Source organism: Trachypithecus francoisi, unplaced genomic scaffold (assembly GCF_009764315.1).
Source record: "Trachypithecus francoisi isolate TF-2019V2 unplaced genomic scaffold, Tfra_2.0 Lachesis_group17, whole genome shotgun sequence".
NCBI classification, from domain to species: domain Eukaryota; kingdom Metazoa; phylum Chordata; class Mammalia; order Primates; family Cercopithecidae; genus Trachypithecus; species Trachypithecus francoisi.
Window position 1 is genome coordinate 19,084,518 of NW_022681462.1, and position 144,179 is coordinate 19,228,696.

The following is a 144,179-nucleotide window of genomic DNA, read 5'->3' on the forward strand; positions in this document are numbered from 1 at the left end:
CCTCTTCTTCTCTTCTTCCAGTGTATTCCCTTCACAGCAATCAGGGTAATCTTTCGAACATACAAATTAGGTAATGCTACTCTCTGCTTAAATCCCCTTCTGGCTATACAATACATTTTAAATAAACTTCAAACTCCTATTTACCTAGGAAGCCCTAAATGATCTGACATTTGCCCATCCCTACAAATCCATCTCAACTTGTATTCCCTCTAGCCAACTGGAGTCTAGCATTGCTGGCCTTCTCTATTGGTCCATTTTCACACTGTTATAAGTGTGGGTAATTTATAAAGAAAAGAGGTTTAATTGACTTACAGTTCTGCATGGCAAGGGAGGCCTCAGGAAACTTACAATCATGGTGGAAGGCAAAGGAGAAGCAAGCACCTTCTTCACAAGGTGGCAGGAGAGAGAGAGAGAAGAAAACCACACACTTGTAAACTATCAGATATTGAGAAAACTCACTCACTGTCATGAGAACAGCAAGGGGGTAATCTGGCCCAATGATCCAATTGGCTCCCACCATATCCCTACCCTGACACATGGGGATTATAATTCGACATGAGATTTGGGTGGGGACACTGAGCCAAACCATATCCACCTTCTTCTCTCCTCCTAGAGCACATCAACTGATCTTCCAAGGACTCTGAGCATACCCTTCTCTTTGCCATTTTAACTAAGTCAGCTCCATTCCCACCCTCAGATCCACCTGTTGGACTCTTCCCCACAAAGTTTATAAGTGCATGACAGTGGGAGTTCATGCCCATGTTTTCTACCATTATATATCTAGTTTTAATACAATACCTGAAACCTAGAAGGTGTTCAATAAGGACCTCAAGGTCTTCATGTCAGTGTTTTCTGTTCTGAAGTACCCTTCTTCCACATCTTCACACCACTTGCTCCTTCATATCAGTTCCCTGGGCTCCTCTCCCCAGTCACCTCTTCCAAGAGACTTTCCCATCACACTCACCCATAGCTCTCTTTACCGTTAGGTAAGCCTTCATTATGTGAACTATTTTATATATTCCCCTAAGGAACTTGAGCTCCATGAAGGCAGTGGCTTTGTTCATTGCTTTATCTCCAATACTGAAAGTAGCACTTAGAACATAGTGATACTTCACAGACATTTGTTGAATGAATGAATGTAGAAAGCCAGGGAAGGTAACGCTAAAATCCAAAATGAAATTGCTGTGAAGAAGACTAGAAAATAAGTTTGCATTAATTGCCAATTAAGTCCTAAACATTTGGGGATTTAGCCTCTTTCCTTACCCTTACCTTCCTGTGCTATAGGAAGGGCAAAGGAAATGATCCATAGTGTCTCTCCTGAACTCCTTCTTAGTATCCAGTGTGTTTGTATTTTAACAGCTTTGTATGTTGCATCCTTTGCATTGCCTTTCTTAGCTGTTGTGAGTGAAATATGAAGTGAGTGCAAGAATGGGCATTCAAATGAGCAAATATAGAGCATCACCAGTGCATACTTGAGGGTATGTATCAGTTTTCACCTGGGAGATTCACAGATGACGTGCAAAGCATCGTTGACGTTATAAAGGAGAGTCTCCTACCTCTGGTGCATGGTGAACATTTATTATATCTGTGATAATTTATTTAGTGAGACAGTCTTTCTCTGTCACCCAGGCTGGAGTGCAGTGGTGTGATATTGGCTCATTGCAGCCTCTGCCTCCCTGGCTCAAGCAATTCTCCTGCCTCAGCCTCCCAATCAACTGGGACTACAGGTGTGTGCCACCATGCCTGGCTAATTTTTGTATTCCTTTTTTGTAGAGACAGAGTTTTGCCATATTGCTCAGGCTGGTTTCAAACTCATGGGCTCAAGAAATCCACCTGTCTCGGCCTCCCAAAGTGCTGGGATTACAGGTGTAAGCCACTGTACCCAGCAGTAAAAGTATTTTTTAAAAAGAGGCATGCTTCTGAAAATCCCAGAAAGCTTTACTTATATTTAGCTTAGGATTCTGTCTTCCACTTGCTTTTTTGTTTGTTTGTTTTGTTTTTAGATGGAGTCTTGCTCTGTCACCCAGTCTGGAGTGCAGTGGCGTGATCTCGGCTCACTGTGACCTCTGCCTTCCAGACTCAAGCTGTTTTTCTGCCTTAGCCTCCTGAGTAGGATCAGCTAATTTTTGTATTTTTAGTAGAGACAGGGTTTCACCATGTTAGCCAGGCTGGTGTTCAACTCCTGACCTCAAATGAGCTGATTGCCTCGGCCTCCCAAAGTGCTGGGATTACAGGCGTGAGCCACCACACCTAGCCTTCTTCCACTTAATGAAGCTAGATCATCTCAATATGTTGCCATTGGTATTTTTCAGATGGCTACTCACAGGGGATTAAATTTGTGTTTGTGCATTGTGTCATTAATTGAATCCTTACAGATATTTTGAATATTTACCAAAAATGAAACATTATTTTCAATAATCAAGGAACTTATCTTAAAAATGCTGATATGGTTTGGCGGTGGCCCCACCCAAATCTCCCATAATCCCCATGTGTCGTGAGAGGGACCCTGTGGGAGGTAATGAAATCATGGGGGCAGGGTTTCCCCATGCTGTTCTCCTAATAGTGAAAAAGTCTCATGAGATCTGATGGTTTTATAAAGGGCCATTCCCCTGCACATGCCCTCTTGCCTGTTGCCATGTAGGACATGTCTTTGCTCCTCTTTCACCTTCTGCCACGATTGTGAGGCCTCCCTAGCCATGTGGAACTGTGAGTCCATTAAACCTCTTTCCTGTTTAAATTACCCAGTCTCAGGTATGTCTTTATTAGTCTGTGAGAACAGACTAATACAAATGCAAATTCATTTTTCAAAAAACTCCCCTATTTAAAAATTATAGGCATATGTATAAATATATGTATATTGTCCATATGTAGACACAGACACATAGTAACAAATTATAACAAACCAGTGTAACACATCAGCATGGTTTTGTAGTGTGACAGTTGATTGTAAAACAGTATTAACATGCTTTGTAAAGAATGAAGGGTTGTAGGAAGGTATTATATTATGTGTTTATAATATTTTCCTAGATAGAAAAAAAAACATATAAATCTTTTGTTCCCTTGTCCTATGTGTGCTTTGACTGACCCATGACTAATTGGACAAATTTTGAACTGTTTCCCTTGGTAGGAAATAACTGAGACCATACATTTGTAAGGCATCTACCTGGCCAAGGTCATGGACATAGCCGGGAGCCTTGAAATCATTTTTCTTGGGGAGCTCTAACTAGGGTAAACAGAATTTTGGTGTAAATAATGCCCTGGCCAATGATAACCAACCTTTTAGTCTCTGAATCGACATGACAAAATCTCTTCTTTTGCCGGGGGTAGGTTTGATCCATAGGCCTCAGGACTATGGGCTCAGTGTGCTCTGTGTGTCACTCAGCACTGTGCCCTGGCTTCCCGGCCATTATGCACAATGAATGGTTGTGAACAGATTGGGAGTTGTTAGGACAGGTTGGGAGTTGTTGGGAAAGGCTAAGACCTGTCTGTCTTCCCAGTTGATGTGGACTGGACTTTCCTACCAGCTCACATTTGGCAAGAAGGTGGCCCTCAATGTGTACAAAGCTCAGATGTGATTTTGTCACTGGGTGGCTGGGTAGCTGGCTGCTCACCAGCTTCAGAAAGAATGTAGTGAAACTAGGAAAATCTTTAGGGACAAGAAATAAGAAAGCTCACGATGAAAAGGGTGCAAGGTCTTTGGAAATTTGGGTATATCGCTGAAAAATCTCTTGGAACTGCTGTTATTGGTTCCTGAAAATCTTTCAGGAGGATAGGAACCATGAAGTAAAGATAATATAATTAATAACATTTTTGTTGTTGTTCGCTCAAGGAAGCAAAGCTATAGGTGCCATTTGAATAGCCAAGTATATTGAGTCAGGTTGATCAACTGTTCTCCATTTCTTTCCCTACCAAGCTCGAATAAGTGATATAGGTTTAAACTATGGCAGTCAGAGTTTGCATTAAACATAACACATAGCTTCAGGACCAGAGTAAACATGCCTGGGTATCACCTCAGTCTTATTTCTTTGTGGGGTGGGCTGGAGAATCTGTGTTTGAATTTGGAATTGCCACGGGGAGGCCCCTCTTCCATTCTCATCTTTTGGATCACCAGGTTCCTTGAGAAGCTAAAACCTGTCTTCCTAGTTGATGTGGACCGGACTTTCCTACCAGCTCACATTTGGCTGGAAGCTGGCCCTCGATGTCTACAAAGTTCAGGACGGGATCCTGAGGGGACAGGTGGTTTTCTGAAAGGCCAGCAGAGGGAGCTAAGAAACAAGAGTTTTTTTCCTCTTGTCAGCTATTCCCAGTGGTTACCCGATGCGGAAAAACAGACTTTTCTCTACCAGATTATGATCTGGAACATATTAAACCAAGATCCAAACACCTCGTAATTTGGCAAGTGAGTGTGCCTTGTGTCTCAGTCCCACTGTGCCTCCCCGAGCCAGCCATGTGGTCTTTGTCTCTGAGTGCTAAGAGGACAAATGCAACACAGGCCAGCCCATGTGGACATCTGCACTGCTTTATGATCCTCCTGGGGTGCAGCCAAAAAGGGCAGAACCCAATCGTATTTTGGGTTTTGAGACTATTTTGGCAATACATTTCTCCTCAGTTTTTTTGTTCTAATAAAGAATGGCTTTCTTGAAGGTAATCGTGTTAACCCTTCAGAGAGATGCTTTATAGAAGAGTCTTATGACAAGCACTTCATAAAGGAAGCAGCCAATTACCCGGGGCAGATAGCATAAGGCTGATTTTATGTTAGGTCAGCAAATGGACCAGTTAGGTAATTTACAAATTTTTAAAAAATGGCCATAGAAAGGAAGGAAAAAAATGATACTTCAACCCAGAATTGCAATTGTAAAGAGAAAAAGAAATGCTTTTTAAAAAGAACATAAATTTGAATTGTCGAAGAAATTCGTCAATGAACAGAATCCATTAAATCTCCAAGCAAATGGACTAATAACAATAATTTTGCACTAATGGAAGACCTTCAGATTATTTCCTGGGCATTAGTGGGGAATGATAACTAGAACCAAATGGAACATAAGTATTATTTGAATCAGTCTTTATTCTTCAGATGTGAATGAAATAATGATTATGGACTGAATCAAGCTAAAAATGACTATAGAGCTTTTATCTATTTACTTACAGAGTCTCCTGCAATGATTCAGACTTGGCTTTTCTGACTTCTTCCATAGGTAAGCACTAGCCTAGGAGCTCTCAAAGTTGTTCCAGCTGAAGGACACACTCAGCTTTTGGTCTACAGTGACTTCCAGCCTAAGTGGCTCTGGACACTGCTGGAACCCCCCCACTCCATCTCCCTCCATAATATGTCTCTGCAGCAGATGAGTGACAGCCCCTTCTCAGAAGGTCAGAGTCCTCAGTCATCTGGTGATTTCACAGGGCTCAAATATTTGATCCCTGACATAAACTTGGTGGCTTTTTCTAGTTCCTATATAACTGGGAGTCAGCTAGTGGGCTGCCTGCCGCTTGAGATGGAGGCAAAATTGGCTTCAACTCTCTAATAAGTGGGCCTATGGAAAGTGAAAACCAAGATTTCTGCTACCTCTCTCTAGTGTGGACTCACCTTACATGGTTCTCAGAGTCTTTTCTGCCTCCTTGGATTTCCACTTCCTCCCTGGTTGTCTAGGTCATCCTATGTCAAACTTGAACTTGGCCTTTTAGTTTCCACCACAGCAAAATCATTCCTACAGAATGCAGCCCCATCCCTCTCAATGGCACCCATTTAACTTGCCTTCTTTTCTCTGCTGGATTTGCTGAGGAAATCCAACGTCTTCTCCTTTTATTTGTAGTACATTCAGCTCCTTTCTCTTCAGCCTCGGTACTGACCTTCATGAACATCCATGGTGCTGGTTGTGGTGGATGGGGGAGGAACGTAGGTGAACTTTTCCCCTAAGTCCTTCTCAAAATGTTTCCAAAGGGGAAGAGTGACTTTGCTAAGATAAATTTTGGTGCAAGCCACAGGTTGATATTTTGCCAACCTCATTATGATGATTTTAATTCAATTATTAGTATTTTGGTATTTACTTTTATTTTGAGATGGAGTCTCACTCTGTCACCCAGGCTGGAGTGCAATGGCATGAATTATTAGTATTCTTGAAAGAATAGCTATTCCCACCTCCATTAAGCTTCATTCACAACCTCCATCTTTTTTTTTTTTTTTTTAATACTTTAATTTCTGGGATACATGTGCAGAACGTGCAGGTTTGTTACATAGGTTTACATGCGCCATGGTGGTTTGCTGCACCCACCAACCTGTCATTTACATTAGGTATTTCTCCTAATGCTATCCCTCCCCTAGCCCTCCACCCCCCGACAAACCCCTGTGTGTGATGTTCCCCTCCCTGTGTCCATGTGTTCTCATTGTTCAACTCCCATTTATGAGCGAGAACATGCAGTGTTTGGTTTTCTGTTACTGTGTTAGTTTGCTGAGAATGATGGTTTCCAGCTTCATCCATGTCTCTTCAAAGGATATGAACTCATCCTTTTTTATGGATGAATAGTATTCCATGTTATATATGTGCCACATTTCTTTATCCAGTCTATCATTGTGCATTTGGGTTGGTTCCAAGTCTTTGGTATTGTGAATAGTGCTGCAGTAAACATATGTGTGCATGTGTCTTTACAGTAGAATGATTTATAACCCTTTGGGTATATACCTAGTAATGGGATTGCTGGGTTAAATGGTATTTCTGGTTCTAGATCCTTGAGGAATTTCCACACTGTCTTCCACAATGATTGAACAAATTTACACTTCCACCAACAGTGTAAAAGCATTCCTATTTCTCCACATCCTCTCCAGCACCTGTTGTTTCCTGACTTTTTAATGATCACCACTCTAACTGGCATGAGATGTGGTTTTGATTTGCATTTATCTAATGGCCAGTGATGATGAGCTTCTTTTCATATGTTTGTTGGCCGCATAAATGCCTTCTTTGGAGAAATGTCTGTTCATATTCTTCATCCACTTTTTGACGGGTTTCTTTCCTTATAAATTTGTTAAATTCCTCATAGGTTTTGGATATTATCCCTTTGTCAGATGGATAGATTGCAAAAATTTTCTCCCATTTTGTAGGTTGCCTAATCACTCTGATGATAGTTTATTTCTCTGTACAGAAGCTCTTTAGTTTAATTAGATCCCATCTGTCTATTTTGGCTTTTGTTGCCATTGCTTTTGGTATTTTAGTCATGAAGTCTTTGCCCACGCCTATGTCCTGAATGGTATTGCCTAGGTTTTCTACTAGGGTTTTTATGGTTTTAGGTCTTATGTTTAAGTTTTTAACCCATCTTGAGTTATTTTTGTATAAAGTGTAAGGAAGGTGTCCAGTTTCAGTTTTCTGCATATGGCTAGCCAGTTTTCCCAACACCATTTATTAAATAGGGAATCCTTTCCCCATTTCTTGTTTTTGTCAGGTTTGTCAAAGATCAGATGGTTGTAGATGTGTAGCCTTATTCCTGAGGCCTCTGTTCTGTTGCATTGGTCTATATACCTGTTTTGGTACCGGTACCATGCTGTTTTGGTTACTGTAGCCTTGTAGTATAATTTAAAGCTAGGTAGTGCGATGCCTTCAGCTTTGTTCTTTTTGCTTAGGATTGTCTGGGCTATACAGGCTCTTTTTTGGTTCCATATGAAATTTAAAGTAGTTTTTTCTAATTCTGTAAAGAAAGGCAATGGTAGCTTGATGGGGATGGCACTGAATCTACAAATTACTTTGGACAGTATGGCCATTTTCACGATATTGATTCTTCCTATCCATGAGCACAGAATGTTTTTCCATTTGTTTGTGTCCTCTTTTATTTCCTTGAGCAGTGGTTTGTAGTTTTCCTTGAAGAAGGCCTTCATGTCCCTTGTAAGTTGTATTCCCAGGTTCCTAGGTATTTTATTCTCTTTGTAGCAATTGTGAATGGGAGTTCACTCATGATTTGGTCCTCTGTCTGTCATTGGTGTATAGGAATGCTTGTGATTTTTGCACATGGATTTTATATCCTGAGACTTTGCTGAAGTTGCTTATCAGCTTAAGGAGATTTGGGGCTGAGATGATGGAGTTTTCTAAATATACAATTATGTCATTTGCAAACAGAGACAATTTGACTTCCTCTCTTCCTATTTGAATACACTTTATTTTTTTCTCTTGCCTGATTGCCCTGGCCAGAACTTCCAATACTACGTTGAGTCGGAGTGGTGAGAGAGGACATCCTTGTTTTGTGCTGGTTTTCAAAGGGAATGCTTCTGGCTTTTGCCCATTCAGTATGATATTGGCTGTGGATTTGTCATAAATAGTTCTTATTATTTTGAGATACATTCTATCAGTACCTAGTTTATTGAGAGTTTTTAGCATAAAGGGCTGTTGAATTTTATTGAAGGCCTTTTCTGCATCTATTGAGATAGTCATGTGGTTTTTGTCACTGGTTCTGTTTAAGTGATGGATTAAGTTTATTGATTTGTTTATGTTGAACCAGCCTTGCATCCCAGGGATGAAGCCAACTTGATCGTGGTGGATAAGTTTTTTGATGTGCTGCTGGATTCGGTTTGCCAGTATTTTACTGAGGATTTTTGCACTGATGTTCATCAGGGAAATTGGCCTGAAATTTTCTTTTTTTGTTGTGTTTCTGCCAGGTTTTGGTATCAGGATGATGCTGGCCTCATCAAATGAGTTAGGGAGGAGTCCCTCTTTTTGCATTGTTTGAAATAATTTCAGAAGGAATGGTACCAGCTCCTCTTCATACCTCTGATAGAATTCGGCTGTGAATCCGTCTGGTCCTTGGCTTTTTTTTTGTTAGGTAGGCTATTAATTACTGTCTCAATTTCAGAACTTATTGGTCTATTCAGGGATTTGACTTCTTCCTGGTTTAGTCTTGGGATGGTGTGTGTGTCCAGGAATTTATCCATTTCTTCTAAATTTTCTAGTTTATTTGCGTAGAGCTGTTTATAGTATTCTCTGATGGTAGTTTGTATTTCTGTGGGATCGGTGGTGATATCCCCTTCATCATTTTCTATTTCATCTATTTGATTCTTCTCTCTTTTATTCTTTATTTGTCTGGCTAGTGGTCTACCTATTTTGTTAATCTTTTAAAAAACCAGCTCCTGGATTCACTGATTTTTTGAAGGGTTTTTCATGTATCTATCTCTTTCTTCTGCTCTGATCTTAGTTATTTCTTGTCTTCTGCTAGCTTTTGAATTTGTTTGTTCTTGCTTCTCTAGTTCTTTTAATTGTGATGTTAAGGTGTCAATTTCAGATCTTTCCTGTTTTCTCCTGTGGGCATTTAGTGCTATAAATTTCCCTCTAAACACTACTTTATCCGTGTCCCAGAGATTCTGGTATGTTGTGTCTTTGTTCTCTTTGGTTTCAAAGAACTTATTTATTTCTGCCTTAATTTCGTTATTTACCCAGTAGTCATTCAGGAGCAGGCACAACCTTCATCTTGCTACACAGAAATGCCTGATTGGAGAAGGGCAAAAAGTTGAGAATATTCTTTAGTAGAAAAAAAATGTGCACTAAAAAGTATTTTTTATTAAAGTAGTGATACAGAAGAAGAGAAAAATATAATGGGTTCAGATGGGCATATGCCAATAATAAAATGTCTCACTTCCCTTCCTCCCCTTCTTCTCTCCCAGCACTCCCCTGAGGTTGCCACTTTTGGACATTTCTGCTTTTAGCTCTTCTGGTGGTTAGAGTCATGACTTCCCTGACTGAGAGGCATGACTAGCCCTGAGCATGAGGGTGGGGCTTGTGCGCTGGAAGGCTTATCTTGAACCTTGTGAGCAGGAAGTCAGGCTACAACCACTCCTAAAGTGCCTGGGGAGGATGGGCCTTTTCACTGTTGGTTGCTTCCTCAAATCCAGTGGTTCCCGAACTGGAACCCTCAGCACTGCCTGAAAAGTTGGTAGAAATGCAAATTCTTGGGCCCTACCCAGGACTTATGGAATCAGAACCTTTGGAAGTGGCGCCCAGCAACCCATGTGCTATTTTAACAAATTCTCCAGGCGATTTTGGTGCCTGCTCAAGTTTGAGAAGCCCCATTCTAAGACAGCCAATCAAACAACCAAACACCATCACCACCACCAACAAAGAGACAAAACTCATTTCTTCTTCCAGTGGTTGGTTTGGGGTGGGCACGTGACCCCGCTCTGGGTAACCTAGTGCAATGCGAGGCTTGTTTAGGGGCTTCTGGGAGGAGGTCATGCTCTTGAAAAAGATGCTTGGGAAGGGTAAGAAGCCTTGCACTGGGTGCTTTCCCGTGTAGGAGAGAGGCATGGGGCTGCTACTGCCATCTTGTGGACACACTAAGGAGGTGAACCGAGGGAAGACCCTGGATGCCTAATGAATGAATGCCAGAGCCCCAAGAGTAACCATCTTGGAGCCATCCTACTGTGGACTTCTTGTATGATATGCATTATTTTTTAAAGTTCAGAACATGTTGAATTTGGTTTAGCAGTCAGGCACCCGGAAACAGGTCCATTCTGGAACTGTACCTCCTCCCAGACATATAGATAAGTAGCTGTCAAGAACAGCTCTCTGGGTAGGCTGGGCCATAAAAGCCACTATTACATGAACAGGTGAGCAGGGACGGGAGCAGAAATGAACCTACCACACTCTTTATTCCATAGGTATTTTCAGTAGTTTTCACACCTGCCATTTCTGAGTCCGAAGCCCTTCCGGCGCCCTGCCTTCACTCTTCTCTGGGCCATTTTCTGAGCTGTTGTTCCTTCTGCTAATGTTACTTCCTGAGTGTAATTCCACCAGTGACAGGCTTCCAGAAGTTAATGAAAACTCTTGGCCTGCCCATCCTTTCCTGTGCCCACCATTCCTCCTATCTTCCTTACTGCCATGTAGGTGGGATTTGGGGAGAGCAGAGAGATAAAGGAGTGTTTGGCTTGTCAACTTGAATTTGAAGGCCCAGATTGTTTCATTGTTTGCTTTTACTGAGACTTGGTTATCATTGTCCCTTTTCAAAAGAAGAAAGAAAGAAATGAAATAGTGGAGGAGGAGAGCTGCCCAGCAAGATTACCTCTGGGACATCCATGTAACCCTCTTGGAACATATGCTAATGCTATGGAAATGATTCTTAACTCTTCATTTTGTGACTCCTTCCAAAATGCAGACCATTCAAGGTAGATGAGGACACTGCAGTGAGTCCACTTGATGGGGAGGGGCTCTCAGAGCTCCTGAGTTTGCCCTAGATTACGTCTATCCTTCACTGGAGCTTGGGTGGACATCTTTCCCTCTAAGAGGATGAAGAATATGGGTCCCTTTGCTTTCATAAGTCTGTGAAACTGAAATTTCAGTTGTCCAGCACGAGTAGATTGAGAATCTATATACATAGTTTTATTCAAACCTTCAACCACATGATGTTACCTTGAGGTAGCACTTACACTGGTGAGAAACCACCGTGGGATCTTAGGGTCATCTCAGATAGGCCTCCTTATTCTACCGTGTAAGTTTTCTCAACCAAACTTCCTTCATTGTGACGTGGTTTTGTCACAGCTGGTCTTTCTCTTTGCTCTTTGATCCTGGTTGAACGATTCATGTAGATTCTATCTCTTTAAATGTCAGAATGTGACATTCAATATTTTTGGCAGTATTTGTTTTATGTGTATTCTTTAATGTTTCTGTTTTAGTTAAATACAGTCACACATCATTTAACAATGGAGATATGATCTGAGAAATAGGTTGTTAGGTGATTTTGTTGTTGTGCAAACATCATAGAATATACTTACACAAAACTAGGTGGTACACACCTAGGCCATATGGTACAGGCTGTTGCTCCTAGACTACAAATCTGTATAGCATGTTACGGTACTGTAGGCAATTGTAACACAATGGTAAGTATTTGTGCATCTAAACATATCTAAACATAGGAAAGGTACAGTAAAATACAGTATTATAATCTTATGAAACCATTATTGTATATGGGATCTGTCATCAACAGAAATGTCATTATGTGGCACGTGACTGAATACATTAAACCTTAGGTTCATTGCTGTGTGAATCAGGAACCCCTATGTTAAAAGGCACAGTATGGCAGGAGCGTCGTGATCCGGCCCGGGGTCAGGATGTTGAGGCTTTTACTGGCTCTTAAACTGAGTCAATTCACTCTTTTCTTTTTAAGCTTTAGACACTTCCTCTGCAAAAGACGATACATTAATCACAGCCTCTGACAGGTTTGTGGAGTTGAGGCTTGACAAGAGTGTTAGGTAAAAACTGCAGTCTTGCATATGTGAAGCCAAAGGTCTGAGCTGCAAGCAAATCTATCATCACCGCTATTGAGTGACAGCAGTCACTCGGCCTTTCACATTCCATCTTAAAAAGCAGATGCATATTCCTATGGCTTTTCTTTGTATAAACACCATCCATAAAGCAGTGGCAGAAAAGTTCTGGTTTCTTTAAAGTGGGAGTGAAAGCTAAGACATATTTTAAGGTGTTCCAAGTGTAGAGGTTTTTATGAGTCCCCCTTCCACTTACCCACATATGAATTGACATATTTTATGCCAATATAAATTTATTCTTCCTTTCCAAAGCCATTAACTTAATATTCATACAGCTCTGTTTTTTCTTTTGTGCTCATATTTCATTGGTTTAAGTAACCCACTTTATCATATAATTAGAATAGTAAGTACAGTTCATATCACCTTGGAATGCATTAGCTGGGCAACAGATAATTCACTTGGTGGGAGCAGAAGTAAATGGTGTGCTACCAGCTGTGAACACTCAGCAGCTACTATGCACTCATCAAAGAGTGTTATGAAGGGTTTAGAGAATTGGGAACTTAGTTAAGGGCAGATTTGTTAAAAAAAGAAAATCTCCTCTTTGTGGACCTCAAAGTGGACCTCTAGAGCCTGGCTACTCAAAGTCGGATCCAGCGACCAGCAGTATCACATCACGTTTTCTTTTTCTGGAGTATCTAAGGGGAGAATCATTTTCTTACCTTTCCCAGCTCCTAGAGGCTTCCAGCATTCCTTGCCTCATGGCCCCTTTCTTGCACCTTTCTGACCTTTGTTTTGTACTCACATTTTCTACTTCTACAGTCAAATCTCTTCTTACCTCCATCTTATAAGGACACACTTGGATAATCCAACATGGCATCCCCGTCTCAATATCCTTAACTTAATCCCGTCTGCAAAGTACTTTTACCATGTTGTGAAATAATAAGAAATATATATATATGTCCGTGTGTGTGTGTGTATAGATAGATGCCTAGACAGATAGGTAGATATATAGATAGATAGATAGATAGATAGATAGATAGATAGATACATAGATACATAGATAGATACATAGATAGATAGAGATGTTTGTCTCTGACCCTGGTTCCTGACATAGAGCTCCTAAACTTTTGTGATTCCCTAAGAGGTACCGGTACTAGCAGCATCATTTGTTCTAACATTTGGTCTTTGAGTCCAGTTCCTGACACAGAGCTCCTAAATTTCTTGGTATTTTCTGGGTGATAAGAGTGTCTTTTATTCAAATGAAGTAACTCTTGATGAGGCCTTGGATAGCTTTAGGATGGGGGCCTATCATCAGAAAGACAAAGCCTTGATTAGAAGCTTAGCACTTTTAATTCCCAACCCTCATTCTCTGGGCAGGACCGAGGAGCTAGAGATTGAGTTAGTAATAGATCAAGCCTAAATGATGAAGCCTTCAAAAAAAAAAAAAATTCCCTAAAGTATGGGATTTGGAGAGCTCCGGGGTTGGTAAACACATCCATGTAGCAGAAGTGTAGCGCACCCCAGCTCCACAGGGATAGAAGCTCCTGCACTCGGAGCCCTTCCAGACCTCATCCTATGTACCTCTTTATGTCCTTAATTATAAAAGAAAATGCCAAACACAGTAAGTGTCTCCCTGAGTTTTTTAAACTATTCTAGAAAATTATCAACCCCAAGGAGAGGGTCATAGGAGCCCCAGTTTATGGCCAGTCTGTTAGAAGCACAAGTGAGAACCCTGGACTTCTGACTGGCGTCTGAAGTCAGGGCAGTCTTGAAAGACTGAGCCCTTTGCCTGTGGGACCTGACACTAACTCCAGGTAGATAGTGTCAGAAACAAATTGAATTGTAGGACACCCAGCTGGTGTCAGGGAATTGGTCAATATGGCAAAAAAAAAAAAAAAAAACCCAAACAAATAAACAAACAAAAAACCAACCATACACACACACACACAAAACAAATGAACAAACAAAAAAAACAAGAACAACGCCCCCAACCACCCCCATGCCCCCACCATTTTGGTGACCACCTGCAAAGTGTTGAAAATGTAGAGGAAAAAAATAGCTTTTTTTTTTTCCCTATATACATGTAAAGGAACCCATTCTCACGTTTTAGGGATTAGGATGTGGATATCCTCGGGGGCCGTTATTCAGCCCACCACAACTTTGTCATTAGATAGTTTTAAGGTAACTTAATGATTATTAACACTACTGTTTAACAAGTGCCTGCTATGACCCAGGCACTTTACATATACATGAAACCTACTTTTTATAAGAATACCTCACTGTAGATATTATCACCCTATCCATGTAGATGAGAAGTCTGGGGTTCAGAAATCACAGTGAGTAATGACAGAGCAGGGGTTGGCACCCAGAACCCCCTGGGTCCCAGCCTCTGACCTTCTCTTGGTACCTGGCTCATGCCATCATCATAATCACCTGCTTTATTCCCAAACTCAGAATAAGGTACGTCTATGTCCAGGTTTGTCCAGTGACCTGTCGTGTTCACTGATCTAAAGTCCATGTTTCTTTTGAAAAGGAATCTTTACTGTTATATAAAGACCAAACTGATGGTTTCGGTAAAAAGCCAGAGCAACTTCCTGTGCGCTATCAGCTGACTGATCAAGGTTCTTTTCTAGAAATCACACACCCAGTTAGGGAAGATCTCCATCTTTAAAATCACAGGAGTTAGACAGAAATGCTGTCCCTTGGCAGGAAGTGGCTTGAGAGATGCCACTCTAATGGGCTTCCATGACAAACTGTGCCTTAAGGGTCTAATGGAGCCAAGGGATGAAACTGGGAAAAAACAGGAATCGCAGATATAGAAACATTTCAGTCAGGGGAAAAAAAAAAAAAAAGCTCCTATATTTGCTCTGGAAACTTTACTCTGTATGAAGATTAACTTCCTCTTAATTATGGAGCCATTATGTAGCATAATCACTTTGTAGTTGGTATCGTCCAAAAGCACAAGTACTGGATGCATAATGGCCACCATCTGTGTTTTGCCTTTTCTTCACCTACCTGATTCCCAAAGTCCTACAGCAAGGTGGGCAAAAGTCTGTGTACTTTTAAAATGTGTAGGCTATTTTCCAATAGACTTTCTCTACCCTAGATGTTTTGGGACATTTGAAGGTGATCCCAGTAGATTCCTCTGCTTGACCAAAATTATCTTTCAAAAGTGAAATAGATTTTCATCCGGGTGTCAGGATTATAACTCTCCCCTTTCCTACCTACCCCTTCCCACAACACAACTTCCTTTCACCTGGTGTGTCTAAGCTGATCAAAGTGGGTGTGCCATTGTTTGCATAGGTACTGGGCCACTGGGCAGGCAAGAAGGGGCTCCTTAAGCCACACCAGACGTTTGTGGTCCGGAATTGGTCACCACTCTCAGGATGGTGCTTTGTGGACTGAAATCCATCTGTACTCACAGATGTGGCTGAATGCAGAAACACTCAAGGCACCCCCAGACTCCAAAGCCTTACTGTGGTATAATATCCTCATTGCTTTTTCCCTCCTTATGTACCTGGAGCTACACATGAAACTTCTTGGGGTAAGTTCAACTAATGCCAACTTGATTAACACTGGAAATAGTTATGTTTCAAATAAAAATGGTCACAAGTTTTAACTGCACTGGCTACTTCAAATTTTCTAAACAAGGCTTTTTTTGCATGAGAGATAAAGATTGGTGACGCCTTTTATGAAATTGGTCCAAACTCATCAGAACTAGCCATCAAAAATTGATTCCTTGTTTTATTTTGAATTTTATACTTTATTTTAACGATCATATTGTATATTTCTGACCTGGAAGGGTGGCTTCCTTTCTTCCAGGGAGAAAGGCTCAGTCCCTCCTGGAATGGGCCCCAAACTCTCCGCACTTCACACTGGGCCCCGAACTCTCCAGGTGTTAGGGAGCTAACATTTTCCTCCAACTCTCTAAACATCTGGTCCCTAAGCTTAGTCTACCTGACACCTAAATCTATAACGTTTATTTATCCTGAGCAAAACCTCTCTCATAGTAGCCCCTCCTGCAACGGCAGGCAGCTGCCTCACTGGGGAAGCTCTGCAGTGCATGACCTCTGTGGGATGCTAAGAGGATGGGGCCGTAGCCACCTGCTGACCCTCAGGCCATTACCAATTGCATTTACTGATGTTCTTCCTGAGCCACTCTGGGTGACAAAAAATATTTAAGTTCGAGGAAAGAAGTCTTTTGACATTATTTAACTACGCTCCGATGGACCTCTGCCCTAAACACCAGACTTAGATCCAGCTGCCTACTGGGTGGCAGTAGGATCTCCATTTGGAGATGTTTACTGGGCATCTTTGGCCTAATGTGGGCCAATCTCCAGCCTCTGTCCAGCCCGCTCCTTCCCTGTCTTTCCCATCTCAGTAAATGGGACCTTCTCCCTTCCATTTTCTCAGGCCATGCTCGACCTTGTCGTTTCCCTTGACTTCTCTCATTCTGTCATGTCCGTCATCCAACCCGTTGGGAGAGCAGACAGGATTGATCCAGGATATACATGAAATATCAGCCACTTTTCACCACCTCCCTGGCTACCAGCAGAGCCTTTGCTGGTCTATATTGTGTTTCTTTTGTAAAATTTAGAAAAACACCACCCCCATGACTAAATGGGTGGTAGAGCCTTTGAGTAGAGAATGATACTCCTTCCTTGGATGGCCAAAGCTCCACAGTTAGACTCTGGGCTGGTGCTCGGTGCCCTGACTAGACTCCAGCCCCACCTATCCAAGAGGCTGGTGCCTTGCTCACTGCATCACCTGCACAACCATGCACAGTGAGCTGAGCAGGCCACGCTGGTGCAGACCTGCTGTCTCACTCACCTTGAAACATTGCAGTCAGCTCTAAGGCCTCTGCTTTTGCCCTTGCCCTACCACCTCTCAGTCTATTCTCAATGCAGAGGGATCACAGTGATCTTTTATTAGTTCATAATTATTATTATTATTATTGAAACAGAATCTCTGTCTGCCACCCAGGCTGGAGTGCAGTGGTGCAATGTGGCTCACTGAAGGTTTAAACTCTTGGACTCACGCATCCCACCCATCTCAGCCTCCTGAGTAGCTGTGATTACAGGTGTGTGCCATCCTACCTGGACAATTTTTTTCTTTTCTTTTCTTTTAGAGATAGGGCCTCAACTATGTTGACAAAGCTGTTTAGAATTCCTGGGCTCAAGTGATCCTCCTGCCTCAGTCTCCTAAAGTGCTGGGATTACAGGCATAAGTCACCATGACCAGCCTGATTATTTAAAAGTATGCAGTAAATCAAGGCACTCCTCTGCTATAAATCTCACTCTAAGCAAAAGCCAAAGTCCCAGCAAGGTCCTATGAAGCCCCACACAGTTCGTTCCCTATTATCTTGTTGACCCGTCTCTTGTTATCTTCCCCTTCCTCCCTTTGCTATGAACACAGGACCTCCCTGCTGTCTCTTGAATTGCTAGGCTTGCTCTCACCTCTGGCAGAGCTTTTTCACTCACACCTCCCTCTGCTGGAAGGTTCTTCCACATAGGTTTACCTGGCTCGTTCTCAACCTGGCTCAGGTCTTTACTCAAATGTCACCTACTCTGTGAAATGTCACCTTCACTGTCCAACTATTTAAAACTGCAATCCCCCTCCCCTCTCCCCTCAACCTGACATTTCTTTCACCCCTTCCCATAGCACGTTTTCTTTTTCTCCACAGCACTTAACACATTACATTTATTTCACTTATTTATTTTCTTGTCTCTTTCTTCATTAGAACAAGCTCCGCAAAAACAGGCATTTTCATCTGTCTTGTTGTTGGCTGTGTTCTCTGCACCTAGAGCACTGCCTGATCCCTAAGAGGTGAGCGGTTCATTTTGTACTTGTTGAATGAATGAGTGGCAGGAGGCAGAGTGGGCCTATTATGTGGAAATACATGAAATTGTTCTTGCCAGTTAAAAGCTGTCAAATATTGGCAGCTTCACGTGGCTCAAACTAATGTAATGTAATCCAGGACAATGGCCAAAAGGAGGTGTTATGTGAGGGACATTTGCTCCTGATTTGCTCAGTGTGCTCCTTCCTATTGGAAAACATGAGGTTCTTTTTATAATCCCTTGGTAACTAATTTCCCGTTTAAATAGACATTTCCCTTCCTGACCTCCTGATTCACAGAGCAGTCTTCTTCCAGGTAGAGTCCCAGCAGCAATAATGCCAGTCTTGGCCTTCAGGCCTCCAGATATAAATTTTTTGGCTGTGGGACAATTTTTTTTGGCTATGGGACACTTAGAAAAAATAAAGATCAATAGACTATCAAACTGTGGCCAGACATCAGATCCAATGCCAGGGACCTTGGCAAAGGTGACATCAGTGATGAGAAGGGGTGCCTCCAACTCACTGCTCAGTGCTGGGAGGAACAAGGCTCTGTGGTCTGAGCCTAGGAGCCTGCACCATGTCGACTGGGCTCACACAGAGTGTTCAGAGCCCAGAAATCTCTTCCTCTGCCAAGTCTGCCTCTGCCGAGCTTGCAGCAAGGCATAGTCCTATTGTACAAATCTTTCTTTTTTTACTTTTTCTTTCTGTTTTTTTTTTTCCATATACCCAAGGAAATGGGAATGAGACCTTGATTTTGATTTTGTGCCTTGTAAATACAGCTTTTAAAAAGATACAGACTTTTAAAATCCAAATGAAAAAGATCTTTACATTTGGTGTCTCCAAATGCTACATGCCAGGATACACATGCTGAGGCATCTGTCAGTCAAGACCACAAGATGCAGCCATCCGGCCTATGCACTTAGTATTTGCTAAAAGCGTGGTTACTGGTTGAGTGCACCTGCAACACGGGGGCCCACATTCAAATGCCTGCACGAGTCAGGTGGGAAATACAAGCGAGTGAAACTGGCTGACTCACGGCCACAAAGAAATGTGTTTCCTCCCAATCTGCTTGACCTCAGGCCACCATTTTTTCTCCTGACTTCTGGATAAGATGTAGGTACAAAAAGTATTATGCTTTTCTTCTTAAATCTATTAGAAGGAAAATAACAATACAAGTGGGACTACAACAGCACCTAGCACAGTCCCCCAGGAATGTAAAGGTTTGTGCCAATTTAGGACACTTGATCTGCCTCAGAGGGTCTGTCTCTGCGGAGCTTCCATCTGCTGATTAACAGGGCATCGCCCTACTGCACAAAGAACTGTGTTCACAGAAACCTCCCCCAGCTTTGTGCCATGACCAGGGACCTCCTGACAAAGGTCGACCCTCACATTCTGACTCTCCTGGAGTCTGTTCTTCACTCTGACCCAAACTGTGTCAAGTTCAGAAAACTGATCCCTGTGTCTCCCTCCATCCATTTCTCCGATGCTCGTCAGCGAGGCAGCTGGAGTAAGATTGCTCCATCCCCTGCCCAGGCATCGTTTTAAATCCCTGCAGAAAACAACAGCTACAACCATCATGGTGATGAGGGATGACGGTGACAACCACAGCCTGGAGTGCTCAATGGAGAAGGAGAGGGAGAGATCTGGTGACAAGTGACTCTCTCCAGCAGATCTAATCACTCCCAGAAAGATGTGACTGCCTTTTCATGCACAGCATCACCTAAAAGTTCTAGAGAACTAGGCAAGGGGTAGGAGAAATGCAGCTGAAGTACATAGAAAAAAGTCTGCTGGAAATTTGAAATGATACTGAGTACAATGTACATCAGCAGGATTAAATGGAAATAAGATAAAAGTAGGAGAGTTTCAGTCAAAGTTGAAGGCTTGAGTTCTAGCTGGATATGGTCTTGAGGAAACGCAGGTTCGGTGGGACTACATCATTGGATGTTTCACGAAGCAGGAATTCTGCTTTGGAAAACCAAACCAGCCAATAAGCAAATGAAAAGACGCTTAACATCATTAGTCATCAGGAAAATGCAAGTCAAAACCCCAACGAGATAATAACATTTCATCCTAACCATCCACTAGAATGGCTAAAATAAAAAAGACTGATGATAACAAGTGTCGGGGAATACGTGGAAAAAACAAAACCCTCTTACATTTCTGGTGGAAATGTAAAATGGTGCAGCTACTTTGTAAAACATTTTGGCAGTTCCTCAAAAGTTTAAACATAAAGTCACCATATAACCCAGAAATTCCACTGCTGTGTCCATACCCAAGAGAGGTGATTTTTTAATAAAAAAATTATTTGCTTGTTCAATTGAAAATAATTTTTAATAAAAGCAATGATAATGCCATTTTGTCGGGAAAAGATAACAGTTTATAAAACAGTTTATAAAACTTGTGCACAAGGCCGGGCATGGTGGCTCACACCTGTAATTCCAGCACTTTGAGAGGCTGACGCAGGAGAATCGCTTGAGCCCAGAAGTTTGAGACCAACCTGGGCAACACAGTGAGACTCCCATCTTTATAAAAACAAGTAAATAAATAAATAAATAAATACACAAAATTTTAAAAACTTGTGCACAAATGTTCATAGCATCATTTTTCTTAATAGCCAAAAGGTGGAAACAATCCAAATGTCCATCAGCTAAATGAACAGATAAATAACATTTGATCTATCCACACAATGGAATATTATGTGGCCATGAAAAGAAATAAAGTTCTGATACATGCTGCATATGAATGAAACTTCAAAACATGCAAAGGGAAAGAAGCCCTTCGCAAAAGACCGCGTATTACAGTATATGATTTCCTTATGTGAAATGTCCAGAATAGACACCTTTGTCTATAGACAAATCTGTAGAGCCGTAAAGTGGTTGCCCAGCGCTGGGGAAAATGAGGAGGGTCTGTTAATGGGTATGGAGTTTCTTTTGTGGAAAATGAAAATGTTCTACAGTTGATTATGGCAATCGTTGCACAACTCTGTGAATATACTAAATCACTGAATTGTACACTTTGATGGATGAATTGCATAGTATGTGAATTATGTATCAAAAAAGCTAGTAAAAAACAAGCAGTCAAGTGAAGAACAAACATGAGAAACTGTCTTCAAATGAAGATGACAGTAACAGAGATGACAAATGAAAGACAAGGAAGTGACAAAGTGGAGAGCTAACATGCAGATAACTGACACTCCTGAAGAAGATCCTAGAGCCAGTGGGCTGAAAATCAGAAACAAAGATAGAAGAAACTCCCCCTGCACTGACTCCTTGCAAAATCACTCAGACACATCGACACCTAGACATATCCGACCCTTACAAATGACCAGTAAAGCACACTAAAAAATAACTTTAGTTTCACTATTTAATAAAAAAAAGATTTGCTTATTCAGCTGAAAATGATTTATAATAAAAGCAATGATAATACCAACTGTTAGTGAGGTGCTGAGGGAACTGGGCCCTACATATATTGTTAATGGAAACATGAATGGTAGAACTTTCTCGTGTTTGTTCTTCACCTGACTGCTTGTTTTTTAACGAGTTTTATTGATACATAATTCACATACCATGTAATTCACCCATCGAAGTGTACAAATCAGTGATTTAGCAATTTGAGAGCACATAGCAAACCTTAGTAGAGAGTCTTATTCACTTTCCCAGCATTTATATCTCTAAGAATTCCCCCTGAGGGGGGAAAAGGACTAGATTTATCCAGATATTTAACTATAAGAATATTATGAAATGTATACATATCTCCAATGCTCAATGACACAGGGATTTGTTAAATTAATTTTGCTCTCATCATATAATTAAAAATCATGAGGCCACTGATGGTGTTTTGGAAAAATGCTTAACGACAGATTCTTTTTCATGGCTTTTCTTTTGTCAAGGGAAGATAACAGTTTGTAAAACAGCATATGCACCATTTAAAATATTTACAATACATGCATACATACATTCCATGTACAGATGAGTAGAAAGTGAGAGAGAAGTAGGAAACCAGGAATGGGAAAAGTTCTTATCACACATTAAGTGGTAACAATTATTTTTATTTTCTTTTTGCTTTTAAAAAACTTGTATGGTGATTATGCACGGATTTCTGTAATGGTAAAAATAATAATGAAAGATGTTTCAAGAGTTCTCCAGGCCGGACACAGTGGATCATGTCTGTAATCTCAGCACTTTGGAGGCCAAGGTAGAAGGATCACTTGAACCCAGGAGTTTGAGACCAGCCTGGGCAACATAGTGAGACCCCCATCTCTACAAAATGAGTTTTAAAAAAATTAGCCAGGCATGGTAGTGAGCGCTTGTAGTCCCACCTGCTCCACAGGCCAAGGCGGGAGGATGGCTTAAGCCCAGGAGGTTGAGGCTGCAGTGAGCCATGATTGTGCCACTGCACTCCAGCCTGGTTGACAGAGTGAGACCCCGTCTTAAAAAAAAAAAATTCTCCTCAGGCTAGAGTCCAACCCTTCAGCAAGTGCATCAGACCCTGGCCCCAGCAGCCCCTGCAGCTTCTACTAGCAGGTATGGGGCTTCTTTGTGGGGCCATACATCATTTGTGATACTTCCCTAAATGGGGGCCATATTTGTGTTTTAACAATGATCTGCTGTTTCATTTGCCTGGAGTGTTCTCCTCTCACTCCCCCACCTGGCTTCCTAACTATTCTCTCATGGGTCACCTTTCCTGGGAAGCCGCCCCAGCAGAGCTAACCATCTCTTGCTCTCACTTTACCCTGTGTATACACTATTTTCGTATCTTGCACGGCATTCCTATTATGTTTACACTTCTCTCTCATGACTCATTTGAGGATAAGGCCAGGTTCTTAATCATCCTTCTTGTTCAATCAGCATCCAACACAGGCCCGCATAAATGTTTACGGAGTGAATGAGTGAATGAATGAATGAGTCTGTCTGAGCTCTAGGTTCACATGAGCCTTGAGTGCAGAAGACCTGCACTCAAGTGCCCCTTGGATCCCTAAATCAACATGCCCCAAACTAAGCCCAACATTTTCTCCCAGTTCCTCAGTACTAATCCTCACTGTTTTTGTGCGTGCCCCATCTCTGTGATTGGAACTACACCCTTCCAGTGACAAGCCAGGATCGTGGGTGGCTCTTTTCTCTGGCATAATAATTCTCCTGTGGCTATCAATTCTGCCATTGACATGACTCCTGTGTTGTTTTCCCTTTTTTCCATGCCCGTGCTGCCGACCTCTCTCCCTCACTCTCCCTCTCCCTTAGATATCTACCACAGCCTCCTCAATCCCTACCCTGCTGAAAACTCCCCAGTGATCTCTGTTTCCCCCAGGGTAAAGTCAGAACTCTGTCAAGGTTTACCTGCCCTGTGTGATCCAGCCCCGCTCAGCCCTGACTCTCTCTCCAGCTTCGCTTCTCCTCAACCCCACCCCTTTCATCCTTCTTAGGAGCAACCTGAAGAGCTTTCTTGTCTCCATGCCTCATTCATATTGTTCGTTTTGTCTGAAATCCTTTTTCCAACCCTCTTGCCTCCCTAACTCATTTGTCAAGCCTTACTTTAAAAGACACTTCTTCCAGGAAGCCTTCCTTCACTCCCCAAGTCCAGTTAGGCCCCTCCCATATGCACCCCCCTAGCTCACTACACTTTCCCCAGCATAGCTCTCTCACATTGTATTTAATTGTTCACTTAATTGTTCTTCTCTTCCAACAGACTGTAAGAGACAACAGCCGGTGGCAGGGTGGTGAGGTGGGGAAGCAGAAACCAGGTCTACTTGTTCATGAACATTCGTCCAATGTCCAGCAAAAATTTGGTCCTTAATAAAACCGCTCAGCATTCAACAAACCAATACAATAGATGGATGAATGTTTGCTTGCGCTACTGCAGATACTAATTCAAACTTTGGGACCAGGCAAGGCATCTGGCTCTTCTTTTTATGAAGATCAGAGAGAGGGAGCAACAGTACTTAGTCAACTGACCGAGGGAGAGCTCTGTGGTGAGGGAAGGCTGCTGTGCTGGGCCCTTGCAGGGAGTGAGCTTTTCATCTGATTGCCTTTCCGCATATGCACAGCTAACTTCCCCCATGGGTCACGAGTTTTTCCAAGACTGACAGGAACCTACCCTGAAAAGTAAAGGAAGTTCCCTGCGTGTTTCTTAATGCCACCTTCAAAATATTTTCAAAGTTCCTGAGTTTAAAGGTCCCAGGACTGAAATTTTAGATGGTGTTGAATTCCCCCATGGAGATGCTGCTGGGCCGGGTTGGACAGCTACCCCTCCCACACCCACTTCACGAAGTCGGGATACGAAAAAGAGCAGTGGTGTTTGGGTTAGGCAGGCAGTAGTGCAAAGTCTCCAAGTGGCTGAGTCAAGTTCAGTGGAATCCAGCTCCCCGGGGAGGCTGGAGGGTAGCTGGGTAGACTGGGTGGGTGTGGTGGGGGGAGTCTTGATCAGCAAACACTCTGGCCCTTCTCCCACCCCTCCGGCCCTTCTTCCACTCCTCCGGCCCTTCTCCCACCCCTCTGGCCCTTCTCCCCCCCTACTCCCGCTGAGGACTGGGTGTACTTCCGGCCTCACTGACTTTGAGCTTGGCCATATGACCTGTGTTGGTCAATGGAATGCCAGCAGACAGGATGTGCACAGAGGTGTTAAATGCACGTACAAGGTTCTTCTTTCTTACGATCCTTTCATGCTCCTTTCATTCTTGAAGAGAGGAGTATATCCCAGGTCACTACTGTTCCTTCAGCCTCGTTCTCTGGGTATGCAGTTTGGACACATTTAGTTTGAGATGGCTACTATAGATCTAAGTAGAGATCCATGTGATTCAGAGTTCAGGGGGTCTGAGCTGGAAATACACTTTGGAATCATCTGCAAATATGTGGCATTTAAAGCCTTGAGACAGATGAGCTCACTAAGGTGTGAGTGTGGATGGAAAAGGAGTCCAGTCGAGTGTTGGTTTCCTCCAATATTCAGAGGTCAGAGAGATGAGAAGGAATCAGCAAGAAAACAGACACAGAAAAGCCAGAAAGGCAGGCAGACAGCCAGGCCAACCGTGGGCCGTGGGAGCCCCAAGGACAGAGGGCTCAGAGTTGGAGAGAGCTATCAAATGTGTCCGACACGGCAGATGGGCCTGCGAGATGAATATGAAGCACTGACCTGTGAGTTTAGTGACAGGGAAGTCATAGGTATCCTTGATAAGAATATATTTTGTGGGGTCATAGGGGCAAAAACGTCAGTTAAGGGATTCAGGATAGAATAAGAGGAGAGATATTTGCAAGTTAGACAGTTCTTACTAAAGCTTGGTTCAGAAATGAAGGAGAGAAATAGGACTCTAGCCCAAGGGGGTGGTGGCATCCAGAGAGTTTTTATGTGGGATAAAAAATAATAAGTTTGAACGCTGACAAGAAGGATCCAAGAGAAAGGAGAAAGTGATGATGCAACAGGGATGGGAGAGCGGTAACAGCCAGTTCACCCATTGTACCAAGAATAAGGTTAGGGATACAGCTTGCATGCAGGTAGGTGAGCAGATAGAGTGAAGGAAGCTTGGGGACATTCTCTCGCAGTTACATCAATTTTCTCAATGAAACGGGAACCCAGGTCGTCAGCAAGAGTAAGCAAGTGGCAGGTGAAGAAGAAAGTATAACAGAGTCATCTAGGAGAATGAATGGAGCAAGGTGTGCAGCTTAGATGCTGGCTAACAGTGACTATTCTGAGCACTTTGTGCTGGCTTTTCTACTAAAGCCTCACAACAGCCTGTGAAGTAAGCCCTATTATTTGCCCCATCTACAGATAAGAATTGAAGCACAAAGTGGTCAAGAAACTTGTCCATAGTCCCACAGCAAGAAAGCCAGGATTTGACTACCAGTGATCTGTTTCCAGGGCCCAAATGCTTAATCACCAGGTTAGGCTGACCCAGTTAAACATGAAAGCTTGTCACGTAACTGAACCAAATAGAAGAGAATAAAGGTTGAACTAATGTTTGTGGTGCAACCACTCTGTGTCAAGCTCTGCACTAGATTCCTTTGCAAAAACCCTTTGAGTCATGGTTATTATCAACCCCATTTTACTGATGAGGACATTAAGGTCTGGAAAGATTCAGTTGCTTGTTAAAAAGTTGAAGAGCTAACAAATGGAAGCCCACACCATGTATACAGCCCACACACCTGATTCTAAAGCCCACACCCTGTGTGCAATGCCAAAGAACCCTTATGATATGTGAGTGGGTCGACCTAGCTTCTGTTGATTCATTAAAGCCAAATACATCAAAACCCTCCCTACATCAGGCTGAGATCACTTGCAAACTTTATCCTGAGCAGCTGGAGAGCTTGCGACATGGTCCTTAGAGCAGGAAGAATTTAAAAGAAGATAACTTTGGGGGAATGCTAGTTGTTTTTCTGACCATTTTTGGATGCTTGATCCATTAGGTGAGGAAGAGGAGAGCTTAGAGTTGAAGTAGATGGTGGGAGTTTGGACATTTTCTTTTAATTAAAACTGTAGCCTTTTATAACAGAAGCAACCATTCTGGTTTTTCAAGCATTTCCAAAAACCATTTTCTCAAGAAAGAGTGCTCATAATGTATCATCTTTACTGAACGGCCACCCACTTCCTCAAATGCAAGGAAGCAGACAGTTAAACACACACACACACACACACACACACACACAAAACCGAGAGGCAGCAGTTGTTTATCACGACCTCAACTCAGTGAGGCCTGAGATTCTTTCGAAAAGGAGCTTTGCTTCCCATGACGCAGAGGGAAGTGTCAATTGGGATATTTCTGGTAAAACTGAAAGCAAGAAAAGCAGGGTGCCAGCCCCCGTGGGACTGAGGGTGGAGGCTGGGGGAGTTTGGGTGCCATCCTCCAGTGACGGATGGATGGACCTTTCATCTAAAAGAAAGGAGGAGACACGTTGGCAAATCAATCCCAACCCTAAGACTGCTTGTGAAGCAATCGTAAGGAGGAACAAAAACAGACACAAAACCAGAGGGAAAGAGCGAAAAGACAAGAAGGGTGCAAACTGGGACAGACTCACCGCTTCACTAACTACTCACTTAAACTGGAAGCAAAATGTCCCTAAAATTGCCAAGGAACTGGGATTTCAACCTGAAAGTGGAGGCTGTGAAAATAGGTATGGTTGGTGTCTTTTCTTTGTTGCTTCTGTGATTCTTACATATACTCGAGCACCATTTGCATGTTGGTCTGCAGGGAGCATAGTCTACTTAAAAATGGATCTCGCGGCAAATCTGAGTTTGAGGGACCATTTGCATTTAAGTTGGCATGCCAGGTCCAAGTTCTAAAATGCTGGGAGGGGGTTCTCTTTCATTTGGACAAAACAGTGGGATGGAACTCCTTGGTGTACGGGATCTGGGGTACTTCGGATGATTTAAGGCTACAGATTACACACAAAACTGTGAGTTTTTAGCATATTCCATTTCCTTCCTGTTTGGAAACTCATCCATATTTTGAATGGTTCTGAACAGGAGCACAAAGACTAGAGTCTTTTGAGGTGCTCAATCTGTAAGTAAATTCAATGGGTGTTCTGTTTTGTGAGCCCAGGAGTCAAGGTGTATTATTTGTAGCAAAAAGTAGACAACAAAAACAAGACAGGAACATAAAAAAGTACTAAAGTATAATAAAGACCTTACATAATAAAGATATAATTAAAGGAACAGAATGGGAGGGAATTCTTAGATGAGTTGGAAAACAGATGTATTTATTATTATTTTAAGGGAGACTGGCATATTTTCTGAGATAGTCTGTCCTTTAATCCTTACCCTGTCCTTCTAATGATGATAGTGATACATTAAGTTTAATCTATATATTCGTTATGAAGTTCTTTATATTGATTTCTTCTATTGCTAAATTGGTCACAGTAATTCATGGCAGAGCAATTGGGCTGAAAACTATTGCCTACATTTATGTATCTCGGCCATATATGAGATAACTTCCTTGATATTAGACATAGATAAGTATTAAGGTGTTTCTAACAGCTTGGAAGAATTCTGCTTGAGCAAGTTTTAGATTTGAACCTCTAAAGGGGTTAAGTGTGCTGCTAAAATAAGTGCTCCATTGAAAAGTCACAAGCGGAACATTAATGATGTAGGTCTGAGAAAGGATTTGAAAGAAAACAGTAATCAGAGAAGCCATTTATCTTGATAACCAGGGGAGATTAGCGTTCCCTAATCAAGCTATGAATGATTGTATGCTGAGGTCAGTTCAGAGAAAAGATAGTGTTCGTACCTCTTACATAAGCGAGAGATTTTCCTCCTATCATTGATACAAATGTACTTGGCTAATGCTCAATCTATGTCATACAAATTATACGGTTCTGTTTCTTTGAAAGTGTCCTGCTTCTACATAAATAAGGTCATTCTGCCCTCTCTCCACCTGTGTTTGAACACAGGTTATTAGGGTCTTACACTCCTTTGGTTTAAAAAATGAGAAAGTTGAGACAATTAATAGTTAAATGATTTTTTTTCACAGATATAGGAAATTACCACACTACAGCTCAAGACTGCATATACTCAGGTCTGGGATTTGATTGAGTGAATTTCATGATTTTTACCAATGTTTCTTAAAGCATGGTCCCATAGATAACCTATATCAGACTCACATCAAGTGCTGGCTAAAAATGCAGATTTCTTGGCACCATCCTTACAAAATCAGAATCTCCGGAGGAAGGCCCAGGATCCTGCATTTCAACAAGCACTCCCCACTTTCATCCTCACCCAAGGAAGACCTCCTGCTGTAGGTACTGTGGTCTGTGTTCACTAGCCCCAGCAGACAGTTATCAGCCATTTAGTACAGAGCACAGTGCTTGGACTTAACTGGACACACAATAAATATTTGTTGGCTGAATGAATGTTTCAGCCAACAAAAACAAGGAGATGATGTTATTTAGTATTACTTAATGAAAAAATAATAATAAAGACATAATGAAATAAAGAGGAGCCCTTGTCATTACCCATGCTATCTACAAGTTTGTTACCCTGAAGGACTGGGCTACAGTAGGATGCATTTATAAGTGTCACATGAACTAGCATTCAGATCATAAGCTGAGTCCTCTGATGGGGGAGAGCCCCCGACTCAGTCATCGGACTTCCAATCCCCTCTCCAGCATCCTGTGTCCAGGTGTAACTATAGGAACTGGCTTACCAATATATCAAAGAAACTTACCTCTATCGGGAAGACTTGTGGAACTGGGAGTTATTTCAGGAAAGCTGACAATTTGTGGTTTTAATGTTTTCTCAACCTAGATACGATTAACATTTTGGGTTGGATAGTTTTTTGTTGTGGGGCCTGTCCTGTGGATTATAGGATGTTTAGCAGAATCCTTGGCCTCTACCTACTAGGAGATGGTAACACCCCCCTACCACTACCAGTTGTGACAAATAAAACTGTCTTTACATATAGCCAAGTGTTCCTTGGGGATGGGGGTGAGGGTAATATCTTCTCTAATTGAGAACTCCTGGAGTAGATGATCACCAAAAGGGTGGAATATAAGGTCACTTGGGACTAGAACACAAATATTAACTCATGATTCACTCTGTAGCTCAATTTTTTGGAGGCTGTTATTGAGATCTGTCCTCAGGGAGCCAGGCCATAGCTTAGGAAGGACACTAGAATGGGCACTTGGTGAAATAGCAAGACACTGCCCCAGAATGTGACCCAGGAAAGGGGCCCTAGCTTTTTTTGATGAGCTATGCTTCCAGTTTCCTCAGAATCTTGTGAACTGGAGTGAAAGTGAAAGTCTCTGAGAGCGAGGGGAGGGACTCTTCACTGTACTTCCATCGCAGAGCTGAAGAGGGTCTTGCTGGATGGCAGACTCACCTGAGTCCACTACCATGAGTCTGACAGATTTTCATGCAGTGATGAAAAAAAGTCACAGACCTTCCTGCATCTGACCTATTGATCCTGGTGGGAATAGGGGTTGGAAGAAAAAGGGAAATGCAGAGCAAAACAGTCTTGACTTGAGGTGGAGCCAAGAGTACACACTTCTTCCTTTGATCCTTTATCATCTTCAGTTTTAGAATTATGAGTTTTTCACTGCCTTCACACAGTTACTCAAATATTTTGCTTGTTAACTTATGTGCCTTTTTAACTGAATTGTCATCACTGGAGGACAGGTCCAGACTTTCTGGACCTCCAGTCTCAGGTTACAGGGCTTTCTTGAAAGAGTTACATGGCTTCCCAATATGACCAGGCCAGTCTACTTGAGCACATTTTATGCCTTATTTGAACACTGAAATGCTGGTTCCCCAGGCTGGAGAATCCTGAAACTATATAGCATGTGGTGAATTGATTTGTGCTTGTTTGATGTCCAGCTTTCTGAACATCAGAAAGTGGTGAGAGCTTTCTTTACAATTCATTACCAAACTTACCATATGCTAACCAGACCAGCCTGGGTTATGGACTGAATGTGGTCTGTTTGCTGTGCCCAAAGTCTTTGCTTTCCATGAGTAGCCCCCAATCCCTGATTGATAAAGGTCCCCACACATGCAAGTAGAGTCACTGCTACAAATACAAACAATTAGCTGGGCGTGGTGGCAGGCACCTGTAATCCCAGCTACTTGGGAGGCTGAGGCAGGAGAATTGCTTGAACCCAGGAGGCAGAGGTTGTAGTGAGCCACAATCATGCCACTGCAATCCATCTTGGGTGACAGAGCAAGACTCTGTCTCAAGAAAAAAAAAAAAATATGAACACGGCCTTCATTAGACACTGAACAGTTACACAAGGGAGCGGTTCCTTCTGGGGCCCACTCTGTTTTTATGCAGAGGTTACATTGCTATTGGTTGTTTAAGTAAAAATGTCTGTCCATATGTTGCTGTTGACTTAACATTTAGGCATAAATTAAATTCTCTCCACGAAGTGCATGCTTCCTGCTGTCCAGGCCAACAGCCTTCTGCCCATTTGAAGAAAATGGACTGATGTCACCTCTGGGCCTTCTGCAGCAGCAGCAGAGTGGGGACCAACCTAAGTGGTGATGGGAAGATAGGGCCTGGTTTTATACCCACTCATGCACAAAATTCCCTCTGTACATGCCAGATGAGATCAACTTAGATTCTGTACTTTGTCTGAGACTGTGCACTTGGATTGGCAGAGACTAGCTCGGTGGTTCTTGGTGCCTATGTGTCTGAAACTAGGCCAGGGTTAAGATGCCCAATGGCCCTGGCATGGGTGTACATCACTATAAGTCACTTCATTAGTGGTAGTGCTGCCATGTCCCTGTCTCACACCTCACAGTTATGAAGCATCTTCATATAGCAACCAATGGGAGAACTCTATGGGGACTCCAGCAGTTGGAATGTGGTCTTTTTGAGTAAGGCCCACTGTGGAGGTGTTGGAAAGATGCTCGGACCAACTGAGAGAAATAAGTTGATGAAAATGGTCCTATCACACACAAGGCAGCTTGAGGAAAGAATCTTGCATGAAGGTGCACCCAGTTCAAGTGGTCTGAACTTGTGTTAAGATACAAGAGATGGGAGGGAGGAAAGAGTCGAAGCAAAGTCTCACTTGTGGCCACAGCAAATGAGACCAAATAGTACCTGGAAGAGCATGACGGAGAGCCACAGCGAGGCACAGGCAGATTGTGGGGATTCTGTCACAGAGGATGGCATGGAAATTTTGTAGAGTCCCCAGACAGGAACTGAGATACGAAAGTTACAAAGAGAGAAAATAATTGACATTTCTTGTGTTAGGCTTTACTCATCATCCTTTTTCTCTTTGAAAGCTTGTTTAAAAACCAAAAGTCACTTTGCAAAGAAAAAAAAAAAAGATACCCATAGGCCTGCCAGATCTAGAATATAACTTTGTCTTCTTTGAGGGACTGCAGTGCTTCCTCATTTCTAGTAAGACAGGAGTGCAAGTTACTGTGTTCTCTTTGTCTTGGCTGCCAGGAAGCTGAGCTAAATAGGAAATATAAGATAGTCCTGCAGGGCATACTGTTCAGTGGGGGCAGAGACAACTGCAAAACGGTGAGAGAGGTGCTGTGATGAGAACAACTATGGGAGCCCCAGATAGTGCCTAAGAGGAATTCTGACCCCACACCCCTGTTCCCATCACTACTATTCACCTTCCTTAAGATCTAGGTGCAGATGTTCTTGAGGGCGCCCCAGACTTGCCGTCTTTCTCACAGTGATTTTCCTGCACATTGTGCCTGCTTTTTTGGAGAAGCAGAAGACTTTATACTATGTACAGAACCTCTGCATGAAGGAATTAAATGGAGAGTCTTTATGATCTGGCCCTGCTTACCTGCCCATCTCTCTCTTGTCACCTTCCCTTCCCCTGCTGCATACCGGAGACTTCAGCCATGTCCTCCCTTCTGCAGCTTCCAGCTCTTTCTCATCTGCCTGGGGCCCTCTCTCCATCTGGGTCTCCCTTACCACCACCCAGTTCCTACCCATGCTTTGGTCGCAGTGTAAACATCTTGTCCACGGGGAGTCTCTAGTTCTTCTGATCACTGAAAAGAGAGCATAATAATCCTTTCCCAGGCCATTTAAACAGAGAAGTTTACAGCTGTCAATACTATGGACTTCCTTTGAGATAAGAGCCATGAACATTTCTGAACATGGAGATATGAGTCAACCCCACAACTAACTGATCCTTTGGCTTTTGAACAAAATGAATTGTTCTTAATAAGGTATGTAACACCAGCACTCTAGGCCCTCACTGGGGAGAATAACCTCAAATTGCCCAAAGAAAGGGGCTAAATTGTCCATTGACTCTTCCTGATAAAATTGTGAAAGAAAGGAGGACATATGATATAGGAAAGTGTGCATGAGCTTGGGACTCTGCTTTAAACAGCAGTGAATCTGGGGCAAGTTGCTTAGCTTCTACAAATGAGACTAGTAACACATATGCCGAGAGGAAGAAAATATTTCATGCATATGACATATGTTAGGTGCTCAGCAAATGTCTGTTTCCTTTCTTTATAGACAGTCTCATTTCCAACCTCAGATCAGACTAGAAGCTGCACTTGGATTACATTATCTTGCTACGCTTACAGAATAGGGTTCACTGAGTTGTCTTTTAATGTTAGATCCTCAGTTTATAGCTTTCCTGCAAGTAATGATTTCATGAAACCTGCTCCTAATTGTACTGGAAACATGAGAAGGAAGAATGGACAATGCCAGCGGCTTCTATGTTTAACTCTATGTGAGAAAGTTGCTTGGGAATTCAATGCTCAGAAAATAACTTTGTCTTCTTTGAGGGACTACAGTGCTTCCTCCTTTCTAGTAAGACAGGAGTGCAACTTGCTGTGTTCTCCTCTTTGTCTTGGCTGCCAGGAAACTCAGTCACAATTTCTAATGCCCATTTGATTAGCATACTTTTAGTCTTTGTCTTTGATCAGAGTTTATGTGTTCATTACAAATAATTTCCATACTTTAAAATTTTTTATTATTTAAAAATACAGATGGGGGAGTCTCACTATGTTGCCCAGGCTGGTCTCGAACTCCTGGGCCCAAGCAGTCCTCTTGCCTCAGCCTCCCAAAGTACTGGGATTACAGACATGAGCCACCACACTCAGCTTCAGATTTTATACTTTTTAGTAGTGACTGAGCATTGCAATTTATCTAAGAAGGGTTCAAGGAATATTAAAATGTTAAAAGTTATTTCTTTTAGTTCATAAAGTAAAACACAATCCCATAACCACTCATATTCTTTCCCTAGAGTTACATAAAATTATGGAATCTTCAGTACATTCAGACCAGTCATTTCATTTCGTTCACTCATTGATTTACTCATCATAAAACATGTATTTGCTCACCTGTATGTGATAGGTACTTAAGCAGCATTGCCCTGCTGTGCATCTCATGCTGTGAGCACCCCTTACCACCTCTCCACCTTTCTGAAAGTGATGCTTAACTTTGCTACCACCATCTATTCTCCTTAAGCTGTGACTAAGGTGACAGCTGCTGCACTGTCTCCTTTCCACACCATACTACCCATCCACCCCCAAAACATGCACACATGGATCTCAGCTCTGGATGGGGCTGGCCATACCCCACTGCTGGAATTTTGGCCTATGGTGTCTGAACCATTTGCTTCCTTGTTAGTTTGGAGTTTCAAAGTGAAAGAGGAAGCAGTACGATATAGAGTTCCTGAATCTGATGTGAATACTTTTTAATATTTTAAAATAATTTTATAAAGTTTACAAAAAGAATTTTCTGGCAAAGTGTAAACTAACCATAATGGAATGAGCCAGCTATCACACAGTGGTTAAAAAGCTGGCTTTGGGGCCAGATTGTCTGAATTTGAATCCCAGTATCATCAGTCAGTCACTGTGTGACGTTGGTCCTCAGGTTTTCCAACTGTAAAATGAGTGCAATCCTAGTGCTAACTCATGCAGTTGTTGTGAGGATAAGAGAAGATGATCTATGTCAAACTTTAGCATAAGAGCTGGTATCTAGTAAGTGCATTATAAACCCTAGTAATTACCATTTTATCATTATTGTAATGGACATCAGCTATAATGGAGATCTGATATCAACTCCTTTGAATCAAGTCATTGGTGAAAACCACAGCCAGCGGTGCCAGCGTTTTGTTTGTCTTGGTTAAGTTTAGTTCTTCATTCTTTTCTTTAGACATACGGTCTTTACAACGTCTGCAGATACCTCCTTTCCTGCCCAGTGTCTGTTCCTGGCTCACAGCACGCATGCTGATCTGCAGTTGACTGGTCATGTTCTGTTTCTTACTCTTTATGCTTCCAAATGCCGTATATTCACTTCCTTCTCAATTTGCATGACTTGTGTCAATTTTGTCTGCATGGCTATTCTTGTTTTCTTCCTATTTGCTTTGTTTTGTTTGTCTGTTTTTGCCAGTTCTTTTCCAAATCAGTAAAATGCCTGAGTTGTGACTTTCTAATAAAGATAATGATAGCTTCTGGTAAGTTTCCTGCAGAATGCCTGCTGTAGAAATGTCATTGTCTCTGTGCTATGACAGGAGCAGTTCCTCAAACTTCCCTTGCTTTGGGTAGGCAAAGTGACTCTAGGTTGTTTGCTGTGTGGAAGACCCTCCTCCATGACTTAATGCTTCCTCCTCCAGAGCTGTCGACCATCTCCTACTGTCATGTGTATCTCTGGCCACTGAAGTGAGGTTGGAAGTTGTTAGTTTGGGCTTCAGGGGCTCAGTGTTTAACTGCTTGTGATCACTTACATGTGGGTTACAGCAGTGGCAGAGCAGTTTTTCCTATTAGCTGTAAGAGGCCTGTACCTGTCCTACCAGTCTCTTTCAGATCATTATTTGTAGATATAATTGTGGGGGGAAGAGCAGGACCTTCAAAATGAGGCTCCCATCTTTCTTGTCCTCAATTCTGCTGATGCTGCCCAAGGATTCTCGTGCATGCATTCTTCCCCTTTGACTGTCGTTCTGCATTTGATTCCATGCACCTGGTCATTCAGAAGCCAGAAATCCACTTTACTAGTGGGTGAGGAATTTTCTTATGCAGACAACTCAGAGTAAAGATGATAGCAGATAGAGTGTTGTCACCTCCAGTCCATTCTCAGCCCAGCCCCTGTGCTCTGTCCTGAGACCAACCTGTTTGATCTTGATTTTGACACTGATCTTCTTCCTCTGAGCGGTCCGCATTCTCCTTCCCAGGTAGAGTGACAGCTGGCCTGATTTGGCTGGGACTCAGACTGTTCCTGGGACATGGAACTCAGTGTAAAAACCAGGAAAGTAATCCTAGAATCAGCTCTCTAGGCCCAGGGAAACAAAGCTGTAATTGTGATAGGTGCTCTGTATGTTTCTTGAATTGAATTTCCTGAGAAGCCACACAATTTATGGCAAAAATTGATTTAGGAGAAAATATCTTTAAACCTGGAGTCATTGTTCTTTCTTTTTAGTTCGCATGGTTAGAAGTCCTTCCAAATTCATTTTTCAGCCTCCTTGAAACTGTCATGCTAGCTTCCTCCATCTGTTTTTTTTTTTTTGAGACAGAGTGTGGCTCTGTCACCCAGGCTGGAGTGCAGTGCTGCGATCTCGGCTCACTGCAAGCTCCGCCTCCCGGGTTCACACCATTCTCCTGCTTCAGCCCGAGTAGCGGGGACTACAGGCACCCGCCACCTCGCCCGGCTACTTTTTTGTATTTTTAGTAGAGACGGGGTTTCATCATGTTAGCCAGGATGGTCTCGATCTCCTGACCTCGTGATCCGCCTGTCTCGGCCTCCCAAAGTGCTGGGATTACAGGCTTGAGCCACCGCACCCGACCTCCCTCCATCTGTTTTTATGAAATCTGTGAGTCTTGCTCACATTTTCTCCAGAAAGATCGAGAGCCACATCTGTCAGTGTACTGCAAGGTAATTCTTTCTAGAATCACACAAAAATTCCTACCCTTGTGGGTCCTATGTCGGGCCCCTAAGTTTGCTATTCTGCTTTCTGGATTTTGTTTTTTTCCAACTCTACCCCTCCCTCCCCATGACCATGGCCAGCACCCAGCTCCTCCTGGGAAGGCTTCCTGAATTACCCAGGTATAATCAGTCCCTCTCCCTGCTGTGAGACTGTACCTTTTGCTCATTTTTCTTCTATTCTGATTGACATATATTTATTGGACACTTACTATGTGCTGGACACTTTAATAGGTTCAGAATGTAAGAAGAAGGAAAAGATTAAGATTCTGACAGTCTCATTAGAGACACTCTGAGGAAGCGGGGCTGTCCCACTAAAGGGAATTAGACATATGCAGCGTGACTGTGACTGTGACATTTAAAAAACTGACACAGGGTTTGTTCTGTAACAAAAGCTTTTCTTGCCCCACTTGAGCCATAGCCTCTAGATATCTACAAGGGGCAAGCTATTACGTGTTCATTCAAGTCTATATGCTCCTTCCAAAAAGCCACAAATCAAGCTTCTAATCCCACTTTGTTATTCTGGTTTAGAGCCAGTAGAGGGTGCCCGCAGACAATGCAGTTGCATTTCCACCAATAAATGTGGTCTATTTTCATTATTTCTCCCCAGAAAACCCTCGATTTAACCAGTTTTCTGGCCAGCATGAAATTATCCCAGTCTCATTCTTTTGTGGCCTGAAATGCCCAGCATGGTAATGAAAGTGATTTATAATGTAGTCAACTTTGTGTCTTCACAGATAAAAAGTAAGATTCCAGATAAAAATCATTTCCTGAAAGAAAAACAAAAAAGGACACTTGACTTAACCACGAAGCCATACCTGAGTGTAGGAGGCAGTCTTTGAGAATGAGGCCTCCAAAGGCAGATGAGCCTGGGTTTGATTTCCAGCTCAGCCTTTTCTTACTTCTTTGACTGTGGGCAAGTCACTTCAATGTCTCCATGTCTCAGTTTTCTCATCTGAAAAATGGGGCCGGTAGTTCCACCTCCTTTGCAGAGTTGTTAGATAATACTTCCTCCAACCAGCTCAGCCACTCATAGTCATAAATAAACCACGTCACCCCTGTAATTGTACCACCTCTGAAATCTCACTTTCAGACTTCCCACTCTGTGCCCACCACATCCTATGTGCCCAGCTCACCCACTCCAGCAGTTCTCTGACATTACCTCAGTGAGCCACCATTCCACTGGTCCCATTTTTTCACTATCAGTCACCGCATTAGGTCCTCCTTACCACAGATTCATAACTAGCATTAAATCTACTACTGAACATGCAGCCTTAAATTATCTGGCCATTTCTCCTCATCATAACCCCTAACCCTATTTAAACCCAATAATCCACCTTCTCAGTGTCTGTACCTGGACAGCTGAACATCATGGGAGAAAATCACCCCTGAGCTGCCTGGATTCACTTTGAATTTATGACCAGTCATCTGAGGTGGGCACTCGACACAGCCAGACCAACTTACTACACCTACTGTCTTAGTCCACTAGTGCTGCTGTAACTAAATGCCTGAGACTGGATAATTTATACAGAACAGACATGTATTTATTACAGTTCTGGAGGCTGGCAAGTCCAAGATCAAGGTGCTTTCAAGAGCAGTGTCTGGTGAAGGCTCATTCCTTGTAGATGATGCTGTCTTGGTGGTCTCACATGGTAGAAAGGGATGGAAGGGCAAAAGGGAGGAGTGCTGTGACCTCACATGAGGGAAGGGCAGAAGAGGGTGAACGCACTCCCTCAAGCCCTTTTGTGAGGATCCTAATGTCATCCATCAGAGCAGAGCTGCCATGACCTAATCACCTCCCAAAGGCCACACCTATTACTACTGTTGCATTGGAGATGAAGTTTCATCATGAATTTTGGAAGAGACGCCATCATTTAAACTATAGCACATACCTAGTAAATTCACTTTCATTTTCCCCAAAACGTTTATGCCTACTTTTAAATTTTCCCCTCAAGGCCTTAACACTTCCTTCTGCCATCACTCTCACTGATAGCATTCATAGAGAAAAATATGTACAACTAAGTGAGAATTACTCAATTTTCCTACCACGAAAAGCTTTCATCTACCCACATCTTCATCTCCAGTATAGCCCATAGGCCTGGACAACAGGGGCCTCCATTGGAGACATGTATTTTAGAGGGTCCTGCTCTTTTCTTGCCCCATCTGTACTCCTTCCTCCCCACAGTGCAAGGAGTCTGGTTAAGGGGACATGCCCACCTAGACCCTGAGCCCTGCCTGTTTTCTAGACCCTCTGAGATTGTGAAATTCCCTATGCAGATGGCCAGGAGCTGCAAGAATGTTTTCCTAGGTCCTCCCACTGGTTTTTCTGCAGACGGATGATTGCAGCGAGGCCCAGAACAAAGGTCGGATGTCTGGGCTGGGGTGTCCACATCCATGTGTGTGAGGCCCCTGACTGTGAAAAATGGAGCTGGAGATGGAGGGAGAAGGGGCATAGGTTTAAAGACAGGGACCTCCCCAGGGCCAGACGTGGTGACGCACGCCTGTAATCCTAGCACTTTGGGAGGCCAAGGCAGGCAGATCACCTGAGGTTGGGAGTTCGAGACCAGACTGAGCAACACAGAGAAACCCCGTCTCTACTAAAAATACAAAAAATTACCTGGACATGGTGATGCAGGCCTGTAATCCCAGCTACTCAGGAGGCTGAGGCAGGAGAATTGCTTGAACCTGGGAGGCAGAGGTTATGGTGAGCTGAGATTGGGCCACTGTACTTCAGCCTGGGCAACAACAAAAAAACTCCATCTCAAAAAACAAAAAAGAGACAGGTACCCCCATGTAGACGTCTTCTTGACACAGGCTTTCAAATATAAGTGATAGATCTGATTCCTTCTTACTCAGCAGTCAGCCCAGTTAAGCACTGGTGCATGTTACTCCACTGGGAAGGTTCCAATTCAAAGTCCCTAATAATCCATACCTTGCTAAGCCAAGAGTGAATCCTCTGTCCTCCTCTTATTCAACTGTCCTGCAGCATTTGACAGTCAGGCATTTTCTCCTTGAAAAAAAATTTTTAGACTTCGTTGACACCATGCCCTCTGGCTTTTCCTTACCTCATTAGTTATTCTTTCTGAGTCTGCTTTCATGAAGTCTTCTTCTCTACCAGATCTCTTAACAATGAAGTGTCCCAAGCAGGACTGGCCACATCATTTGTGGAGCCTAGTACAAAATGAAAGCGTGGGATCCCTTGATCAAAAATTATTAAGAATTTCAAGATAGTGACAGCAAAGCATTAAACCATGTGCAGGGACCATCTAAGCATGGAGCCCTTTATGACTGTACAGGTTTTCTGTGAAACTGGCCCTGGTCCCAGGGCTCAGTCCACCTGTCCTCTTATCCAACCTTAAAACCTTTAAAGCTCTTTCCATGGCTTTAAATCCTACCCTAACTTTCATACATTAGCTCCAACTTCTTTTCTGGATTCTGGATGGCCCCACATCTCCACCTGAATATCTCACAGGCTTCAGTCCCCCAGTGTGTCCCACACAGAATTCTGAATCATCCCTCTCCACCCCTCCACACCCAGTTCACTTGCCCTTTGCAAAAGGCTCTACTATTCATGGAGTTGCTCAGGCTAAAAACCTAGAGTCATCTTCCATTCATGTTTTCCCCTTCCACTCCAGATTTAATCCACCAGAAAAGACTTTTGGATTCACCACGAATTTATGTCCTTAATCTGACTATTTCCATTATCTCCAATGCTGTAAACACCACCATTTCTTGCCTAGTCTAGGAAATAGTTAGCTGACTTGGCTTCCTGCCTCCACTCTTGTCCTGGACCATGTATTTTCTGCATGGTGGCCAGACTCGACATCTTTTAAAAGTGGAAATCAAATATGTCAGTTCCTCATTACAATTTTCAGTATACTTAGGATTAAATTCAAACTCATGATCCCTGCCCACGGGATCAGGCCCCTGCCTCTCTCTGTCCACCCACCTTTAGTCCTCTGCTCCTCCCACACTGTGTCCCAGCCACACTCTCCTTCTGTTAACCGTTTTCTGAACACCCAGTGCTCATAGACACCATCTCAAGGCCTGTCTGCTGTTCTCCCTGAAATGTGCTTCCCAGATCTTACCATGGCCTTTCCTCCACTCCATCCAGTTTTAGTTCAAACATTATCTCTTCAAAGACATCTTTCCTGACCCTGGCATCTAGTATAATTAGCTATAATTAGCCCCTGCAACTCCAATCTCTCTTTATCCCATTACCTTACATTTTTTCTTTATACTGTTATTTGTGCCTGAAACAATCTCATTCCTTTGCATGTTTGCACTAGATCATAAGCTTCTGAAGGCAAGGCTTTGCCTGTTCCATGCACTTTTAGGTAATCACTGCCAAGGACGGTTTCCAGCACATTACAGGTATCAAAGAGATTTTTGTGGAATAGCCTGTCTGTGGCCTGTTAACTTTTCTCCAGCCCAGTGAAATTAAGTAAGTTAAAATGAGTCCGAAGCATTTGTTTTTTCCTGTCCTTATTAGTGATTGAACAACAGTTTGGTCCAGAGAGATATTTCTGACTTTTTTATGGAGAGGGAAGTGGGGCTTTCGGTTTCTGAAGCTAATTTGGAACAGCATGTGGGGAACTGAGCATTTAGCTATCCCCGAGGGTGGTCAGGGCTTAAGTCATTAAGGCTTAGACTGCTGAACAGAGCTACAAGGGGTAAGTCTTGCTCCTATAATCAAAGTCTTCTTGATGACTGAAACTCAAGTGTGGGCAAAGAAATCCTTCAGACTCAGCGGCCCCAGGAAAAGCAGCCCTACTCAGGAATCCAAACACGAAAGTTAAACCTCAGTTTTGTAGTGTGGGCAGTTAGGTTAAGTGGGTAACTGTGATTAGAGGGGAGTATGGGCAAAGGAGAGGAAGAAAGAAAGAGAAGCTTAGAGAGAAAGGGAGAGACACCAGCATACAGGGGTGAGGGAGAGGCAGATGGAAGGAAGAAGGAGGAGGAACAAGCGGAAGATGGTGTGGGTGGAAAAGAGGACCAATTGCATTGGGCCCTATGCTTAGAAGGGCTCCATGCTGAATCTGATGTTTTGTTGTGACCATCCTAAAATTCTTAATGATTTTTGAATAAGGGGCTCTACATTTTCATTTTGCGCTGGGTTCTGCAAAGTACGTAGCTGACTGACATTCTGCCACCTTGTTTTCCAGGAACTAGGTCACCTTTGAGCCGTCCCGTGGCCTCATGACTTCCCCCTACCCCAACTGACCGCACCGTCAGTCCTGTCCATCTCCTACCTGGATTTCACATTCATCCACTTCTCTTATCTCCCTTTCAAGCCCAGATTCCACTGTAAGCCTCTTAACCATTTCCTATCTTGCAGTTTTCATGGCCTTTAATTTCTTCTCTGTGAGCACCCCAGTGCTTGCGAGTGTCAATAGTTTTTTTGATCAGAGCAGTCACCCGGGGGCTAAAGGGAATCATGCAAAGGCAGCCTGAGTGCTTCAGCTGAACATTCTCAACTCCTCCACTAAGTTAGTGGTTACCAAATGTGGCTGTCCTGGGGAGGTTTAAAAAACTTCTTCAGACCCAGGTTCCACTCCAGAGACACTGATTTAAGTAACAAGGGCTGTGGTCTAGGTATTTGAACTTTTCTAAGCTCCCAAGTGACTGGATATGCAGCAAAGTGTGTGATCTGCTGCCGTTAGTGTTGCTAAGACCCAGAGAAGCAGCACAATGGCAACACATTCACAAAATGTTTGCAGTTGTGTTACTTTATTGTAGTGGTTTTGAGTTTTGCAAAATTTTCTTTTCTAAAAATATACATTAAAACATTATTTAATATTCCAGAGTTCAGCTTTGATTAAAGTAACAGTCCACGAGGTAAAAGTAATGTGTTAGGGGGTTACTGAAACCAAAGGTGAAAGCTTTTTGCTTATAATGTGAGTAGTGGGGAGGAGGCGCTAGTAATAGTTATTAATGCTGCTTGTCAACAGGCCCATGGAAAATAGAACAATACATCCTTTCTCTCCCAGCAAGTCCAGCTGACATTTATTTCACCCGCTTTAAGCCTGAATTACCTATGGACTATCTTAGAAGGACTTGTTTTTGGAATGACATTGCAGACTCCAAAAATTGTGTACCGCTTCTGACTGTTTCAGTGTCTTTCACTTGCACACAGTGTCTCATTCCATCCTAAGAGGGGTTAAAGGATGCTCGTCCTCACGCTGAGCCAGGGAGGGTGCAAGACTTGCCCACTCATCCAGCCAATGGGGGGTGCTAGACTAATCCCAGGAAGTCTTCTCACTCCCAACCCAAACCTATTGTTGGTTCACCAGCAACTTTGGATGGAAACCAAAGGAGAATAGGAAGGGCCAGGAAAAACTCAGGCATGTGAAAAAGGAACCAATTTTAAGGGTGGAAAGCTAAGGTGGAGATACATGGCATGTATAAATACAACTAAAGAGCCATGGACATTTGCCACATTTTAGAGGACAGTAAGATTCTTACTATCCTCCATTTAGTAGTAGATTTCCTCCCTTTCTCACACCTGCCCTTGCCATTTTCCCTTTCTGTTCCAAACGACTTCAGAATGGCTTACAAGTACACCAAGCTAACATATGTATCAGGTTTATATTCAGTGTCTTTCCCTTTGTGTCCATGGATTGGCTTTAGTAAGCCCATAACCCTCTAGAAATTGTATGAAAAATTATATGCATATAGGCAGATTCTCAAAGAGGCCTGTAATCTCACAAAGATTAAAACCATTGTTTTATGTTTCCAAGTACAGAAAAGCTCCTTATTAAGTAATCCTGTAATAATTAGTCTTCCTGGTCTGGACCAATCCAAGAGCGACAACTAACCGGGAAATTCCTAGAATGGCCCGCTGAACGCTGGTCCTGGCCCGCCACAGGCCCGCATCCTGTTCATTGCGAGGTGTAAACTAACGCTGCGAGTGGCCACTAGATGGCGGCAAACTCAGCCAAGTTTGGGATGGGCGTCGGTTGGCGCTACCCACTGGCAAGCAGTGCAGATTCCTGGCAGCCATTTCATTAGCTTCAAAATGACGCGACCATGAATAGTTGATTGAATTTTAGACCCCACGTAAAATTCTTTTGGACCCCACTTATTGTGCTGGGGCAGGGATTTACTGTTCTTCGAATTCACTTGGTCTTTAAAGCGTAGAGGGCAGGCAGCAAAATTACCCTCCACGTCCTGAGGTCTCTAAGGGAATAAAGTTTGGGACTGCTATAAATAAAGAAAACTTGTTAAAGTTCATGAAATCAGCTATGGAGATTGTGAAACATAAGTCATGATTCCATTTGTTCTACAGAAGTGTAAAAAATGAAATCTGTTCTTCAAGATAGAAAAAAAAAAGAGAGAAATATGAATTCCATTTAAAGGAGACACCTGCCATTTCTGTTTCCAAGTTCCCCTGGGGACCACAGCCTTTTATGTGATAGTAGGTTTCCAGAGGAGCAGTGGCATTATTGGTACCTTACAGATAAATGTAATTGACCTCTTTAGGGCTGTTTTCCCAACTCCACCTCTCTAAGGGCTCCTGACCCAGTCTCCAAGGATGGCTACTGGCTTGAATTTTGGCTTGAACACTCCCCCTTGGACATAGCCAACTAGAGCAGAATGAACAGCTGCCTCAAGCTGTGTCTTTCTCATTTCCCCTCAGTCTGAGGTTCACAGAGAATGGGCATTTGTAAGTGAGTCCTGGAAATCAGAGGGTACTAAGAGGAAGTCCTTTGAACTCTGTTGAGAACTCAAAACCTGCAAAATCTGCCTTGATTTCTACTCTTCCTGCGCCATGATTTCCAACCCCCCAAATTTCCGTAGATTTTGTGAAATAATATACTATGCTTTAAAAATTACAGACACATAAATATTATATACATAGTATATATATAAAGAGATACATACATACATATATACATATATAGATATCAGGGTTTCCCAACCTCATCACTATTTTGATCCAGATAATTCTTTATTGTTGGGGGCCATCCTATGCATTGTAGGGTAGTCCCTGGACTTTACCCAATTGATGATAGTATCAATCCTCCCAGATATGAAAACCAAAAATACCTCCAGACATAGCCAAATGTCCACTTGGGGTGGATGGGTGGGTGATAAAACCACCGCCCAGTTGAGAACTATTGGCTATCTATCTTTCTATTTATCTGTATCTAGATTAAACCAACTTGACTTGGCATCTGTTTCTTGCAACCAAGATATTAACTAAGACAATGGGAAAATAAAGACCAAGAGAAATTATGTGAAATGCTCATATAGTAGCACAGCAAGTTACTGTATGGCAGAATCAAGACTAGATCCCAGAGCTCCTGAACATTAGTGGACTTTCTGCTACTTTGCACAAGAGAACTCCTGTGCAGGGTCTTTAACCACACCAACTTGCCCAGCATCTTGCTTTCCTTTATATCAAAACCCAGTACTACTTGAATTATGGAAGGAAAACACTACTGGCTACATTTTCTTATTTGTTCAGGACACCAAAATAAATAATGTGGGTGGGGATCATGGTAGGGCTTTCTTCACAGGAAGTTGAAGCAGTGTGGGCTTGTTGGCATCACATGGCTTTCCCTAGCACCTGCGAAAAGAGCAAGCTAAATGAAGGGGTGCTATCAGTCCACTCTGAAATGTTACTCCCTGATCGCTGGGGTAGATTTAGCTTGATGTTGCTCTTGAATGTAGTCTTTCCCACATTCCCATGTTTTTTCAGGTTACTTACCTCAACAAGTCACTATAGAATAGTAAACATCACTTTATTTTTTTCATTCAGAACTTGCATTATCTGTGGAAACATTTGAAGGTCAGGAGGAGGTGAGAATGTCAGCTCTGTATAACAAATGTGAAACAAATGTGAGCAAATGAAAACAATGTTTCTAAATTGTCATGCAGTAAAATGTATTCATTTTGATCTGCAATTAGATGGGTTTTGTTAAATACATACAGCCGCGTAACCACCACCACAATCAAGAGTTCCATCACTGTAAAAAATTTCCAGGTGGGCGGATCACAAGGTCAGGAGATCGAGACCATCCTGGCTAACACGGTGAAACCCCGTCTCTACTAAAAAATACAAAAAACTAGCCGGGCGAGGTGATGGGCGCCTGTAGTCCCAGCTACTCGGGAGGCTGAGGCAGGAGAATGGCGTAAACCCTGGAGGCGGAGCTTGCAGTGAGCGGAGATCTGGCCACTGCGCTCCAGCCTGGGCGACAGAGCGAGACTCCGTCTCAAAAAAAAAAAAAAAAAATTTCCTCCTCCCATCTATTTCTAATCAGCCCTCTCACCCAATCCAAACCTTGGACAGCCACTCATCTGTTACTTCTATGCTTTTGCTTTTTTCGAAATGTCATATCAATGAAACTATAATGTGTGCTTTTTGAAACCTGGTTGCTTTTAGTCAACATAATGCATTTGAGATTCATCCATAGTATTACTTGTATAGATAGTTTTGTCCTTTTTATTTTTGAGTGGTATTCTATTGTATGAATGTATCTATTCATCACTTGAAAGATATTGGGATTGTCTCTAATTTTTAGACATTATGAATAAACTGCTGCAAATATTTGCTTATAAGTGTGTGTGAGCATAATGTTGTATCTCTTTTGGGTAAATACTGAGGAGTGCTACTGCTGGATCATATGATAGGTATATATTTAACTTTATGAGAAGCTACCAAATTGTTTCCCAAAGGGGGTGTGTCATTTTATGTTCCTACTGGCCACTTTTAGAAATTTCAGCTGTTTCTAATTCTCACTGATCCTTGATATTGTTAGTTTTTAAAAATTTTATGTTAATTATTCTAATATATTTGTAGTAGTATCTCATTGTGATTTTAATTTACATTTTCTTAATGACTAAAGCTGTTTGGCATCATTTCACTTGGTAAAGTCTCAGATCAAATATTTTGCTCATTAAAAAATTTTCTTTTTTTCTTATTGTTGAGTTTTGTCCTTTTTCAGACACATGATCTGCAAATATTTTCTCCCAACCTGTGGCTTGCTTTTCACTCTCTTAGGGCTTGCTTTTCATTATCTTAGTTTTAATTTTGATGAAATCAAATATCACGTTTTTCTTTTACGGATTGTGCTTTTGGTGTCAAGAGTTGTTTTTGATAACCTCAATCCAGTATATTCTGTAAATATTGAATACATTTCATAAATATTATAGACTCTTTGAGTCTTTTGTTCAACTCCTGCCTGCAATGGTTTGCATGCATTTTCTTTTATTTTTTTCTCTCCAGCACTGCCCACAGGAACACACCCACACACTTAAGCATTATAAACACAGATTTCCTGTGTTACTCTGAACTCTCAACCCTCCTTTTCCAGGCCTCCTCCCAAAGATCATAAAAGCCACATTTTCCAAAATAGCTTTTATCACTCGGAGAAAAGTGCTGGAAGATTGTAATGACCAGTGCTATTTTTATGGCAGAACACTCCAAAATAAAAAAAAAAAAAATCATACTGGATTCTCTTTTTCAAAATTATGCAAGTTATTTCAAAATGACATTCTGAAAACTCACCCCCCGCCAATCCATCAATTCCAGGTATAACATAATAAATGCTATGTATTAGTTGAATTTAATGTTAAAGTCAATTAATCAGCTATATTTATCTATTTGTATTTTGAAACCTCTTTTCATATATTAAAAGGAACAGAAATTTTTGCATGCTTTTTATTCAGTCTGAGTACAACTTCCACCTACCTCTCTTGGGTCTGATTTTAAGTAAGCTTGTTTCACAGTTGATACAATAAGAAAATGCCAAGAAAGAGGAGTGGGGGTAATGGTTGAGTTAAAAAGTTGAAAGAGGAAAAATTGGATTCATTCTTGAGCACACAGAGCAACTCCCTTTCTTTAGTTTCTACAATTTTACATTAAGATATTTACTATTTCTTTTCTAAATGTGCCCTAAACCAGTTTATTATAAAATATGTTATTTTATGTTTGATGAATCTCTGTTTGGTATATGCATTAAATTTAATGAAATTACGTCCTTAAAACATAGCCCATAGAGAATGATGTGAAGATGGCCGAATCCGTCTTCCTACCTAGACAGCAATTACTCTTTCCAAGTCCGCCTCATGTATCTATTTTGGAACCCTGGTGGCTAATCAAAACTGGCAACTTCCAGAAGGAGGCTTGGACAGTGAGTTGTATTTAATTTCAGTGAGTTTCAGCTCTTAACACAATAGTGGCTACACATCCTCTACCCCTAGCCTAATGGCAGGCTTTCCAGATGTGCATACATTCCAGTAGCAGCTTGTGCTCAATGTGCAGGAGCCAGAATGGGAAAAATGAACCTTGTCCTACAAATAATAGGGATCTATGTTGTGATCACCGATTCCTGCCTCTGATAACAGAGGTACAGACAAAGAAATGGCAACACATGGTAACTTTCAGGGGATTTAAAAAGCATGTGCCTTTTCCCGTGTCTCCTTCATTTTTCTCCTTTTCCCTTTTTGGGAGCCAGACATTGAAGACTAAGACATTCAAAAGCAACCACATATATGGGGTAAGTTGGAAAGACATTGAATTTGCCCAGGGGAAGGTGCAGCCTCAGAAAAGACCTAAGAAGACTCCAAGTTTGCAGCTCAGGCTGATCCTTGGCAACCTACAACAATTATAACAAACAAACAAAATCCAGCAAATCCTTGAGGAAGGGAGACGATCTGATTTCCAGAGTTACCATATCATTAGATTCAGATATCCAGTTTTTAGCAAAAAAAATTATGAGGCGTAAAAAGAAACAAAAAAGGATAGCCCTCTCAAGGGGAAAACAAAGACCAACAGAAACTGTTCCTGACAAAGACCTGATGGCACATATACTAGACAAAGCCTTTTTTAAAAATCTTAAAGAAGCTTTAAAAACGGAAGGAAAATATGGAGAAAGTCAAGAAAATGATGTATACGTTAAATGAAAATATCAAAAAAGAGATAGAAAATATAAGAAAGAAACCAAAAAGAAATGCTGGAGCTAAAAAGCACAATAACTGGAATGAAAATTTTATTAGAGGGATTCAAAGGCAGATTTGAGCAGGCAGAAGAAAGAATCAACAAACTTGTAAATAGGACAGTGAAAATTATCAAGTATGAGAAATAGAAAGAAAAAAGATGTAAGAAAAGAGATCAGAGCCTAAGAGACATCTGGGGTACCATTAAGAGGACCAGCTTACTCATTTTGGTAGTCCTAAAAGGAAAAGAGAGAAGGGTACAGAGAGAATATTTGAAGAAATAATGATGGAAAACTTCCCAAATTTGATGGAAGACATGAATATAAACATCCAAGAAGTTCAATGACAGCTGATGAACTCAAAGAGACCCACATCGAGACACATTATAATCAAACTATCAAAAGTCAAAGACAAAGAGGGAATTTTGAAAGCAGTGAAGGAAAACTGATTTGTCTCATACAAGGGATTTTCAATAAGATTATGAGCAAATTTATCATCAGAAACTTTGAAGGCCAGAAGGTAGTGATCTGATATATTTAAAGTGCTATTTTTTTGGCTGTCAACTAGAAATTTTATACCCAGAAAAAATATTCTCCAAAAGCGAGGGAGAAATTAAGACATTTTCAGATAAACAGAAGCTAAAGGAGTTTTTTACCTGTCTTTGCAGTAAATGCTAAAGGGAGTCCTTCCTGCAGGTTGATACACAAGGACACTAGACAATAAATTGATGCCATATGAAGGAAAAAAAAATCTCAGCAAAGGTAAATACATCTACAATTATAAAAGTCAGAATTACTATAATGATGGTATGTAACTCCACCTTTGGTTTTCTGCATGATTTAAGGGTCAAATCATTTTAAAAACAATTATTAGTCTAGAAGCTAGCATTATTGTCAGTCTGGTTTGTAATTTCACATTTTGTTTACTACACAATTGTGGAGACATGAAAAATTATTAGTATATAAAGGTGTAATTTTGAGACATTTACAACTTAAAGGGGTGGGGTGCAGAGCTGTTAAAGGAGCAGAGTATTTGTATGTTATTAAAGTTAAGTTCATATAAATTTACATTAGAATATCATCACTTTAGGATATTAAATGTAATCCCAATTGTAACCAAAAGAAAATAGCTAAATAATATATATGTACACACACACGAAGGAAGAAAGTTAAACCTTTCACTACAAAAAAATCAACTAAGACAAAAGAAGATAATAATACATAGAATGGAGGACAAAAAAGCTGTAAGGTATATAGAAAATAGATAGCGAATTACAGAAGTAAGTTGCTCCTTGTCAGTAATTGCATTAAATGTAAATTAGACTAAGCTCACCATTAAAAAGACAAAGATTGGCAGAATGGATAAGAAAACAGCCCAACTATATGCTGTCTACAAGAGACTAACTTTAGACCCAAAGATACAAATAGATTGAAAGTGAAGATAGAAAAGGATATTTCATGCAAATAGTAACCAAAAGAGAATGAGTGACTATACTAATATCAAACAAAATGAACTTTAAATTTAAAAAATGCTACAAGAAACAAATAAAAACATTATACATTAATAGATTGCTCAGTATGGTGGGAAGATATAACAATAATAAACATTTACACATCTGATAACAGACCATAAAAATATATAAAGCAAGCATTGATAAATTTGAATGGAGAAACTGACAGTTCTATAATAATGTTGGAGACATCAATACTCCACTCCATTAATGAATAGAACAACCAGACAGAAGATAAGTGAAGCAATAGAGGACTTGAACAACACAATAAACCAACTAGATTTAAGAGACGTATACAGAACACTCCATCCAACAACAAAGTATACATTCTTGTCAAGTGCACGTGAATATTTTCTAGGATAGACCATATATTAGTACACAGTTTAAGTCTCAATAGATTTTAAAAGGTAGGTATCATACAGAGTATCTTCTCCAGCCACAATGGGATAAAGTTAGAAATTAATAAGAGAAGGAGAACTAGAAAATTCTCAAAATTGTGGAAGTTAAACAATACATTATTAAACAAACAATAGATCAAGGAAGAAATCACAAGGATGGTTAGAAAATACTTAGAGGTGAATAAAAAAACACTGCATGTCAAAACTATGGAAAACAGAGAAAGCAGGAGTAAGAGGGAAATTGATAGATTTAAATACTTACATTAAAAAGAAGAAAGATCCCAAATCAACACTGAACTTCATAATTTAAGAAACTAGAAAAAGAAAGGAAAAACTAAACCCAAAACTAGCAGAAGGAAGGAAATAATACAGATCAGAACATAGATAAATGAAATATAGAATATAAAAATAATAAAGTTAAAACCAAAACTTGGCTCTTCAAAAAGGTCAACAAAATTTACAAAGCTTTAGGTAGATAGATAATGAAAAAAAAAAGAAGTTTCAAATTACTAAATTCGGAAATGAAAATGAGTGTATTACCACCTATTCTACAGAAATAAAAAGAATTATAAAAGTACTATAAGCAATTGTACACCAAGTTTCATAACCTACATTCAATAGAAAAATTCTTAGAAACACAAAACCTATCAAGCCTAAAGTAAAAGAATAGTTTTAGTTTAGAAAAGAATAAAATCTGAATATACCTCTAACCATGGCAATTCAGTCAATAATAAAAAATCTCCTAATGAAGTAAAGACCTGATGTCTTCACTAGTGTGTTCTACCAAACATCTAAAGAAGAACTAATACCAGTCTCTTTGAAACTTCTCAAAAGAGTTGAAAAACACAGGAAACTTCCTAACTCATTCTATATTACCTTGATATTAAAGCCAGACAACAACATTTCTAAAGAAGAACTAATACCAGTCTCTTTGAAACTTTTCAAAATAATTGAAAAACAAGGGAAACTTCCTAACTCATCCTACATTACCTTGATACTTAAGTCAGACAACATTACAAGAAAACTGCAGACCAATATCCCTTATAACATTGATGCAAAAATCCTCAACAAAATGCTGCAACAGAAAACTGACTGCAACTGCACGTTTAAAGATTATACATCCAGACCAAATGGGATTTATTCTTGGAATGCAAGGGCAATCCAATACAGAAAAATCAATCAATTTCATTAACACATCTCATTAACAGAATGAAGGGGAAAAATATATGATCATCTCAAATGATAGTCATGTGTTTGACAAGATTCAACATTCTTTCATGATAAAAACAGTCAATAAACCAAGAATAGAAGGAATCTACCTCAATATAATAAAAGTCATACTTAAATAACCCACAGTGAACATCATACTCAACGTTGAAAGACTCGAAGCTTTTACTCTGAAATCAGGAACAGGGCAAGGATGCCCACTTTTGCAACTTCTATGCAATGTAATACTTGAAGCCCTAGACAGAGCAACTAGCTAAGGGAGAGAAATAAAAAGCATCCACATTAGAAATGAAAAAGTACACTTACCTCTGTTTAGAGATAATATAATCTTATATGCAGAAAATCCTAAGGATTCAACCAAAAACCTGTTAGAGCTAACAAACCCAGCAAAGTAGCAGGATACAAAGTCAAAGCTCAAAAATCAGTTGCACTTCCATACACTAACAGTGATCAATCTGAAAAGAAAATTAAGAGAACAGTTTCATTTACAATACCATCAAAAAGAATAAATTAATTACAAATTAACTTAACCAGGAGGTGAAATACTTGCACTACAAAACCGCAAAAACTGCAAAATATTTCTGAAAGAAATTAAAGAAGAATAGAATAATGGGAAGACATCCCAGGCTCCCTAGGTTGGAAGACTTAATACTATCGAAACCAACCTACAGATTTAATGCAATTCCTATCAAAACCCCAATGACTTTTTTTTTGTAGAAACAGAAAAACTCATCCTAAAGTTCATATGGAATCTCAAGGGATCCTGAATAGCAAAAAAAATTTTGAAAAAGAACATTGCTGGATAACTCACATTTCCTGATTTCAAAAATTATATGATTACTTACAAAACTTAGAGTAAACCAAAACAGTGTAGTAATGGCATAAAGACAGACACAGATGAATGGAATAGAATAGAGTGTCTAGAAATAAACCCTCACATATATGTGTATGGTCAAATGATTTTCAAGAAGGGTACCAAGATAATTTAATGGGGAAAATATTATCTTTTCAAAAATGGTGCTAGGAAAACTGGATATCCGCATGCAAAATAATAAAGTTAGGCCTTTAACTCATACCATATACAAAAGTTAACTCAAAGTGGAGCCATGAACTAAATTTAAGACCTAAAACTGTAAAACTCTTAGAAGAAGACGTAGGGCAAAAACTTCACAACATTGAATTTGGCAATGATTTCTTGGCTTTAACACCAAAGGCACAGGTGACAGAAGAAAAAATAGTCAAATTAGACTTTCGAAAATTTAAAAAATTATGTATCAAAATATACTACAAACAGAGTGAAAAATCAACAGAATAGGAGAAAATATTTGCAAATCATATATCTAACAAAGGATTAATATCCAGAATATATAAGGAGCTCCCAAACTCTACAAAAAAAAAAAAAAAAACCTCACAAAAAAACTCAGTTCAAGAATGGGCAAAGGACTTGAATACACATTTCTCCAAAGAAGATATGCAAATGGACAATAAATAAAAGAATGCTATCAATATTAGTAATCATTAGGGAAATGCAACCCAAACTACAGTGAGATAGCAACTCACACCCATTATGATGGCTGCTATTAAAAAACTGAAAGATAACAAATGTTGGTAAGGATGTGGAGATATTGAAACCCTTTTGCACTGTTGGTGGAAATGTTAAATGTTACAGCTACTATGGAAAACAGTATAGCAGTTTCTCAAAAACTGAAAAATAGAATTACTACCTGATCCCACAATTCCACATCTAAATATATACTCAAAGAATTGAAAACAGAGTCTTCAAGAGATATTTGTGCATCACATTCATAGCAGTATCATCTGTATTAACTAAAACATGGAGGCAACCTAGGTGTCCATTGACAAATGAATTGACAAACAAAATGTGGTATATACATTCAATAGAATATTATTCAGCCTTAAAAAGGAAGGACATTCTGCAATATGCTATAACATGGATGAATCTTGAGGACATTATGCTAAGTGAAATAAGCCGCTTCAAAAAAGACAAATACTGCATAATTCCACTTATATGAGGTGCTTAGAGTAGACAAATTCTTAGAGACAGAAAATAGAATGGTGGTTACCGGGGGATAGGGGAAAAAGGAAAAGGGAGTTAACTCTTTAATGGGTACAGAATTTCAGTTTTTCAAGATGAAAAGAGTTCTGAAAATGGATGGTGATGGTTGCACAATAATGTGAATCTACTTAATACTACTGAACTGTACACTCAAAAATAGTTAAGATAGTAAATTTTATGTGTGTTTTACTGCAATAACAATAATTGGGAAAAAATAAATCAAATCACACAAGTTATAATTGGAGAAAAGTAGCCCAAGTCAAATATTACAACTCATTTTTCACCTTCAAAAGATCTCGTATGCTATTAGATGTGCTAAGCCAGAGGGATTTGGAATTGGGACTGCATCCTTGGGTCCTGGTGTTAGCCTGTTGAGTCACCCCCTCATGGTTCTCCTTCTTTTACCTCCTGTTTGTGCATCTCTGGTCCCTGCTTCTTTAACCTCTGCACAAAAGCTTAGTTGATCCTTCAGTGACTATTGGCTAAAAACAAACAGAAAAAGCAAAAAGAAACAAAAGTGGTATTCTTCTAGTTCTTCCATAAGAACTGTGAAGGAGTGGCCAGCCAAAAAGAAATGTCAAGCAGAGGCTAGTGTGTGGGCCAGGAAAGCCCAGGTCAGACAGAAACACTACAGTTGCTCACAGATACATCCAAAATAAGTCCTGACATTTTTGTGAGGACCTTGGGTGATAAAAGGGAAACCCCCTAAAGCATTTTTCAGGCAGCTGATAATGTTTGACAGCTTTGAAGAGGAAACAGAACTGCCAGATGTCAGTGGCTGAATCACGGGGAAAATACTGCATTCTGCAAAGCCTTACTCAAGTACCATGAAGTGTAGCCCAAAGTTGATAGAAATGCTGGTAAATAATACAATTTTATGAAAAAGTAAAATCTCGATAGTTTTTCACAAGTCACCAGCTGTAACGAAGACAATGATGTTGGTTTTTTGTATTTGTTCATCTTTCATGAATTTTAGAGTGCTTTCTTTATCAAACTCTAAAAAATCTTTAACAAAATTGCAAAGTGTCACAGCAGTGAAAATTTTCATAAACTTCACAGCTCTTAATTATATGATGCAGTAGAAGCATCAGAAATTTTCTGCTGTGTCATTTTCTGTTTCTTTGAAGATTCTTCTCTGTACTTCATCATTTTTCCATATACAGTTAAAACACCAAGCAAATATTTGGCCTGAATCCTAAAAATGTTTAATTCTTCCAATTTTCTGTAGTTGAATTTTCAGCAATATAGAGCATTCCTTCAATTCTCCTCTCCCCTTTTTTTGGTTTGAAATACTCTTTAACACCTAAGAATGTGATCTTTTGTTCTTTATAGCTAACATTTAATATAAACTAATGTTGAATTTATCAAAAGCAAGTTCATAATCTTTGAAAACATACAAGTTTTTAAATTATTGATGGGCTGAACCATTTACTAGTTTTTTAAATATTGAGGAATTCTTGCATTCCCGGAATATTCTAGACATTTGAGTGGCAAAACAGGCAAAAATCTCTAACTGGCATGTTTCTGGCATGTTTCACTGCATAAAAGGTGTAGAAAATTATTCTCATTTTTTCTATGCAGAGACTGTTCTACTTGCCACTATTTCCATGGTGGTTTTTTTGTGTGTATGGCAGTTATATATATTATTTAGTTTCTAATCTTTCTTTTAAAAACTTTATTGAGGTATAATTTATATGTCATGAAATTCCTTCATTGTAAGTGTACAATTCAATGATTTTTAGTAAATTTATAAAGTTGTGGAATGATTATCACAATCCAGTTTTAGGACATTTTTATTACCCCAAAATGTTCTCTCCAGCTGTTTTGCAAACAATCCCTGCTCTCACCTTCAGTCCTGGCAACCACTGACTCTACAGAATTGCCCTTTCTGGATATTTCTTATGCATGGACTCATAATTTATTGTCTTTTGCATTTGAGTTCTTTCACTTAGCTGAATGTTTTTGAGGTTCATTGTGTGGCATGAATCAGTCCTTTGCTCCTTGGTGTTGCCGAGTAGTATTGCGTTATTTGGCTTTCCCACATTTTGTTTACCCAGTTACCTGTTGATGGCTTCTGGATTGTTTTCAGTTTTGACCATCATCTGTAATACTGCTAGAAACATTCACATACAAAAACTATTATGGACATGTGCCTTCACATCCCCTGAATAGATTCCCAGCAGTGGAATTGCTGGGTGCTATGGCAAGCTTATGTGTAACTTTTTAAGATGCATCCAGTTAAGGGGTTAAAACGGGAGGGTAGCTCCCCTCTCTGTTGAAGGAAAAGTTCGTTTTCTTCTTGTTTTTCTTTTTGTGTAGCTCCAGGTTAGTTGGAAAGGCACCCTCTGTTCTCACTGACATTGTGACCTGGTTGAGGAGCTAACAGGACAGAGCTGTTACTTTTTGTCTGGCCTGACTTTGGGCACCCAGGGTAAACTGGAAATAACATGCCCCAGCCAGGCCTCTGTGCACACTTGGAAGTAGCTCTCAGGTCTCCCTCTGTTCCCTGCTTCCATGCTGCTGCTGTTCCTCTCCAGGCGTTGTTAGTGCAGGTTTTTCTTGGGCCCTTTCCACTCCCTCTGGGGCAGGCTGTTCCATATGCATTGAGTTGTGGGACCAATGGCTGTCTTCAGTTTAGCCTTGCCTATCCTACATCTTGCAGAAATCCCTCTTCCCCTCAAATGACATGCAATCATAGCATCCTTCTTTACTTTTACTTTCATTTTAGATTTCCCTTATTATTACTGAACTAGTCCCTTTGTCATTTTAACGGAAATTTGGAAATGGAAGCTCTTGCCATGAGGTCACCCAGAATTCTAGGTTGTCATTCCTTCCTAAGTTCCCTTGCAGACCGCCCTCGGGCTCCCTCCAGTTTCTACTGCCCTTTCTCCCTCTCTGCCAGTAAGTGTTGGGGTAAAAGCTGACTTTACAGGAGATACTATCCATACTGGCAGCCTCAGTAAGTCCCTCGGTTCTTCCCATTCATCAGCTGATAAAGTGACAGTGCAGGGGGATGGAGGCGGATCTGTCTGGGAGGGAATGTGTACGTGAGTGGTGTAACATCTGTGCAGTGTCATTCTGCTGTGCTCTGAGGAGTAACAGGTCTGAAATGCAAACCTTGGAAAATGGACAAGTTGAAGTTTAGAACAATAGTTGGCATGTAAAAAAAACCCAACAAGCCTATTGAATTTATTTTTAAGCCTAATAGAATCTTGAAAAAAAAGCCATTTATTATATCAACATTCCAAACATCAACAGAGAAAATATAATGAACCCCCATGGAGAGCCACTACTGAAATGCAACACAAGATTTTGTCACATTGTTTTATCTATCCCTTTCTTTTTCTTTTATTCCCTTTTATGCTAAGATATATATATATATATATATATTTTTTTTTTTTTTTTTTTTTTTTGAGATGGAGTCTCGCTCTGTCGCCCAGGCTGGAGTGCAGTGGCTGGATCTCAGCTCACTGCAAGCTCCGCCTCCCGGGTTCACGCCATTCTCCTGCCTCAGCCTCCCGAGTAGCTGGGACTACAGGCGCCCGCCACCTCGCCCGGCTAGTTTTTTGTATTTTTTAGTAGAGACGGGGTTTCACCGTGTTAGCCAGGATGGTCTCGATCTCCTGACCTCGTGATCCGCCCGTCTCTGCCTCCCAAAGTGCTGGGATTACAGGCTTGAGCCACCGCGCCCGGCCTATGCTAAGATATTTTAAAGCAAATCCCAGACACATTTTCCCCATGCTTAAGTATGCGTCCTTAAAAAATATGGACATTTTCTTTTCTAACCACATTGTCCTGATCACGCCTAACAAAACTAATCAATAATTCGTTGGTATCATCTATCCTCTATCCATGACCAAATTGTCTCAGTTTTTAATGGAATCTTTTTATCAGGTTGTAGAATAGGAGAAACACATTATGGCTTATTTCCTGGGCCCACCCCACTGCTAGTATTGTTCATTGATCACCTTAACTCTCAGTAGAGTTAAAGTTTAAAATCACAGTTCCCTAAGAGCTGTAGAGGCCCCAGAAACTGACTGGAGTGATGCCTGTTAGGCTGTAAGGGCTTGTGGCCTCCTCAAAGGCCAGTGCTTGATGGTAGTTGCCAGTACTTGAGCATTGTCCTGGAAGGGTCCTTCCTGTGCATTAGTCAGGCCGTGTAATTCATCCATGCTTATGCAATACAAATATTTCAAGCATCCTAACGCACTTATTTATTTATGAATGCCAGTGACCAGTGAACCAAAACCTCTTACCTAAAATAAATGACTAGTTTTGACAATGGAGGGGTCCGTACTTCGATTGCTATTCCTAATTTAACACACCAGCAGGGTGCTGGACAGAGCTTACTGCACTAATTATCCTGCAGTCTTACCTGATGAGAATTGTTCTTCCTTTACACTCATGCCTGGGAAAGCAGGTAGCTTGCATATGCAGTTAAGCAGCTACAGTGTCACCCCAGAGAAATCTGCCCTCTGATTGCCAGATCTCCACTTTGCCTTGTGCTGAGGAAGAGGCAGCTCTGGGGCAGTGTTCAGTAGGAAACATTCATGATTCCGCAAGCTTCTTGTTATTACACGTGGCTTCCTGTTATGCAGAGATAGGCAGAGAGGGCCGGGTAAGGTGTTGCAACTGATGGAGACACGCAGACCCACAAGAGGCAACTGCACTCTAAATTCCTAAGAAACACGAAAGCCACAAAACATGAACACTGGAGGGGTGGCCCTGGAGAGGCATCCTAGGTCAAACAAATTTGCTGGAGTGCAGAAAAACCTTGCAACATTTGTTCCTGGCTCAGGTTTCCAGAGCTGCTGATGAGAAAGAAGAAACAGAAAGCCAGTACTCCTCTCTCTCTCCCTTTCTCTCACTCTCTGTCATTCTCTCTCCTCTCTCCCTCTCTCTTTCTTTCTCTCTTTCTCGTTCTCACTCTCTGTCATTCTCTCTCCCTCTCCCTTTCTCTCTCTCTTTCTCTCTCTCTCTCTCGTTCTCATTCTGTCATTCTCTCTTCCTCTCTCTTTCTCTCTCTCTCACACACACAGAGATAATGTCCCTCTCTCTGTCGCATATTGCTACCAAGACAGCATTTTTTACCTCTTCCTGCAGAAGACATAGCTATCGGTGCCAAGCCCCTTTCCAAAGCAGAATTTTTTCCTCTAGGTTGACATAGTCACTTGTCAAACAATAAAGGGCATTTCTAGAATCCATAGAACATGGGAAAATTAAATCTGCCCAATTCCAGAGTATTGAGGCAGGCATTTAGGGAATGACTTTTAGATATTTCTATGAATTAGGTTATACAAATTTGTCTCAAGGGTGAGTGTCCTGGGAATATCCGGGTAATTTAATTTCAGGGTACAGAGAAGCCTCCTTTGCTGTTATCAGTCTCACATTAAGATGCCTTTTGAAGGGGCAATGCTTTTCATACTAAAGTTAACAATGAAACTCAAAAGAATGATGGGCGCTTTTCGATGGGGGGCCGTTGGCTTTGAAGACAGAAAAGGGATACAGAAAATGAGCCTGAAGTTTCTGAAGTCAAATGTCCTAATTTCCTTCTGGGTGGAAACTGAGGGCCATCATCCCACAGTCTGACAACAGGATAGGTGGGGGGTCTGCATGTATGTGTGTGTGAATGTGGTAGGGGCGTTGCATGTGTGTATGTGTGCAGGGTGTGGGCAGCAATGTATGAATCTGTCTATCATTTTCAGGTGGTAGTGATGCCAGGTCTGCTGTTTCAGAGAGCTCCCCAGCAGGCTCCCTCCTCAGCTGTGGTGTGGGCCTGACTGCCGGCCCACAGTAGCTTAGCTCAGTCTCTCTCCCTCCCATGCTTCGGCCACACTGGGCCTTGCTCAGAATCCCTAGGTCTCTTCACATGAGCTTAGGTAGCAGCTAGTAGGATTACCTAAAATGTCCATTTTCCTGTTGGAGTGTCAGCACAGCCTCAGTGGTGGGCTTGAGGTTTCAGTACCATGTATCTGTCACTGTTTGTTCAAGGTCTGCTGAGCCTTGCAGAGCATACACTGGGGGAAATAGCACAAAATTGTTTGCACAATCTAGAGGCAACATGGGTGGGGCTGAGGCAGCTGCTTCACATGATAGGTTAGGAACAGTGGCTTTGTTCCCAGCTCAGTGAAGGGTGGCATGGTCTCTCCTGTCCACTTCACTTTGGGTTCTTTAACCCTGTGAATTACTAGACATGGATTCCATCTCCAATGTGGATGTCTCTCTTTACCACAAGAATACATGCTCCTTTCTGGGCTGTGGCTTAGGTATGGATCTCGGGCTTTGAAATCAGATTTCTGGTTGTTAACTGGAACGGGTCATTTCACCTCTGTGACCTTTGGTTCCTTGTCTGAAAAATGAGGGTGAAAATATGGTGCTTACCCTAAAGATCATGAGCATTAAATGACACAGCTGTATAAAGTGCTTGCACTGTGACTGGCTCATGGTAAGTACTCAATACATAAGTAACTATTGATATTCATTATTGTTAGATCAGGGATTATATCTTCCATCGGCCACTCTGCTCAAGTAGGTACAGTGAACACATCCAGAAATCCCGCCAATAGGTAAATTGGCCAATATTTCTTGCAAATACAAAATGCCTGCATGGTGGCTCACATTTCGTTTCAAAACATTTATTTTATTAACTCAGCAAATATTTATCAAGATGCTTCAATTGCCAGATGCTTTTCTAGGAGGTGTGGAGTTTTACTAAAAATCCTGAGAAAAACAGCATCCTTTTCTGTCTTGCATCTCAGTTTATCCCCATAGCCTCAAGTTAGAAATGCTTCCCTCTCTGCTGGTTTCCTCTATGCCATCTTTTCTTTGGTTTCTGAATATCTATGCAAATAACTTTTCTGGTCTGAGATTTTCATGTCACTCAAATCTCCTGGCTTTCACTTGCACCTCTTTTCTCCCCCTAATCTCTTTCTTAATTCATAAGCCTTACTTATCAAAACCAAAACTCTTGGGAAGCTTGAAGCTCTCATTCCCCGCTCACATTTTATCATGTCCAGATCTGGTCTCACTCGACTGTTCAAACTGACCTTGTTCTCTGATTTCCTTCCTTGCTTCCATGAATGGGTCTCCCAGATCCATCAGGGCCGTGTCTGATTGATCTCATATCCTCAGGACCCGAAATGGTTCTGGTGCATGTCAAGTCCTCAATCTTGAATGAATGAATGGGGAAAGCTGCCTTACCTGAGCCACTCAAACCCCAAACCTCACAAATATCTTTGTCTCCTGCTCCTCCTTGTTCAGCAGGTGGCTGAATCCTCTCGGTATTAACCTCTCATATTGTTTCCATCCTAATCCAGGCTTCTGACTTTGCACCTGGGATATTGTGCAATGTCCAGCTAATCTCCCTCTATTCAGTCTCTCTCCCTCTTTTCATCCCTCCCTTCCTTAATATTTTATTTCTTTTCTCTCATTTAGAATAAAATTGAGTCCATACCATAATAATAATGTTAATAATAATAGCTTTCATTTAATGTCCATGTTTTGAGAAGCAGGCACTGGCTGGGACCTGTCCACTTATCCTTACTAATCCCTATGGATTTATCACCTCACAAGATACATGTTATTATCACAGTTTAACAGAGGAGGAAACTGGCCCTCAGAGATAGAATATGGCTTACCCAAGGCTGTATATGTAGAAGCCTGTGCACTTCTGCTACTTTCTCCTTCCTTCTCTCTGTTAGGCACTGTGTTAAGTGCAGGATACAAGGATGAGCAAGGCCAAACATCAAGGCAGTACCCCTGTCTTCTTAGAGTGCAAGTGGAGAGGGAAGACAGGGAAAGAAAAAAGTACCAAGCAAGGTGATGAAGGCTACGATGCACATGTATCCCCAGTGACAAGGGTCCAGAGCCAGGGAGCAACTAAGTCTGGCAGGGCCGGGAAGGCTTCTCACAGCAAGTGGGACCTGAAGGGATGCTTGCAGGACAAGTAAGAGTTTTCCAAGAGGTCAAATTGGATGTAGGTGGGGGCGGGTGGGGAGGACATTCCAGCAGAGAGAATAGCATGCTGTCCTGGATAAAGTGCAGGATGGGTATGAAGAAAGAGCAGGAAACGCAGCAGAAAAAGTCACGAAGGACTCCAACTCCATGGTAGTTTAGCCTTCATCTTTTAGGAGGGAGGTGTTGGGGGTCATCAGAGGCTTTCAGGCAGGAAAGTAACATGATTAGAATTTTGTTTTAGAAGGCTCACGTCATAAGCAATGCTGTCTGTGCTGAATATAAGGAACAGGCAGCCTTCTGTGTTGATTGGTTGGCTGGGAGAATGTCACTCAAGTACATCAGAGAGATCAGTGGAGGTAAAGCAGGTTTGGGCGTGTGTGTCAGTGTTAGCAAGAGGAATAGTAGAGGTGAGAAGGGGAAAGGTAGTAAGTTTGATGAGGTGGTAAGCATGATGAATTTGACATTCTCACGGAGATGGGTTAGGAAGCTGGATGGATGGGTCTACAGATCAGAAGAGAGGGCTGGGGGAAGCCATGCAAATTCTACTCCCTTTTCAAATCCATTTAAACATGGTTTCCAAACTAATGCATGGCTCATATCAACATACTGAGAAAATACCTGAAATTGTTTCCCCAGCTCTGAAAGAACTATTCACACCTCGCCCACACATTTACAGCCATCCAAAGTAGAATCTAGACTGAGTCAGAATTGAAAGCAGATTATTTTGAGGGTTCAGTGGCAAAAGATGAAGAAAGGAAGTGATAACGTTTCTCAGCTGACTTCTCTGTTCATACTTCCTTCTTTAATTTTCCCTTGCCCCATCTTGGGGCAAAAAGCAGCTAACTTCTACAGCAGAAACAACATCCCTAGGCATATGGCACGTCTTCTATTTCTCTTCTTTCCTTTCCAGTACTGTCTCTCACCTGCAGACTAAAATTCAACACGAACAGTCCAGTCATATAACTATATTTTATCATGGGCGTCCCTCGCTCAGGAATATGAAATAGCTCCCTACCACCTCTCTAATCAAGGTTGAATGCCTCACTCTGTCACCTAAAGCACTTCTTCTCTGGGCCCTCCAGCTTGATTTCTCTATTTGATAAAATGCTGCCTCACTTTTATGGCCCATTTCCACCCCACGCTTTGTAATGATAGCACTCAGGTTCTGGCAAGTGCTGACCGGCAGAACTGTCTGTGATAATGGAAATATTCTCTATCTGTGTGTCCAGTACTGTAGCCAAAAAACACACAGGCTTACCAAGTACTTAAAACATGGTTAGTATGACAGAGAAACTCAATTTTAACTTAATGTAACCTATTTAATTCACTTAAAGGGACACAGCCACTCATGATTAGTGGCTACTGTACTAGACAGTGCAGTGGTAGGGGCTTTCTCGTCCTCTCTCTACTAGAGTAAGGTGATGTTTCTAACCTCATTGAGGCCCTCATTTCTCACTCGCCCCGGGCTGTTCAGTAAACACTGAACAACTGCCTTCCCACCTTCCCCCCTGCCGCCCTGGTCTGCCTGCAGCCCCCTCTCCAACCCTCAGCCTGCTTCAGACCTCCTTCCTGAAGGGTTGGGAACGTGCACTCGGGGTACAATGACTGGCTCACAAGTGAAGCTTATCATGGTTATTATTTTCATTATGAGAAACAGCTCCATTAATAGTAACAGATCTCTTTGTTTACTTTATCCGGAACAAGTCACACCCACGAAGAAGAGAGACTGTTCAAAGAACCTAACAAGGAAAGTTAATCAAAACCAAGACAAACTCAAGGCCCCCAGACTTTCTTCTCAGCTATATTTTAATCATCTCATGCTAGGCCTGGCTGGTGAGCAACACTGTGGGCTAAGGAGGGAGATGGCTCTGCACACGGGTTGGAAAGTGCCCCTGCTTAATCCCTAGCTCATCTGAGTCCCCAGCTGTCTCCCTACCCCCAGGGTTTGGGCCTAATTCCAGCAGTGCGGAAGTTTATACTGAGCTATCCCCACTCTCTAACTTGTAACAGGTGGCCCATTTCCCATAGTTACATCAAGTATGGTGGGATGTTAACAGGCACTAAAGAAACACTGGTTGGATGTAGAGTGAGTAGTATCATTTATGGATATAAAACATGACCAGGCAGAGCCTTGATCAGATGTAGGCAGACAAGGTGGTTGCCTTTCTGTCACAAGGGCATCAAAGGTTTTCTTGGCCAGGTCTGGGAACATAAGATCCCTGCACTTATTCCTGCCTTTGCCAGGTCATTCTTGCAATGCACACGTGCTCCTAGGAGGGTTTTTTGTTTGTTTGTTTTTTTATAGCTGTTTTTGCCACAACAAAGCATGAAGCATTTCACAAAACTATGAACAAAATATCAGCAACTAATTTCTTCTATGCTGAGTGAATTCTCTCCAATCTGTAGTATCTTTCTTTCTTCTCCTAACCCCTCCCCACTTCTTCAATGCTGTTGGAGACTTCCAGTTTCACCTAACCCCCACTGTGGTCCTAACGATGTCTGTGGGCCTCTGGGGGTGGCCCAAGGGGCCTGAGTCCTTCTAGCCACCATGTGGCACCTCCCTGTTTTCCCCCACTCCTGAGTTGGCTCCATTTGATAGCATCACCCCAGAAGCCAAGTAAAGGTTCCTCATATGCCACTGCTAGAAGGGGGTCCTCCCTCTCATATCTGATGTTGCTTCAGTTGGATGGTCACAAAAGCCACACTGGGATGGACTTCACTGAGACTACTGAGGTGGGGGAGAATGCCTCTGCATCTGCTGGAATAAATCACTCTTTGATTTTCTCCAAAAGTTTTGTGTGTAAACTACCTTTTTCATTTTTGCCTACTGTCTGCCCTCTTTCTAGGACAGATAAGAGTTCTTGCAAGGTACAGTCTCTGACTTACAGAGATACAGAGCTGTATACAGTCCATCAAATTTCCTCCTCTCCATTGTATTCTGCCAACATCTTTCTGTAGTTCCTTTGGGATCATTTCCACAGCCTTAGAGCAAGTGATTAATTACAGATAGAAGGCCTTGAAGATAGCAAGTAACTGAGGATCAAGATCTCAGATAAAGTTCTTAACTGGGCTGCTAAGACACCCTGATATAAAGCAAATCCTTTGTAAGCAAGCTACCAAATTGTCATCAAAATATCAAATTACCTTTTCTACATCTGAGTATAAGCACTCTTGTGATGATGTCTGTCCAATGGGAAGCTGAATCAAATACGTCTTGCAACCTGGGATACAACCTAGTATGACCTCACCAGGTCGTTGGTGGGAGGTAAGAAGTGACTGCCAGATGGAACCAGGTATAAGGGTATATTATGGGAACTCAGACCCCTTGTGAAGGTCAAGGGAGCCCAGTTACAGTGAAGTCCTCTTCGGACAGCAATACTGGACAGAAGGGTGAAATGTGGAAATAGGGTGATAATACAACTGGAGATAGCTACGGAAAGACTCTGTAATATCATATAAAACTCTGGTGTTTGAAAGTATGCCATGACTATAAAGACTGAGAATCACAGGCACAGAAGGAGCTAGAAATAATGGAATCAGAAAGAATGAAATTCCGTCCTTTGCAGCAACATGGATGGAGCTGGAGGCTATTTATCCTAACTAACTCAGAAACAGAAAATCAAATATCCCATGTTCTTATTTATAAGTGGGAGCTAAACAATAGGTATACATGGACATAAAGTTGGGAATAATAGGCACTGAGGACTCCAAAAATGGGGAAGGCAGGAGGGAGGTGAGGATTGAAAAATTACCTGTTGGTTACAATATTTGGGCGATGGGTACACTAGAAACCCAATCCCCACCATTATGCAATGGACTCATGTAACAAACCAGCATATGTACCCCTTGAATATATTTTTGAAAATCAAGGAGGAGGTGTTGGCAATTTAATGCATTAAAGATAGGAAAGAAGAAAGAGAGGAAGCTTGATGATGGAATGACATTTTCAAGTGAAGAGGGAAGTTGAAGAAGCTCTCAGTGATGACCCCCATCCTTTTAGTAGGAAGTAAAGTCATCTGTTGATAAAAATAGTAAGAGTAGCATATACTTACCTTTGACCAGGGACTGTGCTAAGTGGTTTGCATATGTTTGTTTAATCTCTACAACAATTCCACAAACTAGGAAGTATTATTATCCTAATTTAGCAAGTGAGGAAGCCGAGGCTCAGAGATGCATAATTTATCCACTGTCAAAAAGTCAGGAAAGGTAGAACTACTCTCCAATCAGGTGAAATGAAATGGGGTGAGAGTAGAGTTGATGGCTTAGTTTAGCTGTGTCGTGAGTGGTCCAGGGACGGATAAAACCTGAAAAAGGGGGTTGGAAGATGGAGTCTTCCTCCAGCAACACTTGGCAGAAGGAGAGGGGTGCAGACACTGGGTATTAGCAAGTGTGGAGGGCAGCACAGTCCAAGGAAACAAGGGCATCGTTGAACTGGCTGGGAAAGAAGGAAGGTGGGGCTCAGAAGGAAGTGTTGAATGAGGACCAGGATGATTGATGGAGCGCTGCCTAGGGAAGGAAAGGAGAGAGTGGCCCTGGGTGGAAGTTACCATGGAGACAAGATGTGGAGGTACAGGCTGGACTTAATCAAATGACAGGCAGACTTCCTGTGTGAAAATAAAAGCCAATTATACCATGCAGCAGGTTCAAGGGGCTCTGGCTTCAAATCCTGCTTCTGAGTTCTATTGGCAGTGACAACCTAACTGTAAAGGTAATGGGAAGGCAGCAGCAGCGAGCTCCTTGTACAGCATAAAGGGCTGGGATACTCTCCATGGACAGGGGACAGAATGGCACTGGGCAGGAGAATTCAGAAGGTGCCAGTTCCCTGCAGGCTGGCCCTGTGGCCGGGGGCTGGGGTTTGAGTGGGGTCCGCTGGAGGAGGCCTGCTTTCGACAGCGAGGTCGGAGCTAGCACAGCTTGTGGCGTGTGGCCCCTCCTCTAGCCGGCCGCTGTGGAAGAGTGCCCAGGCAGCTTCCGGCGGCCTCTGCAGCTGCGTGGGACTCACCCCGAGCCTTCAGAGTGAGGCATTATTTTCTCCTCTCTCTTGTCAGATACTGACTCCCACGCAGGAAAAAGGAAGCACCTTTTGTCAGATGCTGTGGCCACTTCCTCTTCAGAAGGCTCCAGCCAACCTTTCGCTTTGCAGAATGACGGGGCCCGCCGCGGTGCCGGACTGCCTGTGCACCAGGCCACTGGCCGCCGCCTGGGTTTTGTTCTTGGCCTGGCCCTGACCGGGAGCTGGCCCCTCGGCTGCTTCTCTGGCTCGGGGGGGACTTTCTCTGGCTCCGATCTGGACCCCTGAACTGGACCTGGCTGTCGTGCCCCCCTCGCTTCTCAGCCCCTCTGGGGTTCCTCCCTCCTCTCCGCCCACTCTTTGCTGACTGCCCCATGTCCCTCAGTCAGTCGGCCTGTCTGTTCCTCTCTATAGCTCGGTCAAGGAGTGTGATGACTGGCGAGCAGATGGCGGCCTTCCATCCATCGTCCACCCCCAACCCGCTGGAGAGGCCCATCAAGATGGGCTGGCTGAAGAAGCAGAGGTCCATCGTGAAGAACTGGCAGCAGAGGTACTTTGTGCTGAGGGCGCAGCAGCTCTACTACTACAAGGATGAAGAGGACACGAAGCCCCAGGTACCAGCCAGGCTGTTTGTCCCGTTCATAAGGCATGGAGGAGGCGGGCCTGGAGTCCGCTGGGATTGCGTTTAAACTCACAGGGGCCTACTCAATAGGACCAGACACACCCATTGGAAAGGAAATTGCTTTTTCCTTTACACCATTTTCTAGATACATAAACTGAGTTGCAAAGATGACAGAGTGGTCCTCTAGGAAGCCCCAGGATGGGCATTGTGGAGTTTCCTACACATGGCTCTAAGTCAAGACCGGCAACAGGGCGGTGATGGTGGTGACACTCAGTCAAGGGTTCAGAGAGAGTGGATTTGGGTTCAGGAAAACTGATTGTGGGACTCACTGATTTGTTTGTTCAGTAAGTATTTACTGAGCATTTATTATATGCCAGACACTGTTCTAGGTACTTGAAATAAACTATGAGCAAAACAGATAAAAATCTCTACCATATGCAACTTAGAATATGGAGGAAAAGACATATAAGCATAACAAATAAGGAAAGTATGTAATTTGTTAGGAAAAATATTAGTTCTATGAGAAAAAAATAGGATGAGCTAGCAGGTGTCAATAGTTAAGGGAAGATGTAATTTTTAAAAGAATGGTCAAATGACCTCATGAAGCGGGTGACACTGGGATCAAAACTAAAGAGGAGAGGGAATACGCTGGGTAGATCTCTGGGGGAAAGAGTGTTCCAGGCAGAGAGAGAACAGCTGGTGCTAAGGCCCCAAAGGGAGTGTGTCTGGCCTGGATGGGGAATTGCAAGGAGGGCACTGTGGTGGGAGCAGAACTAGCAGGTAGGAATCAAAGGGGATGAGATCTGAGAAGCAAGAGGGCAGTCAGGGGTCAGGGGCACAGACTGCTGGGGCACTGCCAGCCACGGTAAGGACCTGAGCATTCACACTGAGGGGCCACAGGGAGGCATTGCAGGGCTCTGAGCAAAGAGTGACAGTTTTTGGTTTAAATTGTAAAAAGACAGCTCTAGCTACTGTGCTCAAAAATAGAGAAGGGGAAGACTCAAGTTATCTAGGTAAGGGGTTTTGATGTTTAGGGGCTCAGTGGGAGTTGTGGGCTGGAGGAAAATGGTCAGCTTCTGGATATACTTTGAAAGTAGAGCAAACAGGATTTCCTGATGCAGTGGATAAGGCTGTGAGAATGGGCTTTAATCCTAAATCTTGGGCCTAGGTCTCTCGGCCAACCTCATTGCTTTTTTGGCCATTGTGGTGTGCGAGAATAAAAGAGGATGCTCTGAACAATTACCCCAGGACCCCAGGTGCAAACTGGATGTCTCAGGGCATCCACCACAGTTGGTCACCCACCTAGAACTCATGTCTGTGGAGATGGAAGTATGGGTTTGGCCAGAAGGAGCTTATTCGGGAAGACCGACTCTAGAACCTTCTGGAGTCAGAACAAAATCCCGAGAAAGATGAGGACAAGAAATGTGTAGATATTGGGGGTGGATGGGACCAAAGTGAAAAGGTCATTTTGGAAGAGAATAGTTTTCTTTAAGGGCAGGCTTGAGAATCCATTACACATCAGCAGGACTCGGTTAACCAGTTCCTCCACTTAAGGGCTATGAATTCTGAGTGTCTGTCACTGCAGAGGCCAGAGGAGGATCACAGGGATCCCACCACAGACTGGGCTCTTGCCTAGTGTTCTGTCCATGGTAACCAGCCTTCCTTCTCTTTATAAACACCCCAGACCTTATTAAAGCCAAGCAATTCCAGGCTAAGATGGCAGTTGATGTCTTAAGACGATGGAGGAAGTCTTCCTATCTGCAGAGTGTAAGGGAGATGGCAATAAGGTGTGGCCACCCCAAATCAATGAAAGGGGCAGCTGAGTGTGTTTCCATGAAGTGTAGAGGGTGAGACGCACTTTATATCAAAGGATGTGTTGTTTTCCTGGCTCCACCACTGTTTGGCCCTGTAATTATTTAATTTTTCTGAACCCCTCTTTATTCTTTTATAAAATCAGACAATACTACCTGGCCTGCATTTGTCACAGGATCAAATGATATAAAGCAAGTGTGAAAAACTGTTTTGTAAAAACATAAACTGATGTCAAAGGGCAAAATAAATATCTGAAGGTTCTTGCTTCTCCTCTTCTGGGAGGAAGAAACCCAAAGCCTTCTCAGGACTAAATTAGCCTGAGATAATTAGGTAACACTTCTAGGATGACAAGGATAATTTATTTTGAGGAGATCTATTGATGTAATACATCAGATCAATAGGTCAAGTAAGCAAAACCACACAACCCTTCAATAGATGGCTGAAAAATGCATTGATAAAATCCAACACTGATTTCAGATATGAATAATAGAAAAATAAAACCTTTAGGAATAAAATAATAATTTCTTAGAAAGAATAGTGTATTTTACTGTGTGTTGATATGTATAGTTTGATTACAAAGGCTTTAAAAATTATTCACAATCCCGTCAGTAAGAAATAGCCACCTACATCCCCTCTACTTTCAACCTTCCCTATGCGTATGTATTTAGGAACTCATCTATTGTAAATGCAAAATTAGTATAATAAATATTATTTAATGAAAAAATTAAAAATACTTCATGAATATTGGCCCCAACACTAAATATGACTCTAGAATATTCTTAGTTATATCAAAACAATCTATTATATGAATGTTCTATAATTTATTTAATCAATTTTCCACTGTTAGGAATTTGGGCTGATGTCTATACTATTATCACAAGCAATAATTAAATAGATTCCCCACAGCATTGTTTATATTAGTGATATGACAACAATGCCCAGTGGTAGAGGCTAACTTATATTAGGCTACATTTACATGTCTATACAATAAAATACAATTCAGACATTGATGCTCCTAATTAATACTTTTTGATATAGAAAGATGTCCATAATATTGTCTTTGAAAAACACTTTACAACAGAAGGTGATGTGTATACTAATCCCATTCTTGGAAAAAATATCATGAATCTGTATTTATAGAAAAAGGTCTAGAAAGACATACACAGAAGTATTAACCATGGTTATCTCTGAATACTGGGGTTACACATACAATTTTAAATGTTTCTTTAAAAATATTTTTATAAGTTAAGTATAATAGTTGTAAATTTAAAAAGAATGCACACAAACATCCTATCCCCCAAGATACCAAAAAACAGAAACATCACAATAATCTTGGAACCATCAGGCGTAAGGGCCCTCACTTACACTGATGATGTGTGGGTCGGTTGGTACAACCTTTCAAAAAAGTTATTTGGCCAGATTTACTAAACACAAAAAATTGTCATACCCTTAGACACAGTGATTCTGGGTCTATGAAGTTCCAAAAGAAATAATAAGAATATTAAATGCTATTTATAATGAGAAACATTGGACCTAGTGTCCGACAAAGGAGAATGTAAATAAATTATGGAACTGTGTATGATAGACTTTCCTGTATGTGCTTTTGAGGAATCCTGTGGCCCTATAGAAGGCAGTCTGTGCATTTTTTCTTTGAGTTCTCAGAAAGATCCTGTCCGGTTTTAACAGTATAAGGCTGTGTAAGTCCATCAACCAGCTTTATATAAACCATTCTAGAAAGTTCTTTGTCAGGGAAATTGTTTCGAACAGAATCTCAGCTTATTGCCCTCAAGTTTCTGTTACAGTGATGGTCTCAGACAATCCTAGTAGTAGAGTAGACCCGTGGTCCCATTGTCTCATCTGCCTGTTTTCCGAGGCATCGCCACAAGTGGTTGTCTATCAGCGGCATGCCGGTAAATAGTTAACAATGGGCCCTCTGATGGGAGAGTTGATTGAAGTGCAACATTTGCTAATTTCTGTGCAGCAGATGCTCCCATCATGACTGATGCAAGCTACCAACGTGATATCACTGAACTCAGAGTTGAGAAGAGACATACTATAGAACCACATTGTATAGGATTTCCACCACGCAGATAGAATAGATGGAAGTAACCACAACGGCAGAAATGATAGCAAAATATAGTAAAGAATCAGAAAGTTGTAAAATTTAAGTATCTTCACCTTTTTAGTAGAAAATATCTCATTGTAAGCTTATAGAATTTAAATTTTAGTAATAGCTGTATTTAACTGGCTTAAAGTGTAACAGTTAAGTTCTCATGAGCCAATATAAACATTTTGAAAAATGCTTTAACAAGGAGTTGGGCTAAAATGTAGTTCTACCTGAATTTATAATAGATTTAAATGTTATAGCTAGAGAATTCTAGATATTCTGGCACCTCACTGCCATAGCTGTCTCCATTGCTTTACTGCTGAAGGACTTGTGGTCTCCTGCATAAACCTTTCCATCCTTCCATCTTTATACAGAGTCCACCCCAGTCAACTTGCTAAGTACATGAAAGTGGCTCTGGGCAACTTGGGCCCTTCCCTTCCTCGAACAGTTCTTCCTTCCCCATCAGTGTCCCCATCCTCACCCCTACTGGTGTCTCTTCCTCTTACTTGCCTTCCTCTTGCCATTTATGAAGTTCAAGGCTCTCATGCTGAGTGGGAGGAATTAGTCATTTACACCTTGGTGTGAACGTGTTTAACTCTGATTGTTACTTCTCTCAGCAAGTGGGACTTGTAAGTGAAGCCTTATTTGTAATTCTGGAATCACACTGACTGAGGCTGGAATCATAGATTTCACATTATGTAGCTTTTGTGATCCTGGGTCAGCTAATTAACTTCGTTGAGCTTTACTTCTTCCTTTCTCTAATGGGGGAGAATAACAGTCCTTCCCTCCTAGACTTCTTATGAAGATTAGATGTGCTGATATATTCAGGGCAATTAGCAGGGAGTTAGACACTTTGGGACTGCTCAATACATGGCATGTATATTTTTAGTATTTTATTGTTACCATTTCTGATGAAATGATTTTGGGTACCAAATGACAGTTTAGAGAGGTACTTAGGGGAGGCAGACACCTCTGCGATTGTCTTTTCCTTCTCTCCTTACCAGACAGTGCTCTGTCCTATCTAAAAGCAACAAGGCCTTTTATTCTGGCGCCATAACTCATCCAAAGTAGCTCAGCAGCACAACCTCAGGGTCATTTTTTCTGAAGGCATTGATGTGATTTATTAAAGATGGTGAGGACCATGTAGGTGGAGGTTATTTTTAAATAATAAAATTAGAGGAATGTAGAGGAATTGCAGAATTCCATTTTCTAGACTGATTTGCTTTTTCTTCTCCTCCTTTCCCTTCCCCCTTCTCCCCTTCCTTGTCTTTCATCCTCATTCTCCTCCCATTTGTTCTTTCTTCTCTTCCTTCTCCTGCCCTTTCTGTTCCTTTCCCTCCTCCTCGTCTTCCTTTTTGTCTTGTTCTCTCTCAGTCTTAGGCATTTTTATTTCTAGATCCTCAAGAAACATTTATTCTCTTAGGCTCCTGAGTGGATCTTACTTCTGAGATTTCCTTAAGACTCTTTTGCCTTTATAGTGTTCTCTGCCACCAATCGTCTCCATCCATACTTTGTTTTGAAATAAAGACATGTGTGTTTACTCAACTCAGAACCAGCCCTGCTACCTTCAACAGCCAGTGAGGTATAAATCTTGAATAACTAGATCCAGTGCACATTAACTATGTCACTTTGTGCAGTCATTTAGACGTTCAAAGTGTCAGTTTCCTCATCTGCAAAGTGGCAGTGATAAATCTTGCTGTGCTCTGGATATGGAGCTGTTGTGGGGGTCTAATGAATTATCTCAAGTGGGCCAGGCGCAGTGGCTCACGCCTGTAATCCTAGAACTTTGGGAGGCTGAGGTGGGTGGATCACGAGGTCAGGAGATTGAGACCATCCTGGCTAACACTGTGAAACCCCGTCTCCACTAAAAAAAATATAAAAAATAGCCAGACATGGTGGCAGGCGCCTGTAGTGCCAGATACTCGAAAGACTGAGACAGGAGAATCACTTGAACCAGGAGGCAGAGGTTGCAGTGAGCTGAGATCATGCCACTGCACTCCAGCCTGGGCAACAGAGCGAGACTCCATCTCAAAAAAAAAAAAAAAAATTATCCCAGGTGAAATGCACTGTAAGTGATAAAGCACCATGCACACACATGGTGGAAGTGGCTTGTTTTTCTGATAATATATCCGTGTATAAGAGGTCACAAATCCTATTAAACCCTCAGTCACCCTTCATAGATCTGAGCTTGGTGGTGGGACCATTTCCCACCACCTCAGCTTTGATGGTGAAGAGCGCTAGCTTTCGACTGACTTCTGAGATCAACTACTATTCTGGCACTTAATAGCTCTATGACTTTGGGTAGATTACAGAAGCTTTCTGATCTCTTTTCCTCACCTATAAAATGTGCATAATGATACTTTGCTTGGAGGCCTGCTGGAAGGACTAAATGAATAATACATTCGAGGTGGTTAGTGAAGATGCAGGCACCTGCTACTCAATACCCCATCCCCTCAAATGGTGACCTGAGTGGTTCAGTCCTCCCTGAACCCCTCTGGCAGCCTGGCAGGCAGTATGGTCTCCCCAGCCTCAGCATTGCCTTCACAAAGACCAAGTGTCTCGTTTGACCATGCAGTTGGGTCCTTGGAAAAGTGGGAAGAGGCAAATATTGGTGATGGAACTCTCTTAGCTTATTCTTATATCAGAACCTTGTCTTTCTCTGGGCATCTGGTTTGCTCTGGAATAGCTGTCCTTTAATTTGCCTGAGGCCTGAGCAGCAGAAGGGGCCCCATTAAAACTGGGAAGCTAGCTTCCCATGTCCCTACCCTCCTACTCTCCTCCCCATCCCATCATTATCCTACCTGTTCTCCAACTCAATTTTAGTTTATAGGTGTTACATTGCTGTTTATCCTTAAGGCCTGACTTTTCATCTTTCAGGGCTGCATGCATCTACCAGGAAGTACAATCAAGGAGATCGCCACAAACCCAGAAGAAGCTGGGAAGTTTGTCTTTGAAATCATTCCAGGTAGGCCACAACAGGTAGGACAGAGGTGCAGTGCAGAAGTAAAATTCCCATTTTACTTCTGCATTCTAGAAGTCAAAGCTATATTTGGAGACTCATTCAACTAACTAACCAACCAGCCTATTGAGAGCCCACAGTGGTTCTGTATACAGTTAATGAAGCTATTGCAGTTTATTAACTAGTATCAAGTGCTTGAACAATGCCCATGAAATAAGTAAGTGAGCATTTTGTTCAACTCTGTAAGCATTTCATGAATGTATGCTAGGAGCTAGGTACTGTACAAGGCACTGAGCCACTGACATGAAAAGTGCACCTTCTCTACTCACTAAAATGATCTCAGTCTAGAAGGTGAGTAGGTCATTAAATTTAACAGTTAAAATGTAAGTGACACCATGTGAAATTGCCATTTCGAAGGGTCAAAAATTATAAAAAGTCAGCAGCCTCAGATGGTTCCACCCGTTGCATCTCACCATTGCACACATGATTGGCACATTGGAGGGTGTCTCTTTCAAATCAAGAGTTTCCTTCCTCGAATGCATTTGGAACAAGGGGAGTTTGGGTCATGCTCCTGAATCTGCCATGCTGAGATGCTTCCACCCTTCTTCCTGTCTCTTGCTCCTATGGTAGCCCTAGCCCTGCCAGGGGCTCCGGGACTAGAGGTTAATCTGACTGTGTAGCCCTGCTGCTACTGTTATACTGACCACAGCAGGGGAGGCCACGCGGCCCCTGAGTGCCTCTTTTCTTCCCCCTCTCCTTCCCACTCACACAAGGTGACTGTGTGCTTAAGAAAGTTGATGGAGAAGGCAGCATAGCATAGAGGTTAGAAGTGTCCAGTCTGGAGCCAGCCTGCCCTGACCCTGGCACTTACTATTTGTGTAAGAGGTTACTTAATTTCTCCTTGCCTCTGACTTTTTGTCTATAAAATGGGGACAATAATGATGATAGTGAGTATTAAATAAGGAAATCAATATGAAGCATTTGATACAGTGCATGTCATATCAGTGTTTGATATTTGGGAATAATCTAGAGATAATTTTAATGCAGAAAAAAAATCCTAAGCTTGACTATGACCATTTACAGAATACAAACAAAAAAAATTTTAAGTTCCTAGATGGTCCCCTCGTGGACACTGTCTTGCTTGTTTTTTTTGTTTTGTTTTGTTTTTGTTTTTGTTTTTTTGAAGTGGGGACAGAGTCTTGCTCTGTTGCCCTGGCTGGAGGGCAGTGGTGCGATTTGGGCTCACTGCAGCCTCTGCCTCCCCAGTTCAAACAATTCTCCTGCCTCAGCCTCCCAAGTAGCTGGAACTAGAGGTGCATGCCATTATGCCCAGTTAATTTTTGTGTTTTTAGTAAAGACAGGGTTTCACATGTTGGCCAGGCTGCTCTCAAACTCCTGACCTCAGGCAATCCACCTGCTTCAGCCTCCTGAAGTGCTGGGATTACAGATGTGAGACACTGTTCCCATCCTCCCTTGCTTTTTAATCTGAAGGTCTATCTTCCTCTCTTTCTCTTCAGAGGAAAAGCAGGAAAGCCTGCTTTTTCAGTCTGTCCTCACTAGGAATATCTCTCTCCCTTTCCACAAAGGTTATTCTGTTCTTAGGATGCCTCTCCCAGTGCAATTCATGGGACACAACCATCCATGGTAACATGTGTGTCCTAAAGCCTGGGTTTTCAATCTAGAGTAACCCTACTGAGAGATCCAGCTGAAGATTCACTGTGGGCTTTGCACCAAAAATACCTACTCTTTAAATTGCTATACCAGTGCAGGAGGAAGATTTGTTCTCTCATTATCATTCATGTTTGCAACAGTCTCCTGGCCTGCTAGAGGAATTCTCAGATTCTTTTTCTCTCTCTTTTTTTTTTTTTTAAACAGAGTATTGCTCTGTTGCCCAGGCCGGAGTGCAGTGGTGCAATCTTGGCTCACTGCAAGCTCCGCCTCCCGGGTTCACGCCATTCTCCTGCCTCAGCCTCCCCAGCAGCTGGGACTACAGGCGCACACTGCCACGCCCGGATAAGTTTTTGTATTTTTAGTAGATACGGGGTTTTGCCATGTTAGCCAGGATGGTCTCCAACTCCTGACCTTGTGATCCGTCTGCCTCAGCCTCCCAGAGTGTTGGGATGATAGGCGTGAGCCACCGCACCCAGCCTCTCTCTCTCTCTTACACACACACACACCCCACACACATCTCATAAGGACAAATAATTCTAAAGTAATAATAAGATAGGAAACCATTTTCATAAAGATACCATCGGCCCGGCGCGGTGGCTCAAGCCTGTAATCCCAGCACTTTGGGAGGCCGAGATGGGCGGATCACGAGGTCAGGAGATCGAGACCATCCTGGCTAATACGGTGAAACCCCGTCTCTACTAAAAAAATACAAAAAACTAGCTGGGCGCGGTGGCGGGCACCTGTAGTCCCAGCTACTCTGGAGGCTGAGGCAGGAGAATGGCGGGAACCCGGGAGGCGGAGCTTGCAGTGAGCTGAGATCCGGCCACTGCATTCCAGCCTGGGCGACAGAGCGAGACTTCGTCTCAAAAAAAAAAAAAAAAAAAAAAGATACCATCATCTTCCAAGGTTCCGCCCAACACTAAAGTGAGACATCCTTCATGTTATAACAGAGAATTTTTAGTTCCTCTTTTTATCATCCTCTTTTGCAAGATGATTCTCCGCAGCTAATGCTGGTATAAGAAATGGGCTTCCTAGATAGGATCCTCTCTCTGTGATCACCAGTTTTATTTGCACAAACACCACACAGAAACTTTTAATTGTAGTCATGCTAGTCTTTTTTTTTTTTTTTTTAATTGGGGGCAGGCAACAATTTAGGGTAGGCTTCCCTCTCGCTACTGACCTTTCATAGAATAACTCTCTATTCTCCTCCCACCCCAGGGAATCACCAGGGATAAGAGGTTATTCCTTCTGTTGCATATGTTATCTCATTTACTTCTCATACCACTTTATGATCTGTTGTCACTCATTTATACAACAAATTCATTGAGCATCTCCTATGAGCCAAGTACTATTGCAGGACTGGGAATGTGGCAAAGAACTAAGCAGCCTGCATGCACCTTATGTGGGAAGAGACTAGCAGCGAACCAAATATATGGGCAAATTATGTAGTTTTTCTGATAGGATAACAATTATGGGGAAAATTAAACCAAAGAGAGAGAAGGTGCTGGCTGAGATGGTTGACTGGTTATTGTGAACAGAGCCGGCAGAGTTTGTGTCATTAAGAAGGTAACCTTTGGGCACAGATCTGAAGGCAATGAGGGAGTCAGCTAAGAGCACAGCTGGAGGAAGAGCATTCCAGGAAGTGGAAATTGCCAGTGCAAAGTCTCTGAGCCTATTTCATATGTTCAAGGAAGGTTAAGGAGACCAGTGTGGTTAGAGTGAAGTGATGGCAGGAGACAAAAATAGGACATTTGCTCAGGGGTGGGCACAGACAGATTTCATAGACACTTGTAGGCAATGTGAGAACTTTAGCTTTTCTGCTAGAAGGATGGGAAGCCACTGGAACGTTTTGAGCAGAGGTGTGACATGACATAACTCATGTTTTAAAATTCTTTTGAATTGAAAATAAAAGTAAGTAGTAGAGGCAAGGGCAGAGCAAGGAGATCAGTGAGGAGGCTTTTGCAAGAATCCAAGTCAGAGATAGCAATGATGAAGGGGCTGTGAAGTAAGCAATTTCTGATCACATTTTGAAGGTAGGGAGGGCTTCATTTGCTAATTAATTGGATGTGGGAAAAAGAAATCAACATTGACTCCAAAGTTTTGGCCTAAACAGTGGAAAATATGGATTTGCTGAGATTTGTGCAGGTAGCAAGTTTTTTCAGGGTATGGGGGTAAGGGCATCAGTTTTGGACATATTAAATAATATCTCCATTGTACCAGTAAGAAACTATTGCTCACAACAATTAAGCTACTGCAGTGATGGAGGTAAGAACAAGATATTAAGGGATAATAGAATAAGGACTCCCCACTCAACTTGGAGTAGGGGGAAGAAAGGTCCCTAAAAAAGGTAACATTTGAGTTGGGTTTTAAAGAATGGACAGGAGTTCCTTCGGCAGATTAAGAAAAGAAGAGATGTCCGTTTCCAACAAGAGAAACAGCCCAATGGGTAACACATATTGAACAATCTGTGTTTAAGTCAGATAAATTGTGCCTGAGGTCAGAGTTGCTGTTCATGAGCTTTGTATTAATGTCAGTCAATTCCTCTTAATGAAAGTCTGTCCTGGCACCCCAATTATGCCCAAATACAACAGAAACCTTTCAAACCCCCTTTGGTTCTTGTCTCTTGGACCTATCTTAATATCATCAAGCCTCACGTTATTTCACCCTTTGGTACAACCTGATTCTCAGTCATCCTGTCATCAGGTCATCAGCTCTCCTAACCAGAAGAATTAGTCCATGGAAGTCCTCTTCATTCAGGAACATCTTGAGACCTGGGTGTTTCCCAGTGAGGTTGCTCATGACAGAACAAAAGGACCTCCCAGGACTCAGGGTAAACTGAGAAGGCATGTTTTAACAGCATAGTAGACTGGAGTCGAGGCATGGTGGAGAGAGAAGGGGAAAAGACACCAGATAAATTTTGTCCAAGGTCAAATTTAGAAGCAATATGGGCCAGTAGAATCTTTCGTGGGAGTAAGGAGACTGACAGACTTGCCCTGCATTTGGCAGCAACTCACTGGATACTGATGGACTGGTGCTTTTGCATCCCTGGGATTCAGTTCTATTATCTATAAAATGGAAATAATACTAACTCCTTATTCTATTTCAAAGGGATATTGCAATTCCTAGAGGGTCTTTTCATTCTTCCCTGAGTATTTTTAACTTACCATTTTACTTCTGAAAACACCCAATTCTCAGGATACTCTCAATGCCCAGGGCCTTGAGATGGACTGAGCCTTCCAGTCAGAAAGCTGATGACCCAATGACAAGATGGATTCAGAATCAGGTTATCCCAAAGGGTGAAAGAAGGTGAGGCTCAGTGATGTTAAGATAGGTCCAAGAGACCAGAACCAAAGGGGATTTGAAAGTCTTTTCCTGCCCTGCAGGGAAATACAGGTTTAGGCACAACTACTCAGCTAGAACAAGCTTTCTGAGGGAGATGGCCTGCCATTGTGAGAAGAAAGGGTTGATGCTTACAAAGGCACTTTGAAATTTAATAGTATCCCATTATTGAAAGGGATCACTATTATTTTCTTGTCCCCACTAAGGCCTTTTTATTTTAACCAACTAAAGAAAATCCCAACTTTGAGGATTTCCATTTGCAAGCAGGTCCATGGATGAAGTTAGAGTTCAAGTCTCTGATCTGACTAACTAACTTCATGGTCTAAGACCTGTATTTGATACTCTTCTTTTCCCTCTCTTGCTTCTTTCTCCCTAGTTTTCACTTTCCCACATTCTTTCCCTTCATCTCCTTCTCCCTGCTCTCTGTTGCCTTCCATTTCTCCCACCTTTTTTGTCCATTTGAGAACGCCAACCAAGGAAACACTACACCTATCTATAATCTTAGGTTTGAAGTGAAAATGGTAAAGAAAGTTCTAACAAGTTTCATGTATCCATTAACTGAGTATTGAGAACCTACATTTGCAAGGTCTTGTGTGGTCAGGAGAGCAGAAATATGAACACCAAGCACGAATTTTGTGAAAAAAGCACACGTGTACTCACTGTCACTCCCACCTGAGATTGTCATCTCCTACCCTACCCCCGCAACTGAGCTCAAGGCTAGCTTAGGAAAGTATCCATGACTGGCGTGATGATCTAAAGTCTTCTAACTTTTATGGGCTGAATTGTCTCCTCCATGCTGAAACTGCACCACGAACTTCCTCTTCCTTTTGGCAGGAAATGACTTCTCTCCTCTTAATGAAAGCAGCTCTCAGCCCCAGCTACGCCAATTGCAAACCATTGTGTTCAATGATTTGTCTATAGAGTTAGAGCTTCAGCAAAAACAGTTTAAGAGTGCCCGGATATCCAGATCCACTGAGGATAATTAGACAACGCATTTATGTTGTTTGGCTGGTAGTGATTCACTGAACCAAGAAATCAATTTTGGTCTTGTTCCCTTCCCTTCCCCTTGCTCTCATACCCTTATCACTCTAAGACCTTCACAAGTGCTACTTCTTCCTCCAGCCTCATGGGACCAGAATCGCATGGGACAGGACTCCTATGTCCTCATGGCCAGCTCCCAGGCAGAGATGGAGGAGTGGGTTAAATTCCTCAGGAGAGTTGCTGGCACACCCTGTGGAGGTAAGGACCCCTGCAGGCTTTCCTGGGCAAGTGCCTATGACATCTCAGGAAGTAGGAAGTAGCTCCAGATGTGATAGCTCCTTGAGCAGTGCTCAAGGGAGACAATCAGAAAACAGTTATCTGCATGCCCATGGCCAAGTCCTCTGTCAAATGTGGAGGAAAAGTGGGCTCAGAGCTTCTAGCTTCCCACCCCCTGCGCCACCCAGGTCATCTCAAAGAGCTATCTCCAAATTAACTGGATGGAAGGCAAGTCTTTTGCACTGAGTAAATGTGTATGATATCTGGAGGTAGTCCTTTCTCCTCTCTGGATCAAAGTACTCTCATCTGTAAAATGAATGGGTTGAATGAGCTGACCCTGGGTCCCCAGCAGCACTGGCTCACGCAGCACCACGAGTCGGCCTGGTTCTGGGAACTGATGGCAAGAGCTCTGCTGAAAGTGTAAGTTAGGCTGCGTAAGTCAGAGCAGGAAAACAAAGCTGCTGTCCAAAAGAAGGATGATCAGACTGAGGAAAGGTTCAGGAATTGTGTCTGGAGTCTTGCAGGTGTACAGTAAATTCAGCATTCAACACTTTTCTGGGTTTCACAACTCAAGAATTAGAGCTCTCTGGGAATCCTGGTGATGTTTCCACATTTGAGGAGGGTCCTGACTAAAGAAAACAGATGCAAAAACCTTCTGAAATTAACAAACATATAAATCTAGTATGTTTCCCTCCTTTTACAAAAATATGAAAAAAACTGACAGTTCTCAAGTTAACATTTTCCTTCAACTTTTTAGGAGCATGCCTACTTGTGTCAACTCCAGATAACCTTAAATATATAATTATGTATTGACTGTGTGGCCTGTTATTTTGGAAATCATTTAGGGAGGCTTTCATAGTTTGAATATTAAATATTTATTTCATTGGCCAACAGCTTCTTTCAGAAATTTCAAGAATACCATAATAATTTTGTGGAGAGTAAAGAAAAAATACTCCACCAGAGGCATTTTTGTGTTTTGTTTTCATCTGCTCTTTACATCTACACACTTTTTTCAGAATGATACACTTAAAATTTATATGCAACTTAGTACCTTTGATTTTATGGCTTAATCATTTTCCCCAAGTTGCTATGGAATCTTAATTGATACATTTCAGAGTTTATTTGGTTACAAATAGAAATTGTGTCCAATGATGTTAAACAACCAAGAGAGATTTGCTGGTTAGACACATTAGCTTCTCAAAGAAACCAAGAGCAGGAACTGCCAAGAGGTTTTATAAGGGTCTGGGACCAAGAAAGGGGACATTAGCATTGATTTTACCCTGTCTGTTTCTCTGGGAGCACATGACCTGCAGGTACGTAATTAGCCAACATGCTGGAAAATCTTAGCTGTGACCATCCTTATTGAGCTGGATTATGAGATTGTGAGCCACCCTTTTCTGTTTTCTCCAGTCCAGTGTTTTAAGCTATCTGCATAGACAAGGGTAGTGGATGTTGCCTAATCATGCACCTGCTCTCTGAGTCAAAATGGTATCCGTGTACTTTCACTAGGTTCTGTGACTACTGTGATGCTTGACTGAGCCTTGCCATAGTGAACTGCTGTACTCTGTCATGATACACATGGGGATTTCACCCTCACCACACCCCAAGACCACCACCTGAGGAGCAAGTCAAGCATAAGTCCTGTAGGCGGTGGAAAGTCCAGAGAAGGGGAAATCAGAGTGCAACACCACTTACTTTTCAAAGAACAGTGTTGCCGCTGATACAGCATCTCAGATTATTATTATTATTATTATTGTTTTTGAGATGGAGTCTCATTCTGTCTCCCAGACTGGAGTGCAGTGGCACGATCTCGGCTCACTGCAACCTCCCCGCCTCCCGGGTTTGAGCGATTCTCCTACCTCAGCCTTCTGAGCTGCTGGGATTACAGACATGTGCCACCACACTCAGCTAATTTTTGTATATTTAGTAAAGATGGGGTTTCACCTTGTTTCGGCCAGGCTGGCCTCGAACTCCCGACCTTAGGCAATCCACCCGCCTCGGCTTCCCAAAGTGCTGGGATTATAGGCATGAGCCGCTGTGCCCAGCCGTGTTTAAAGTTACTAACCAAAATCATAGATCCCAGAACGTGAGGGCATTTTTAAGACAGTATAGAGTCTCATTTGAGGCCACTGGGGAAATCAGAAATGTGTTCTTACTATTTGTAAATTAGGGATGTTGGTCTTAAAGGGACAAATGACCTGTCCCATGGGTCTGCTCCTTTGCCACAGCACATTGCCACTTGGAAAGAACCTCTAACATGGGTTGACCAGATGGGAAAGACATGCCTCCCAAATACTGTGAAGTCACTGAGACGTGTTGCTGCCACCTCTTTCTAGCCCTTTGTGAAATTATCTATGGCTTTTTCCACCCAGAGCGTGCTCCCTTCCCACCACCTTCACCACTACTAACCCGATGAAGATGGAATCCTTTCTTGTCAAATTACAGCACTAGCCTTGAAACTCATCTCCACATGTTCACTCCCACCTTCTTACAAAATGTTTTCAACAGAGTGGCCAGTGTGAGCCTGTTAAACCTGTCATATCAAGTTTCCTCTCAGTTCAACATTCTCCAGTAGCTTCCTTTCTCACTCAGATTAAAAGTCAAAGCCTTATAATGATCTTATAGTGCACAGTCTGCCCGCCGCCCCCACTCCCACATTTCCCCTCTGACCTTGTTTTCTAGAACCCTCTTTTATGCTCATTTCACTCTAGCTTCACCAGCCCCCGCAAACATCCTACCCGTGTTCCTGCCTTCAGGTCCTTGCACTTGCTGTTTCCTTTGCCTGGAATCCTCTTTCCCCAGGCAGCTGCATGGCTTGGTCCCTTACTGTCTTCAAGTCTTTGCTCAAGCATCACCTCAGTAACTTCCTCTATCATTCTGTTTAACACCGAATCCCTTCCTTACCCCTCAGTTCTGCCTTGCTTTGCTCCTTGGCACATACCCTCTTCTAATGTGCTAAATATTTTACTCATTTGCTTTGTTCCTAGCTAGACTCCCCTCACTGGAAGGAGAGCTTCAATCTACTTGGCAGGAATTGTTTTTCTCTTTTTTTGTACAGTACCGTATCCCAGAATCTAAACAGTGCTCAATAAAGATTTATTAATCTAATAGGTGAAAGAATGATGTCATTTTCCCATAGCAGCACTATGTTCTGCTCCCTCAGTAGGCTCTCCTCTGTTAGATGATGATCAATTTATCTGAGAAGTTATTCAGTAAATGGGTTGTACCCTCTAGAATTATACTATCTTTCTCCAAGTATGTCAGTGGTGAGTCTTGGTGAAGCTCTTTATGGTGCAAAGACCCCCCTTGGAGAATCTGATGAAAGTTATAGAAACTCTCCCCAGAAAAATACCTAGACACAAACAATTTTGCTTTCGACAGCAAAATATTTTCAGACACCTGTAGCCCATCTGTACACCCTATGGAATGAATCCCAATTTTAAATTTTGGAAGTTACTCTGGTGACAGTTGTGCAGAGCTGATACCTCTTCTGGCTTGCATCCCCTTTTGGGCTTCTTTTCTCCCTTGACTGGAGAGATGGTCTACATGCTCTTCGTGGCATTCCCAACTTCTTCCTCAGGGCTCCTCCTGCCTGTAGCTGGCTCTGAGTGTCCCTCTCACCTTAGAGGGCAGAACACTGGTGTTTCAGCCTTTTTCTTATCAGTGGGCTAATTTCTTGCCACCCTTTCCTAAGGGCTTGTGACTTCTGAAAACTCATTCTCAGCTTACTCTCGCCCATTTCCTCTAAACTACTCCCTCCTTTTAGTAAGACAGGCATGCCTTCTCTGGATCTCCACACTGAAACCGGGTCCTTGTCCCCTCTCCAGGGAGCAAGGAGTCCAAATTGCAAGTCGTCACTCTGTCCAGACCTGCTTTTGTCGTCTTCCTCCGGAGATGAGTCATCTGAGGTTTTACTCAGGCTATTGCTGAGTCAGGAAACAATGCACTACATTTTCTCCTTTACCCAACCCAGTTTTAAGGTCCTGAAACAGGTCCTGTGTTTTTCAAATTATTAGTAGTAGTATAAATTGATGGAGTACAGGTGCAATTTTGTTACATGCATAGATTGTGTAGTAGTGGCCAGGTCTTTTAGGGTACCCATCCTCCAGATAACACAGATTGTACCTATTAAGTAATTTCTCATCATACACCCCCTTCCATCCTCTCATCCTTCTGAGTTTCTGTTGTCCGTAATTCCATACTCTGTCTGTGTGTACACGTTAACTTAGCTCCCACTTATAAGTCAGAACGTGTGATATCTTCTTGCGTCTGCCCTTGTTTCACTTAAAAATGACTTCTAGTTCCATTGATGTTGCTGCAAAAGACATCATTTCATTCTTTGAAATGTCATATTTACTATTATTTGGCTGAACAGTAAGTATTCCATTGTGTATATATACCATATTTTCTTTATCCAATCATCTGTTGATGGACAGTTAGGTTGATTCCATATCTTTGCTATTGTAATAATCATGTGAGAAACATACAAGTGAAGGTATCTTTTTGTTATAATGATTTTCTTTCTTTAGGGTATATATCCAGTAGTGGGATTGCTGGATCAAATGATAGTTTTATTTTTAGTTTTCTGAGAAATCTCCATACTGTTTTCCATAGAGGGTGAACTAATTTACATTCCCACCAACAGTGTATGTGTTCCTTTTTCTCTGCATCTTGACCGACATCTGTTATTTTTTTACTCTTTGATAATTGCCATTCAGACTGGTGTTAAGGTGCTACCTTATTGTGGGTTTTATTTGCGTTTCTCTGATGATTATTAATGTTGAGGATTTTTTCATATGCATGTTGGCCATTTGTATGTCTTCTTTTGCAAAATGTCTGCTCATGTCCTTCACCCACTTTTTAACGGGATTATTTGGTTTTATTATTGTTGAGTTATTTGAGCTCCTTGTAAATTCTAGATATTAGTCCTTTATCATATGCATACTTTGCAGCTATTTTCTCCCATTTAGCAGATTGTCTCTTCACTCTGTTGATTCTTTTGCTGTACAGAAGCTTTTTAGCTTAATTAAGTCCTGTCTGTCTATTTTTATTTTTGTGGCCTGTGCTTTTGAGGCCTTAGTCATGAATTCTTTGCCTAGACCAATGTCCAGAAGAGTTTTCCCTTGGTTTTATTCTAGCATTTTTATAGTTTCAGATCTTACATTTAAGTTTTTAATCATCTTGAATTTATTTTTGTATATGGTGAGAGACAGGGCTGCAGTTTCATTCTTCAGCATTTGGCAATCAGATTTTCCCAGCACCACTTATTGAGAAGGGTGTCTTTTCTCCAGGGTGTGTTCTTATAGACATTGTCAAAGATCAGTTGACTATACATATGTGGCTTTATTTCTGGGTTCTCTGTTCTGTTCCATTGATCTATGTGTCTGTTTTTATACCAGTGACATGCTGTTTTGGTTACCACAGCCTTGTAGTATAATTTGAAGTCAAGTAATATGATGCCTCCAGCCTTGTTCTTTTTGCTTAGGGTTGCTTTGGCTATTTGAGCCCTTTTTTGGTTAAATATAAATTTTAGGATTTTTTTTCTAGTTCTGTGAAGAAATGATATTGGTATTTTGATAGGAATTGCATTGAATCTGTAGATTGCTTTGGGTAGTATGATTATTTTAATGATATTGATTTTTCCAATGCATGAGCATGGAATTTTTTTATTTGTTTGTGTCATTTACAATTTCTTTTGTTAGTATTTTGCAGTTTTCCTTGTAGAGATCTTTCATCTCCTTGGTTAAATATATTCCTAGGTATTTTTTTTTTTATAGCTATTGTAAATCAGAATGTCTTCTAGATTTTGTTTTCAGCTAGATCGTTATTGCTGTATAGAAATGCTACTGATTTTTGTATGTTGATTTTGTATCCTGAAACTTTACTGAATGCATTTATCAAATCTAAGAGTTTTTTGGTGGAGTCTTTAGATTTTTCTAGATATAAGATCACATCATCAGCAAGCAGGGATAATTTGACCTCCTCTTTTTCGATTTGAATGCCACTTATTCCTTTCTCTTGCCTAATTACTCTGGGTAGGACTTGCAGTACTCTATTGAGTAGGAATGGTGAAAGTTGGCATCCTTCTTTTGTTCCAGTTCTTAGAGGGAATACTTTCGACTTATTCCCATTTAGTATGATGTAGGCTGTGCATTTGTTCCATGTGACCTATATTATTTTGGTGAAAATTGCCATCCTTCTTTTGTTCCAGTTCTTAGAGGGAATACTTTCGACTTACTCCCATTTAGTATGATGTAGGCTGTGCATTTGTTCCATGTGACCTATATTATTTTGAGACACGTTCCTCCAATGCCTAGTTTGTTGAGAGTTTTTATTCTGAACAGATGCTGAATTTTATCATATGCTTTCTCTGTGTCTGTTGAGATGATCATATGGTTTTTACCTTAATTCTCTTTGTGTGATGTATCACATTTATTGATTTGTGTATATTGAATCATCCTTACATTCCTGATATAAAACTTATTTGATCATGGTGTATTTTTTTTTTTTTGATGTGCTGTTGGATTTGGTTTGTTAGTATTTTGTTGAGGATTTTTGAGTCTATATTCATCAGGGATATTGGTCTGTAGTTTTCTTTTTGGTTGTTGTTATGTCCTTGTCTGGTTTTGGTATCAGAGTGATACTGACCCTGTAGAGTGAGTTAGGGAGAATTCTCTCCTTCTCAGTTTTTTGGAACAGTTTCAGGTTGGTATGAGATTGTCTTTGTATGTTTGGTAGAATTGAACTGTAAATCCATCTGGTTCTGGGTTTTTCTCTTTTGGAAGATTTATTATTACTGATTCAATCTCACTACTCATTGTTGGTCTCTTCAGACTTTCTATTTCTTCCTGCTTCAATCTTGGGAAGTATATGTTTCTAGGAATTTATTCATTTCCTCTAGGTTTTCTAGTTTGTGGGCATCTAGTAGTTAATAATAATCTCTGATGATCTTTTGTATTTCGATGGTATTAGTTGTAATGTCTCCTTTTTCATTTCTGATTTTGTTTGTTTGGATCTCTTTTTTTCTGGGTTAGTCTAACTAGAAGTTTAACAATTTTGTTTATCTTTTTGAAAAGCCAACTTTTCATTTTGTTGATCCCTTGTATTGTTTCTTTGGTTTCTATTTCATTTAGTTCTGCTCTGATCTTTGTTATTTCTTTCCTTCTGCTAATTTTGAGTTTGGTCTGTTGTTGTTTAGTTTCTAGTTTCTTGAGGTTTGAAATTAGGTTGTTAATTTGTACTCTTTCTACTTTTTGATGTAGGCATTTAATGCTATTAACATCCCTCTTTGCACTGCTTTTGCTGTAACTTACAGGTTTTGGTATGTTTTTGTACTTTCATTTGTTTAAAAAATTTTTAGATTTCTGTCTTAATTTCTTCATTGACCCAATGATCATTCGGTAGCATGTTGTTTAGCTTCCATGTATTTGTGTAGTTTTTGAAGTTCCTCTTGTTATTGATTTCTAGTTTTATTCCACTGTGGTCTGAGAAGATTCTTGATATGATTTCAGTTTTTAAAAATTTGCCAAGACTTGTTTTGTGGCCTGACATATGGCTTGTTTTGGAGAATGTTCCCTGTGTTGTTGAGAAGAATGTGTATTTTGCAATTGTTGTATAGAATGCTCTGTAAATGTCTATTTGTCCCGTTTGGTGTAAAGTCTAATTTAAGACTTTTTAATTGACTTTCAGTCTAGATGATCTGGTTAATGCTGAGAATGGGGTGTTGAGTCCCCACTATTATTGTGTTGCTGTCAGTCTGTTTTTCAGTTTTACGTCAGTAATATTTCTTGCATGCATCTGGGTGCTCCATTGCTGAGTGCATATGTATTTAGAATTGTTATATCAGTTGGTTTATGTAGTTCCAAATGACTCACTTTGTTCATTCGTTTTAATTCTTTTTTCTTTATTTTTGCCTGGCTGAGTTATTTAAAAATACTTGTATTCAAGTTCAGAAATTCTGCCTTTTGCTTGATCTAGTCTACTGTTGTAGCTTTTGAATGTTTTCTGTAATTCCTTCAATAAATGTATTTTTGTTCTAGAATTCCTGTTTGGATTTTTTAAAAAGTATCTATCTTCTTGGTAAATTTATCATTCGTATCCTGAATTGATTTTCTGATTCCTTTGTATTGATTTTAGATTTCTCATGCATCTAATTAGGCTTCCTTAAAATCAATATTTTGAATTCTTTATCTGGCATTTTCAGGAGTTTTTTTGGTTAGGAGCTATTGCTAGAGAATTATTGTCTTCCTTTGAGGGTGTCATATTACATTGCGTTTTCATGCTTCCTGTATTGTTACATTGATTTCTGCACATCTGAAGTAATAGTCACTTCCTCTTATTTTTGAATTTACATTCATTATGGAGTGGGGACATTTTTTCTTGAAGATGTGACTATGATGTTGGTTGGGTAGGGCTGTTTGGCTTTGCTTCTTAGTGTGTGCAGTAGTGAAGACGCTGTATGATTTCCTTGGTCATAAATAGCCTTAGTGGTATCTGTGGATTCCTTAGTGTGTTAGGACGCAGTTAGTGGTTACTTTTTCAGGTTTCAGTGGTAGCAGTGGTGGGCCAAGTGTGTTTCTCCTTGTGACCTCAGGCAGCATATGCTGGCACCTGTACTGGCAGTTCCAGGCAGGCCGATTTTGGGGCCCGTGGGTGGCTTTTTTGGATGCTGATTGTAGTAGTGGTATACAGGGCAGGTGAGTGGGCTTTTGACCTTTTGGGCAGTGAGGACAATGGGGGCAGTGGGCGTAGCAGTGGTCATGAAGTGTTCTTCTAGTTCTTAAGCTCCGTGCTTTTGTGTTAGCAGTTGTTTCAATGGGCTGTGTGGGCCAGCCTCCAGGCTAGTAGATAGTGTTTGCAGGTAACAACCAGTTGTGGGGGTAGCATGGAGATTTATGCCTAACCTCTGTTCCCTAGGAGAGGTATTTAGGTAATCCTGGTGGTAGTTGGGTGGTGGAACATCCAGGAGCCTGGATCCCACACTCTGTCTTAGAGTAGGGGACAAAGTTGCGCAGAACTGGACCAAGCAAGCTTGTGCTCAGGCCCTCCAATGGCATATGCATGCACCAGCCTTGATTAGGGGGTAGAGGAAGTCCTTAGGCCCCTTGTGAAATGCTTGGTGAGGGGCAACCTTTGCTGTCCTAAAGTCTTAGGACAGGGAGGATAGGGCTGTCCCAGTGGCCACTGTTTGGCCCACAGGAATGAGACTTGCGTTCGTCTCACACCCCAGTCCCAGCAGAGTTCCCTCCTCCATCCTGGCTATGGCAGCCAACTTGGCCACCCAGTCAGTCCTGGCAGGCTGCATCTAGTCCACAACTCAGCCCTAGACCGTAGGAGACGCCACTCAGCTGAAGACCAAGCCTCCACAACAACTCTCCGTTTGCTTAGGACCTGGGATGGTGGTGTGCCCAGTTCCAATGTCAGTGACTGGAGCCCACTCCACACTTGCTTCTCAGAACTGGCTGCAGGGATTCATCCCCTACTCAAGCCCCAGTCCTGCAAGCACCACCCAAGTTCCCCCATGCACAGTCTGTAAGAGCTCGGATCCAGAATATTGTCCCACAGCAGTCAGTTAGGTTTCAAAAAGGGTGTAGGTCATTCCCTGGAGCAGTTCCTCATCATAGTCTTCTTGCCACTCCCCAAGTTAGATTCGTGTTGTGGGAGAGTCAAGGTGCTCTCCTACAGCCTGGATTGTATAATTCCCCAGTGGGAAAGTGGACAGCAGAAAGGTACTCACTCACCCTTTCCCATTTGGGGGATTCACTCCCCTTTCCCAGCTGGCCTCAGCCACACAGCCTTCCTGTTTTCCTTCTTCCTGGATTTCAAAGCTTCCTCTCACTTTTTTGCTGAACTCCCAAGTTCCTTCTTGAACACTGCATTTAAATAAGTGTGGAGTCAGATGAGTCCGTGATTCCTGGCCCATGAATGAATGGAGAATAAACACCGGGTTGGAAGCATGAGACGGCACACTAGCTTGGTTCCTCTAAGTGGATGAGATTACTGGAAATGCTCGTAGTCAGCCATCTTGAAAAAGAAGATCTTGTGTTTTGAGCATCATTGCGTGTTCGCCAACAAGAGGTATACAGTATGTAAATATTGAATTGTTATGTACTTTGGATTTCTTTTCTCCTTTCATTCTTTTAAGTTCTCTGCACCCTTCCGAGCATGATTTCACAATCCATAGCACAATTTAGCCTGGAGGGGTGTGTGCAGTCATTGTTGTTCCACATGTTCTGGTCTTTCTCACCAGCTACAGTCGATATTAAAAGAGATGATGTTTACTTATTTCCATGAATTCCCTCATCTCCCCTGCCCCCAGCTCCTAACAACAGACAGATACTTATTTTTTCATTTGGTCAACAACTCTTTCTTTAACATGTGCCATGTCCCCAGATCTATGCTAACACTGGGGCACAACAGTGAGAAAGAAGAGAGAGAGAGGAGAGAAAAAAAGCCAAAATCTTTTCTCTTAAGGAGCTCACAAGCTAGGAGAAGACACAGCAATTACTTTTAAAGAGCCAAGGGAAAACATAGTTACAACTGTGAAAAGAGCCATGTGGGAAAAACACATGATGCCATATGGGGAAAAAATATCTTTGTCAAGTAGGTCAGGGAAGGCTTCCTTGAAATAGTGATGATTAAGCTTAACTCTGAAAGGCCAGCAGAAGCTAACTAGACAGAGAAGGGGGAAGCAGAATGGTGTCTTAGTCACAGGGAATAGCATGTGCAAAGGTCCTGTGACAGAAAGAACAGGCTCTGGAGTAAGGGGAGGGTAATAAAAGGGGAGATCGCTTTGTTAAGGATGTTTGTCTTCATCCTAACAGCTAATAGGTAGTCACTGGGGCTTTCAAGCAAGAAGGTGAAAAAAATCAGATTCTATTTAAAAGATCATTCTAGTTGCTGTATGGAAAATGGATTGGGCTGGAGGTGGCAGATCAGAATGAAAGCAGGAGACCAGATATGAAACTCAAGCCATTGTCCAGGCAGAAAGGACAGATGGTGGGTTGGACACTGGTGGTGGCAGTGGAGATGCAGAAAAGCAAACAGGTTTGTACAATGTTTTGGAGGTAACATTGCCAGGGTGTGGGAGTGAATCTGACATGCAGAGAGAATGTGGAGTCAGAGGAGTCCGCGATTCCTGGCCTATGAATGAATGGAGAATAAACACTGGGTTGGCAGCATGAGACAGCCCCAGGGCCCTTCCTGACAACCTTGACCGTTTCCCCGTAATGCTGAGAGCCCATTTGCCTTCTCCTGGGCATGTCTGATAGGGTTGCTGCACTATTTACTGTATGTACTCATCAGGAGGACAAAATCATCTCAGTCTACCCAGCAACCAATCTTCAAGATCATTATCTCTGAAGGCCCCCACGGAGCCATGTGCAACTCGGAAAGCATTTCCAGGGAACAGTGGGCTGGCTTCATAAACGCTAAGTGAAATTCTGTGTTTCTGCCAGACACTTTGATATATGGAACAATGCTGGTAAGGGTTCCCGCATGGGATTTTTTTTAACCCACCTTGGAGGTATCCCCTGAATGGCAGTTGACAATTAGCTGCTAAGTAAAAGGAGGCACTTATTTTTATTGGGGGCCTTGACAGCTTTATGTTCACTGTTTAAAAGCTGGAGAGTCCTGTGTGTAAAGGTGAGTGGGGAGGGGAAGTGCCGGGGAAAGGAGGGCCGGGAGGGCTGGGGCAGGTGCGGACAGATCCCATGGTTTCCTTTTTGGAGTCAGAACCTGAGCAGTATTTGCAAGCATGTGGTGATCTGGGAGTGAGAGAAGAGAGTTCTTCCAGTCTGGGGAGGAGGGAAGGCCTGAGGCTGGCTCATCGGAGGCGTGAGTCTTCGGCCCCGCCATGCCTCACATCCCCAGGATGCCGCGGTGGGAACTAGGCTGTGGCTTTCCTGCCCTGGCACTGCTCGTTTGCTGGGATTTCAAGAGGAAAACCCCCAAGCTCCGAAAGAAAGGTATTTCTTTTTTTATTTTGTGGTTCACTTGTTCCACTAAAAGACTCATTTCCTAGAGCCTCTTCCCTCTCCTGTCAGGGGTGGGGAGCGCTTCTGGAACTGAGCCCCTGGGAAGCAGGTATCAGTGCCCGGAGGGCAGGCGCAGTGTGTATGGGGGTGGGGTACTCTCCCGGAGGCCTGGGCTGGGCTAGAGGCAGGGTGGGGAGGGGCTCTTGTCTTAATCCTAGGAGTGTTTGAGTGATGACAAAGGAGGACTAAGGTGGGGAGGGAGGTGACAGTTGCTCTTTCAATTTCCACTTTCCCAAACCAACCCAGTTTCCTGGAGTTTTCCAGCAAATCTAAGGAAGGGGTTGAGGGGTAAGGGGTGGAGGATGGACTGTGGGAAGAGCCAGAGCAATTACTAGTGTGGTAGTAAGGTCTCACCCTTCTGTGATCGCTCAGGATGGGGTCCAAAATTTTAGGTCTGGGGACTGGAGACGAGGTGAACATGGTCTGAGGGGAGGTGGGGCTGGCATGGGCTGGCATGGTCTGGCATTAGAGGACTCCCCTTGAGACTTTATGATCTCTGAACTTTTATTCCATTAGCTTTAAATTTTAAAAGGAATTAAAGCCCTGAATATAGAATCACAGGGTAAATATGACCTCGGAAAAATTCCTGATTCAAATCTCAGTTTTCTTATCTGTAAAATGGAACAGTAATATTTACTTTGTAGAGTTCTCATGAGGACTAAATGAGATAGCACATGTGAAAGTATCAGGGATCAGTTCTCAGCATAAAATTAATGCAATTAGTTGCATTGGTTAATAGTTATAATTATCATATTATGTATATTAAAATTACATTATGGTAATTATATTACATATAATTATTATAATAAATTCATGAACATTTACACCTATTAAGATGGAACTGCTCTGCTAATGGCCAAAGGGGTGATAATTAGGACCCAGAGGTCAGACATTGGTAGAACTCAGGACCAGGTCTTTGGAGTTCCAGGGATGTTTCTGATTCCAAACTCCTCATGTGATCTGAGATTAAGAGTGACAAAACCTGACCTAGCCAAGCTAAAAAAAAAAAAAAAAAAGATGATTTTTCTCTCATGTAAGAAGTGACACTGTTGGTCTTGATGTCTCCAGAGCATTCAGTGGTTGGTTCTTGTTGAGAGAATAGCTTTGACTGATTTCTAGGCTGCAGATGACAACTTCAAAGTCTTCATCATATGGGCGATATTTAAAGTGGTGAGACTATGAGAAAGTGTGCAGATGAGGAAGGGAGGCCCTGGGACCCTCCAACATTTAGAGGACAGCAAGAAAAGGAAGAATCCTCAGAGCAGGCTAAAAGCATCTGATGAGACACATGGAGAACCAGGAGAGACTGGTGTACCAAAAGCCACGTGAGAAAGTGTCCCAAGAAGGAGGGGGTGACTTGCTGTGTCACATGCTGCTGATAGAGCGGTTAAGATGAAGACAGAGAATTTCACCTCAGATTTTAAAATGTAAAGGCCATTGGTCTCCTTGACAAGAGTAGGTTTGGGGAAGTACTGAGCGCAGAAAAGGACCAGAGAATGGGAGGAATGTAGGCAGCAGGTAGTGACAGCTCTCTGAGGTCCATCATATACCAGGTTCTGAAAATAGATGCTGAGCCAGATGGACTGTCTGCCTTTGAGGGGTCCACAGTCCAGTGGAAGAGGGGGGTGTTTAAATGAATCATCATAAAATTACATGAGAAGTGATAACATCAAGGAACACACAGGGAGCTCTATGAGTAGAGGAAAGAGTGACCAGTTTTCCCTGAGAAGACATCCAAATTCAGAAGACTGGGTTTCCAGGTGGAGAGCAGGAGGAAGGGCATTCTCTTGAGAATTTTTAAAAGCAAAGACCATTTTTCATTCATCCTATCGTACTCTCTAGCTGTCAAAGAGCCTGGCCCACAGCAAATGCTCAGCCTACATTTGTTGAATGACTTTGTGAATTCTGGTGGAAGGAATTTGCAAGAAATGGAGTTGCAAAAGAAACCATTGTAATGATATAGGCAACAGCAGTGAGAATAGGGAGCTTGTTTAAATCATATTTAGAATGTACCATCCTAGGCTGGGTGCAGTGGCTCATGCCTATAATCCCAGCACTTTGGGAAGCCGAGGTGGGTGGATCACGAGGTCAGGAAATTGAGACCTTCCTGGCTAACACAGTGAAACCCCGTCTGTATTAAAACTACAAAAAATCAGCTGGGCATGGTGACAGGCGCCTGTAGTCCCAGCTACTCGGGAGGCTTAGGCAGGAGAATTGTGTGAACCCGGGAGAAGGAGGTTGCAGTGAGCCGAGATCGCGCCACTGCACTCCATCTTGGCAACAGAGCAAGACTCCATCTCAAAAAAAAAAAAAAAAAAGAATAATGTACCAACCTATTTGGAGAGAGTGAAGAGTGTTGCAGATAATTCTAATGTCACAATTTTGCTAATTGGGTTAGTTAAGTGCAGGTACCTTGTATTAATGGCTTTGCATTTTCAGTGCCTAGGAGAGTACCTGGTGTTTGAGTGATGGAATGAATGCTATTGCCTTTGAGGAAGGCTACAGGAGAAGCAATGATTTAGGGATGGGATGATAGTGAGATTAGAGAAGATACTGGGAGAATTGCCATTAATCATTGAACTTATGGTTATAGAGGAAAAAGGGAGAGAGAAAAAGAGAGAAAGAGAGAAAAGATGGAAATAGATATGATATAGCTACATATATAAAGATAAAATAAAACACATTTTTCTATGAGTATAATAGTAAAGAGAGGAAAGCAAGTGTTGATCATTTGCATGAGAGCCGAGGTGAAGGATTATTCTTTCATAAATTATATCTATCTATCCATGTGTGTGTGTATATATATATACACATATATCCATATATACACATATGTATATTATATATGTATATGTGTGTGTGTGTGTGTGTGTGTGTGTGTGTGTGTGTGTGTGTGTATAGAGAGAGAGAGATCTGGACCAGATATACAGATTAATAAGTTATAAGTTTATAGGTGATACCTAAATGTGTGAAATCATATGCACTTTCCTAAGGAGAATACTAGAGGGAGAAGAAAAGAAGCTTGAGTTGGAATCCCAGGAAATGATGCACCAAAGGAGCAGGTGGAAGATGGAGCACAGTCAAAGACACTGAAAGGAGTCATCAGTGACATGAGAATAGAACAAGAATGGTTGGATTTATTGCAATGTAGGGAGAAAGTATTGAAGAGGAAGGAGAAGTAACAACATCAGTCTTCTGAGAAGATCAGTAAGTAGGGTGTGGAATGAACGTTAGGAGAGCACTAGAAATCTTAGTGAGCAGATTTAGTGAAGAAGTGCAGGCTAATGAAACCAGATTGTGATGGGTTGAGAGGCTGAGTAGTGAGTGATAAGTGAGGAAGTGAGGCAGACATCTCTCTAGAAGTAGACACAATTTTTTACCAGTATATGGTAAAGAGAAGGAAAGCAAATGTTGGTTGTTTGCATAAGAGCTGAGGTGGGAGATTATTCTTTCATAAATGGCAAAGACCTAGACTCACGTGGGATCTTTCAATTGAAAGAGAAAATTTTAAGATACAAAGAGAAAGAGTAATTACTGGAAGAGATGGAAGGAATGGAACCCACAGTTCAGGAAGGCATCATCCTAGATGAAAGATAGGGCCCTTTTCTTCCTCTGGGAGAAAACAGGAACACAGAGGAGAAAGGATGGGAAAGGCAGGGACTGGAGATGAAGGAGTTCACTCATAACCCTCCATTTGGTAATGGAAGGAAAGAGGAGCCAAGATCACCTGTTGAGACAGAGAAGGGAGGGAATGGGTGGGGAGCTCAAGAGGAGTGGTGAAAATTTGGAACCAATGTCTTGCAGAGATTGGAAGGATAAATTTCCACAATATGTTTTGTGTGATCTCTTGTAGCTCCCAATGGCCTGATGAAGGCATGCAAAGGGTAGTAGGAAGCAGCAGGGTGGGGATGTTGAAGAAAAAAAGTATGAGTGAGATTAATATCAAAAGGGCTGCATTTGAGGTGTGAGAGGAATAGAGGATGAAGGCAGGACGAGGCTGTTAGACTGGGATGAGGAGAAAAGCTAGAGGACTAGACACACATTAAGGTATAAGAAGGAGCTTGGCTCCAAATCACCTGCAAGGTGGAGCATCTGCTATAAGACCTCAGAAATGGAGCTTGAATCTGAAAGCTTTGACTTCTCTGTGCACATCCTTACACTGTGTTTGTGCTATCTTTCCCCATCAAGTCCAGTGGACCTCTGGAGCCTGAGTTTCAACTGCTCCAGGAGACATCTGCCTCTCCCATTGAAGGGCCCCTCTCTGGACCTCTCAAAGAGAACTTTCCAGATGCTATGTGGTCTGTTTTAAGTCAGATTATTTCAGTCATGTCCTATCAATTTGGTGAAAAGATGTGTCCAGCTCCTTTTACCGACAAATAGAAACCTAATTCCATATGGCTATTGAAATTTTCTAATTGTTTCTCACTAGTTTTGTGTGACCCCTCAAAGGCAGACAGTCCATCTGTTATGTTATTTTCATAACTTGATGGCAAACTCATTAAAAGCATGAACCAGGTCTTCCATGCCCCTTGTATGCACAACCCATTCCATGGAGCCTGGTGCTGGCACATGGCAGGGCACTCAATGCATGCTAGTGTGAAGCTGAATTCATATACCAGGAGATTCCTATTAGTGTTTAAACTAAAGAAATGCCGAATAACCGTTAGTCATGAAAAATACTTGCTTAAAGACAAATTGGTTCATTAAATCCTTCAGCAAAAGTCATTGACTGTCTACCTTTTGCCAGGGGTTATGCTAGACATTGGGGATAAAAACAGCCCTTCCTGCTATTCCCAGTAGCAGGGGGCTTACAATCATGCAGACGACACAGGTACATACAAATCATGATCACAGAGTATGGGAAGGATTGGGATATTCAAGAAGCAATATGGTGCACAGAGTAGGATGTAGTCTCTCCATCTGGGTGTCAGTAAGGCATGGCAGATATGATGGTATTTGAGAGGGGCCAAGGAGGACAAAGAGAATTGGTGCAGCCAGGGAAGTGGGAGAGCAGACTGGACAGGGAGAAGAGACTGTTCAAGGACACGGAGACTGCAGAGCATTATGTTTTGGAAACGTCAGGGTGAGATGCCTCTCGGGGCATGGCAGGACATCAGGCCAGGAAAGCAGGTGGGTGCCAAGCCTTGAGGAATGCCAGCCTTGACTCTCAAACTTTAGCCACAGAAGTATTTAATCACAGTCTCACTGCAGTGCAGTAAGTGAACCGAACAACAGCCAAGCAGATTTGGTGGTAGTGGGGAACACAGAGGCCCCCTATTCAGCTCCATCCAGATTCTCGCCTCCCAACACCTGATGTGATGAAAGAGGAGTCCCTGACAAACTGCCAGGGCTTTACGTGTCTATTTGAAAAACATCACGGAGGCAACTGGGGGGAAGCAGGTGACTACTGAAAACCAAGAGAAGGGCACTCAAGCAGAGCAGTGCTTTAGAAAGGCAAGCAGCGGAAGGGTTTCGAACATGATAGAGAGAAGAGACTGCAGCAGTTACAGGTGAGAGAGGAGGCTGGCCTAGCCTGGGTAGTGGGTGGGAGCGGAAAAGAACATGCAGGTCAAGAGCCTGGTACAACTCTATACAGGTGGAATCCACAGGAACTCGAGATGGGATGGAGAGGAGCAACCTGAGAGAGAATCATAGGGAGCGTCAAGTGACTTTGCAAATGGATGTCCTAGGGATTGAAGTGCTGGGTGCAGCAGAGCCCTGATTATGGCAGAGGGAAAGTCAAGCGGGACAGGACAGAAGCCACGGCCTGTCTTCTGAACCTCCAGGGCATGGAAGCCTGGTGGGAGAATGGGTAGGCGGTGGTCGTCCTGATTTGTAAACTCGTGTCCTCACACTGCTGGGGCGGGGAAACTGTGCAGCAGAGTTTCTCCACTCGGACAGAGCTGGGGTGGAACTGGCCCACACTTGCTTTGCTGGAGGCAGGGTAATTTGGGAAAATAATTTTTGGAAAGCAATTTGCATACCATCAAGTTATAAAAATGTTCAAACCTCTTGACCCAGGAATGCTACACATGGGAATTTGTCCTGAGGAAATAGTTCAAAAGAATGAAATGCTTTTGTTCCTGCATCCAAATGTTAATTAATTAGAAATTATGCATTGAACTGCCTACATTCCAGGATCTCTGCCAGGTGAATGAACATGTTTGCTGTGGCAATGTTTATAATTAGGACATAGTAAACAACCTAAGTTATTTTAAATTCCACAGTGGTTTCGTGCTATGAGACATCTATGTGATAGACTACAGTAGTCCCTCTTTATCCTTGGGGGATATGTTTCCAGACCGCAGTGGATGCCTGAGATCTCAGATAGTACTGAGACCTATAGACGCTACGTCTTTTCAGTCTTATAACTGAGACAACTACTAAGTATAACTGAGACAACTACTATGTGACTCCTGGGCAAGCAGTGTATGCAAAGTGGATACACTCGACGAAGAGATGATTCACATCTCAGGCTGGACTGAGCGGGACCGCGAGAAATTTCATCATGCTACTCAGAATGACATGCAATTTAAAACTTATAAATTGTTTGTTTCTGGAATTTTGCATTTAATATTTTCAGACTGCAGTTGACTGTGGCTAAGGGGGGATGCCTTACTGTGTTATGCTTTACTACTCTCTGACACAAGTGGACACAAAACGGCCTGCTTGCTGCCATGGTTAAGGCACATTGCTGGGAGTTCACTGCCTAGGCCTGAATCCCAACTGTGCCATGCTGTGAGCTGCTTGACCTTGGCAAGTGTCTAAGGATCAATGTCTTTAACAGTAAGGTGAGTGTGACATTAATACCACCTCATAGAGTTGCTGTCAAGATTAAAGGATAAAAAGTGTGCAATTCCCAGCAAAAAGTATTCAGTAAAAGCCAGTCGTTATTTTAAATATGTAAGAAATGTGGGTCAATATAAAAAGACTGACAAAGACTGCCTCAAATTTACAGGCCCATATTTATAGTTTCAGGAAATATTATGATTGATTTGTCTCCCACATTTTGTCTAGTATCATTGCAATAAAACCTGTGAAGTCACAGGTGACACAGAAAGTCAAGAAATAGTTCATCCCAGGAAGCACAGAATGACAGGCTGGTTCTGTTTGCTCTCTCCTCAGCGGTGTTTGGCCAGCGCTTGGATGAGACTGTGGCCTATGAACAGAAATTCGGCCCTCATCTGGTGCCCATCCTGGTGGAGAAATGTGCAGAGTTCATCCTGGAGCATGGCCGGAATGAAGAGGGCATCTTCCGTCTGCCTGGGCAGGACAACCTGGTGAAGCAGCTGAGAGATGCCTTTGACGCTGGGGAGCGGCCCTCCTTTGACAGGTACATTGCCCTGCTGCAGTGTCCCACCTCTGCCCTCCCCTCTGCCTGGCTTGGCTGGGAGGGCCTCTCCCTTCCAGTTGAGCTATGGGACTTGCATAGACACTTCTAAGAGCCCTGGCTTGCAACAGAAAGAGCCTTTGTTTTGCTCATGATTGGGATTTTGGGAGACTGGAGCACAGTTAGGAGAGTATGCAGATAGTTTATGTGACAGATCATGTGAACCAGAACTGGAACCCTGCTGGGCAGATTCAGGTGATGTTTAGGGCACAGGAGAAGGGGTCGTGCAGAGGAAGGGAGAAAGATGGGACCTAGCCTCAGGCCCACCCTTCAGGACAGATGAGGAACATGGAAGAGCGGAGCTGGCTGTACAAACACTCGGTGTGGTGGAGAATGCACCAGATCTATATCCAAGGGCACCAGCGACTTTCGTTAGCGTTCCAGAAGTGGCCATAACCAGGACTTCTTGTTAGTTTCCAAGATCACAGTACCACGTGATTCTGACTCAGTTCTGAGCCCTTTTGCAAGAGCACATCCTGATATCTTGGCAGCCTGGCGTTCCTAAGTCTTCTGTGTGGAGGTCTCCCAGCCCTGTTTGGGGCATATCAGGCATAGTGACATTTCCTCCCACCACCCGCTTCCTCCCCACCTTCTCCAGTCACTCAGCTGAGGTTTCCTTGTCTGCCACACTCAGCTAGTAAAATCCCCACCTGATGTTGTGCAGTCTCCTCCCCAGTTGCCTGCGTGAACTTGTCCTGCTGGCATAAGTTTGACTGCTGTTTCCAAATTAGCAGCCCATAAACCAAGGTTTAGTAAGATGGGCCTGAACTCTATCCAGTTTCCAAAAATGAAAGTTGCCAAGCTTATTTTGGACAATGGGGTTGGGTTGATTCTGAGGAAATTGTGAAGACCTAAGTGTCATCTTGTGTAGAAGCTCCCTCACCCCTCACTCTAATCACCAACGCTGCCCGTTTTTCCTCCAAAGCTTCTCTGAGATCTATTTGTTTCTCTCCATGCTTATGGCCACAGTTGTAGTTTGGACAACCACAGGGGTGTCTTTCCTACCCTTAATAAGTAATAAGCTAATTTCCCACAGGTGCTATATTTTAGCACCCTGGGAAGCAAGAGATGGGGTTCTTATTGGAACAACAGCCCATTATGGGCATCAAACACGGGGACTTTCGGCAGCACCATCAACTGCGTTTTGATATCAGGCGCTTGTTCCATTGTGCTCACCACCTTTATATTCAGTTTCTTTTTATGTTTTTAGTTAGCCTTGGCCTGATGAAAGATACAGGTGGGTTGTTGCTAGAGCAATGCCATACAATGTGCCAAAAGGAATAGAGGTGATTGCTAGGATTTGCCAAATAACTGCCTTAGGCTCCAGCCTATGCACTACAGAGTAGGCGTGGGTGTTGGTGTGGGAATTTCTGATTGTTTTGAAATATTTGGGGCTGGAAGGAGGAAAATTACCTTACCTTGTGACATCTCCACACCTAGAAGTGAGGGGTAGAGTTTACACATCCAGAAATAGGAAGGGCCACTGGGGGCTTTTCAGGGGTTTCTCAGGGGCAACTCTTAGGTCCACATAACCCTTGAGAGGACAAGTCTGATTTGGGAGGTGTGACTGGCTCTTATTTGATTCTTATTGTTTAGTTACATTTGAGCATATTTAGGAGAGACCAGGTCTTCTCTCTCCTGTTCCACTCATGATTCTGAAAACCCTCTTTTCTCCCTTTTCCTGCCCTGTCTCCACCCCCTTTTATACTCCCCCACTTCTCATTCCATGGTGTGTTTTGGTGTTGAGGGCTGTGCCCTGCAAGGGGCAGAGCATAGAATGCCGGATGCATAGGACAGGGAAAGGAGGGGAGGGCTTACAGGGATTAGCCTGACTTTGGAATCATAGAATTGACAAAGCCAGTAACTCAAGAGAGGTCAACAAAACTGGCAAATTAACTCTGAAGTGAAAGTGACCAGTGTTAGATGATTTCCTGAGAGTGAATCTGGCCTGGGAGTGGGAGAGGAAGAGACCAGCCTTGAGACAATGTTAACCTGAATTGTGTGTGGGAGTTCAGAAGTGGGGCAGTGTGAAAGCGGGTGGAAAGAGGGCAGGAAAGGGAGAAAGGGAGGGTTTTCAGAGTCACGAGCAGACCAGGAGAGAGAAGCTACGCTTGTAACTTTTTCTGCCTCCTATAAAAGGAATTGTAGGAGTCAGTGAGTGGAAGAAGGGGTATTTGGAGAGCAAGGAGCACCCTCCTGGTGTCCCCAACTTCACGGCTGTGGGAACTCACCCAGATCCTCTGCATTGGTTATGTGTTGGGTTCCACCCCAAGATGCCCCCATTACCTCACTAGAATGAAGGTGAGCAGAGGAGCTGTTTGGTGCATGTCTCTCTGGTCTCCTTAGACACAAAACTGTGAACTTTAAAATCTCCTTGCCAAGTTTCTACCAGGATGGACGCTGCCTGGCTACGAAGCCAACACACTTCTCACCCCATGTGTCTGTGAGAAATGTACCTACAGACATGCCACATTACAAGCATCAATGCCTCCAGGGAAGGGCTGGCAGAACCATCTGAGGAGTCTTGGGTAATCCCTAGTGCATCAGTTGTTGAACCCAGAAGCCACCTGGCTCCTGACCTGCTCTTAGCCCTTGATTTAAAAAAAAAAAAAAAAAGAATAATTTAAGGGTGTTCTGTTGGGTTAGAGGAACAGCAAACTCCGAAAAAATAATGTTACAAATTTAGACCATAAAATAGATGTCTGAGTTAGCCCTAGTACAATGGGGTGCTCACAGTAAAACAAAAATGTATAGAAATAATTGTATAAGTTCCATGGTGTTGAGTGCTAAAAAGGAAACTCAATACTATGAAAACAGAACAGGGGCTTTTCACATGGTCTGGTGTATTTAGGGAGGCCCCCAAGAAAATGACATTTAAGCTGAGACCCAATAAACAAGAATGAGGAGTTAGCTAGGCCCAGCAGTGGGCATGGCTTGTCAGGTTTATTTTTGGTGAAATGAACTGGGAAGCTTTCTGTAAGTTTCAGTGTGATAAGATGATTTATATAGCTAATTGTGTTCTTTTATTATTACTTTGAAGTATCCATGCTGTAGCTATATTTATAACCCCTTTCTCTTTTCTAATGATGGATGTTTGTGCTGTCTAAATTTCTCCTGATTAAACTGTCTAGGTGTCTTTTTTATTGTTGTTGTCTCTCTTCAAAAGATTCAGTTTCTTTTTTTTTTTTTTTTCGAGACCAAGTCTCACTTTGTCACCCAGGCTAGAGTGCAGTGGTGTGATCTTGGCTCACTGCAACCTCTGCCTCCTTGGTTCAAGTTATTCTCCTGCCTCAGCCTCCTGAGTAGCTGGGATTACAGGCACCTGCCACCAGGCCCAGCCAATTTTTCTATTTTTAGTAGAGACAGCATTTTGCCATGTTGGCCAGGCTGGTCTTGAACTCCTGACCTCAAGTGATCCACCCACCTCAGCCTCCCAAAGTGCTGGGACTACAGACGTAAGCCACTGTTCCCAGCCAGGATCCAGTTTCTTGACTTACCATTTATGCTGCTTTTTCCACTTCAAACTATGTTTTCTTCACTCATTCCGTTGGTGTGTTTTGGTGTTCAGGGCTGTGCCCTAGAGTGGGCAGAGCATAGAATCTGGAGGCATAGGGTAGTGAAAGGAGGGGAGGGGCTTACAAGCATCAGCGTGACTTTAGGAGAATAGGTTTGAAGGGATTTGGAAGACTGGTTGGATGGGGGTGAAGGAGAGGTCCCAATCAAATGGGAGTCCCAGGATGCTGATAGAGACAAATGGATGGATTGCAGTGTAGGGACTTTAGGAGGATGCAACTTTTGGACTTTGGGAGAATTCTGCTCCTGCAAATTGTCAGCTGACTGTCTTGCTGCCACTTTCTCAGGAACTTCTCATAACATACTTTGACAAAAGTACTTTTCCTAGCCTGGCTTTGCCTCAGGTATTTTTGGGCAGTGACTCAGCAGGGAAGGATTCTCCAGAATCCCCATGTTAAATGAATGGTTCCTACCCCAGATTTCCTGAGGTCAGCCATGGAGCATAGAGCGGGCTCTGTGCCAGCCCGTGTTCTCCTGTTGAGGTACAGTTCACAGGCTGCAAAGAGGGGAGCCTTTTCAGAAAACAGCTCCAACAACTGGCTGTCAAAACCAAAATAAAATGCACACAGAGCACCAAGACAGGGCTTTACAATCAAGCCCAGTGTTCTTGCTTCTGTTGCCTCAGATGCCTCCCTTCTCCTCCTCTTGTCCAGATCCACCCCTCCCCTCCCTCCTAGGACTAGGAGACATGTCCTCCAGCCTATTCTATATTTCTCATCACTGAAATCAAGGACATTCCAAGGTTATTCTGGACCTCTTGCCACATCACAGCTTTTCACGATGCTACCAGGGCTGCTACCTAAGAATGCCAGGTCTTATCAATATGAAATAAACAAACATTTCTTCAATAATCAGCTTCAGGAATATGGTAGTGAATCTTATTTTCTCTTGCAGCATTGCAGAATCAATGCAACCGCCTTGTAAGCCAGGGGTCAACACACTTTTCTTAATGGACCACATATTAAATATTTAGGCTTTGCAGGCCAGATGGTCTTTACCACAACTATAATACTCTGCTCAGTACCTAAATGAACAAGTGTGGTGGTGTTATTCTATAATTTTACTTACGGATGCTGACATCTGAATTTCCTACAATTTTTACATCATGACACACTCTTCTTCTTGTGAGTGTTTTTTCCCCCAGCTATTTAAAACTGTAAAAATAATTCTTAGCTCCCAGGCTGTACAAATAGAGGTAGTGGGACAGATTTGGCTCCTGGCCCATGACTTACCAAGCCCTCCTGTAAATGGAGAAGCCGAACTGAAGAGCCGTGCCTCTTTCAGTCAGTCAGGCCCATGGCGAGGCCTCCTCTTCTCATGCTCCAGGGTGACACACATGCTGCCTGCCTCATGCCCTAACTCCTCACTGCCTTTCAGAGCTCATCTGAGGTACTCTTTCATCTGAGAAGTCATCTACGTGTTCCCATCTGTGCCTTGGGTGTTCTTTTTCCACACTTCCATAGGATCCCGAGTCTTGGGCTTCCCATATCATGGCATTAACCGGTTACACAGTATTATAAGGACTTTATAATGCTTGAGTCCCCACGGCTTTGTGACTCGATGGGGCCAGGGCTCCATCCCTGGACTGGATGGCTACTGATGTCTTTTGGATTGGCGACTGAAATCCCAGTGCTTGACAAGTATCTTGCAGTATCTTGCACCTAATAGGTTTTCTCAATGCTTATTGATTGAGTGAATTATTGAGCAAATACGTGAGTGAACCTCAGAACTATTTTAAGCACTCTGGAAGATTAAAGAGATGAATGGACCAAGGATATAAAGGAGGTAACATAAGCAATATTAGAGACTAATTAGACAATGCTAATTGTGAGGCACTAAATGACTTGAAGAAAGAAGAAAGCAATAAAGATGAAAATCATTAAGGAAGGTTTAGTAAAAATGTAGACCTTGAACTTACCTTTGAGGTAGGTGGGTGGAAGAGATGGAGGAACATGTATTCAGCATTGTTGTTCCAGAAGGGTGAATTAGCAAAAATGTTTTGGTCTGATTCTTCTTTATCAGACTCTACTCCTCTGCAAAATTTCCCTTTGTAATTTATGGTTCTATTCACTGAATCATCAGGATGGAAGTGACGAACATCCTAAAGTTTTTCTTTCAAAGAGGTTTCAAAGAGCATTGCTTCTTTTCTTCCAGAGACACAGATGTGCACACTGTGGCTTCCCTGCTAAAGCTCTACCTACGAGACCTCCCAGAGCCCGTGGTTCCCTGGAGCCAGTACGAAGGGTTCCTGCTCTGTGGACAGCTCACGAATGCGGACGAGGCAAAGGTTTGCATCTTAGAGTTAGTTGTCCTGCTTTAGAAGAAAGTGATTGGTTTTCCGGACACTATTCTAGTAGGCAACAGTGGGTCAAGGGGCCCATACTTTTTGGTAAGATAGTCAAAATGCAACTTCCTCAGCAACAAAAGGCATATGAACTCAATCATGATGACTGGCAAACCACAGCCTTCATGAGATGTAATAATCCAGTAAAGAACTGGACCATAATCCAATACTGCTGGGTCACATTAAAAGTAGGGAGAAAAGGAGGATACAGAAGGAGGATTTTAAGCCCGATGGCCTTGCTGAGACTTGCTGGGACACAAGGACAGACTGGAAGGCAGGTGCGAGGTCACATAGTTCAAGCTCTACAGCAGCTTGAGTGTCAGGTGTGGTCACCCAAGGAATGCATGTCCCAGGGAGAGGAAGGATAGGGAAGGTTTTTTGATTGTTGTTCTTTTTAGCCTTAGCTGCCTATAGGGTCTGTAACCGCCATCTGCAATATGCTTGTGAGAGTGCACAAGTTCACCAGCAGGATTTTTGATCCTGTGTAAGTTATTTCTAGAGAGGCCTTATAGTCAACAGGGATCACACTGTAGTCATGTTATTATAATCAACCAACCAACTAAAGAAACTGATGAAACTCAACCAACAACAATAAACCTCGATGATTTTTAAACAAGATTTTCAAATCCAAGTGATCCATGAAGAAGTTTGTGTTTATATCAATGACTATGCTAAAAGCCCTCTCTGGCAAAGTGGTGCACTGAAAAATCGATAATGAAGACCTAGATTTAACTTTGATTTTTCCATTATACAGATTATACATCTTTTATAAGACTCAGTTTATTTACTTAGACCAATAGAACTTTCTATGGTAATGGAACTTTTATATATCTGCACCTTTCAATATGGTAACCACCAGCCACACATGGCTATTAGGCATCTAAAATGTGGCTACTGCACCTGGGAAGCCAAATTCCTAATTTTATTTAATTTTGATTTAAATTTAAGTAGCTACATGTGGCAAGTAATTGCTATATTGAACAGCACAAACTTAGATAATTTTCATAATAATATCATACCATGCCTAGGATTGTTTTGAGGACCCAGGAATATGATACTGGTGGATGACTTTAATATTTTTTTCAATATAAGGGAAGGTTTATTATCTTCCATACTTCAGAATGTATGAGATAGCCTGCTTCATAGAATGTATTTATTTAAAATGAATGGAGAAATAGCACCCTAGCCCTGTAAGAAAACACAGCTGTGAGAACTTCCATCCCTGACTGAGGATGGGGGGAGCATCATGATTTGAATAGATCCTGACATAAGAGAAAAGCTGACTTTATATTTCAGGAAAGGAAGAGAACAATAATGATGTGGCTAACATGATACAGATTTTGTAGCTCTTTTCCAAACAAAAATTAGATTGCATGGATCTGAGGCATGATAGTTTGTGCGTAACTTAAGAATTTTATTGGGGGAGGGAGAAGGGGATATGAAAAGTCTTAACTTATACTGGTGTATCTGCTCACTATTGTGAAAGTAATAAAATTTTATGGAATAATGTTTAAAAGGCAGCTAAAAAGATAAATGTTTCAGATCGCATCTCACCCCTGGGTTCTGGGGAAAGCAAAGGAAGCACCTAGATTCTGTTCTGACAGTAAGATTCCCACCCCTGCACTCACTTTAGACTTGCATCTCCCAACTTTTCTCAACCTCAGCATCTTTGAGAGTTTCCACATCTGTGGCAATGCATGTCTACACACAGGGACCAAGGTCCTTCTCACTGGTGAAAATATGGCAGAGGTGGCAGCTAGGAGGGGTGAGTCTGTAGCAACCTTTGCGATGAATTTACTTGACTCAACAGACGAAGGGATCTTAGCATGAAGCTGACGCTAAGCTAAGAAGGTCAACATCTACAGAAGCTGCTCCGTGTAGGCTGACAAGGCTGGAGCGTGCGTTTTCTGCAGGAGAGCCGCTCAGGTTTGAGGAGTGCCTGCATGCCGCATGTGAATTGTGTACTCTCTCTATTTTTTTTTTTTTTTTTTTTTTGAGATGGAGTTTTGCTCTTTCGCCCAGGCTGGAGTGCAGTGGCACAATCTCCGGTCACTGCAATCTCCGCCTTCTGGTTTCAAGCGATTCTCCTGCCTCAGCCTCCCGAGTAGCTGGGATTACAGGCGCACGTCACCATGTCCGGCTAGTGAATTGTGTACTCTCACAAGCACCATGTTGCAGATGGTGACTACAGACCCTACAGGCAGCTGTGGTTGAAAAGAACACGGAAAAGCTTGCTGTCCCTCTTCTGTCTGGCTCGTGCATTCCTGGTAGACCTTGTCTGACATCCATGGCCATCCATTGCAGAGTTTGAACAGTCTGACCTTGCACCGTCCTCCAGTGTGGTCTGCCTGTGTCTGTGAGCCAGCAGGTCTCAGCTAGGCCATAGTGCTTGAAATCCTTCTCAGAAAAATCTTCCATTTCTCACCAGTCTTAAAGTGATTCTGAGATATCTTATTGTGGTCTTATTCTTTATTGGATTGTTACATCTCAAGCATTCTTAAGCAAACAATTAACGTATGATTAACGTATGAGTTGTTCAACAGTCCACCCTTAGAGTAGCTCACAGTCAAAGGTGGGATGCAGTGTCATAGTTACAGATAAATAAAAAGTATACATAACAAAAACTATGACCCTTTTTAAAAAATTATAAGAGAATTTAGAGTTATTTCCAATTCTTTTTTAAACCCACAAAACTACAGGGACAGGAATGACTGCCAAAGTGTTGTTTCTTCACAGATACACCAATTCTGTTCCAGGGTCTCCTTGCTGGCATGTGGGCAGGCTCATTTACTGGTAAATGATTTACTGGTGTAAATCTCTTCCCAGGCTCAGCAGGAGTTGATGAAGCAGCTCTCCATCCTTCCTCGTGACAACTATAGTCTCCTGAGCTACATCTGCAGGTGAGAGGCCCCTGGTATCAACTCTACAGTTTTCAACCCCATCAGAAAGAAGCTCCTAGTTAGAAGAGGAGGGACCACCTCTGTGAACACAGAGATTCTGGTCCAGCACTTTGGAAGATCAGCTGTATTCACGTAGCACTGAAGTAGCTTCCTGTATAATTTCAAGGATTCTGAAAACCTGGTTGACCCAAAAAATGAACGTGCTCCTCCCTTTAGGCCTGCCTCAGCACTGCTCAGAGTCCTGGGACATGCAAGAGAACCCAGAATCCTTATAATGATTCTAGAATGATCTCCCATCTTTGTGACTCTGAGCCATAGCTTAGCTCCAGGGAAACATTCATTCTGGTTATTTTCCTTCAGCCCTTTCTGGGGACCTGCTGTGCACCACTCCTGTGGCAACTCTAGCTGTGGATTGACCCAGATCTGGCTGAGCTGGGCTGGGAACAGGGATCTTCATCCCAGACTGATCTGAATTTTGTCTTTTATTTTTAAAAAGTAATTTGTTGTAGTTCCTAGATAATAAAAGTCATACTTGCTTGACTTGGAAACCAGGAAGATACAGCAAACGGTAAACGAGAAATAAAAAGGACCCGCAATCCCTTCACCAGCAATAAGTACTCTTAAAACATTCAGGCATTTTCCCTTCTGGATGTTTTCTCTCCATGATAGATCTTTCCACGCCTTAATATAAATATAGGGGAATAATATTTTATTCTAAATCAAAATTATATAAAGGATTGTATCCTGCTTTTTTGGTTTAATGTTTTATTATGAGCATTTCTCTATGTCATAAAATTGGATTATGAATAACTTCATAATATTTCATAATGTTTCATCATTTGGACACATCACCATTTATTTAATAATTGCTCTGTATTTGAAATTGTGTTGCTTCATTCTATCCATTTTTAAATGGTTTTTAGAGAGTGTATTTAGAAATTCCCTATTTTTACAGTGAATCTGTGAGCTTTGTGCCTCAAAAGGGGTAGAATTTTAGCAAAAATTCAGTATTAGTTATGGAGCACCTGCTGAGAATTAGCAATGCTTGTGCTCTAATCAGAGGATGAGAACAAGGAGGCACCATGGATTCCCCGGCCTTGAAATCTTCTTACCAATAAAGTTTTCCTCTCTGGAGACTTGGGTGGGATGGGTGCTGAGAGCTGGGAGATAAGCCTATCAGGGCAAGACATGGGTATGGTCAGATACCCATTTTACCTTTTCTAGTCCACTCTGAGGTCCTGGAAGTGGATCTTGTCTCTTGCTTATGTGATTCCACCCACCTCCCACAACCCCCACCCCAGCAGCTGGGCAGGACCCTCCTGGTTTCTCTTCCTTCCTTAGTCTTGGGTCTTTCAGGATGAGGCTAAATTCTTGTGGGCAGAGCAGGCTGGTCTCATTCCTGAGACTGGGAGGAAAGCATTAGATCCATCCCTGAGTTCTCGCTGGAACCCTGTAGTGCTTCCTCCTGTCTACTTCCTGCTTTCTACCATGGGATTTCTTGGCTGCCTGCAGGTTCCTACATGAAATACAGCTGAACTGTGCTGTTAACAAGATGAGCGTGGACAACCTGGCTACTGTGATTGGTGTGAATCTCATCAGGTCGAAGGTCGAAGACCCTGCCGTGATCATGAGAGGTATGGCCGGTCCCATAGTGAAAGCAGGTACACAGGAAGTAACAATTACAACACTCCCCCTGATGTTTGTGCACTGCTCTGCAGTTTGCCAAGCATTTTCAGCTGGTTATCGATCTCATCTGAATCATGCAATAGCCTTGTGAGGTAGGCAGGGCAGGAATTGTGTCCATTTTTCAGATCACAACAAAGGATAGAGGTCAAGAGTTTGCCCAGTGGTCCCACAGTACAGTAGACTGGTACAAACCAGGAAGCCAGGAACATAGTTAGCCAGTGTTTCTTAGTCTTTTATTACTTTTGCATACCCTTAGCCAGATTGAGCAAGCAGGTTTCATTTTATTTTATTTTTATTTATTTATTGAGTTGGAGCCTCACTCTGTTGCCTAGGCTGGAGTGCAGTGGTGCGACCTTAGCTCACTGTAACCTCTGCCTCCTGGGTTCAAGTGATTCTCCTGCCTCAGCCTCTCGAGTAGCTGGGACTACAGGCATACACCCCTACACCCAGATAATTTTTGTAGTTTTAGTAGAGACAGCGTTTCACCATGTTGGCCAGGCTGGTCTCAAGCTACTGACCCCAAGTGATCTTCCCACCTTGGCCTCCCAAAGTGCTGAGATTACAGGTGTGAGCCACCGTGCCCAGCCAGGTTTCATTTTATGAGCCAGCCCACAAAAAGGCTGCTTATAAAGCTATGCTGTGCAGGCTTCTGAAGCTGTGTCCTGACACAGAGTACTGATATCTGCCATGGGCGTGGGGGCAGAAAGCCTGGCACATATTTGCTGTGTGTCTGATAAGAAACCATAGATCATATTGAGGACCACATCAGAAGAGAAGGATGTCTTTATTTTCTCTGCTGTTTTATTGCCTACTTTCCTGATCAAAAACTAATCCAGTGGACTGTTGGCTCCCTCTGAAACAGCTCCCTCTTTCATTCTACTCCCATGTCCTTCTATTCCATCTCTTTCAACATAATTTCCAACTCCAAGCAATTAAAAAGGATCTTTTGAGAAGAAAAATGAGGCCCTTCTGGGCCTTGTAGTTTTAGAACCTAGTTTGGAGACATCCACGGGTGGGGATCCTTGAGGACTGACTACCTGCCTCCTACACTACACTATAGTTCTCTTTCTTCTTTCTTTCAGGGACTCCTCAGATCCAAAGAGTGATGACTATGATGATCAGAGACCATGAAGTCCTCTTCCCCAAGTCCAAGGATATACCCCTATCACCCCCTGCCCAGAAAAACGACCCCAAGAAAGCTCCAGTGGCCCGAAGCTCTGTGGGCTGGGATGCCACTGAAGACCTCCAAATTTCTAGGACAGACAGCTTCAGTAGCATGGTAAGGCACAGAGAACCTTTCTGCTTCCATTGGGTTCTTCCTTTAGTCCAGGCCGTCCCACGTAAGGTCCACTCTGGGATGGCAATTTGGGGAGTTTTAGGTCATGCAGTGTCAGTGGGCACAGCTGGTATAGACTCATCTGAACACACCTGGAAAGCCTGGCCTCTTTCCAAATCTAGTTTCTACTGGCATCTTTGAGGGGGGTGAGTGACAAGTGTGCCAATCGCCCAGTGACTGAGCAATGAGGGTCCTCACTGAAGCCCACTCTAAAAGAGAGACTCAAATACAGTCCAGAGAAGTTCAATGGGAAAAAATGTATACCACGTTGTAAATGTTTTGGTGGGAATTGTTGAAAATTCCGGGTGAATGTCCAGAGAAAACTGGTTTCCTGCTAACCCATGAAACGTGATTCCTGTCTCAGAGTATGTGATGTGTTTGTGTAATATTTCTCATTCCTCGATAAGCCGTCTCAGCCATGTCAGCCCCCACGTTTGTGCTGAAGGGTTGAAACTCACGTTCCCAATGTCCAAAAGCTCTGCTGACTCTGAAATGTAGACTATGTGAGGGCAATAATTTACAAAGGTCAAATATTTTTATATATTTATAGGAACAAATAGTTTTACAAAGAACATGTGAACTTTATATAGTAGCTTGATCTTTATGTGTGACCAACAAATGGATTTCAGATTTCTAGTTGACCAGATGATTCAAGTTACCTACAGTACTGTTAACCCTGAAGATTTTTTTAAAAGGCAGGTAGTGGGTGGTAGTTGTGATTTTTCTTAGGATAGGTGTTTCTGGATGCAGTGCATTCTACTAACACTCTAAAACTAAAATAAGATTTAAAAACGCTCATACTTCATGTAACAAGATCATCCCACAGTCCATGAGAATAGCTATTATTGTACTCACTTAATAGGTTTGTGCCATTTCTTGATTTCTGTGGATAGGCACTATGCTGGGAAATTGACACCGCTCACCTCTAGAGTCCTCATGTTACATAACATTGTAAGGTAGAATTTGTCATTCCTATTGTGTTATTGAGGAGCAGAAACTCAGAGAGGTTGAGCAGCTGGCCTAATGTAGTAGCACTAGCTTGTTATAGAAGAGGACTCAGATCCAGTTCTCCCTTCAGGACCCAGGTGCCTCTAACTCCGGGTGGGGTTTCTGAAGCAAGTGATTGGCTACAAAGGTAAAGGGAGGGCTTGAACCCGATTGTCTGATTTTATGTTTAGGTCTCACTTGATCTTAGCCAAAAGGCCAAAAAGTGATTGATTTTATGTTTAGGTCTCATATTCTGTCTCCTTTTTCTTTATAATTTCATTTAAAAATATATCATGTATGCATATAGTTCAAGTAATCGAAAAGATAGAAAAAGGTATACATTGAGAAGTTCTGCTCCCTCCCACCCATCCCGTCCCTCTCTGCCTTAGTTTCTTATTTATCCTTCCAATGTTCCTTCATGAAAACATAAGAAGACATGAGTGTAAATTATTTACCTCTTTTTTTACACAAAATGTATTATAATTCTCTCTGTCTCTATAGTCACACACGTACACATACAGTCATACACACACTCTTACACACAACTCTGTATCTTGCATTTTTGTACTTAGCAGTATATCCTGGAGACTTTTTCATGTCAATACACAGACAGCTACCTCATATGACCTCATGTTTTCGGGAGGTGTATAGTGTCCCATTCTGTAGATGTACCAGTCCCTATAGATGAACAGACTGCTTTCCGTTCTTTTCTTTGTCTTTTTTTTTTTTTTTTTTTGAGACAAGGTCTCACTTTACTGCCTAAGCTGGAGTGCAGTGGTATAATCACAGTTTACTGCATCTTTGACCTCCTGCTGAGGCGATCCTTCGGCCTTAGCTTCCCAAGTAGCTGGGACTACAGGTGCATACTACCATGCTGGGCTAATTTATTTTGCATATTTTTTTGTAGAGACAAGGTTTCACCATGTTGCCCAGACTGGCCTCAAACTCCTGAGCTCAAGCGATCCACCCTCCTCAGCCTCCCAAAGTGCTGGGATTACAGGCATCAGCCACTGCACCCAGCCTTTCAGTTCTTCATACTACAAACAAAGCTATAATAAATAACTTTGGGACCTCCTTTTGTACTCAAGCAGATGTATTTCTCAAATAAATTTTCAGAAGTGGGCTTGATGGGTCAGAAAGTAAATAGATTTGATTGTGTGATTTTGAAACAAATTATTGGAGTTTGTGTCTTTTTACACTTCCGGAAGCAATGCATGAAAGAGCTGTTTTCCTACGGTTTCACCAACAGAGTGTGTTGTCAAATTTTGGGGGCTTGCTCGTCTAATAAGTGAAAACTGGCATTTCAGTAATTTTAATTTTAATGTGAGTTTCTCTTATTATTAGAGAGGCTGAACATCTTTTCTTATGTACGAGGCCTAGCTTCATTTTTTCCTCTGTGAGCTGCCTGATCCTGCCCTTTGCCCATAATTATATTGCTTGTTGATCTCTTTCGTCACAATGTTTATGAAGTTTATCTGTTAAGGAGAGTAACCAATTGTCTGATATGCATAGCAAATACTTTTTGCCATTTTTATTTTTGATTTGGTATGTGGTGATCTGTTACTCTTTTGATTTTTGTTCTTTTTAATTTTTTAGGTCATGGAAATCAAAAGGTCAAATTTATCAAACTTTTATGGCTTCTGGGTTTTCAGTCATAGTTACAGAGACCACCCATTCTAAGATTACATAAGGATCCTACTTTAGAACTCTTTAACCACAAACAAACACTTGATTTTGGTGAGCACTTCGTCTCTAGAACATGGTTCCCTTAGTGCAATATCCTTTTGGAAAAAAATGCCAGTGCAGATAATCAATTGATGTGATACATTAAGAATTTCATAGGTATGCTCCCAGGAAACATTTGTTTTGGGGTCTCTAATCCTTACCTTGGGAGCGTGACACACAGCGGTGAAAACCCCATGTGACATCCGTGTCTGTTTCTTTTCTAGACAAGCGACTCTGATATAACCAGCCCCACCGGACAGCAGCCGAGCGATGGATTTCCGGAGGACAGCAGCAAAGTACTCAGGGAGAAGCCAGGAGATTGGAAGATGCAGCCTCGTAAAAGGACTCAAACACTCCCTAACCGGAAATGTTTCTTGACATCAGCTTTTCAAGGTGCCAACAGCAGCAAAATGGAGATCTTTAAAAGTGAATTCTGGTCACCTTCCTCAGAGGCTAAGGCAGGGGAAGGGCACAGGAGAACGATGTCTCAAGACTTGCGCCAACTTTCTGACTCCCAGCGGACTTCCACCTACGATAACGTCCCTTCCCTGCCAGGGTCCCCTCGGGAGGAAGCCAGTGCACTCTCTTCCCAAGCCTGTGACTCTAAGGGAGATCCTCTTGCCAGTCCGAACTCTGAAACTGGGCCTGGAAAAAAGAACTCTGGAGAAGAGGAACTTGATTCTTTGCAGAGGACGGTCCAAGAGCTACGAAAGGAAATAGAAACACAGAAGCAAATGTATGAGGAACAGATTAAAAAGTAAGTCAGACAGAGGGGCACTGAGAGGCACTTGGCTTCCATCTTTAGAGATAAGAGGGATTGTTCCCACCCGCCAGAGAAATCACATCATGAAGCTTCAGTTTGGGGAAGACAGAATCTATAGCAGGTCTAGGAAGGAAAGATTAAAGGGAACAATGAGATGACTAAATTGGTGAACACTCTAAACTTTAGACTAGATTTAGGAAATGTAAGTATCTAGCTTAAGTAGCTTGATCAATAATTTCCAAACAGTAGTTCTTTAAGAATCAACATGCTTTAATTAATTGAAAGGAAATTTTTTTTTTTATGTTAAGGTCATTCATTGATTCTGCAAATATTCCTGGAGCCCCTCCTCTGTGCCAGGCACATTCTAGTTGTTAGGGTATAGCACTGAACAAAAGAGACAAAAGTCCCTGCACTTACAGAACTTCTTCTAGTGGGGACAGATGGACAATACAAATATATAATAAAATATATGTTATATCAGCTTATGGCAAGTGCTGTGGAGAAAAATAAAGTGGGTCAGGAGGTTGGAAAGTTCAAGGAACGGGTTCCAATGTAAAATAGGGGGATCAGGGAAGGCCTCCCTGAGAAGGCAGCAGGTGAGTAAAGGCCTGAAGGAGATGAGGAGCAAGTCAGGTGCATAGATGGGAGATGACTATGGCCGGTGCTGAGGCTGTGAGAAAGGATCAGGCCCCCATGGTCCCACCCAGAAAGAATGGAAGCCGCCTGAGGCCAGGGAGAGTGATTAGCAGATGAGGGTGGAGAAGTACAGGAGGCCAGGACGCAGTAGGGATTTGTCAGCCATTGGAAAGCCTGAGTAAGACAGAAGCTTCTGGGTGGTTTCAACCTGGTTTATGCTTCATTGGCTCACTGGCTTCCCATTGAGCACCGGCTGCAGGGGGCAATCAGAGGTGGGAGGCCAGTTAGGCAGCTATTGCCTCTGTCACATGCAAATTCCCAAGATCTGTGCACACAATTTGTTCTCTTGGGTAAGTAGAGTATTTTCTTGAAATATTTTTCACACTACTGATTGGCCAGCAAATTTGTTTTCAGGAGAGAAAACCTTGATCCACCTGTGCCCATATCAGCACTAGTCATGAGGCAGTGAAATGTGAATTCGTGGGCTCTTAGATTTATGGCTACGTCTTAGTCCATGCAGACTCGGGTATCTGAAGGGAAGGCTTCTGTGAGCCCTCATTCATTGTTCCACACAGAGAGCTGCCATCCAGAAGCAAAATGTAGCTTGTTTATCTAAGAACCTGAAACCAACCATTTGTAGAATTAAAGACTTCTGTGACATCTTGGCAGTGATCAAAGCAGTCCCATAGAAAACTCATGCTGCACTCACACATAAGTATCTTCAACAGGGTAGGAAAAGAACTGGCTGCCACAGAGGTGGCTGCTCCTTCTGAATGGAACAGAGTCCTCCTTCTGAATGGAACAGAGTCCTCTGAATCCACCAGTCGAGGAAGCCTCCCATCCCAGGCTCCTGAGCCCACACAGATTCCACCTCCCACTGGAACCCATGGTCGGGATCTAGCACAGTGCCTTACTTGGAATTTCTTCCAGAACCAGAGGGGTACAGAGAACTTGGAGAAGAAAAGTAGATTTGTAATGAGAGGGTCAGAAGGAATGAGACCAATTTAGCTTTAAGAAGAGATAGGCAGGGGTAGGCAAAGTTCTGAAGATGGATTGTTACCCACAGAATAGACCAAAGCCCTTGAAGGTAGAACCCAAGTTTTGGGCTCACATGGGAGCTCAAGTCTCCCTTGTGCAAATGGGCAGGCCATTTGGGGAGAAGGGAGGCACATTCTACAGAATGAAATTCTGAAACAAATTTCCAGTCACACAATCAGCATATATATACTCATTGCTAAGAGTTAATTCAGCACAGCCTGGCAGGGGGCCACTACATTAGGGTTTTGGCCAGTAATGATGAAAATCCTGGCAATTCAGGAATCCCACAGATTTTTCACCTAGAGTGGGATTCAGAAGAGAGGATGAGACTGCCAGGATCACGGCTCCCCAAAGGGCAGTTCCCTCTGTTTCTCCAAATCTTGGTCCCCAGGAGATCCTTAATAAGAGAGGGTGCTGGTCTGTGCTCTCCATTGACATAGGATGAGGAGGCACTCATGAAAAAGAGGTGTGAGAAATCTGGAATATGGATGGGGCTTCCAGGATTGATACAAGGTGCTATGGGAGTGAATGTGTAGATCTATTAGAGCTGGTCTCTTCTGTCAAAGACTTTGTTATCGGGTTGAAGATACAAAACAAAATGACATAAAAAAACACACACAATAGATGTCACAAGATGGTGTTAAATGACAAAGGAGGGGCTCAGAAGTGCTGTGGGGATTCAGGTTTCCTGGGACATCTTCATCATCAGGACATAGCTGAGAGGTTGGATAAGGGTCTTGTGATTTGAAAAGTAAAACGAACAGCAGGTTGTGAGCAAGGGGGAAGGAAGAGCCTAGAATGAATTGCCATATTCTTTCACTCTTTTCTTTCCTTCCCTGTAGCCTTGAGAAGGAGAATTATGACGTTTGGGCTAAGGTGGTGAGGCTCAATGAAGAACTGGAGAAGGAAAAGAAGAAGTTTGCAGCCCTAGAGATCAGCCTCCGCAACATGGAGCGCTCCCGGGAGGATGTCGAGAAGAGGAACAAGGCCTTGGAAGAAGAAGTCAAGGAATTTGTCAAATCCATGAAGGAACCCAAGACCGAGGCTTAAGGATCCCAGGAGTACTGCAAGGACAGCCCGAGAGAGGCCTAACTCTGACCCCTTTCTCAGTGCTACCTGATGACTGGGATACAAAATTACTCTCTGAGAAGGAAAGGATATTTTGAGGGAAACATTAAATTTCCCCATAAATAAATGAATAGAGTTTGCAGGAAGGTGAGGGTGAACAGAGATGTGTGTGGACATCTCTGACCGTCCATCGCTGTATTCAAATGGATTTTGTTATTCCACTCCGGTCTCAGGCATGACCATGTCCAACGAAGACATTCAAGGCAGCACATCTCAGGACCCAGGCAATAGACTGGCCCCAACACAGGCTGGGCTGAGGTGTGATTAATTCTTTGTTTTTTGTGTGGAACAGCTCACCTTGTCAGACAGCCTCAGGGCATCTCTGAGACACAGGGGCAGAAAATGACATTCATCTTTTGAGTCCTCATCCATGGAGTGCTGTGCTTGGGGGGCTGCATCTGCTGAGGCGAGAACCCCATTTTTCCACCCCACCATGATGCCCGTTCTCCAGGTCTTCTCCAACTTATTATTAGGCTAAACCAGAACAAGCAACAAACTGTATTTATACAAGCAAAATTGATGAGAAAATTATATTCAAATAAAGCAAAAATTAAAAAGCAAGGCTATTGCTAATCCATACAGCACCTTTGTGAGAATTAGCAAAAGACACTCCTCCCTTGGGGCAGATGGCTTGCTGAGCAGGGCATGGGCTGAATTTCAGTCCGGACTTGCCTTTCAGGGACAGGTGTCTCTATACTTCCTGAGCCCCCATTTCTTCTGTGTTTCACACAATTGCTGTGGGGATTACATGAGAAGATACAATCTAGTCCCTACTTGCTTTTTAATTGTGGATGGAGGGCCTGGGAACAAAGGCTTCCTACTATGATATGATTTGTTGTGGGTTTGGACATTAATCGTCATGATAATAGTTTCTTTTTTCCTGTTTCACCAAAATGCAAATGATTTTACCCTTCAAAGGGACAACAGGCACTGGATGATAGGTGGGAGAGGGGCTTTCCTAGTGGACAGTTGATTCTTCCCCTTCTATGTCAAGCCAGCCTGGCAGAGGCCCTGGTCAGGCCCTGGACCTCTAGGTAGGTTTGTTGAGTCCTTTTTTGTTGTTACCATTCTAATTAGATGGTCTCTTTTGACTGGGTACCTCATCAACAGAAAATGTTTGAGCATATACCCCCCCAATATATTTATTTATAAATTATATACATGTACTACTATAGTACTCCATAATGTATATTATAAAACACACAGAACAGGAATTGAATAATAATGAGATAAAAACAAAGATCAATAGATATTCCCAAGTGTGCTTTCAGCTCTGGAGACCCCTGACCCAGTTGCCCAGCAGGTATTACCTGTACCAAATTTACGTCTTTCATCCCATTGCTCCCATAAATGTGCTTGAACTCTTGAAGCCCCATGGCTTAATTAGTGGTTTGGAATCTATGGTTGCCTCAGTGAGAGTTTAGCCTTCCCCAGCACGTGGGCCTCCTCTGTCATTCCTTTTTCTCTCTGTCTCCTTCATTCTGGTTAGTCCTCCCTTCCTATGGCCATAACTTATTACCCACAGAGTGAAAGTACAGACAGGAGCATCAGTGTTTCTTGGTCCCACTACTCAAGGCCTGCTCCACCAACGCCAACCCCTTTGAGGACCAGATTGATGGAGGAGGGGACAACTCTTACAGCATTCCCATCTAGGCTTGCTTGCAGAAGATTGAGGGGAAATTCATCTACAACATTCATAAGAAAAGCAATAAAGTGTTGGGATTCCTGAGCTGTAGGTGTTTTTAAATTACAGAATAGCAAACATGGAAACACTTACTGACCACCTGGTTGACGTTAGTGAGTGCCTGCATTTCTGCCAGGCACATATCCTTGTGTTCTCCCACAGATTCCTCCCACTGACTCTTTGGGAACTAAAACAGAGCTGGATATGGAAGTGGCTGCTGTCACAATTTCCAAAGGAAACATTTGTCTGAAGGTACAAAGAGGAGGCTCTCAAGTCTGTTTTGAGGCCCATGTCATTGGACCTTGCTGGGTCTGGAAGCCAGAGTTCATGCTGAGTGGAAGTGCCACGTTTGAATTCCAACTACCTCCTGATCTGGCAATGTCTCTCATTCTATTTTTTTCCACCAGTATTATGAGGCAACAAAGCAGATGTTGGCCTCAGAAGCACCAGACAGCCTGCAAGTGTCAATCCTTCTTCACAGTCAAGGGCAGAGTCTGGCTCGCTTCAGTTGCCACTATTTGCTCCTGTGCCACCTTGCATACAAAGAGAAGACGAGAAACGGGGTTTTTTAGGACCCTGGGACCTTATGAGTGCAAGGGTCACGCAAACCCCTTCATCCTGCTGGAAAAGGCTGGGAGGATGGAACGCTGAGGGCCAGAAAAGAAGATCTGGAGTCTGATGGCACTGTTTTAATGCCCTCAAAAGGCATGCATGTGATTGCATGACCAGGTAGCTCCAGGCCTCACCTGGACCAAAGGGCCAGGTTCTAGAAGGCAATACCTGGAGATTGACCTGTGTCGGGTGTGCTGTTGGACTCTGCAGCAACTACCTGTACTTTCAGAGCCCTTCCATGGAAAGGACTCCATCAAATCTGCCTTTTTCCCAACCACACCCTCACCTCTATGTTACTCGCTCTCCTCTTTGCTCATGGGCTGAGAACCTAGAAAGGTCTTCAATGTGCATTTGAAAACCCCTTGCCCTCTTCCCTCCCAAACTCCTTTTCTGTCAGGCCTCAAGCTTGTCCCTTATCAGGGTACTCTTAAGTTTGGGGCAGATGTGATGCTTTTCCAGTAAGTCTGCACACTGGATAGGACAATTTGTACTAGGCTATTGACTGGGATGATTCCCCTTCCAGTGGATTCTGGTCAGAGCCTGCAGTCTGGAGAGACCATGTGTGGCACTCTTAGTGCAGAGACAGCTGCATAGGATGTAAACTAGAAACATTTTGTTGTTGTTGCTGTTTTGACCAACTTCCTAAAACTACTCAAAGGCCTATCGCCTCAGAAAAGCACGAAGCAGGAGACTCCCAGGCTGCCCAAGGCCGTTGAGAGGAGGAGGCCAGAGAACACAGTGGCACAGCAACAGCTGGCTGGATTCCACAGGCTCTGGACCAGAAGATACGTGTACACGAACGCCGTGTAAACTTCCACATTCCACCACTTCCTTTCCAGATAGCAGCAGTGGTCAGGTCACGTGCTTGCCGGAGAGCACAAAAAACACTTGGAGGCTGCTTCTGCAATTAAAATAGGTTGCATTTACAAGAATTACACAAAACCTTTCATCCTGCCAGAGAAGGCTGGGAGGGAGGACCTGAGGGTGGAGCTCCAGCTGCCACTCACAAGCTCAGGCTGGCATCTGGCCAGCAGCAGCGGAGAAGCTGAAGCCAGGGGGCTTGTGGCTCAGACGATGTCCCAGGGCAACTGGGAATAAGCAGAGAATATCAACACAGCTGTGTAACTGTAGCTTGTTTTTCTTCTGATGTTGGAAACTCTCTTAGAATCACAGTATAAAAACTGGAAAACGCTCCCATTGTATTTAATTCAACCTGTTTATTTAATGGACAGGGGAACCGAGGGCCAGAAACATAAATGGCCAGTGCTCACACAGAAATTAGGAAGAGGATTGAAGGAGGTGATTTTGGAGGGCTCCTCTAACCCATGATTCAGTGATTCTTGTGATTCTTGCTTTCTCTCCTAGGACTCTTTCCCCTAAACTGCAACCATGGTGGGAACCCCATTGAACATCCTTTGCTGAGTACTTCCAGAATATAGAGCTCTCCTCAGCTCGTGATCACAACCAAGACCCGTCTAACATAATGCCAGTTTTTCACCTACTGTGTATTCCCAATACTAGTGTAAAACACTGGTTCTCAGTCTTGGTGGCACAAGAGAATTCCCTTAGGAACTTTAAACAAATTCTGATGCTCAGATCTTACATCATATCGATTGAATCAGAATCTTTGGGGATGGGGCCTAAGAATTGGTACTGAAAAGAAAAATTTCCATTTGATACCCATATGCAATCAGGATGGTTAAATAATTTTAAAACTGCTAAGTTTGGCTTTAGTCATGACTAATGATAATATTAATTCTACTTGTTCCCCTTTCCCATCTCCAGTTAACCAGCTACATTCTCTGATTTACAGGCTGATTTTTCACATGTTTCTTCATCTAGAATAAGACACGATTAAAGATACAGAATGGATTTATGTTATGTATCCATTTTGCAGATGGTGAAAAGTGAGCCCAAAGATGTTTTTAAAAAATCAGTGTAATGGTAGCTTAGTATGAACAAATCCAAGGATTCTGAGAATTCCTAAATATATGGGGACACTGTTTACTTGCTTTAAGGGTTGACTCTATACACAGGCAAAGAAGATAAGAGCTTGAGGGCCTGATTTAAAGAGTCCTGAGAATAGCTCTAATGAAAATCATCTCCCTTTCAGACTCATGTTAGATTGAGAAATCCCTACCAGTAGCCTTTGGAATATTAACCACAAATGTGATATTTCTGGGAGACTCCATGAAGCTTCCATTAATCATTAGTATCATCCTTATATTAGTTATCTGATTCCTAGCAGAAAGCTGTGTAATGAAGAAATGAGAGCCTGGCCAGATAAGTTGTGCTGTGGGTGGAAGAACAGATCAAGAGTATGGATGTCGGCCAGGTGCGGTGGCTCACACCTGTAATCCTGGCACTTTGGGACGCCAAGGCAGGCGGATCACGAGGTCAGGAGTTTGAGGCCAGTCTGGCCAATATAATGAAACCCTGTCTCTACTAAAAATACAAAAAATTAGCCGGGTGTGGTGGTGTGTGCCTGTAATCCCAGTTACTCGGGAGGCTGAGGCAGGAGAATATCGTGAACCTAGGAGCCGGAGGTTGCAGTGAGCCAAGATCTCGCCATTGCACTCCAGCCTGGGCCACAGTGCGACACTCCATCTCAAAAAAAAAAAAAAAAAAACCAGTATGGATGTCACCTAGGAGTAATGCAGTGTGGGGCCCTGGTCGCCTGAGATGGGGGCAGGTGCAAAAATCAGGCCTTAAAAAGAGAAAGGGGGACTCATTCTCAGGGTGGACAGAGAAATGGTCTGCCCCCCCCCCACACACACACCTGATATCTGCTCAAAATTGGCACTTGTCCTCCTTCCTTCTCTCTGTTCTCCCTTTTATTGATGTCCTCTCAGTTCTGCTGAGGCCAGCCCATGCTAAACAGCACCCTGGGTCTTGGGTCCTTGTTCAGCATCAGTAGCAATATCACGACAATAACTACCAATAATAAGCAACAAATACCGTTTTAATACTTTCTGGTGAGCACTGTACCCATGTCATTTCCTTTAAATCTCAAATCAACTCTTTTCTGATTGCAATCAAACCTCTTTTATTGAGGTCTCAATGTGGCGTAGCTAGGAACTGAAGCATATGTACAATCTACACAAGGCTGTATTATTATCCTTGCCCACACACAGGGAGGAAGTACAGCATAGAAAATGACCCCTTGGCAGAGAGGCACTAAAGCAAAATTTGCAAAGAATTTTTCTTTAAAAGAGAGAAGGCCGGCAGGGGTTCTGGAAAGAACCACTAACTGCCTTGTCTGATTCAGCATCGAGATGGAAAAATATCTAGAGGCTGTTGCCTTCCCCACTGCCCAAGTCAAATCCACCTGCTTGCTCTGAGGCTGTCTGGGAGGCCACACATCACCAAGCCCTTTCCTGGAGTCAATTCTGGGTCCCATGTCATTAGCTCTGCCCTTGAAAGAACTCTGGGAATGGGGTTGTCTTGGAGTCCCTGGTTCCGTGTGGCTAAGGAGTGAGCCTCTCCTATCTCCATGCTGAATTTCCTCACTCATTCGCAACCCTCCTTTCCATTTCAAGAAACCTTTTCTGTTCCCACAAGCCTGGGAGGGCCCTTGAGTGGGGCATGTTGGGTAAATTTCAAGGAGTACTGCCGGTGAGACCTTCCAGAAGCTCTGTGTGAATGGGCTGGTGTTGGTGGGAGGAAACAGGGTCACGCGTTCCCCATCCCTTCCGCCTCGTAAGATGTGTCATCCGTTAAATATAGGCTCTGGCCCTGTGGTCGTTTAAAGGCTAAAACAACCCGTCCTGACTGGGGCCTCACAGCTACTGAGAGGAGGGCACTGGGATGTCTTCAGCCCATTTCACATGGTCTGTTTCCAAAACACTCCTGGTGGGTCAGCGAGCAGAGGAAGTGTTACCATGTGACCACTTTAGAAACAACACCCACCTAATGATGCGCACACACAGATTTGCCCTCTGTTGTTCACATTTGATCACTGCTGACACTTTGGCGAGGATACAAAACCCTATTTCTTTTAGAAGTCGCTCCTTCCCTGGATGTGAAAGAGGGCAGTGGTTTCCCTGTCAGTCCTCTTTTAAGGAAAGATCTGGGTGAGAACATAACCCAGCTCAGCTGGTCGGGGGCTGGACACAGACACAACTGTGAGAACCTGAGCTGACTCACCAGGAAGCAGGTGGCTGGGGCTAGGTCCTGTGTCTATTCCTATTCAGTGCTAGATATTGCCTCTAATGAAAAACTAGCCCCAATCAGAAAAAGCCAAAACCACACTCCGCAATACTAAGTTGACTCACCTGTTGAAATGCTTTTTATTAAGCAAAACTAATATCCTCAGAATTCCAGCTTTCACTTTCAAGTTTCTTAGGTGGGATTTCTTAGTATCGGGCCCAATGATGTGTACATCAATGGTTTGGTTTGCTGTTTATGCTACTTATTTACCCAAGAAGTCACTCTGGTGTGTTCCCATGGCTCTTCTGAAAGTATTAGAATACAACTCCCAAAGAATGTGAGTGCTATTGGAGAAATAAAATACATGGAAATCATATGGCATCCAGCAGTTGCTATGCCTATCTTGAGATAGTTGATCCCTAGATAATCTTGGTAGTGTGTTGCCAATGATGTCTTTACTTAGTACACCTAGACTGCACTCAAGGTGTAGCAAAATGTTGCAACACTGATTCTTCCTCCTACAGTTAATGGCATTTTAGAAGAGTTATGCTTGACTAAAGCCATGTTTTTTAAAAATGCAAATATTGAGTGCTTTCAATTCCCTAAGCATGGTGTTTTCTGCTTTACCTGCAATGTCTTAATTAATTTTCACAGAAAACTATGATGTAGCAGCTAGTATCATCCCCATTTTACAGATGAGAAAACCGAGGTTTAGAGAGGTTAAGTAGTCTGCTCAGGCTCACAGTTCATATCCTATTTCTAAGAGACATTTTTTTGCATTCCAATACTTTTGATATTCAGTATATATTTTACAGTTGATTGGTGCATTTAAAATGGAACATCTTACAAATTGATGGCTACTTAGAACTGAAAAAATATAAGTGACAGAGGCAAGCATCAAAACCACATCTATCTGATTCTAGTACTGGATCATCCAACCACAGTGACTTGAGTGTCAAAGGAAACACTCAACCTGTGCCTAAGTAATGACCATAAAAATAATAACTAGTCCACATTCACATTGAGGATTATGACTCATATTCTTCCTACCTATTTGATACTACTTACTCTATTAGAAAAATCGACTGGTTTGGTTGGTTCCGTTAGATTGATCTATTCATTCTTTGTAGAGTATCATCAGTTAAATCTTCTAACCTCTGGGCCACCCCACCCAGTATAAGCCATAAGATATGGCTCATATTCTTCCTACCTATTTGATCCTATTTACTCTATTAGAAAAATTGACTGGTTTGGTCAGTTCAATTAGATTGATCTATTTATTCTTTGTAGAGTATCATCAGTTGAACGTTTTTGGCTGAGAAATCTTCAGGCTTTTCATTTCTGTAGTGAGAGTTGTTTCAAAACACATTTACATAGTGAAGAGCCCAGGCATGGGTACAGTAACAGGCAGGAGGGTCTGAAGCTCCCTGAAGTTTGAGTGCACAGTGCCATGGCTCCTGCCATCCTTCCAAGGAGAGAGCAGTCACGTCAGTTGCCTTTGGTTCTTGTCTGACTGGGGAGAGATGCTCCATATGTGGTTTTGGTAATGACAGCACGTCTCTAACTCGAGATTAGGTTTCTGTCCTCTGAAGATCTCAATGTAATTCATTACAAAAGTGCTTCCCAAAGCTTCTCCTTGGAAGGCTTTTCTTTACAAGATATACTCTTTGAACAATGGATTCCATGCTCAAATAAGTTTTTAAAACCCTCTTCCCCCTCAAAGATTCAGAAGTCAGGGCAACCACATCATATTGGAAGTCTAATTTGTAAGTCGATAAAGATAAAAATCCCTTGTGGTCAAAAGTATCCTTGAAAATCATCAGAAATTGTATATAAGTTCCCCCAATTTATAGCTTTATGTGTACACCCTGGTCACTAAGGTGTAAGTGTAGTTATAAAGTACTGTAAATGATGAAAATAAGAATATGGACCACTAGGATTGCTATTTTCTTTCCCTGGCATCCTCATTTAAATTGTTATTTTTATTTTTCATCTAGTGTATAGTTTGATTCATAGAATTTAAATGCATACATTAAATTAAAAGTAATAATTATTATAGTACTAATAATAGTAATAATCACTGACATTTATTGGGGGCTGACTATTGCCTGCCAGACTGCTCTAAGTGCTTTATTTGTATGAACTGAGTTAATCTGAGCAAAAACTTCAGGGCTAGATATTATATTCCCTTTTTACAACAAAGTCACTTGCTTCTGCTTTTACTCCTGCCTTTGGCAACACAGTGACTCTGCAAACTGTCTTGTGCCCAGAGGAAACGTTTTTCTGAAAGCTTCTGAGCTGGGGCAGATTTAGGGCGAAGTTAACACTTCAAAAAAATCTCCAGTAATGGAGTAAATTGCTCATCTGACAAATTGGCTTTTTGGGAAATTAGTCTGCATGCACATATTGACAGCAAAGTTCGGCCAACTTGAAATATGGAGATTTACTGGAAATCACAGTGAAATGAAGAGAGAGGCAAGAGCAGAATTGAAATTTCCACCTGGCAGCAAAAGAGAGCTATGCAGAGCATACCAGGGAAGGCAGAGGCACTTCCTGGACCACTCAACTGAAGGGCACAGCCAGCATGAGGTAGGGTGGCCCTGACGTTAGAAACCCCACAGAGAGAATCAGAGGGAAGCTGGAGGCAGAGGGAGTGCGCCATTTGGAATTCCATGGGAATGAGGGTCTCTAGGTCCCAGGTACAGTTGTAAGGCTGGGGGCAATGAGCTGCTCCTGCTGGGCATGGTGGCTCATGCCTGTAATCCCAGCACTTTGGGAGGCCAAGGCGGGCGGATCACTTGAGGTCAGGAGTTTGAGACCAGCCAACATGGTGAAACCCCGTCTCTACTAAAAATACACAAATTAGCTGGACGTGGTGGCACATGTCTGTAATTCCAACTACTCAGGAGGCTGAGGCAGGAGAATCACTTGAACCTGGCAGACAAAGTTTGCAGTGAACCAAGATTGTGCCACCGTACTCCAGCCTGGGCAACAGAGTGAGACTCTGTCAAAGAAAAAAGGAACAAAAAAAAAAGAAACAAAGCAGCTCCAGGCCAGCCTGCAGTCTCTTCTTGGAGCCTTTCACCCTGATGGTTCAGCAAAGGAAAGGGTGCCTTTTCTTCCCTGCCAAAGCACAGTCAGCTTCCTAAGCCTGCAAGGCCACATCAGTCCAGAGTAGGCACTATTTTCAGCTCGCACCGAGGAGCCAGAGAGGCAGCTGAATGACTCTCCAACAGATGGTCTCAGTGGCGTAGAAATGGCAATGTAGCACATTGACAATGAGGAAGTTTAGGTGTGCCACAGTTGTTAACGGAACCTAAGTAAAAACTGAGAGACAAAGGAGTTTAGGGGAGTCTTAGCTCCCCAGAGATTTCGAAGAAGCCCACCTAAAAATATCTCTTGATTAGTATATGAAACTACTATTATTTTATTATTACTGATAGTAGATGAGAATATATGTTTGTACATAAAGAAGTCAACATCAGAAAGATTTAGTAGTGGACAGATTCAGTAGGCTGCAAATTTATAAGGTCAGACTTCCAATTCTAAAATGACTTCCTTTGTCTACTCTAGGTGGAGGGTGGTGCTGGTTAAGTTCAAACACAGTATTACCTTGTGAGAACTGTTCCAGGTTTTTAATTGTCTACTTCCAGGTGTACTATACATCTAATAGAACTGCCACACTGCTCTCTGCCTTATAAACCTTTGCCTGCCAACAATGCAAGCTCAGATACCTTCCCTGAGTGTAGTGGGTACTTACAGAATGGTCAGTCCAGGTTCCTTTAGTAGAACCTGCTACCACGTGTGCACATCTACATACACCCTTTCTCCTTGTGTTACTGTGGGAGCTGCTTTGTCAACTCAGCCTGTTCCTCGGCTGCAGATCTGTATTCTTTCCTTGGGACCCTAGGACAAATGTCATGACGACACTGTTGCAGGAGCCAGCAGTCAGCTGCTTAAGGTTGTCTCTTCTGTACACGTCTTTGTGCCATTCTTTGGCTAGCAATGTAGGTGCCAGTTAGGGTCATCCTATGAGATATCACATTCCTTGCCTGCAAACTGTGGTAGTGGGGAGGCCCAGCATGCTCACTGCACAAGACCGTCTTTAGAACAAAATAGGCTAGTGTGGATGAAAGGGCTACATCAGGGGTGTCCAATCTTTTGGCTTCCCTGGGCCACATTGGAAAAGAAAAATTGTCTTGAGTCAAAAATAAAATACACTAACACTAACGATAGCTGATGAGACAAAATATATGTATCATAATGTTTTAAGAAAGTTTACAAATTTGTGATAGGCCACATTCAAAGCCATCCTGGGCTATAGACAGCCCATGGGCTGCAGGTTAGACAAGCGTGGGCTACTTGGTACCAGTGTTAGCATTAAGATAAGGGTATATTGCACTTCATAACCCCCAGTATAAGGATTCTCCTTAAAGCAGGCTTTCTGTCCTGTTTTCCTGGTGGCACTCTGCTCTCACAGTGAGACTTGCCACTAGGAAGGGTGGAAATTCTTCCCAGCTCCTCTGAGTAGTAGAGCTCGAGGATGAGGGCTCATGCCACAGTGAGAGCCTCTGGGCCTCTGACACAGACTGAGAAAATGGTCTGTGACCACACAAAGCCACTGTGGGAAGTCTCAAGCCCTTGACCCAATGTGCACATTCCGAGCTTCCGGTGCAGCAATGAGCTGACACAAATCATGGCAGCCTGAGAACCTGGACTTTCCATTTTGCCTTTCAGGACCCATGTTCACACCAGCACTCAGTTTTGGAGGAAGCACCTGGAGGAGATGCAGAGTCCAGATGTGCGCCCTCTGCCGGAAGCTTACTGCACCAGGACGTAGGCGTGGAGTGGCCCTTAACGCATTTGGACAGCAGTCTTCACTAAAAAAAGAACTTCCTCCAAAATGTTCTTTAACAGCCCTTTAAAAGCCATTGTTTCAAAAAAGTCCAAGGTGGTGCACGATTAATATTTTCGATTTACGTGAAGATTCTGGAGTAGGAATTACCTGAGTTGGAAACCCAGTTCTACTCTACTGGTATCAGGTTGCATTCTGTATCATCATTAAAATTTTCGGAAAAACTCTCAACCTCAGGGGATTAGTTTTCTAGGACTGTCATAATGAAGTATCACAGATTCCGTGGCTTGAGCAATAGAAATTTATTTCCTTGTGATTCTGAGACTAGAAGTCTGAGATCAGGGTGTTAGCAGGATTGGTTTCTTCCGAGGCCTCTCTCCTTGGCTTGCAGAAGAAGCATAGTTGACCTCTGCCTGTGTGTTCACATGGTCAAATCACTATGTACATCTGAATCCCAATCTCTTCTTGTAAAGGCACCAGTCATACTGGATTGGAGCTCACTCATGAGATCATGACCACATTTTACCTTAATTGTCTCTGAAGACTCTATGTCTAAATAAAGTCACATTCTGAGGTATTGGGGGTTGGGACTTCAACATATGAATTTTTGGGTAACACAGTTCAGCCCATAACAGTAACCCTTTTTTTTTTTTTTTTTTTTTTTTGAGATGGAGTCTCGCTCTGTCACCCAAGCTGGAGTGCAGTGGCCAGATCTCAGCTCACTGCAAGCTCCGCCTCCCGGGTTCACGCCATTCTCCTGCCTCAGCCTCCCGAGTAGCTGGGACTACAGGCGCCCGCCACCTCGCCCGGCTAGTTTTTTTTTTGTATTTTTTTAGTAGAGACGGGGTTTCACCGTGTTAGCCAGGATGGTCTCGATCTCCTGACCTTGTGATCCGCCCGCCTCGGCCTCCCAAAGTGCTGGGATTACAGGCTTGAGCCACCGCGCCCGGCCATCAGTAACCCTTTTAAGACTGTCACTTACTTCTCGAGTGAAAAGGCAGAACTTTCAGAATCTTTTAGAACCTCCCCTGCAGCTGAGTAAACATCGTAGTGTCTTAACTAGAAACCACAGGTGGTTGTTTCATTTTGTTTTAAATTTTCTATCACAGAAGATAAATAAGATCAGAACTCAAAAGTCTTGCTAACCCATGGATGTCATGAGAAAGTCTCTGGATCAGGGTCAGAAAACCTGGCTTTTCTTTGTAATTGTTAATTATGAGGTTATATATTCAGCTATTATTATTAACAACAATATTTGTATTAGTTGGGTGTGATGAGGCAGTATTTAACTTAACCTGGCAGTCCTGAATGCCTGATTCTATACTCATCCAGCTGTTACTATGATGGGTTTGCAGAGATATGCCAGACAAGCACATTCCTTATTACTGTAATTATTTTGCTCCTAATGACAGTTCAATTCTCCCAGGACCTGGACTGGACCACGAGGGGCCTAGCATAGGGGCCCATTGCACCTGGGCTCCAGGTGGATCTGCAGCACACACTCCAGGAAGGCTGAGCGGCCTCTCCTGCCCCTTCATGCTGTGCTCCCCCAGTCTCACCATTCTGACACTAAGGAAGCATCACTGAGGATGGGAAAAGAAGAGCATGCTTTTCTTAATCCTTGCTGTAGAGCTTTTCTAAGCCAACTCCAGACCTTCCCAGTCTTCCTACCCAGCTTTAAACTTCCCTCCTGCTAACTGAGGCTATGGGGGCCAACAAGGAAAAGATGTTCCTAAGGCCTGGAGACTTCCACGACTCCCTGCAAGTCTGCGGAAAATTTCCAGTGTATGGAGAAATGCCCCTGCAATGTGGAGATAGCATTTTGGGATACTTCTGGTACACCATAAGCCTGGCTATTGATCCGGTATGTGGAAGGGAAGAAACAAATGAACAGGCAGGAAATGTTGGTGGCCCACTCCCTGCCACTAGTGGGAGCTGCAGGTTCATGCCACTCCATCAACCCAAGGATGGGGTAGAATACAAGGTGGGGATGAAGCCTGGGACTAGTGGCTAAGAGACTGAGGTCAAAACTCTCCCCTGCAATATTATCTTTCCAGAGTCCGGTTACTCCACACAACTAGTTTGGCAAGAGAGGCCTAGGACCTTTCCCTACCTCTTGAGCCCCGATGTGAGTCTGAAAAACAGGGCTCTAGAGATGAAGGTGGGGGCCCAAGGGACAGAGGTTCAAGAAGCCAGGAAGCATGCTTCCAGGTTGTAAGCAGCCTGGGACCTGGACAAAAGGCATCCATCCTAAAAGCCCCAGGTGGTGGACTGGGCATGGTGGCTCACACCTGTAATCCTAGCACACTGGGAGGCCGAGTTAGGTGGGTCACCTGAGGTCAGGAGTTTGAGACCAGCCTGGTCAACATGGTGAAACCCCGTCTCCACTATAAATATGAAAATTAGCTGGACATGGTGCTGGCTGCACCTGTATTCCCAGCTACTCGGGAGGCTGAGGCAGGAGAATCACTTGAACACGGGAGGTGGAGGTTGTAGTGAGCAGAGATCATCTTATTAAGACAAACATTGTTAGTTTTAATTCCACGGTTCCGTACCTACCAGTTTTCTTCTCTATCCAAGTCATTATTTTAGGAAGGATGGTGTTGAGTACAATCATAGGTTTGCTTCTGCCAAAAGAAACATCTTCTGAGAACCAAATGAAGATAGATTCTTCTCTGAGGCCTAAGAAGAAGGCCCATCTGGCAACACCCTGGCTTAAGTTCACTGCATTTATCATAGTTTGTGATAATGAATTTATTGGTACGATTATTTTATTAATGTTGGTCTCATCCACTAACCTGTTAGACTCATGGAGAACAGACTGTGTCCGTCTGCTTCACTGCATTAGACCACATGCCTAGCAGAATTCTTAGTACACAAAAATTGACAGCCTGGTGGTTCTCAAACTATGTGTCGAGGTACCCCATACCAGGAGCTGCAGCAAACTCAGAAGGGCACCATGATATTTTACATTTTTAAGTAAAAGCACAGCGATCCTCAATATCTTGGGGACCCAGAGCAGATGACCAGTTTCAGGTAGTTTGTAACTTCAACATCAGTTCATCCACATTCCTTTCAATTGCGTCAAGGCTTTTGAAACTGGGCTTCCGGTTGTTGCTGTGATAAAATGCAAGCGTCTCACAGAAATGAATGTGAAACAGCAAAGGAGGGTGGTGGTGTCCAATCTGATTCCAAGGTTTGAGAAACCAGGCAGTACCCAATAAAAGCACATATCCCATTAGTAACTGTGGTTATTTACAAACGACAAAAAAGGAGTATTGTTTTTCTTCCTATTTATGTGTATTCTTTTTCAAACTGCTACTAAGTCATTGAGACAGAAATGCTTAGCAAATCGTGTGGGATTTACCTAATAAATGGCGCAGTTAGGTATTTCTTTTGGCCCAGGGGCACTGTGAAATGTTCACTGAGAAACTAAGGGCACCTTGAACTGAGGTTTGGGAGCTTCTGGCCTAGTCAATACTTGTTGATTGATTGATGGACTCAGGATCCCATGCCTTTAATTATGTCCTTGATCACTTTACCCACAAAATATTATAATTCAGAATAAACCAAAAAGCACCCTTAGAGAAAAAAATCACTGGATCTTTGTTTTTCCTCACAGAGGAGAGGAGAGCTCTACCACTGAGCTCTCTTTTTGAAGACTTATCATTTACTGTTTGTTGAATACGTAGTATTAGCTAGTCCTCAGGCTTGGCTTTTTACCGCCTTTTCTCCCCACTTCAATAAGGGGGTCTAAGCTTGTAGTTATTTATGTATTTTTAACACAAGAGTCAAAGGAGGTTTGCTTTAATTCTAACAACCATTCTCTTCATAACGATGATACATTTTAATAATCCATCATGATTAGTTATAATTTTAACAAATCATATCTTTATTACTATGGCTAAAGTTTAAGCTTTAACAACCTGCCAGACATTGTATAAGCAGTTTAGTTGGGCTAGTTTATTAAATGAGAGTAAAATCTTAAAGAAGTAGGTGTTATTAGATGATGACTCCTATTTCATGAAATAAGTAAACAAGCAAATAAAGGTTTGGCAAGGTCACATGACTAGCCCTAAGTCTCACTGCTACTGGTGGGAAAAACAGGTTTTGAATTGACTGTGCTCCATGCTAATAATGCCTGCAAAATATGAGAAGCTACTTGGTTACTAGTAATTACTTGGTTACTAGACAGAAATTACTTGTTACTGATGTGAAAATTAGGGGTAGAGAAGGCTCATTACATTCTGGTGTGTTTTGTGTAGTTCATTGTGCTACAGTTCTGAGTGAGCTGGAAGTTTCAAGAAATGCAAAGGGACAGAGAGCCAAACTTCTCTTCTGAAGAGTCAGTGGCTCTTTTTACAGAAGTGTACCCATGGGGGGAAGTTGGGCCTCTCAGATTTAGGGTACTTGTCCTAAGTAGAGATGTAATTGCTCTTGGAGAGTGATATGTGTTGAAGTGATGGGGTGGCCAAGTGAACAGTGGATCAGGCATTCTCGGTGCCCCTACCCAATTTGACCTTCTCTTCTGCAATCACCTGTACTGAAGGTACACTGAAGGTCAGATATGCAAGGAAAACTAATACAAAGAAAAAGATCATATCTTCTCTATGTTACGGTGACAAACAATACAAGGAGACTTCTAAAAGTTCATGAAAAAAATGATGTTAAAGGACAACATGGAAAACATAATCTTTATTTCTCAACATGGGCTCCATCAAGTTCAAGACACTTTTGCAAGTCATGATACCAGTCATTTAGTTAGTCCATCCCTAAAGAACTGAGGGTCCTGGGAATTTAACCATGTTGTTGCAGTCTTTTTTACATTATTAACTGAAGAAAAATGGCTACCCTTTAAAGATTTTTTTTTTTAATTAGAAGATAAAAGGAAGTCAGGAAGAACCAAATCAAGACAGCAAGATGAATGCCAAATCTCACTGAAACTCTTGCAAAATTGCCATTGTTGTATGAAAGGAATGAGCAGGAGCATTGTCCTGGTGGAGAAAGACTCTCTGGTTGAAGCTTTCCCTGGCATTTTTCTGCTAATGCTTTGGCTTTCTCAAAATACTTTCATAATAAGCAGATTTTATTACTCTCTGGCTCTTCAGAAAGTCAACAAGCAAAATGCCTTGAGCATTCCCAAAAACTGTTGTCATGACCTTTGCTCTTGAATGATCCACTTTTGCTTTGACTGGACCATTTCCACCTCTTGGTAGCCATTACTTTGGTTATGCTTTGTCTTCAGGATCATACTAATAAAGCCACGTTTCATCTACTGTTACAATTCTTCAGAGAAGTGCTTCAGGATTTTGATCCCACTTACTTAGTTTCCATGGAAATTTCTACTCTTGTCTGCAGCTGATCTGGGTGCAATGGTTTTGGCACCCATGAAAAGGAACGTTTGATGAGCTTTAATTTTCCAGTCAGAATTACGTATGCTGAACCAATTAAGATGTCTGTGGTGTTGGTTATTGTGTATGCTGTTAATCTTCTGTCCTTTTCAGTTAGGGCACAAACAAGTTGAATTCTTTCCTTGCAAATTGATGTGGATGATCTCTGCTGTGGTCTTCATCTTGAACTTCATCTTGTTTCTTCTTAAAATGAGTTATCTATCTGTAAACTGCTGATTTCCTTGGGTGTTGTCCTCATAAATGTTTTGTAATGCATTAATGACTTCACTATTCTGGCACCCAAGCTTCATAAATTCAATATTAGTCTTTGCTTCTATTTTATCAGAATTCGTGTTGTTCTGATAGGGGCTCTTTTCAAACTGATGTCATATCCTTCTTATTGACTCAAGCTAGATACTGTTTATACATGTTATAATAAGTTAGTATGAGTTTATTTTGGTGCAGAAAAATTTCTGAAATCCATGTATAGTTTTTTCATAATATGCATTTTCTATGAACTTTTGCAGACCCCCAGAATTTCTCTTTTTTGCATGAATTGTGGAGGGGACAGTATTTTCTGAATTTATCACCTCACCTGAATAAGTAAGTTGAGTTGATAGCAAGTGATAGAGACCAGAATTCTGGGCTGGAGCTAACGTCATGTGTATCCAACACTGGCTACAGGGCAAGCCCTTCTGGTCTGGCCCCTGCCCTGTTACTACCTGAAGGGAATGTTCAAGAGTGCTACCAGCAGTTTCAAAAGGAACAGTTTTAAAAGAGAATATGTGTTGGCTAAAGCTCATAAAGAGCCAACAGTCTCCAGAGAAGGATGTAGTCCTTGTCACAAGGAGACACTATCCCACAGGGGAAAAAAAAATCCTTTTGTATGGTTTCTACCTACACATTTTGTTTTTTGCATGTATTGTATTAATAATACATGTCCTCATAAAATAACAATTTTCAACAACAAAATATAGAGATAATTAGCTTTTGGAAACATATGCAGTAAAGTAGCCCCAGGTTCAATTTTAGGTACTAGATTTTTACTATTTTGTGCCAGACATATTATTTCTTATAACAAATATTTTTAGAGCACCTAGTGAATGTCAGGTTCCATGATAGAGACAAGAAAGCAATAGTCATTGCCTTCACACAATGATTCTTCTAGAGTGGGAGACAGATATAAGAAAGCAAATAAATAAAAGACCTATGGATTGTGATTAATACTACTAAGAAATAAATAATAGAGAATGAGGACAAGAGCCCTAAGAAGAATATTTTGGCAGAGGGAATGGCAGAGGCAATGTTCCTAGTAGGTATGGGGATTAAATTATTTAAAACACAGTCCTTGTAGGTAGATACTTCCAGATCAATGAAACCAGTGCTGTAATAGGGGCATGTACAGGTTACTATCAGAACACAAAAAAGGACCACTCAGTACCAAATGTAGGGGGAGCTACGTGGAAAAGATGGCACTTGAGCAGTACTATGGTGAGTAGGGACTGGTCAGGAGATGATTCTGAGGAGGGAGGAAAACGGTTCAGAGCAGAGGAGGCAGCACATGCGAAGTGGAACCATCAATAATTCAGAAGCCCATAATCAATCTGTCTAAATGGAACCAGGTCCCAGAATAGGTTAGAAAAGATAGGATTGAAATGAAAGGTGGCAAGATTTTATACTAATTGTTCAAAGTTCACAGCTATGAAAATTGCTATTAACAATTGTATGCTCTTAGCTCCAGTTCAAACTTTTAAAAATTTGCTGCTGAGCACATTGGTGCAGCTCAAGAATTGAAGAACTTGCCTATCCTTTAATAAATACCCTGCAAATTCACCTGGTGCCAGCTGTTTCTCATCTCTTTCTCTCTTTGACTCCATTGTCGTCTCTTCATTCAGTTTCACAGGGTGACAGCTGGAAGAGTTATATAGTCGGACTAGGAATGCTGAAGTATACAGTGTAACCTAAGAAAGGCTCATCTGTTGTACGGAAGCTATGAGGTATTTATTATTTCATAATAACCTATAGCTCTGGGCCCCCGTGGGCCATTCTGTGTAACTTTCCTCATCGTTGTATAGTATCAAAGACAGCACAGAGAGATGAGAACTTTTTTTTTTTTTTTAGGAGATAGATTCTTGTATTTTACTTGTGTCTTTTGAAACACTCTCAGCTGGAACTTTCCTTAGCCCCAGCCCTTTACATACCACTCTCACTGGAGTGTCAAAGTCATTTTCTCCACCCTCACCCGAGATGTTCTGTAGATTTGTATGTTTAACCTTGGTCTCCCTGCTGCTTCTCTTACATAGGTCTAGCTTCTCTTACTTTGTCCTCTCCTTGTTACTCCCCTCTATCTGGTTCTGTCTTCCTTTGCCCATCATCCAACTGTACATCACCAAAGTTTACTGCCTGGAACCTGGCGGGCAGAGACAGAACCCAGAAAGCAGGCCTTAGAATCAGGCTGTGTGTATTTCAGGTGAGACTCCCTCCCCACGGACCAGCCTTGGCAAAGTCACTGACCTTCTTCAAGTCTCAGTTTCTTCAACAAAAGGGGGCTAATGATGGTAATGACCTGATTCAGTAAAGAATGTTTGACTGCAAATAATAGGACACTGAACTAAATGTGAGCCAGGCAGTACAGATGGGCAACTCTCTCTCCTAATGAGAAATCTGAAAATAGGAGGTACAGATGCGGAAGGGCAGCTCCACAATGTCTTAGAGGCACAGGCTCTTCTCTTCTTCAGCTCTCCCTCCACCATCCTTTGTCCCTGGCTTGTCTCATGCTGGTCATGCTGGTCACCTCCTATTTCTAAGGTGACCCCCACAGCCCCAGGCCATTTGACCACTTTCAAAGTCAAGGAGTAGAGGACAAGTGCCTTCCACTTTTTGAGGCACTGTTCTTTCATCTGCAAAAAGAAGCATCCCAGAAAACTTCCCCTAACCTCCCGTTGCTCAGAACATAGCCACGTGGCCACCCCTTGCTGGACAGGCAGCTAAGGATGTGCCTATCTGGCAAAGATGGGCAGAATACAGTGGTGCATTCAGGTCAATTATGAGCCACACCATGGGTGTGAACGAAATTATGGTTCTCTTAGCAAAGAAGCATGAGTAAACAGGGATCTGTTTTTACCCACTTCACAATGTTGTCATGAGGATTAAATGAGGTGACATCCTTGGAACACTGCCTGGGACTTAATAAGAGCTTAGTAAGTGTTAGCTACTATTTTTTATTTTTATCTTAATTATTTTTGATTCTGCCTCATCACCCCTTGCTGTAGCAGCCTGGAGTCTTATGTGTAGCCATTTCACATTCACTCTGAGGTGTGTACACCTGTGTTGTATGCAGCACAGACAAAGGCAGCTCATGTTTATGGGTGAAGCTAAAGTGGTAGCTGAGTTCCATGGGAAGGACAGGAGCCCAGAGCAAGGAAAGAGAGTTAGGAGTCTAGAATACTCTTTAACCAAATGGAGCATGGAGACCAGTGGTGACACTTGAAAGTGTTGTTAGGCAGTCTGTGGTCTGGACACTATGAAACTAGAAAGAATCTGCATCAATCTCTTGACTACATGGTTTCCCCCAAAGCAGTCCCAGAACAGGAGTGAAGAAGGCAGGAAGTAATACAAATCCAGGCTTGGAGCTTTGCCTTGTGGATAAGCTGAAAAGATAAGGAGACTTGAGAACACAAGCCAGAGAGTGGATAGACTGACGGATGGTGAAGCCATGACAGATAGACATGGGAGTGAAACTAGAAGGGGCTGATAAATTAGGATAAAAATCAAGAGACTGGTCAAGGGACCAAGTGTCTTTTTAAGTCAAATGACTGGTACAGTCAGTGAGAGTGAAGAGAGAGCCAGAAGAGGAGAAACTTGCAAAATGAGGACTGAGTAAATCTCTTCCTGTCTGCTTGTACCAAACATCACAGGTCTACCCACAGGTTTGACATATGTTTCCACAAAATTGTTCCCAAGTTTCTATTTTTCTATCAAGATTTTCAAATTCCCACATATTTCTATTAGACTTCTACTGATATGTTCTATCTCCCAAAGCATCCCCAGTGGAGCCAAGACCCACAGTGCTCACAAGACTTCCCTGCCTCCTCTGAGATCATGCCCAGGGTGAACATTCAATCAGGGCTGGGACAATCCTAGTGCCTTGACCTATGTTTCCCATGGTGGCTGCCACTGCCACTTTGTCATGGTGACCCAAAGGCAACAGCTATGCTGGACACTTACTCAGAGAAAGGGTAGATTCAGTAGGATCTTGGGTAGAGAGATGGGTAGTCCTGTGAAGAGGGCAGTCTTCTGGTGGTGACTGGCAGACCATGGCCAGCTACCATCTTCCCAGTATGGGTCTTCATCTCTGACCTTTCTTCCATCTGCATATTCATATTTCTAACTGCCAGACACATCCATTATGGGAGTGAACATCTCACACTCAGTATTTTCAAACTAGAATCCTCAGTTTTTCCCTTCAGTCATGCTCCTCTCCTTTGCAATTCTTAGGTAATATGTCACCATTCAACCAGTCACTGCTGCCAGAAAACACAGAATCATCTGGAGTTTTCCATGCCCTCCGCTCTGCTTTTGTCACATCTGTTTTCTCACCAAGCTCAGGCAATTCTATTTCTGAAAATATCTCTAACCCATCCTCGGCCAACCTCAAGCATTTATATTTACTCAGACCAGTATCAACTTCCTTGATGAACTTCCTACCTCCAATAGCTCTGACCAAGGAAACAGGACAACTCTGGAAAACAGTGACTCTGATGGAAGGAGGTGGACAAAAAACCTGAGTGACAGTGAGTGGTCACTGATCAGAAGACTCAGGGACCTGTAGCTGTTTTCGCTCCTGGAAATAAGGCAGTGAGAGATATTGTCTAGTATCTGGTATGAAGTGAGCTGCTGATACTCTGGCAGGCAGAGCACCATTGTTTGCAGACTATAGCAGGATCCACCAGGTCCCTCCAATTGCTACTGTAATAGCTCAGGAGATTAAAATCTGTTTTATTAAATGCTATTCATTGAGTACCTACCATATTTCAGGTCCTGGTCAAAACCATAGGGATATCAGGCAATGCATGAGAATAGCATGTGCTATGCCTCATGAAGGAAACTTACAGTCTATCTGGGAAGACAGATATTAATCAAGTGTGTTGAGTGTTATGAAGAAGAAAGTCAGGGTCTAGCGGAGCATAATACCTGGAAGACTTAACCTAGTCTAGGGGTTCAAGGAAGGCTTCCCTGTGGAAGTGATAAGAAAGGATTATGCAAGTAGTTAAAAAAGAATGAATTATCAGCATTTGCGGTGACCTGGATGAGACTGGAGACTATTATTCTAAGTGAAGTAACTCAGGTATGGATAACAAAACATCATATGTTCTCACTGATATGTGGGAGCTAAGCTATGAGGATGTGAAGGCATAAGAATGATACAATGGACTTTGGAGGTTTGGGGGAGGAGTGGGAGGGGGATGAGGGATAAAAGTCTATGAATATAGTGCAGTGTATACTGCTTGGGTGATAGGTACACCAAAATCTCACAAATCACCACTAAAGAACTTACTCATGTAACCAAATGCCTCCTGTATCCCAATAATTTATGGAAAAATAAAATAAAGAATTTAAAAAAGAAAAGATTATGCAAGTAGGGAATGCCCACAATGGATGGGAAGGGGAGGAATTGTGTTCCAGAGAGAGAAACAGAAGATGCAATTTTATTATTTGTCCAATTTCAGAATACATTGGTTCCTGGAAATGTGTAGAGAGATTTTCAAATGAGGCACATGGCCACAGTATAGCTGCTTCTTGGAGACCCCTGGTTTTAGCACCATCATGATTTTCTCAAATATATCTGCTAATATCTCTAATGGCAGAATATCCCATTGCAAGCTAAAGTCTTTGATGAAATCATCATATTTTATTTTTATCACTCATTTATTCATTCATTCAATAAATATGTATTGATTACCTACTATGCCAGGTACTGTTCTGGGAGCTAGGGAATCAGTGGTACATGTGATATGAAAATTATCTGAGCACTGGCCTTAGTATAAAATGGAAGCTGTTAAGAACATGCCTCAAATTGTGTCCTGTAACTTTTGTGTGCCTTGTATACATTGCCAATCCAGGGGAGCACATGGACCCCAATTTCAAGAACCTTAGAGTAAGTCATGGAAAGGGTTATGGTTTGGGAGTTCTCAACCTAGTTCTGCCTGAAAGCGTTTTCTGATCTCGGAAGTTCATTTAGCTTCTCTGGTTTCTGAAAATAAGAGGGTTGAACTAGATGAATTCTGAAGCCATTTCCAGTTCTACACATATATAAATTTGTACACTCACATGGTTGGAAGCGACCCTAAAGCCATCTTGCCAATTACACTAAGCCCCTAAATCAGTCATTAGTAGAATCTTAAGGAAAGAACAGCAAGTGTCAGAAACACTTAGGAAGAAAAATGAGAAACTCAGACCAAGAAGGCCCACTGGAAAGTGTTTATTCAGAGACACACAAACATACGGAAGCTTTGCCATGAGGTCACCTCCGCTTATCTCTGCACTGCTGATGGACTATACACATTTGTTGGAATTCTTCTCTCAGAGTCTGTGAGTCAGCCGGAAGCCAAGTCACAAATAGGTCCACAATTAACTCAAGAAGTAGGAGCCCTTGCTTTCTTATCTTCCTACCACCCTCATTTTTCTGGTGATGTGAAAGTGAAAATTCTTTGGAGCTCAGAAGGAGGTTCTGCAAAGGGCAGAATGCACAAATGTAAAGCAATCTTTTTTTTTTTTTTAGGACAAGACAGAAGACATGACATTTGTGGGAACTACCACATTTAGAAGAGGCAGCAGTCCTCCAGGATTCACCTCCAAACTTTTTCGAATGCTTCCTGTGGAAAAGTCTTGTCAAGGGTGGTCATACTTTTTTAATTGGGAATTATTTTCTCGCTGGTTATTGCCAAACTAAAAATCTTGGGAATTTCATTTTGGCCTTTTACTGTGGGGCACTCATTGCCAGAGGAGAACATTTCAGACAAACCACATTTAATAATGTGTGTTCCAACCCTCCAAATTTCTGGTGTGCCAGCTCTGTTGGACTCTACTGGGCTTTGGGAAATGTCTTTACCTTCACTGGGAATGGCATCAGGAAGGCTCCCTGAGAGCTCTTTGCTGAAGCCCTGCAGGGTTGTAAAATGATGCTTCCCCGCATCTCATGTGTACATATAAGAGTAAAGTAAAAATCAGCCTCATATTCAGCCTTATGCGAAAAGAAGTAAAATACGTAGCAGGGAAAGGTGACCAAGGTTTTCAGTGGAGGGGGGCAGGGCTTCCCACCTTCACTTAGGAATGCTATTCGTTGACATTTATTGCTTCCTTACCCATTGACACACATTGTTCCAAGTACCTTGAATGCATCAACACATTTAATCTTCATAGTAACTCATAAGGCCAGTGCTTTTGTTCTTTTCAGTAGGCATATGAGGGAACTCACACTCAGACACGGGAAGTGACATTCTAAGGAAATGTAGCCAGGAAGGGGCAAAGCTAGAATTCAAACCCAGGCAGGCTGGGTCCAGCTCAGGCTTTTACCTTCTGAGCTACACAACCCCTTCGGGAGCAGGAGAACCAGGGCTAAGGGACCAGCTCATGACCATCTGGGTTTCCTGAAGCTTGGAGGGCTAGGGAGACCTTAGTTCTTCCTTTCTATACCGCTGGTCAGCTGAACAAGGGAATGTGCAAAGCACTATCAACTAGTAAAGATTTCGAGAATTCTTAATTTGCAACAAGGTGGACAGGAAAATGTGAGAGTTGTTTCCTATGTCTGTTTTGTTTTCCCTACTCCAAACCCCAGCTCTTCTAATTTCTCCATGTGGTCACAAACATTAGTCTAATCAAACATATTTAAGGGCATCTATAATACCTAAGTAGATGTACACACACACACACACACACACACACACACACGGCAAAAGAGAAATTCAAAGTATATTCGATAGTTTCAAAAGTAGTCATTTACCCTATTTTAATAGAATTGGCTTCAGAATTGAAAAGAAACTTAAAATTCCTTTTGTACAATAGGTCTCGACTAGAGGCAATAGCTCCCTCCAAAGGGTTCTCTCGAGGGCTCTGAGTTTTTACAATGGCTGAGGGTGGAGTATCGTGCTACTCATATTTAGGGAGGCCAGGACTAATACTATAATGCACCGTGAGGGACAGTCCCTCACAACAGCAACTTTTTCAGCCTCAATTGCTAATGGTACTCCCTTAATAAACACCAACTGAGGTTCAACACTTTTATTTTACAGTTGAGAAAATTAGTCATAGAAAGATAAAGAATCTTTCTTAAGGTCTCTTAGCTAGTTAATAGCACAGCCTGAAGCTGAATCTAGTTTTATACGTCTCTAGGAAAGAACTGTGTTGTTGTTGTTGTTGCTGTTGTTTTTTCCTGGAGAAGGCTCTGTGGACCAGAGAGTCCGTAGAGGTCAAAACTATTTACATAATAACACCAGGACATTATTTGCTTGTATCAATATCATTCTCTCACCAAGTGTACAACAGTTTTCCAGAAGCCACATGATATGTGATTATATTGTTTAATGAAATATGTCAACATTTAGAAGGTCTGATGACAAATAGTCTCCAAATAACAAATATATCATGTTACAGAATTATACTTGGGTAAAAGATCCATTAAAAGTACAAGACAAATGGCTTTTAATATAACTAAATACAAAGAGTCTACTAAAAGATTTAAGATTTTCCCTTGTAAGTAACATTGAAGAAACTACTATTCATTACGTTTTGGCGTAGTGTCGAAGAAGAAGAGGCACAATGATCTGAACAGACGATTAAAATATGTTTTCCTTTTTCAACTACAAATTTGTGTGAAATCAGTGTTTTTCACATACTTTAACCAAAACGACATATTGCAATGGATTGAATGCAAAGCAGATAGGGGAATCCAGGTGTCTTTTTTTTTTTTCTTTTTTTTGTGAAGGAGTCTCGCTCTGTCACACAGGCTGGAGTGCAGTGGCATGATCTCAGCTCACTGCAACATGCGCCTCCTGGGTTCAAGCAATTCTCCTGCCTCAGTCTCCCGAGTAGCTGGGCCTACAAGCATGCACCACCATGCCTGGCTAATTTTTTGTATTTTTAGTAGAGACGAGGTTTCACCATGCTGGCCAGGCTGGTCTCGAACTCCTGGCCTCATGATCTGTTCGCCTCAGCCTCCCAAGGTGCTGGGATTACAGGCATGAGCCACAGCGCCTGGCCCCCAGATGTTTTATATTAAGTCAGACACTGATGAGATTTACAAAAATGTAAAGCAATGCCAGTGTTCTCATGAAACTAATTTTGCTTTGAAAAACATATTTATTATTCACAAAACTGTTATTTATATTAATGTCCAATGAGTTTGTTAGTTTTAGAATGAATTAATACATATATATTTTAATTTTCAGTTTTAATTCCTAATATGGTAAATATCAATAGATACAACCCACATAAACACAAGCTATTTGGAGTCAGTGATTTTTAAGGGGATAAAGAGCTTCTGAGAATAAAACATTTGGGAACTGCCGCTCTATATCATACCCTTTTGACTAAATCTCATTCCCCTGGGTGAGACCAGGGAATCTATTTTTTAAATTACTCTTCAGAAGATTCTGATGCACAAACTAGCTTGAAAACCATTGAAACA

General features: G+C 42.4%; 1 protein-coding gene and 1 long non-coding RNA gene across 6 annotated transcripts; one reads left to right on the plus strand and one right to left on the minus strand.

Annotated features, from left to right (window-relative positions):
* The first annotated feature begins 26,681 nt into the window (after positions 1 to 26,681).
* Positions 26,682 to 118,365, plus strand: ARHGAP25 (Rho GTPase activating protein 25). 5 transcript variants are annotated; one of them, XM_033239286.1, is made up of 11 exons: positions 26,682 to 27,156; positions 66,911 to 67,110; positions 73,915 to 74,002; positions 80,129 to 80,245; positions 99,424 to 99,631; positions 105,416 to 105,548; positions 108,432 to 108,505; positions 110,018 to 110,139; positions 111,274 to 111,470; positions 114,464 to 114,996; positions 117,519 to 118,365. In XM_033239286.1, exons 1-11 carry the CDS (start codon positions 27,096 to 27,098, stop codon positions 117,724 to 117,726), a joined length of 1,941 nt encoding a protein of 646 aa, XP_033095177.1. In that variant the 5' UTR covers positions 26,682 to 27,095; the 3' UTR covers positions 117,727 to 118,365. The 5 variants fall into 5 exon arrangements, with proteins under 5 accessions (XP_033095177.1, XP_033095179.1, XP_033095178.1 ...); XM_033239287.1 differs by lacking the exon at positions 26,682 to 27,156 and adding an exon at positions 27,216 to 27,438; XM_033239288.1 differs by lacking the exon at positions 80,129 to 80,245.
* On the minus strand, positions 27,426 to 58,175 carry LOC117099778. Its single transcript, XR_004443997.1, has 9 exons — positions 57,905 to 58,175; positions 51,759 to 51,907; positions 45,088 to 45,150; positions 39,440 to 39,545; positions 38,992 to 39,059; positions 37,193 to 37,329; positions 32,281 to 35,672; positions 32,102 to 32,188; positions 27,426 to 31,993 (listed from the first exon to the last, which is right to left on the minus strand). It is a non-coding gene; the product is annotated as an uncharacterized LOC117099778 (long non-coding RNA).
* Positions 118,366 to 144,179: the final 25,814 nt, after the last annotated feature.

Bases quoted from the DNA above. Each gene is read 5' to 3' on its own strand.
- ARHGAP25 (XM_033239286.1), top strand. From the start codon at position 27,096: ATGTCCCTAAAATTGCCAAGGAACTGGGATTTCAACCTGAAAGTGGAG. The intron at 74,003-80,128 runs GTAGGCCACAAC...TTCTTCCTCCAG, and splicing joins TGTCTTTGAAATCATTCCAG to CCTCATGGGACCAGAATCGC. The intron at 110,140-111,273 runs GTATGGCCGGTC...TCTTTCTTTCAG, and splicing joins CCCTGCCGTGATCATGAGAG to GGACTCCTCAGATCCAAAGA.